This window comes from Mustelus asterias, chromosome 16, assembly GCF_964213995.1.
Source record: "Mustelus asterias chromosome 16, sMusAst1.hap1.1, whole genome shotgun sequence".
NCBI lineage: Eukaryota > Metazoa > Chordata > Chondrichthyes > Carcharhiniformes > Triakidae > Mustelus > Mustelus asterias.
Window position 1 is genome coordinate 43,258,994 of NC_135816.1, and position 144,179 is coordinate 43,403,172.

Sequence of the window (144,179 nt, forward strand, 5' to 3'; positions counted from 1 at the left end):
TCTGGCTTGTCTGCCTCCCTTGATCTTAACTTCAGCCCAATTTAACAACCAACTTCCCTGCCCCCGTAGATGATTTTCAAGGACAATGGGCTTTCAATCACCGGCAGTCTCGGTTTAATTGAGTCAAGTCCAAACACAAAAGGCTGGAACTGCCTTGGTCGTTATTTTAATGTCTTTTTAATGCTCCTCCGGAGCTTCCTGAACGGTGTCCCATTACTGGGATGGGTCTTCTTGTCTTCTGTGGATGGGCCAATTTCCGTGGCCATTGTCTCCCTGCTGGTCTGTTTACTGTTCATCTGCTGGTCTCCATCTCCCTTTGTCTTTCTGATGATTAGATCACTGGTGTGTCTGCCTTTCTGCCGCACCTGGCCATGTGCATATTCAGGGGGCTCACACCTTTCCTTAGCACAGTCCACAGGCAGGTTATGTTTGTCCTGCCGAGCCTTCTGGGAGGTTTTATCAGCCAGCAGCCAGAGTTGGCCACTTTTAAACTGTCAGGTTTTCCCTGAGTCCTTTTAAAATACGGAGGATTGCCCTGAAACTTACTGAAGTTGATTTGGGCATCGGGCCTTGTCAGCTGGCAGCTTCAATAATTTTCTCAGGACCACTTCCCTGGTGATTGTAATTTTCCCACATTTCTACCTCCATTCCAGTTCCTGACTTATAGCTATTTCTTAGACGTTACTTGTATCCTCCACAGCGAAGACTGATGCAAAATACTGGTTCAATTCATCTGCCATCTCCTTATTTTCCATTATTCATTCCCCAGACTCACATTCTAAAGGACCAATGCTCACTTTGCTAACTTTTCTTTTTTAAAATATCGCTGGAAACTCTTTCTGTCTTTACATTTCTGGCTAATTTTTCCTCATACTCTAATTTTTCCTTTCTTATTAATCTTTGGGTCATACTTTGCTATATTTTACATTCTGTCCAATCTCCCTACCTTCCACCCATCTTTGTGCAATTACATACTTTTACATTAAGTTCAATGCTATATTTGATTGATTTAGTTGATCACAAGCCTTGGGTCCTCCCTCTGGAATTTTTCTGGGGAAACTCCAGCCTTCAGCAATAGTGCTGTAATCAAGTAGCCCAAGCATCCACATTTAAGTTTTCTCACAGACAACAAACTCGGGAGTTAGAAGCAGGTTTTAGAATTAACTTGAAATAATTTTACAGATAGTGAAACAAAGATTGTATATAAGCACAGAATTAATGAAGAAGTTGAAACATTCATTTTTTTGAAAATAATATTACTTTATATTTCTATGGAATATTTTGCCATGGACTGGAGAAATTTAACATTCCACAAATATAAAATTATTTTTTTCAGGGCCAAAGAGATAATTTAACGGTAATTATAATTTTGTACACTCTCATTCAACAAGCTTAACTTTTCCATGGTGTTTTGCAACGAGAATAAGAGAGTAAAAAGTAAATGTTCACGTTAATTTTATAATTTCTAATTAATTTCTAGCTGCAAGATTTTCAATAGTACCAGCGACAGAAAGGTGGGAAATCACTGGATTTTTGTGCTGAAGCAATGGTTATGTGGATGTCAGACATTGCTATCAGTTTCACAGAGCTTTGACAGCAAACATCGACAATTTCTCGGTCATGCACAGCTGTAATATCTGTTGAGGGTTCTGGGTAAGATGCTGTTTCAGAGAGTCAGTAGGCAGACACGATGGGCCAAATGGCCTCCTTTTGCACTGTAGGGATTCTATGGATTATTTTTACTTTGTATATGGAGTTTTAATGAAGAACTCAAATGAGAACATACATATCAGCTCATTAATTATAGAAGAGATCACAGTTGTAGCCCTAAAAACAGGAACTCTACTTCTAGTTATCTGCTTCAGTTGCAATTCTGGTATTGCATTAACATGGAAATGAATGTTATAAATTGGAGATGCTAAATTATAATAATATGTGGTGTTTGCAATTGTAACAGAGGAGGTCAACTGAAAGAAATGAGTAAATGAATGAATTAATATCGCATTGGTCAGTATTGAATTAATGAGGTCATAAAGCAAAAGGAACCAAAAGTAAATAAAAAGGAGAAATAAATGAGCAGTGCCAAATTAATAAATTGATACTGAGGAAGACAACACTGAATTACCGGGGAAGCGGGTGACAGTGAATTCATAAAGCAGTCAATACAACAAGAAAGCAATAAATTCATGAAACAATGGGTATTGGTGAATTGATGGATTAATGGAACAGTAGGAACTGGCCAATTAATAAATTCTTTGAATCGGGGACACACCAACAATAAATTAGTCCTGAAGCAGGTGCCAGTGATATAATGAAGTGATGGAACAGCAAGCACACTACATAAATAAGGGCACACCATATCTAAATGAATTGATGAAGCATTGGTAAGTTAATACCACCTTCCCACCATGACTGCTGTTGCGTTCGATCCTTGAGGCTGCGAACTGATCTTGTTGCTTTCACCCGACATTTACTTTTGAAAGCATTTGAACAATTAAAATATAATTGCTGATAATAAAGGTATGTTTTTTTTAAAAAACCATAACTGTGCCAGCAAACCAAACTCAATTAATAGAAGCTTTTAGGATTTTTTAGTAAAACTAATTAGCAATTTTTAAAAAAGTTCTGTCACAGGACATGGGTATTGCTGGCAAGGCTAGCTTTCAATATTACCCATAGTTGATTGCCCTTAGGAAGGTAGTGGTGAGCCACCTACATCAATTGCTGCAGTCTATTTGGTTAAATGTACAATTGTAATACAGTTTGGTAAGGAGTTCCAGGATTTTCATAATGAAGGTGATATAGTGCCAAGTCAGGATGTTGTGTAGCTTGGAGGGGAACTTGCTGGTGGTGATGTTCCCCATGCATTTTCTGCCTTCTTCTTATATTTACATAGTTTAATCATGATTTTAACCTCGTGCAGTTCAGAGTATTTTAAAATTCAATGATGGCTTTGTCCCTAAGTGAAGGACAGCTCGGAGATTGAATGTCAGTGGGTAGAGGTGGGGATTAGAATGTGATTAAGGGTGGAATTAAGGGTTCACAAAGGTTGGGTTGGAATGGTGGTTCCAAGGCCTGATGCAGTAGGATTTAGGCTAGTAGTTATAGCATCACAGAAAATGAACATGATGATACTGATGCATACGCTGAGAAGTAGAATTTGCTAACCAGTTGTCACAGCACCAAGAAAAACAAGAGGAATGAATGAATGACAAGTAGATCATGACCCAAAGCCATGTTTGCAGCTGGATGTCACGGAGAGGGTAACCTACAAATATACAGGGAAGTCCAAGTTGAAAAAACTCAGTTTGGGTGTTAAACACCTGTTAAAATGGAAAATTACCCCAAAATTGGTTTAAAATTAAATGTTGCAAGATTTGAGGGCTCATAGGTGAACCCTTCCTCAGTACCCCCAGTGGTGGGAGGTCTACTCTGACAGGTAAGTGTTTGAAGACACTTCCATTAAAATGGCGACATAAAACTTGGCAACTTTAATTTATGTTATTTTCAAGAATAATTCTATGCATATTCGCTAGAATCCCAGCAGAAGTATTTGCAGTGTTTTAGTTTGAAACTCTTGAATACAAATACAGTTTATTTTGGAGATGCACCTGTGTCAATATAACTGATGCATATCTTTATGAAAAGTCCACAAAGTTATCCAAAGATAATCTTGGTTATAGTTTCACTTCGCGATACTAGAACTCTGCATTGAGTGGTTAAAGTCCTTCACATTATTGCAAAAATCATTAACTTCCTCATTCTTTCTGAGTACTTAATGCGTCTACATCTAATTTCAATGCCCTGTGTTTCCTAGCTTTCACTGAAGCTCATTGGTACTTTGGATCTTTACTGTGGCGCAATTTGAAAAGGATAGAGATTGAACTAAAAAATGAAAAGTACTTCAGAGGTGATCCAGCATGAGGTAATGAGTTTGGAAACCTTCATCATAAATTAGCTAAACTTATTTAGAGGATGTAATCAAAATTAATGCATGGCATTCAAACTCATTTACTGTAGGTCTTGTGATTTGGCGCTTTTAGAATTACAGATCTTTGCCTGTAATATAGAAGTACGACTTGAATGAGATTAAATGTGCTTAGCAAACCGAACTGCAGTTGGAAATCATTTAATATGTTACCTGGGAATGTGGATTTATTTGGAAGTCTTGTTTATCTTGGAGATGTGGTATGTCAAAACAATAGTTGCAAAAAAGAAAAGGCGATGTGTCAAGATGACATTTGGAATCACGTTTAAATGAAATCATTTGGTGCCAAGAGTGATTCATTTGAGAACAGCAAGTACCTGCTGCAGCATGCAAAGTGTACACATTTTACCTTATCTAATATTTTCAAATGCATTTTGAAATGTTCCAATATTACGAAAAAGCAGATAAACAAAGCAGTCAATATTTCTCAACGTAAACTATTTCAGGAATTAACCAAATGAATCAAATGGTATAAAGTTTCTGGATGTTTTAAAGTATTAATAATGTTTCAACTATTTTGCTCGCTCTAAGTAATCTTCATGATGTGAAGATGCCGGCATTGGACTAAGTTAGAAATCTCACAACACCAGGTTGAAGTCCAACAGGTTTATTTGGTATCATGAACTTTTGGAACACTGCTCCTTTACAGGTAATCAAGTCTCTGCAGGTAAAGACAATGCAAGTGGAGAGAGGGATAATCACAGGTTAAAGAGGTGTGAATTGTCTCAAGCCAGGACAGTTAGTGAGATTTTGCAAGCCCAGGCCAAATGGTGGGGGTTACGTGTAGTGTGACATGAATCCAAGATCCTGGTTGAGGCCGTTCTCATGTGTGCGGAACTTGGCTATCAGTTTCTGCTTGTCGATTCTGCGTTATCGTATGTCTTGAAGGCAGTCTTGGAGAATGCTTACCTGAAGGTTGGATGCTGAATGTTCTTGACTGCTGAAGTGTTCCCCAACAGGAAGGGAACACTCCTGCCTGACACCCGGTGTCCATTCATCCATTGTCGTAGCGTCTGCATGGTCTCATCGATATACCACGCCTTGGGACATCCTTTACTGCAGCATACGAGGTAGACAACATTGGCCGAGTCGCATGAGTATGTTCTGTGTACCTGATGAGTGGTGTTCTCACATGATTATCCCTCTCTCCACTCGCATTGTCTGTACCTGTAGAAACTTCATTACCCGTAAAGACTCACATTCCAACCATTATCTTGCAATTGAGTCTCTGTCTATATATGCCTTGTTTGTGAATCCACCTCTTCACTCACCTGATGAAGGAGTAGTGCTCCAAAAGCTCGTGATACTAAATAAACCTATTAGAATTTAACCTGGTGTTGTGAGACTTCTTACTAAGTAACTTCCTTTCAGCAAATGGTCAATGACTTATGGCTCAGATTTTGTAGTAGAAATAACGGTGAGGTTATCAGCATTCACCATTACTAAAAAAGTAAATCAGATGAGCAACTATTGATGACTGCACAGATGCAGTTAAATGCAGGAATCAGGAAATTGCAGTTTGCGAGCCCTTTCGCCTCCAAAAGCTTCCCCAAGATACTTTGAAAGACATGGACAAGATAACATTGTGGTGCTTGCATGATAGATGCCTACTAAGCATGTCAGAAAAAGGTAGAGCTTGTCCCTTCCAGTGTAAGTAAATATTTAACAGTGTGATAAATCTTAGTTACTGTCAAACAACCTCTGTACCAATGAAAATTAACCATTACAAGTGTGGAATGTTAATCCTTTAGATTTTAGTAACTGAAAGTTTTAAAATCTGCAAAAAAACCTTTTACTTTTTCTTTCTGGCTCTTTAATCACTCTCTCGTGTTCTCTCTCGATCCCATCTTTTGTTCCATCTCTTTACTTTGCTCTTTATACACAATATTTGGGATTGAATTATATTCTAATGTAATGTTATGATCTTAAGTTACACTTCCTAGTTCAGATTCTGCATGTCTTAGTAAAAATTCTTCTGTCAGACTGAGTTAAGGAAAGTCTGAAATCCTGTGGAAAAGTGTAAGTTTAATGAATGGCAGGCTCTGTTTGTTAACTGTAAAATCCATGCCAATTGACTTTTTGGGCCCAATTTTCTGATATTCAGGGAATTACATCAAACTTAAAAACTTTTGAAACAAAACATTTCTATCAACATGTGTTCTTGTTATTTTCATTTATTAATACACAAAATGAATTGCAGCTTTACAGGCTTTTACAAGTGCACCATTGAAAACACTTTGTGGGGAGTTGGGGATGTAATCACAGAATCATAGGATCCCTACAGTGAAGGAGGAGGCAATTCGGCCCATCGAGTCTGCACCGAGCACAATCCCATCCAGGCCATATTCCCGTAACCCCACATGTTTACCCTGCTAATCCCTCGACTCTAGGTCAATTTAGCATGGCCAATCAACCTAACCTGCGCCCCTTTGGACTGTGGGAGGAAACTGGAACACCCCGAGGAAACCCACGCAGACACGGGGAGAATGTGCAAACTCCATACAGACAGTGATCCAAAGTCAGAATTGAACCCAGGTCTCTGGTGCTGTGAGGCAGCAGTGCTAGCCACTCTGCCACCGTGCCACCCTAATGTCAGTGGACTGATAATCCAGAGTCCCAGGTTAGTGCTCTGGGGAACATGGGGTCAAATCCCACCACAGCAGCTGGTGGAATTTAAGTGAACGCTAGTCTTAGTAATGGTGACCATAAAACTATAATTGGAAAACCCCATCTGGTTTACTAACATCCTTTAGGGGAAGAAAATCTGCCATCTTTACCTGGCCTTGACCTACATATGACTCCATACTCACAGCCAGCAATGTGGCTGCATCTTAACTGCCTTCTGAAATGACATTGCAAGACATTTAGTTCAAAGGCAATAAGGGATGGACTACAAATGTTGGCCTTGCCAACAACATCCAAATCCCATGAATAAATAAAAGAAAAACTTTAATAGTCCTAACATATTTTCTTGTGAATTCCAAAATACAACTGCACGAAGGCAAAATCAGCTTCCAGTCTTATTTTTTGTCATGATTCATTGCAGCTACAAAAGCAAAAGAAAATATTGACACATTCAATATGGCAATCTGATGCTGACATGATTGGCAACTGGTCAGGCATTAGTATAGTGATATTTTCCTCACACAATGCGGTGAAAGGTAGAGATGGAGATCAGAGTTCGTGCTAAAACTAGGTTAATATTTGATGTGGGTGCAATTTCTTTCATTAACTGGGAGTTTAGCATTGATTTGATTCCAAAACCATTTTCATTTTATATTCTGACACAACAGAATAGTTTAAAATTGGTCATCTCTATGTGGCAAAGACCCAATGTTTAAAACTGATTGTTCATTGATAGTAACTGAATGTTCTTGGTGACAAATTGGATTGATTGCAGAGCCTTAGATTGATTGCAGTCTGAGTTAGCAAAACAGTCAAAGACAACCAATTAGCAAGAACTCAATTTGCCTTAATTTGGATGTATGCTGACTGAGTTCTGCAAATGAAGACTAGCTTTGGGTTTAAAGTTGCTTAAATCCAGTCTAAAAAAGTTCTACAGAGGTCACGTTCAATGGCTGCCAAAGAGATGGGCATTGGACCAAAAACTTTGAGTTCCAAAGGAGTTTATTTGGCTCATTGTACCTCTGCCACTGCCAGCTCCATGTTAGGAGTTCCCAATTGAATCCGACTTACCTGTACTTTCTCATTAAGTTTCTCTTTATTTCTTATGGCAAAGTAACAAGATGTTACATTCTTTTCTTCAGTTTTCCGTTTCAATTTGTTTTTTCGCTGTTAGCCATGGCTCAGCACTCTTGCCCCAGTGCATGAATCCAGTATCATTTCTCCCATCTGTAGGACAAATCACACAACTATCCCTTACTGAATTGTATTTCTTTATAACAGGTAATGCCATTCACCTGCACTACAGAATAAAACTAATCTGATATAGAACATAGAACAGTGCAGCACAGAACAGGCCCTTCAGCCCACAATGTTGTGCCAAGCTTTGTCTGAAACCCAGATCAAGCTATTTCCTCCCTATCATCCCGAAGTACTCCATGTGCCTATCCAATAGCTTCTTAAATGTTCCTAAAGTTTCTGACTCCACTATCCCTGCAGGCAGTCCATTCCACACCCCAACCACTCTCTGCGTAAAGAACCTACCTTGGACATCCTGCCTATATCTCCCACCATGAACCCTATAGTTATGCCCCCTAGTTACCGCTCCATTCACCTGAGGAAATAGTCTTTGAACGTTCACTCTATCTATCCCCCTCATCATCTTATAAACCTCTATCAAGTCTCCTCTCAACCTCCTCCGCTCCAAAGAGAAAAGCCCAAGTTCCCTCAACCTTTCCTCATAAGACCTACCCTCCAAACCAGGCAGCATCCTGGTAAATCTCCTTTGCACTCTTTCCAGTGTCTCCACATCCTTCTTGTAGTGAGGTGACCAGAACTGCACACAATATTCCAAATGTGGTCTCACCAAGGTCCTGTACAGTTGCAGCATAACCCCACGGCTCTTAAACTCAAACCCCCTGTTAATGAACGCCAACACACGATAGGCCTTCTTCCCAGCTCTATCCACTTGAGTGGCAACCTTCAGAGATCTATGGATATGAACCCCAAGATCACTCTGTTCCTCCACATTCTTCAGAACCCTACCTTTGACCCTGTAATCCACATTTAAATTTGTCCTACCAAAATGAATCACCTCGCATTTGTCAGGGTTAAACTCCATTTGCCATTTTTCAGCCCAGCTCTGCATCCTATCTATATCTCTTTGCAGCCTACAACAGCCCTCCATCTCATCCACTACTCCACCAATCTTGGTGTCATCAGCAAATTTACTGATCCACCCTTCAGCCCCCTCCTCCAAGTCATTTATAAAAATGACAAATAGCAGAAGACCAAGCACTGATCCCTGTGGCACTCCACTGGTAACCGGTTTCCAGTCCGAAAATTTTCCATCCACCACCACCCTCTGTCTTCTGTTAGATACAGTAAGAAGTCTCACAACACCAGGTTAAAGTCCAACAGGTTTATTTGGTAGCAAATACCATAAGCTTTCGGAGCAATGCTCCTTCGTCAGATGGAGTAGTCTCTGTTCTCAAACAGGGCACAGACACAGAAGGCGAAGGAGCATTGCTCCGAAAGCTTATGGTATTTGCTACCAAATAAACCTGTTGGACTTTAACCTGGTGTTGTGAGACTTCTTACTGTGCTTACCCCAGTCCAACGCCGGCATCTCCACATCATTCTGTTAGATAGCCAGTTACCTATCCAATCGGCCAAACTTCCCTCCGTCCCACACATCCTTACTTTCTTCATAAGCCGACCGTGGGGGACTTTATCAAACGTCTTACTAAAATCCATGTATATGACATCAATTGCACTACCTTCATCTACACACTTAGTTACCTCCTCAAAAAATTCTATCAAATTTGTGAGGCAAGACTTGCCCTTCACAAATCCATGCTGACTATCCCGGATTAAGCTGCATCTTTCTAAATGGTCGTAAATCCTATCCCTAAGGACCTTTTCCATCAACTTACCGACCACCGAAGTAAGACTAACCGGCCTATAATTACCAGGGTCATTTCTATTCCCTTTCTTAAACAGAGGAACCACATTCGCCACTCTCCAGTCCTCTGGCACCACCCCCGTGGACAGTGAGGACGCAAAGATCAATGCCAAAGACTCTGCCTTGCCTCCCAAAGAATCCTAGGATATATTTCATCAGGCCCAGGGGACTAATCAACTTTCAGTTTATTCAAAATTGCTAGTACATCTTCCCTCCGAACATCTACTTCCTCCAGCCTATCAGCCTGTGACACCTTCTCTTCCTCACAAACATGGCCCCTCTCCTTGGTGAACACCTCTCCTATCTCTTCTGACTCCATGCACAAATTCCCACTGCCGTCCTTGACCGGCCCCAGCCTCACCCTGGTCATTCTTTTATTCCTCACATAAGAGTAAAAAGCCTTGGGGTTTTCCTTGATCCGACCCGCCAAGGACTTCTCATGCCCCCTCCTAGCTCTCCTAAGCCCCTTTTTCAGCTCATTTCTTGCTAACTTGTAACCCTCCATCGAGCCAACTGAACCTTGTTTTCTCAACCTAACATACGCTTCCTTCTTCCTCTTGACAAGACATTCCACCTCTTTTGTGAACCATGGTTCCCTCACTCGGCCATTTCCTGTCTGCCTGGCAGGGACATACCTATCAAGGACATGCAGTATTTGTTCCTTGAAAAAGTTCCACTTATCATTAGTGCCTTTGCCTGACAATTTTTGTTCCCATCCTATGCTTCCTAATTCCCGCCTGATTGCATCATAATTACCTCTTCCCCAATTGTAAACTATGCCCTGCCGTATGGCCCTCTCCCTCTCCATTGCAATAACAAAAGACACCGAATTGTGGTCACTATCTCCAAAGTGCTCTCCCACAACCAAATCCAACACTTGGCCCGGCTCATTTCCCATTACCAAATCCAATGTGGCCCCACCTCTTGTCGGCTTATCCACATATTGTGTCAGGAACCCCTCCTGCACACACTGCACAAAAACTGCCCCATCCGAACTATTCGACCTATAAAGGTTCCAATCAATATTTGGAAGGTTTATAATAGGGCCTATAGTAAACTCCTAACAACGTGACCGCTCCTTTCCTATTCCTAACCTCAGCCCATATTACCTCTGTAGGCAGATCCCCTTCGAAATGCCTTTCTGCAGCCGTTACACTCTCCTTGATTAACAGTGCCACTCCTCCACCTCTTTTACCAGCTACCCTACACTTACTGAAACATCTATACCCCGGAACTTCCAACAACCATTCCTGTCCTTGTTCTATCCATGTCTCCGTAATGGCCACAACATCGTAGTCCCAAGTGCCAATCCACGCCCCAAGTTCACCTACCTTATTTCGGATGCTCCTTGCATTGAAGTAGACACACTTCAACCCACCTTCTTGTCTGCTGGTACCCACCTTTGACCATGATACCCTTCCCAGTACCTCACTACACTCACTGACCTCTGGACTACAACTCCTTTTCCCATCCCCCTGACAAATTAGTTTAAATCCCCCCGAAGAGCCGTAGCAAATTTCCCTCCCAGGATATTGGTGCCCTTCTGGTTCAGGTGCACCCCGTCCTGTTGGTACAGGTCCCACCTTCCCCAGAAAGTGTTCCAATTATCCACATAGCTGAAACCCTCCCTCCTACACCATCCCTGCATCCATGTGTTTAACTGCACTCTCTCCCTGTTCCTCAACTCGCTATCCCGTGGCACCGGCAACATACCAGAGATGACAACCTGTTTTGTCCTGGCTCTCAGCTTCCACCCAAGCTCCCTGAATTCCTGTTTTAAGTCCCCGTCCCCTCTCTTACCTATGTCTTTGGTGCCGACGTGCACCACGACTTGTGACTGTTCCCCCTCCCCCTTTAGAATCCTGAAGACACGGTCGGAGATGTCACGGACCCTGGCATCCGGGAGGCAACATACCATCCGTGAGTCTCTCTTGTTGCCACAGAACCTCCTATCTATCCCTCTAACAAACGAGTCCCCAATAACTATAGCTCTACCGCTCTCCCCCTTTCCCTTCTGAGCCACAGGGACGGACTCAGCGCTGGCGATCTGGTCACTGCGGCTTACCACTGGTAGGTCGCCCCCCTCACCTGTATCCAAAGTGGAATACTTGTTGCTAAGGGGAACGACCACAGGGGATCCCCGCACCGACTGCTTCCTCCCAGCCCCTCTCACTGTCACCCATCTATTTTCATTCCCTGGAGCAACTATATCCCTGAAGCTTGTGTCTATGGTCTCTCTGCCTCCCTGATGACCCTAAGCTCATCCAACTCCAGCTCCAGCTCCCTAACGCGGTCTTGGAGGAGCTGCAGATGGGTGCACCTCCCCACAGGTGTAATCAGCAGGGACACTGACGGTGTCCCTCACCTCAAACATTCTGCAGGCGGTACATTGCACTGCCTTCACTTCCATCCCCTCCATATAAAACTTACTGCTACAAAGAAAAATAATTGCTCCAATGGAACACTGAAACCTTTTTCCCCTTCCTCAGAGTGCACTGGGAAAGAACAAGGATTCGAAATTAAAGGGTAACAGAATGAATTTAAACCTGTCCTGTGTTGCCCGTTTCCGCCTAAGCCCTGCGAGCCAAAGCCCTTACAGCTCTCACTCTGCTTCCCACTCACTCCACTGCCCGCTCCAGACGCTGCCCGCTGTATATTTTATTACAATTACTTGCAAGGACAATGGATTTTTATTTATTACTTCTGAAACCATTTGGTGATTAGCTTAAAAATAATGCCTCTCTTTCCCTTCCCCAATAAAAGTTTACTATTACATGACAACACATCAAAATGACTGCCAAAGAGGGAAAATAATATGCTTTAAATTGAATTCAACCTCCAGTGACAATTACTGACCAAGTTTATTGGTAGGAGCAGCTGTAGTCTGTTTTTTACTTCAAGCCAAGAAGTTATAGAAAAATCTATAAAAATAATGGACTAATGTTGGTTCTTTTAACATTTCTAGCAGATGTATTTTGGCATTGTTGTTTAACTTGGAGTTAATTCTGATGATTCCAGATGTAAAAAAAAAGATGCTGAGAGGAACTTGATATCCTCTCTGACCTGTTTATATCTTTCAACAAAGGATCTTTATTTGGTTCATAAAACCTAACAGAGAAATTAACTTTTTGGCATGTTGTAAGAAGCAATACACAAATAGCATTGCATAAAAAACCAATGATATCAGAACATAGGAAAAAAAAAAAATCAATATAAAATAAATGCTTGCATTTTTAGCAAGTTATTTTCATGACCACTGGAATCCCAGTGTACTTACAGCAAATGAAGTACATTTGAAGTGTAGTCACTTTTGTAATATAGGAAAGAAAATGCAGCAGCCAATTTGCATGCAACAAATCTTCACATACAAGTGACTAGATCATTTGTTTCTGTGATGTTGATTGAAGGATAAATATTAGGCAGGACACCATTACACCCCAGCTGCTGATGGAACCTTTTACAAATACCCAAAGAGACAAATGTTTAACATCTCATCCAAAATTGGCACCTCCTACAGTGCAGCACTTCCTCCGACTACAGCATTGGAGTGTCAGCTTTAGTTTTGTGCTCACACCCTGGAATGGGACTTGAACCTGGAATATTTTAGTGAAGAGTCAAGAGGGCTAACCATTGAAGCTGATACTGAAGTCTCCACCTGAAGGCTACACATGAAGGCTGTACAACCCTGTCAGTCTGAAGGGAACTATGGGTCTGTTCAAATGTTATAAAGAACCAAACAAACAAAAAGTCTATCACATATTTGCAATGAAAAGATGTGGTCAAAGAAGCACCAATATTTAGCTGAGTACATCAGGCCATATGAAATTCCTGTTGCATTTGGTAGAAATGTTGTTTCTGTTGCTATTGTTGTGCTGACCAAGGAAATCAGTTCCTTGGAAGCAATCAGTATACTGAGAGTATCTGTCATGACATGTGCAACATTATATAGATTCCTGGATGATGACAGGTAAATTCCTGACATTTTCTATTCATTCACGTAAATGTGAGCATCGCTGGCAAGGCCAACAGTTATTGCCAATCCCTTATTCCCCTAGAGACATTTGTGATGAGCTTCCTTCTTGGACAACTGTAGCTCATGTGGTGAAGATGTGCCATTAGGTAGGGATTACCACAGTGTTGACCCAGCAACAATGGAACAACAGCATCACTTTTCCAGGTCAGAATGGAAATGCCATGGAGGGAAACTTGCCAGTCACTTAGTTCCCATTGGCCTGATGTTTGTTGCCCTTCTGGGTGGTAGAAGTCACTAGATTTGGAAGGTACTGTTGAAGAACCATTAGTGAACTAGTGCGGTGCCATCTAGTAGATGGTACATACAGCTGCCATTGTGCATTGGTATTGGATGGAGTGAATGGTCAAGGTAGTTGATGAGATGCCAATCAAATGGGATGTTTTGTCCAGAATGGCATAGGGCTTCTTGAATGTTTTTAGAATGGCACTTATTTAGGTAAGTCAAGACATTCACAAATATGAAATGAAAGTTTCATGGATAATAAGGTTCATAGAAATACTACAGTGCAGAAGGAGGCCATTTGGCCCATTGAACCTGCTCCAAAAACAATCCCACCCAGGCCCTTTTCCTGTAACCCCATGTATTTACTCTATTCTTTCCATTTTAAGAACACAAGAAATATGAGCAAGGGTAGATCATATGGCCCATTGAGCTGATGTGAGGGAAAATAAGGTTACTTACTGTTTGAGGTTTTCTTCATGCGCTACAAGAACATTAGAAAAGCAGGAGAAGCCTGTCAAGCCTGCACCACCATTGAATATGATCATGGCTGATCTTGGTCTATAACTCCACTTTCCTGCCTGCTTCCTATATCTTTTGATTCCCTGAGAGAGCAAAGATCTATCTATGTTGTTTTGTTTTCTGTCCTTTTGATTTTGTGGGGCTGGAGTAGGAGGCAGGCAGAGGAGCGAACAATAGGTTCTTCACAATCCTGAATGTTGTCTAAGTGTATCACAGAGGCACTTTGGGGCCATGCTGTCTTAAATCTGGTGCACAATTTTCACATATTACATTCCTCCTATCTGATGATGCTCACCCTTCTCGCATTCAGATTTTTAATACATTGTGTGAATTTTTTTGCATCTTTGTAGCCAGAATGACAATATAAATAAACATCCCAATTTACTATATTTAAAACATGTGCTTCTATTCTGTGTCCAATGTGTTTGTTCAGCTTCATTTATTGAAAGGTTGTTAGTGGGAGAATAGTTAGGGATGCAGAAGAATATTTTTAAAATTTATGCAAAAGAAATATAAAACATTGAACACAGACCTATTGAGCAAGAATTCATCCGCAGTTCAGAAAAAAGGTGAATCAATTATCTGTTAACAAGATTAAATGCACTCATGGGTGTGTTCAGATTTCTCCTAAGATGGTGAACTATTGAACATCTAAAATATATACATCATTGACAATTTCTAAGCATTGAGGGGATAAATATGCTTATTCTTTATGCAGTAATTCAATATGTATTGATTTGAAATGATTTAGATTGTCTTCAGCAAAATTAGTGGGCTGCATTTCACGGTTAGTGGTAGAACAACATTACTCACGGCTGACCTTGAAGAAAGCGATCTCTGCGATGCAGAATTCCCCTTTCCTGATGTCAGTTTAAATCTGACATCAAATCAAAAGGAACCTCAGATATCCAACAACTGACTTGATGCCTTCAAGCAGGGCAAGGAGCCAATCAAATTGAATCATATCGAATTTCCCTCACATTTAATCATCCCTGCACATATTATTTCAAGTTTAACAGATAGCGAAATGTAGGATTGGGACACAAACATGAGGTTAAGGTAGCTGGTAAAATATCATAAACTCTAAATGAAATATTATTCAAATATATGGGGGATTACATATCATGGAGAAATTTGACATTCACAAATATGAAATGAAAGTTTCATGGATAATAAGGTTCATAGGAATACTACAGTGCAGAAGGAGGCCATTTGGCCCATTGAACCTGCTCCAAAAACAATCCCACTCAGGCCCTTTTCCCGTAACCCCACGTATTTACTCTGCTAATCCCACTGGCATTAAGGGACAATTTAGCATGGCCAATCAGGCTAACCCACACATCTTTGGAGTGTGGGGGAAAAAATTGGAGCACCCAATTATGTGACAGTAACTAATAACTTTTTAAAAAACTGTTAAAAACACCTCATTCAACAGAGTTTTTATAATGTGACTGTATGTAGAGGTGAAGTTTCTAGCCAGATCAATGATTTTGAATTGCTTTTAGTCTGGGGGAAGCTCAGCAGCACACCCTATGGAGAAGCATAGAATCGTCGATAACATCTGGACCTCCATGCTTAAGTGAGCATTTGCAGACTTCAGAAGCTTCTGGCAGACTCAAAGGAGAAATGAAGGCAAATGCAAACAGTTTCACTGTCATTACTGCTTACAAAATTGGGTCCTTTAGAATGATAAGAGAAGAACAAAGTTGCAGTGGGGCTGTTTATTGTGAAGGCATCACTTCCCAAATGATTAATTAATTGATGTTGGAGAACTGATGATTTTTTTGTGTCCCAGGGGGAATATTTACATAATTGATAGATGGTTTTGATGAACACAGCTGTATTCAATGTCTTGTCAAATTAATGCTTTCAATTGGAGTAAATTGATAATTATTATTTAATTTGGAGAAGACAGGTAATTGGCCTGAAACAATGTATAGTCAGTAATTGTTAATTTGCTCTCCAGTTAAAAGCAGTATAATAGGATGAGTAAGAAAACTTGAGCTTGTCTGCAAGCACTTTTATGCAACAGCTGGGACTAATAAAATGACTTGGTTAAAAATGTACTAGCACTGGGGTTAATGATGCTGATGTATTACTGATAGCAGAAAGAATGATGATTCAAGCTTATCAGAGGTGTTCACAAGAAATATAAGAAATAAGTCTTGAAAATTACTTGTACTCCTTTACATTGCAATAAATAATATTAAAACTCCTAATTTCAAGCTGCGAGGCATTTTCATACTTCAAACATTTGTTGTGAATCATGGAGTCACTTATGCTGAGCATTTTGGAAACCAATCTATTAACTTAAAGTAAAACGTTTATTTATTAGTTACAAGTAGTTTTACATTAACACTGCAATGAAGCTACTGTGAAAATCCCCGAGTCGCCACATTCAGGCACCTGTTCGGGTACACAGAGAGAATTTGGCATAGCCAATTGTCCTAGCCTGCACATCTTTGGACTGTGGGAGGAAACTGGAGGAAACTCACGCAGACACAGGGAGAATGTGCGATTTCCACACAGATAGTGACCCAAGTCGGGAGTCGAACCCGGGTCCCTGACACTGTGAGGCAGCAGTGCTTGCCACTGTGGTGCCCCTGTGCCATTCTTGGAGTCACTTTGCCAATGCAAAGAAGTTGAAAGCAGTGCTCAATTAATCTTTACAAACTTCTAGGTTCACTGGATGAGTATGGAGCTTTAAAACAATAGTAAGATTTAACACAATTTATATTTGCCCAGTGCAACTAGTGTAGTCAAAAATCCCAATGTGTGTCATTGGTGTATTATTAAACAATGTGAGTCATATAAGGAGATACTGGGATTGATGATCAAAAGCTTGTTCAATGAGGGGAGTCTAAAGATGTGTTTTAAAGAAAAGGAGAGGTTGTTTAAATATTGTGCATCAACACTGCTGTTTCATGTTGAAACATTTGATCATGAGTGACCAACCTTATCTTGCGATAGAAAATAGTTTAACCAAATGATCTTCTGGCTCATGCAACGTATGGAGGATAGAGGAATTCTTGATGCAGTTGGAAGCTAAGCTTAATGAGTTGAGTTTAAAGTTTATTTATTAGTGTCACAAGTAGGCTTACATGAACAAGTTACTTTGAAAATCCCCTAGTCACCACACTCCAGTGCCTGTTCAGGTACACTGGCCATGCAAAATTCTTCCTTAATGTACCTGACCAGCATATGTTTCAGACTTGTGGGAGGAAACCAGAGCACCCGGAGGAAACCCATCCAGACACGAGGAGAATGTGCAGACTCCACACAGACAATGACCCAAGCTGGGAATCAAATCCTGGTGCTGAGAAGCAGCAGTGCTAACTACTGTGCCACCATGCTGCTCAAGTTGACTAGTTGGATATATCTTGTGGGCCAAAGGCCATTTCTCACCTTGACCTTTTAACTTGTTTATGGATTTAAGTTTTAAGCTGGAAGACTTTCTGGGGTCATCAGTTCCAATTGTATTTTTGTTTTGGTTTATGGAGCCTATAAGAGCTTGGCTTGCATAAGAACGGGTGACTTTTTACAAGAATGTAATCCTCTGTGTACATGAAACATTTGCTGGGATACTTTTTAGAGAGTATCTGAACCTTGAAAGAGTAAATTATTCTTTGTAGGCTTTATCTGTTCATTCACTAATCTCCTGTAGCTTTACTTGTAATGCTTAGCTGCCAAACTTGCCTGCTTAAGTATTCACTGTGTAAATCCACATACATAATTGCTTGTAATTTTGCTTGGGTCGACTTAATGTCAGCAGATTTATATGTTTCAAGATCCAAACAAGGAAAACACAGACTGCCTTTCGGTGTATTTCTTTTGAGAGCACAGATTTATGAAGCATTAATTGCCCACTTTGGTAGTAGGATAGGAATGTCCAAAAGCCTTCCTGTCCTGGACTTAATCAGGGCAAAGGAGGGTAGGTGGTAGAATCCCCACCTGGCACCCTCTTGTCTGATTAAATGCTCCCTACCTCCAAATTCTTGATAAACTCTGCCTCTTGTGTGTTGTGCATACATTAGGCACAATGTCTGGGATTTGGCTTAGTTAGTTCGTATTCATGAGGTGGAATTTTCTAGATTCCTCCAGTTCAATGGTGGGAAGAGGGGGCCAATGTAGCGGGAGCTGAAAAGTTGGTTTCTTGCTGGCAAAAAAATGATGGTGGGAATGTGCACTTTTGCCCATCAGGGTGGGTCACCATTTCTGGTAGTGGCTGGCTTGGGACTGTTTGAAACGGATGAAGGCCTGACTGGAGTTGTTCCCCACCCCCACCACGCAATCATCCGCACCACCAGCGTCTGGATCAATGTGGTGTGCTAAGGTCAAATGTGCCAGCAAAAAGGTCTGGGGTAACTCACTGAGATCGGAAGGGATGGTGGATGCTTCCAGCAATCGGACCCTGGAATACCACATGCAGCATTGAGTGGGTGAAGCATCAAGCACATGAATCTTCTCAGTGCAGCAGCTTCTAGGAAGTGGATGCTGTCGACACAGCAGCTTCCAGGAGGTGGGTGTTGTTGTTGCAGCAGCTTCTTGCATGGTTTCGATCTCCGAGTTGTAGGTGAATGGCTGTCGGAGGTACTGTTGCTTTGTCCTGGGATGGGGGGATGTGGGGTTATATGGGGATGAGAGGAATGAAGAGGTGGGGTGGGTGTGGAAGCCTAGATAGTGTTTGTGGTGGTAGGGGACACAGATGCTGGAGGTTTGTTGAATGTGTGAGCTGGTTTGGATTGGGAAAGTGGGGTGGACGATGCTCCTTGCTCATGTGCCGGGGCGGGTGGGAGGGTTAGAGAACATGTGTAGGTGTGAAAGGACATGGGTGGGGAGGCAAAGTGGCTCAGAGAGCGCAGCCTGGTGTGTCACTTGAAGAGTCCTAAAGGGCATACTCAGAAGAACCGGCAGTTGGAAAGGGAGGATGAGAGTTTGGCGATGGTAGTTGTAGGTGCATTGAGGGGATGTGTGGAGTTTGCACATTTTCCCCGTGTCTGCGTGGGATTCCTCCCACAATCCAAAGGTGTGTGGGTTATGTGGATTGGCTGTGCTAAATTGCCCCTTAGTGTCACGGGACTAGCTAGGGCAAATGCATGGGGTGTGGAGATAGGACCAGGGTTTGCGTTGGTGCAGACTAGATCGGTCGAATGACCACCTTCTGCATTGTAGGATGCTACAATTCTATGAGGAAGAGCAGGTAGATTCTGGAGGTCAGAAGGATTGTGGTTGGGGGTGGGGGGTGCGTGGGAAGAGGGATGTCTATTGTAATTGAGATGGGCTCTTCACCAAGATAGACGATTTCAACATTCCCTGCATGAGTTAGAGGGTGATGGGCGAAAGTTGATGGGTAATGGTAGGGAAGTCAAATGTTGCATCTGGGAAGGGTAGGGGGGTAGGGTATGGGTATTTAACTGGCCACTACAGGTCATGTGAACCATCGTTGCTCTTAATGTTTGGGATATGGGTGTGGTGGCTAGGCCAGCATTTATTGCCCTTGAGAAGATGGTGGTGAGCTGCCTTCTTGAACTGATGCTATCCCTGAGGTGTAGGTACACCCACACCACTGTTAGGGAACGTGTTTCAGTACTTTGACCCAGTGACAGTGAAGGAACAGAAAAATATTTCCAAGCCAGGATGGTGAGTGTCTTGGAGGGGAACCTCCAGGTGGTGGTGTTCCTAGCTATCTGCTGCACTTGTCCTTCTAGATGGTCATGGGTTTGAAAGGTGCTGCCTAAGAAACCTTGGTGAGTTTCTGCAGTGCATCTTACCGATGGTGCACATGGCTGCCACCGTTTGTCATGGTGGAGGGATTGAATGTTTGTGGAAGGGGAAGCAATCAAGCAGGCTGCTTTGTCCTGAATGGTGTTGAGCATCTTGAGTGTTGTTGGAGCTGCACTCATCCAGGCAAGTGCTATCATAAATGTATACAGCACAGAAAAGGCCATTTGCACCTGCACCAGTCAAAGACAAACCACCTAACCATTATAATCCCATTTTCTAGCACTTGGCCCGTTGCCTTGGCATTGCAAGTCAGTAGCCCCCTCCCATCTTCACCCTCTCTCCTATTGTGCCTTAAATATTTCCTATGCGAGGAGAGAAGATAGGGTTCAGAATTGTTGGGTTTCATGCGACTTTCTCATTTTTTTTGTTTTACCAATAACCACTGGATTGTGTTCCATGTGATTACTGCACTGCAGGCTGTCCCCAAGGATTCTGTGGGAGGGTCCCTGATTTATATAGGTTTTTCAAATGTGGCGAGGATGGTTTTGAGCTACATGTGATTGTAGCCATGACAATGACATTAACCTGTGTTGCAGGGGTTGTGCATTGTCTGGTTGCTAGCCTCTGCAAACGTGCAAATGTCTCTAGGTTTTGTCTGTGGCTCGTGATTTATTTTTCTGGTTCAAAAGATTTTACCTGGGAGTTGATGTCTCAAAAAATATCTTATTGTGTGATGCTCTTCACTTTCGAAGCAATAAGACAGATCTTGTGGAGCACAAGATAAATTTCAGTAGGCAAAGAAAACTTTAAGGAATGGGGTTATATATCTTGGCACATTGCCAAAATTCAGGGCCAGTGTAAATCTTGAGGCCATTAAGATCTAACGAAATGCTGAAGTGCTCGGCTGAGGGCAAGGATGATCCATAAACATTTGGTGACCTTTTTACAGAAATGTATCAATTTTAAGGTGTGGTCAGACTCAAAAAGTGCCTGCTGTTGTCATGAGATTGCAGGTCAACGGTTCCATTGGTGAGCTACTGGCTAAATCCAAATTTCAGTAACTGTGTTCATTTCTGTCAACAGGGATCCCAACTTGGGTGTATTAGAAGCACCAGTTGCAGTGGCAGGTTAGGGTTAGTGTTTTGATCAAGATGGCTGGTGTTACTTGGGATTCAGCTGGTATTGTGTATGGGAAGGATGGGACACTGGGATCGTTTCAGCTTCTGTGGCATTTGCTTGTTTTACCTTGTGTGCATTATGGGATGATTGGAGCAGCTGTGACATGAGGCTGGGGTCGCCGTGTGAGTCGGGGAACTGATGCATTCAGGGCTTTTGGAAGCAATTACATCCCTTTTAGTAGATTATTCATATGGAGGAATCCTTGCCCCTTCTTTCTCAGCTCTGGGGGATTTCAGGCAGGAATTGAAGTGGGCTCTCGAGGTTTTGCTGAATGTAATATGATACCAGAAGTTTTTTATTTGTTTGTGGGAGGTGGATATTGCTGGCTGGGCCAACAATTAGTGCCCATCCCTGAGGGAATTTAAGAGTCAACGACTGCTGTGGGTCTGGAGTCACTTACAGGCCAGATCAAGTAAGCACAGCAGATTTCCTAGTCCAGTGACAATACAACTAAGCCACTGCCTCCATCAACTTACTTTGCATCTGTAACAAAGTATTTCGAACATACATCTGATGCAAAATTTATATAAGCATTGATCATACATAATACCAGAAGAAACTGGGAGGAGGCCATTTGCCTTTCGAGCTTGCTCAGTGAGTCAATAAGATAATGGCTGAATTGCCTCAACTCTATCTTTGACGTATTCCCTTTTTACCCAAAGATTTATTGATCGCCGACTGGGCATCCACAGCTGTCTGGGATAGAGTCCAAAGATTCACAATCAGTTTGAGTGAAGACATTTCTCCATGGTCAATCCTTTATTAGACTTCCCAGTTAGGAAAAAAACATTTATTTTCAGTACCCAGTTCCTTAATTGTCTGTTTTTAATTAGATCACCTATTATTCTTCCGAATGCCAAGGAATATAAGTCTAGCCTACTCAATCTTTCCACAAAGGACAATTCCCTCACCCCAGGAAGCAGTCTAACGAACCTTAATTGTGCTTCCTCCAGGACAAGTGTGTCCTTCTTGGGTAAAGAGACCAAAACTGCACATTGTTCTCCAAATGTGACCTCCCCCAGTGTCCTGCAGTAATTGTTGTAAGACCTAATTACTCTTGCTGATATGACATTTGCGTTCCTAATTGTCTGCTGTACCTGCATGTAAACTTTTTGCGATTTACGTTCAAGGGCACCAGGTTCTGTTGAATGCACCATTCAACAAATATTCTGCTTAATTTTTTACTTTTCTAATTGGACAAAAGGACACGTTCACCCAACCTATATATATCCCTCTGAGACACCTTGCATCCTCCTCACAAAGGTGGAGGGAAAGGAACTTTTGTATTATCAGCAAACTTGTATCCATTCGACTTAGTTCTCTCACCTAAGCCACTAACATAGATTATAAAAAACTATGGCCCAAGTACTGATTCTCTCTGATACCCTGTTAGTTATAGCTGGCCAATCTGAACAAGCCCCAGTTATTAATAATCTTTAATCCATGCTAACGTATTGCTCCCAATCCCTTTGTGTAAATGACCTGAATAAAAAATAAATAAATAGAGAGGAAGCTGAGAATGAGAGAAACTTAACTAATATCATTAAAACCTGATGAAATGAGACATCATAGGCCAAATTCTCCAAAATAATTCTAAGTGTTGAATTTATGGGAAAACGAGTAATTCATGCTGATTTTTTCAGTGGGAGTTCACACTCGAATCTCCCACACTCGGTGCAATGCAGAGGCCATCAGTGTGAATATCATTAGATTTCAGGGGGCGGTGCCTATTCTCGCTGGAGAGGTTGAAATCAGCAGCCTCTGCACATGTCTGTGGCCCCGAACTGTCAGCCTCCCGTTTGCTGGCCAGCTCAATCGCTAAAATTCACCCAATCCCCAAAGTTCTGCCCCCTAACCTCCCCACAGTCTGATCGCAGCCCCCATGACCATTCCTGGGTCAGCCTCAACCCCATCCTGTCCTGTCCTGTCCCAATCTCCCCTCACCCCTGCAGAGCCGATCCCACCCCTCCTGCAGTGCCTCATGCCCCTCGGGCGGTGCTGGGGGCACAGGCTGGCACTGCCAGGGTGCCAATGCCCAGGGGGCACCATCCCTCCACCGCCTGACCCCCTGGGGGACTCTGATTGCTCCCCCCTTCACTCCAGCGGGGTCAACCTGGGGTGAAACACTCTGGCGAGGCAGGAAAGGCTAGCGGGCCTGGAGAATTCTGTCCTAGGCCCACTAATAGCATTCAAATGATATTTAAAAATTCATTTAAATGCTAGCCGTGCCTCCCCAGCGATTTTGAATATGGAGCAGACCGCGCCGGAAATCCGGTGGTGGGAGACACTAGCGGGGTGCGAACGCATGCACAAACCCTGCGCATCGCCCCCTGCGCAACTCTGTCCGCTATGCAAAAAAAATTAGCTCAGGGGGATGGGAGAATGACAGCCCACTTGTTAAGTTGATTTCAGAAATGGTTTGACAGTAATTCAGACAAGAAATTGCATTGGCGTGGTTAAAAACAAAACTGAACAGGGAAAGAAAATTGGGAAGTATAGCAATTTCGTGCCATTCCATATACTTCAGGGGTGAGAATCTCTGAGGTAATATAGTTCTGGCTGTTCAAGGCAACCAAGGCAGTCACTTTCTGATATGTGCACTTAACTGATTTGTGGCCACTGGCAGTTTCTGTCTGATTTACATATCAATAACTGGTTAGTGCTGGTTAGTCACGTTGATTTTTATTCTAAAATTGACATTACATCAGCAGGAGGAGAGCACCTTCCAGAAATGCCACTGCACCTTGATTTCAGATGTCTTTTTTTGTTGTGTGGAAGTGTTAATATTAATCATCTGTTCAGTGAATCAGACAAAAATAACAAGTTGTTTAAAGGTAGACAAATAATGCATGATACAGCGCAGATGTCATTGGCAAAGCATCTCTTGCAGTTAGTGAACAATTATCCAGTTCAGCCTCTTCTTGCAACACCTCTTAAATGTGAATGAATCATGGTAGCTTGATAACATGTTACTCACTCATTGGCTCAGCATTGCGTGATACTTTGCATTTTGAAAAGATGCAGTTAATGAGTCCTTTGTACTAAAAATGTTCTGTTACTCTTGATAAAACATCGTGAACTGGCCAGCAAAACAAATGTATTGGTTACTTGTGTAATGTAGCATTGCACAGCTGGCTAGTTTGCAAATATCATTTGCAAGCTGGAATGATGAGTGGGATTTACCGCACATCCTGATGTGTGTGTTGCGGCAGTGGGAGGCTGCCTGCCATTGCCGGAAAGTTCCAGCCGCCATGGCCTTAAAGCTTAGATAGAGTATCTCACTTCTGGTTACCCAAAAACTGAACACTTTATTTTCTGTCCTCAGCAAACCTTGACCCCTACATGATGACTAGTTGCTGATTACTGATTGATTCGCCATCTTATTAGTCCTGCATCCATTATTCACTGAATGAAGGCATTCCAATTTGGCAAGTTTCAAAATCTGGAAGAGTCTCATGATTGCCGGATCTGAGTACTATGTAGAAATTGTCACAAATGCAACCAACATGATACTTTCTAATGGTGATTGTTGTTGTCGGATTTGAATACCATTCATTAGATCTTAAAGTCTTTATAACTTTATGTTATAAGAGGAATTTCACAGTAATTTCATTGCAGTGTTAATGTAAGCCTTACTTGTGACTAACAAATAAACTTTAAACTTTATGTTAATTGTATTAACTACAAGAACTGTACATACAGTAAAGGGTTCAAGGTGGTCTCCATGCTGGCTTGTGCACTTGGTTCTGCCTGACACTAGACTGACCCCTGCGTGATTGTGTTCTCTTACATCACTGTGTGTGGGCAGTACTGTACTCCATCCCCCATGAAATCTTTCGTGTGCCAAAATCTTTATGCTACAAATGTTGGCTTCGGATCCAGGACGTGAATTTAAAACAATTTCTGTATAGTTTCCTTACTGCAGGGATTCTGATTACTGCATTTGAAAAAGCAATGTCTTACTCACCTGGAAATGGCCTCTCTTAGTAGCATCCTTTCTCGACTACTTAATATGGGTGCAGGAAACTCCCTCAACGAGCATCATTGCAATCTGGTTTCCTTTTTAGCAGGGGACACAAAGGGAGCAACGCTAAACCTTTCAACTTCCAATTGTAAAAGACAATAAGTACTGAGCACCATAGTTATGGGAGGTACAAAATCCCAGAAAGGTCATTTTTTAACTCTACTTAAAGAAGAGTTTCTGGTTTAATTATTTGCAAATGGCAAGTACTATTGGCCGCTGACACCACAGCAGAAGGAAAAAGCACATTGCGAGGTTTGGAGTAAAGCTTTGAAGAAATATCTCCTTGTTCAATTTTCCTTTCAGTGAATGAATAGCACCTTCAGGTGACTGAAAAGAGGAAAATCGAAGTCTAATTTTGAAATACTAATGGGGTAGGGTTTGATAGCTCTTTGGCGATTGTATTTTGTAATCACTGAAAACAAATGGAGTGGGTGGTGGTGGAGGAGGTCTGTAACTGATTACATTTGTCTCCTTTTTATTAGACAATAGAAAAGTTAGACAATCAGGAGTCTGCTTATCACTATTTTTACAAAATAGCCATGGATACATGCCTGCATACGAGGTTAACCTACCGATCAATTTTTAAAAAGCTCATGCTCTTGGCTGTTTGTGTGACATTAATTTGGCTTCTTTCTCCAGCTGGCTGATTATTGGCTGGAAAAAGCCAGGCATTCTGTGGTAATATAGTGACTAAATGCAGGTCATGTCATTCTTGGACCTGGTGTTCTGCCATGCTTTAAAAGTACTTTAAGTCTACATCCCAGCTTACGTTTTTATTTTCAGTTTAGTTATCTTTCTGATTTATTAAACTGATGGATGTGTTCTTTTTTGCATGTCTTACTCTTTTTCTGATGTCTTTACATCTTGAAATAAAAATCATTCACCAGGTTTCCTCCCATTCCACAACCCCTCTCCTCCCCCACCAATGTGTTGTGTATTTGCTTTCAAATAGACAAGGTATAATTCCTATTTGGAATGGTGTTCCATGAACTCAAATTGACCAGCTGAAGTGAGGTGGCATATTTTTCCATGCTGTACTTGTATGTTAGTCACAAGTGAAAGATAAGTTGACAACTTTTGAGACTGAACCTTTAAACTGTCAAGATCTCCTAACTGAGCCCAAGTTATGAAAAACTGTGATTAAAGTTCAAAGGTTCAACCAAGAAGTTAATTTTTTACCAAAAGAACAGAAAATTGCAGTTTCCAACACTAAGTACATTAGTGCCTCCCGTAACACTGCTGTTTTCTCAGTTCCTCGTGTCATAAGATGAAAGTTAAGAATATTCCAGAATGAAGGACATATTAAAGGTAATATACCACATCTTTTGGATATGTTGTTTTAAAGAGCTAATTGAAGCAGGATTTGATTTTGTTGAAATAATTAATAATTCTTAAAATGTAGAGAGCTGTAGAAAATCCATTTTTTATTGAAAAAGCTAATTTTAAAAGATCATGAAGTTGCGGGAATATATTTTCTCTCATTGCACTCTGGGAAATGGAATCCAAGGGGTCTATAACTTGGTGTAGGTCACATCGTTTGGATTCCTTCTGTGACCTCTGGGGACAAAGAATTATTTATTGTCAGAAAATAGTTTCATTGATCTGCTTGGCTATTTAAATACTGCTTGTACATTATTTTTTTTCCTAGTCTGTCTATGATAAGGCACAGCATCAAGTTTTGCATTTATTGTATACATAGTTGGCTATACTCTGAGAGGGTGATTACTGTGTTGTGGGATCAAATTGAACTTGCAGAGCTGAAGTTATAAAGCATTGGGATGTGAACTGAATAGAGAAAAATCTAACAAATCTTTCCCAAATTTAGTTTTGCGAAATACAAGTTCATATTTTGGGCCTACTGTAAATAAAAGATGAGTTAGCATTTACAGAACATTTTTGTTTGTTAGTTTCCAGGAAGGCAAATCATAGAATCTACAGTGCAGAAGGAGGTCATTTGGCCCATCGAGCCTGCACTGGCAATAATCACACTCAGGCCCTGTCCCCATAACCTCAGGTATTTTCCCTCTCAATTCCCCCACACTAAGGGGCAATTTACCATGGCCAATCCACCTAATCTGCACATCTTTGGACTGTGGAGGAAACCGGAACACCCAGAGGAAACTCCCATAGACACGGGGAGAACGTGCAAATTCCACACAGACAGTCACCCAAGGCCGGAATTGAACCCGGGTCCCTGGCACTGAGACAGTAGTGCTAACCACTGACTCAAAGTTTTATGATCAATCTTGAGTCTTTCCTCTTTTTGTTACCTGGAATATGGAGATATTTACAAATGATAGCTAATCATGCTCTAATTAGAGCCAAGATGAGAGGGCAATTTTAGATTGAGGAAATTAAAGCTTGGGTAGATTTTCTTTTTATAATTGTACTACCCATGTTTCACCATTATGAACTAATTTTAATGCTATAGCAAAGTAAAGTGCATAATATAACTGCAGAGAAAACTGGCATTAAGAACATAAGGATTAAAAGCAGGAGTAGGCAATTGAGCCCCTTGAACTTGCTCCACCATTCAATATGATCATGGTTGATCTCATCTTGGTCTCAAATACACCTTCCTGCCTGCTCCCCATAACCCTTCATTCCTATCCATCTCCTCAATTTTATTTAGTGTTCTGGCATACCATTGCACTCTGGGATAGTGTATTCCATAAGTAATTCCTCCACATTTGCATTTTAAATCTGCCACCCCTTAACCTTAAACTATGGCCTCTCGTTGTAGAATGTCCAACGTGGGGAAATATTCACTCTACGTCTACACTGTCAATCCTCTTTAGCATCTTGTATACCTCAATTAGATTTCTCATTCTTCCAAACTCCAGTGAGTTTATTCAATATCTGGAGTTGAATGTCTTCAACTTGAGGTAGACTGTTGCTACTACAGTTTTGAACTGCAAAAGTCTCACATCACTTTGGCTTTGAGATGGTTGCTATAATATCACAATTGGCACAAAACCAAACATTGAAGTTTATCAAAGTTTGGATGACTAAGACCAGAAATAAATTTCTAATATCAGAAAAAGGCTGGAAATCCCATCGACATAATGGCAGGAGTTTTATCAGCAATTTAAAAAACTCATGAGTAGTTGCTTTCAAAATGATGCTTGCACTGATCTTTCCTTTTTATCTTGGTCTGATCATGGCAGCATCAGAAGTTGATTCACTTGCAGCTCTGAAATCAATATTTCAATTTCTTTATCTGAGGACCATGGGTGGAATTTTCCAGCCATGCACACCAACTGGATTTCCTGGTCCTGCTGCAGTGAATGGAGATTTGGCTAAGCGCCAAATTCTCCGTCCTCGCTCGCAGCAGCGACAGGGCATAAATGGCCGGAAAACTGGCCCACATCTATCTAACTTGTTGCATTTGTAGGAACGTAACTGGATATATCTGAAAACTTGTAACAATAACTGTTGCTTTGTTACTGTGTTTACCAATGCAGTGAATTGTTATTGAATTCTTTCTTTGGTCATTTAAAAAGGAGTCAGCATTTGTTTATAATGTAGAAAAATTGTGAAGGATGTTAATTGCAAAGCAATCCACATGGTACAAAGAAAACCTTGCATTTTGTGCTGTGTTTATATGTTCTGTATTAACTGAATTTCAAATTCTCTGAACCAGAATGGAATTCCAGGCCCGGCTTATGAAGAGATGTCTGAAATCCACATACCTGTTGGTGGAAAATTCCGCAATAACAGTGACATGGTAAGATACAAACTTAACTCTCTCCCTTCTGTGTTGCACCAGGACAAACCATTTGGCCCAATGTGCTTGTGCTGATTCTTTGAAAGAACAGCCCAATTTTAGTTCCATACACAGCTTTTTCTCCACGATCCTGCAAATTAGTATTTTCCAATTAACATCTGAATGGTGGAAGCAGATCTCATCGAAGCTTTCAAAAGTTATGCTCCAAATCTTGACATCCTTTCCTCAGTGGGAGATGTGGGTGAATTCTCTTCCTTGCCCTTCAAATCCTGTTGCCAATTATTTTAAATCTATGACTTTTGTTTACCAATCCAATTGCCAGAGCAATGCTTTCTCTGCTGGAAATACTCAGCACGTCTGGCAGCATCTGCGAAGGGAGAAAAGCAGAGTTAATCATTCACATCATGACCTTTTGCAGCAGCTCTGGAAATGTCATAACATTAGGTCGGGGAGATTGGGGTGGGGGGGGGGGGCGCCAAAAGACAAGATTTGTGATAGGGCTAGAAGATAGAGATTTAAATAACAAGAGTTGGTGGGGCAGAACCAAAGAGTAGTAATGAGACCAGGAACAAAAATGAGCTGAGAGGAGATGGGCATGGCAGAATAATGAACAGCTACCATTCAAAGGCAAGTAGGAGAGAAACAAAATGAGGCTGACGCGTACAAAGTGATGGAAACCATGGTCGAGGCAGAGATTACTTTATGAAATTGTTGAACTCAATAAGTGGAATTTTACAAGAATGATTCTAAGTGTCCAGCTAGTGTGAAAATTGGAGACTTCCTGATTCTTTTTTTAAAGCGCATTTTCACACCCGATCTTATGCACTTAGTCTACACCAGTTTTTCAATGACTTCCTAGCTGCTGCAGGCAATGGGCTGGGCTTAATTCACCTGCAGAAGCAGCTACCGTGCATGTGCAGACCTCTGATTCTACACATGCTCAATAGCAGCAGTAGGGGTCTGACAGAGCGAGAGCTGTCAGGCCTCTGCTGCAGGCAGCCTCAACCAGCTCCACCCCACTGTAATCACGGGGGGGCCCGTGGCTGATCGTGACCCCTACAACGCACGGACATCTAGCACCCACCATCCAGATTGATGGTGGCCCCCTCCCCTGATCCGATCCTGTTGCAGAGTGCACAATGGCACCCCAACCCCCCCCCCCCACCATCCAATTGGACTACCCCCATGGGTAGTGCCAAGGTGCTCGCTGAGCATTGCTCAGGTGCCAGGCTGGCATTGCCCAAAGGGCACCTCACCCTTGCCCTCGGCCTCCTCAGGGGGCTTCAGTGCCCTCCAGTTCCACCGATGAGGCCAACGTGACTGTTCGCTGTTCATGGGGTGCAGGTGGTTTCCTCTCTGGAGATAACCCCTCCCGGCACAGCTTTAAAGGCAAGCAAGCCCAGACGATTGAGCGCCAGGCTCACTAAACACATGTAAATTCAAATTTAAATATATTTGAATGAATTATTCAGCTTCTCTCTGGAAATAGCCGAGAGGTTGACCTCGCCGGAAATCTGGCTCTCGTAAAACTGCAAGAGCCGAGAAGCCGGGTGTGATCCTGATTTCTCGACTCCAACGCGATTGTACCGACTGGTTCCCCCCATTGATGGGTGGGGAAAGCTGCAGTAGGCCAAGGACAAAGGTCAGAATGAGAAAATTAAAATGGCAAACCATTGGAAGCTCAGGGTCATGCTTGCGGACTGAATAGAGGTGTTTTGCGAAGTCGTCACCCAATCTGCATTTCTTCTCCCCACTTTAGAAGAGGCTGTGATGATTACAGTGTATTAAATTTCACACAAATCGCTGCCGCATCATGTTTCTCTCTATTGTTCTATCCAAATCTCTTCCAAGCCTTGAATTCCCCTATTGAAGTCTCCCTCTCTGCTCTGAGAAGAATAATCCTAATTCGTTGAGGCTGTCCATCCTGGCTAACCTCGACCACTCTTCAAGGTTTTAATACCTTCCTAAAGACCTGAATGACTTGATTTGTATTCAATGTCCCTCTTGTGAATGTGCACCACCCACCCCTCTCTCAACATACTATTTAGATCATATAGCTGCACCATGTTGCTTTTTCAAAATAACATTACTTCACACTTATCTGCATTGCATTACATCAGCCTGGTGTCTGCCTATTTCACCAGACTGTCAGTGACCTCCTGAAACTGTTCTCATTTACTATGTTGCCAAGTTTTGTATCGGATTTTGTTTTTCCTAATAAAATGTTCCTCATGTAATTGAATTCAGTAGAAAAGCAGCAACTTAAGTAAAATGTTGTTCCATGTGGGAGGTAAAATGGCTTCTGCCTGAAAACTTTCATTTACAAAAGGTGACCTTGAGGTCACACGACTAAGCCACAGCGCCCAAAGTACATTTTTAAAAATGAAAATGGGAATGTTCAGTGAAATGCAAATCTACTGGAATTCTTTGAGGATGTAACTAGTAGTGGATGTGATTTATTTAGATTTTCAGAAGGCTTTTGACAAGGTGACTCAAAGCGGGTTGCTATGTAAAGTTAAAGCGTGTGGGATTGCAGGTAGTGCGTTGAAATAGATTGAAAGCTACTTAGCAGACAGGAAACAAAGTTTTGGAATAAATGGGTCTTTTTCCGACTGGCAGGCAGTGACTAGTGGGGCACCACGGGGAACTGTGCAAGCACCCCCACTGTTCACATTATGTATTAATAATTTGGATGAAGGAACTATTATTATAGGGAACTATTATCTCCAAGTTTGCAGATGATATAAAGTTGGGTTGGAGGGTGAGCTGTGAGGAGGATACAGAGATGCTTCAGCATGATTTGGACAGACTGTGAGAGTGGGCATATACATGTACTTCCTTGGCTGGGAGCCTAGAACCAGGGGAACAATTTTAAAATAAGGGGGATGCCACAGGTGAGATGAGGAGAAAATTCTTCACACGGAGGATTGTGAATCTTTGAAATTCTCCACCCCAGAGGACTGTGGAAGCTCAGTTATTGGGGGCGATCTTACCAAAAAAATTCTAAGTCCTGAAAGAATGTGAAAATGAGAGAACTTCACACCTTTCTTGGGTGACTTTGAAATCGAATCTAACCTGCCTTTGTCAAAGAAATCTTGCCGGACTTGGAATCTGCCAGCAGTGGGAGTGGGCAGGGCCTAAATCGCCCAAAAGCTGGCTGATAACAGCAGAGGGCGCTATTGTGCATGTGCTGATTTCTGTGCTCTGTGAGTACAGAAACCTATCACTGCCTCAGCTATAGCAGGCCTTTGTGGCTCATCGCTCCCCCCACCCTTCCGTTACCATGGGGCTGCACAGCCAATCACCACACTGCTCCCCACCCCACAAACAGTGATGCATGGTCTTCAATACAAGTAAATGTCAGGTTGCCCATTTTCAACCTAAAGAAAGAATGTTGTTTGTTTTCAATGGGCATTAATTAGTTGAATGAGAGTAAAAGAGCTGCAAGCTCTTCTTGATTTCTGTCAAACTCTTGAACCATTTTTCTGCCAGTCCCTGTAAATGTTGTAGCTTGAATCTAATAACTGGCTGATTAGGAAAAATGTGGATTATGTAACAAGGGGTTAAAGCAATATTTGACAATGAGTTGACATTTTTTTCTCTGTTGCTCACAAATGGTAAAAGACATCAAAAATGTTCCTGATCATTTTGAAATATAGGCCAATCCTCTCGCTCACATTTGCGAACAGAGATGAGCTGCAAAATATTATTTGTTGCAATGAACTTTTGCAATATTCACGTTATCTTAAAACCTGCATTGGCTCGGTGAGTAAATGAGCAAAATATTTTTGTGTTGGTCCTTAAAAACCAAGAGGCAATAAATCTAAGCTGAGTTATCAATGAAGTGGTGTGGATATTAGACCATTTTAGTTTACTGCAGTAATCTTGGAATGGAGGAATGCAACCACCATCCCACTCTCAGTGCACACCATGATCCCTGTTTCAGACTGCTCATGAGTTGGTGTCTTGAAGACAGAGTTAGTTAGCTTATCATGTTGCCTTACCCAGTCTGGAAGGCAGGTTTGGCTGACTTGTACCCACCTACCCCAGTTGAATGGCTTAGTAACTCTCTTAATGATTAGGTCCACACTTGAAGAAAGCTGGCAATGTCTTGGGATAAGACTGTCCATCCAGGAAGTGTAAGGGGATAAACTAAATATCAAACTTCATTTGTTATGTTAATACAATTCCATTCCTATGTCAGAAATTCCTCTTTTATATAATTTACTCTAGATATGAAATATTGTGATCTCATGTTATCATGTTTTGATACAGATAACAACTGCACATACACAATTTCTACTGGCAAACTATTATCTTATTGCCATTGTGTTTCTCAGGAGGATACAACTAAAGCAAGCGCTCCAGCACAATCCACACTTCCTAAAAGCAACGGTTTCGATATGATTTACAAAGTGGAGGATGTTCCTCCATGGTATCTTTGCATTTTGCTTGGATTTCAGGTATTTTCTCTTTCTTTTGCTTGCATGCTGGTTGTGTAACTGTAAAACAAACAAAAAAATCCCTGAAAGTAATTGCCAACTAAAATCTATATCACAAGACGTATGAGGAATCATTTTTGCCCAGGTCTCCAGCTTGTGTTTTGAATGCTTGTTTTTGGAACATGTTGTCAGTAGAAATGCACTCCATCTGACTTGTGACATTGTGATCTCATGTAGATTTATGCAAGTGCTGTTTTTTGTTTATATACGAGTCCCCCACAGGATTTGTGTCCATCATTCAGATTAGTCTTTCGTGACCATTCTCCAGCTCCTTTGTCTTGCATTTCAATCTGGCAATGCCCTTGATGTAAGCCTTTTGCTGAAGAATCCTCAAGAGGTTGACGGAATTAAACGTTCTCCCGGCGATGTTGCAAATATCACCAGCATCTTCTGTCTGTCAGGACAGGAGATGGAGGTGATTTTGCCCTGATGGAGCATCTTCTCAAATCCTTGTGTTGTGCTGGTACTGCATGCCAACTTGCCAACACATTGCCTGTGGAGTAGGAGGTTGAAGGTTGACACAATTTCCGATAGTTTCCCCATCTCGATCGACCCTTAGGGATAGATGGTGATCTGAGGTGAGCTGTCTTATCACAAGGGATTTTGAAAGTGAATTTATTCAGTGACATCTACTTGTCGGTTTAGCATGATAACTGAGAGACTTGGCAGCCTGCTTTCTTTCGTATGAGCATATGTCATATTACTACTGTTGCACAAGGAAAGTACTGTTGGTATGACATCCATTGTCACATCCTTATATTTGAATTGCCATAAATCTTTGTTTTTTAAGAGGGGAAAATATTGAAAATACAAGCTATTTTTCTGAATCTCTATAACTTGCATCTCTCCATTTTTTTATTCATTAATACCTGGAGTAATTTATTTTTCTATTCAAACACTTGGGAGAATTGCCTGCTGAAAAAATATGGTTACAAATCTTTTACCTTTGGTTTTCCAGCACTATTTGACTTGCTTTAGTGGAACGATAGCTGTACCTTTCCTACTGGCTGAGTCACTCTGTGTTGGAAAGGATCAGCACACAGTTAGTCAACTGATTGGTACCATTTTCACATGTGTTGGAATTACAACTCTTATTCAGACAACATTTGGGTGCAGGTTTGTAATGTCTATCTCTATATATCTATGCATAATGTGAATTATTTTCTCTTTTAAGATCTTTGTCTTCTATAATGTGAAAGTTAGAGATATTTATAGAAACCATAAACGTTAATGTTTGAGCAATAAATCACAATTTCCGATCACTTTATTACTTGACCCTCGTCCTGAGACCTCTTTCTGGTTGTTTTTCTTAGTGTAGATTATTTTCCCACTTCTTCTTCAATTTGGTGATTTGCTTCCAGGAAAAATATTGACTGTTGTAGAACTCAGTCAGTTGTTTGTTTTTCCTCTCTGACAAATCTGATAAGAATGAGCTTGCGTTCATGCTTGACCCTTGAGGATGACCCACAGCATTTAAGTATAATTTAGTTTTATGTATAGTTACTGCTGCTTTTGAGACAAATGATTATTCCATTTCTATTTGTGAGTTTTTAATCCACTCTTCACGGAGGAAAGGGTGTTGACCAGGACACTCAATTGGCACTGCTAAAAGTGAATTGGGCAATCATTTATTGTCTACTTGCATTACCAGTTCTAGCTACATTCCAAAGGTCAAATCTATTGGCTATCATTTTGCGGTGTTGAAGCAAGTTTTGTTTTATTCTCTGCCATTGTCTCCTTTCTTTCTTGCATGCTCCCTCACTTGCCCTTTTTAAGTCATAGAATCAGCATGGCACAGAATGAGGCCATACAACCCATTGAGTTCATGCTGTCTTTAATCCCCGTATCCTTGCAGCTTGTTTCCCTCCAGGGTCTATCCGAATTCCTTTGAAATCATAGATAATCTCTGCTTCCATCACCCTCTAGGTAGCAAGTTACAACTTATTACCTGTCACCCTGTTTAAAGAAAAAATTGTGAGGAAGTATGAATCACTCCACCTTCCCCCCTCTCCCCCACATCTTTGTGTTGCGTCCCCTCGTCCCTGTACCATCAGCTAATGGGAGCAATGTATTTTTGTCTACCTTATCTAAATCTCTTGAGAATCTTTTATACCTCTCGTGAAATCTTCCTTCTTCTAAGAACAACAACACAGATGCTTCAACCTAACCTTGTGGCTAAAATTCCCACATCCTGGGAACCATTCTGGTAAATCTCCACTGTACCCTCTTGAGCAAGTAAAAGATCCTCTGGCACTATTTTTGAAAAAGAACAGAGAAGTTATCCTGTCTGATGCTTATCTCTCAGTCAACATCACAAAAAAACAAAATTATCCAATTATCACATTGCTGTCTGTAGGAGTTTACTGAGTGTATATTGGCTGCTATTTTTCCTACTTCAGAACATTCTTTCCTACACTTTAGAAAGCACTTCAATGGCTTAAAGCGCTTGAGAAAATAAATGGCCTTGAAAAGCAGCATATAAATGCAAGTTTTTTTCCCCATTTTCCCTTCTCCCACATCAACCCAAGCCGGGGGGTCGGGGGGGGGGGAGGGGGGGGGTGATTTCTGAATCAGCCGACCCTTAATAGTTTCATTGCTCGAGGATTTGTCATTTTTCTTATTACTTAGCACTACTCTTCAATGCGCCATTAAACGTTGCCTGTGTTTTTCTGCATCCATAACTGCCTTTTCTATTTGCTATTAGGTGTTCAGAACACTAAAGGAAAACCAAAGTCCAAACAATGGGTTTTATTTTAAAAATCCAACAGATAAAAAATGAACTGGTAAAATATGTTGGGCTGGGGAATTTTAAACAGTACAAATGTTGTGTTTGTAAATGAGAAAATGCAGGTTCTGAAGATTGAAAAAAGTCAATATCAGCCTGTACAGGAATTATCATAGAAACCCTACAGTGTAGGATATGATGAATTTTGATTTGGCACTCGCCTGAAGGAAATTACAATGTTTTTGGAGCTGTTGTCTATTGGGAGCCTTTCTTACTTTAGAAACTGGGCACTGATGACCAAACCTATTTCACTCGCCCTTGACAATCAGAAAATGGAAAAGATTTTCAGCCGATCCGAAGTCCAAGGCAATGGATGTAATCGTGTGTCCTTTTCCCCCCATGGCCAGTTTGGTAATATGGGGCACTTAATCAGGTGGGAGGGTGGCAAGTGGGGATTTTTCCAGCAGTCTCTACCCCAATCCCAGGAAGGCCCATGGGCAGCCATATGGTGAGTATGACAAGCAAATCTGTGTATGGTTGTTTGCGGGCTCCAGAGGGTTCCCTCATTCAAAAGCACTCTGTACCTGATTGAGGGACCTGGCAATAGAAAAGTGGCAGTGTGTCCATTGAGTGTCACAACTCCTCCATCCCACATGATTCCCCCCTTCCACCATCATTCACCACTGGTCTGGGGTACAGCGATTGACGCTAGGTCGTTGGTTATTGTACAGGCAGTAGCTATTGCTTCCCTATGGTGCTGCCATTTAAGAGCTGTCGGTCTCTGGATGGCTGGCAGATCCTACTGGGCTGGTCTTTGCCGCCAGGATTCTGGCGAGAAGGCCTGTTGCTGGCCTGTCAAGTGCCTGAATAGAACAACATATGGCGGGGCCCTCATAACACAGGGCTCTTTCTGGCTCTCCAGCCAATGGCTGCAACCCCCATCACTGTGGTGAACCATTGTTGGTTACCACCAGGAGTGCTGAGCCATGGTTTGGCCAGTACTATGCATCTGTAGATATGTTACTGTTGGGGTTAGGGTTGGGCTGTTCTACCTGTTAATATAGTCCTATGGTACACCCCAGTTGGCTCCGCCTTCCGGGAGAGGTATAAAGGTCACTGCTCTGCCTGGTGACCCTTTAGTCTTGGATTGTATATTGTATATAGTAGCTCCGTTATTGTTGGCAATAAAAGCCTTTATTTCCCGGGTACATCCTGCCTCCCGTGTGATTTATCGCGCATCAATTTTATTGCCAACAAAAATTTTTTTTTTTGACAAAAAAAAAGAAAATCATGGAGCAAATGCTGAAACCCGAGCGGCTTACATTGGATCCACGTGCGGCGGGAGCATCGAACACGTTCGACCATTGGTTGAAGTGTTTCCAAGATTACCTCGACGCCTCCACAGCGGTCCACAATGACGCCGCCAGACTGCGGGTCCTCCATGCGAGGGTAAGCGACGCTGTATACTTAGTGATCCGTGAGGCCCAAGATTACAAAGGGGCCATCGAGCTTCTCAAAAAGCGATACAACAAACCGCCGAATGAGATTCATGCTCGACACCTTCTAGCCACTCGACGGCGGCAGCCCGGCGAAACGACGGAACAGTACCTGTGTGAACTTCAGCAGCTAGCCAGAGCCTGCAACTGCAAGCCAGTGTCGGCAGCCCAGTATATGAGCGACCTAGTTCGAGATGCGTTCGGGTGGGAATCGGCTCGTCGTACATTCGCCTTCGGCTGCTGGAGCAAGGTAACCTCGACCTCACTAAAACCGTAGAATTAGCTGACGCTCTAGAAACAGCCTCCAAAAGTCTGGAGATGTACCCCGACGACCGCGTGGGGACATTGTGGCAGGTGCAGCCGCAGACTTCACTTTATTCAGCGGTTTCGAAAAACTGCGCGATTGCATTTCCAGCCTAGGACCTGACGACGGCAGCAGCCCCAGGTGGCCCGCGGTGTTACTTCTGTGGGGGGGTGAAACACCCTCGGCAGCGATGTCCAGCTAAAGCGGTATTGTGCTCCGCCTGTGGCAAGAAGGGACATTATTCCAAAGTATGCTGGACCAAACCACCCTCCAAACATAGCAGCGTGGCGTGTGATTCCCCGGAGCCGGCCTCCTTGTCTTCTGCGTCTTCGAGGTCTTCCACCACGTGCGATTCCAGAGCGTCACCATTCCTAATGACGGAGTCGCAAGACATGTGCGACCTGCAGGGGCCGCCGTTTTTGGTGCCATCAACCATGTGCGACCTATGGGGGCAGCCATTTTGGTCGGCACCGACCGCAAATGACCAGCAGGGGCCGTCATCAACCATCTCAGCTGCCTGCAGTTGCACCCACGATCCAATGGTGGCGTCAATCATCCTGGACCAGGCCAAGCCTCACAGACTCGACAAGTCCATGATGGACATACAGGTAAACGGACGCCAGAATTATTGTTTGTTTGACAGCGGGAGCACGGAGAGCTTCATTCACCCTGACACCGTGAAGCGGTGCGGTCTCCAGATTCGGACTGTCAAGCAGACAATTTCGATGGCGTCAAGGTCCCGGTCTGTCATCATGCTAGGGAGCTGCGTGGTCAACCTGACGGTGCAGGGCACAGTTTACGAGAACTTCATGCTCCTTGTGTTACCGCACCTTTGCGCGCCGATACTCCTAGGACTAGATTTTATGGTCCACCTGAAGAGTGTAACCCTGCAGTACGATGGGCCACTCCCTCCGCTTTCAGTGGGAGCACTGCAGCCTCTAAATTGCCCAACGCGCTCCACATGTAGTCTCTCGATGCTCAGGATTACCACACCCTCCCTATTCCAGAATCTTGTGCCAGGCTGCAAGCCCATCGCAACAAAGAGCAGGCGTTACAGCGCTGAGGATCGGATCTTCATTCGATCTGAAGTTCAGCGGCTCCTCAAGGAAGGGATCATCCAACCTAGCGTTAGTCCATGGAGAGCGCAAGTCGTGGTGGTTAAGAATGGGAACAAACCCCGGATGGTCATAGACTATAGTCAGTCCATTAACAGATACACGCAGCTGGATGCGTATCCCCTCCCGTGCATATCTGACATGGTCAATCAGATTGCGCAGTACCGGGTGTTCTCCACCATTGACTTGAAGTCTGCTTACCACCAGCTCCCATTCGCCCAGAGGACCGAAAATACACGGCCTTTGAGGCGGATGGTCGTCTGTACCACTTTTTAAGGGTTCCCTTTGGTGTCACGAATGGGGTCTTGGTCTTCCAGCGTGCTATGGACCGAATGGTGGACCAGAACGGGCTGCGGGCTACCTTCCCATACCTGGATAACGTCACCATCTGCGGCCATGACCAGCAGGACCACGATGCCAACCTTCTTAGATTCTTACGCACTGCATCTCGCCTGAATCTGACCTACAACAGGGAGAAGTGTGTATTTCGCACGCGCCGCCTAGCTATCCTCGGATACATGGTGGAAAACGGGGTCCTTGGCCCTGATCCAGACCGTATGCGTCCCCTCCTCGAACTCCCCTTGTCCACTAGCATCAAAGCACTGAGAAGATGCTTAGGCTTCTTCTCATACTATGCACAGTGGGTTCCCAATTACGCGGACAAAGCCCGTCCGCTCATCAAGTCTACCTCCTTTCCCCTAACAACAGAGGCTCGCTTAGCCTTTGCAGGAATAAAAGCCGACATCGCGAAAGCCACGATGCACGCTATTGATGAGTCCATCCCCTTCCAGGTGGAGAGTGATGCATCTGATTTCGCCCTGGCCGCCACACTTAACAGGCGGGCAGGCCCGTTGCCTTTTTCTCTCGCACTCTCCAAGGCCCTGAAATTCGGCATTCTGCGGTGGAAAAAGAGGCCCAGGCCATTGTGGAGGCCGTTCAGCATTGGCGCCATTCCTTGGCGGGAAAACGGTTCACTCTGCTCACGGACCAGCGGTCCGTGGCGTTCATGTTCAACAACACGTTACTGGGTAAGATCAAGAATGATAAAATCTTGAGGTGGAGAATCGAACTCTCCACCTACAATTACGATATCATGTACCGTCCAGGGAAGCTCAACGAGCCCTCGGACGCCCTGTCGCGTGGAACATGCGCTAGTGTGCAGGAGAATCGATTACAGGCTCTCCACAATGACCTCTGCCATCCGGGGGTCACTCGGCTCTTCCACTTTATAAAGGCCCGGAATCTACCCTACTCGGTGGAGGATGTTAGGACCATAACCAGAAGCTGCCAGGTATGCGCGGAATGCAAACCGCACTTCTACCGACCTGACAGGGCACAGCTCATTAAGGCCACTCGTCCTTTCGAAAGACTGAGTGTGGACTTCATGGGCCCCCTTTCCTCGACAGACTGGAACGTGTACTTCCTCAATGTGATTGACGAGGACTCACAATTCCCTTTTGTCATTCCCTGTTCTGATATGACCGCTGCCACGGTCACCAAAGCATTACGGGATCTTTTCACCCTGTTCGGTTACCCCAGCTATATCCACAGCGATAGGGGCTCGTCATTCATGAGCGACGACTTGAGGCAATACCTGCTCTCACATGGGATTGCCTCTAGTAGAACCACGAGCTACAACCCAAGGGGTAACGGACAGGTTGAACGAGAGAATGCTACAGTCTGGAAGGCTGTCTTATTGGCGTTGAGGTCTAAAGGTCTTCCAGTCTCCCGTTGGCAAGAGGTACTCCCTGATGCGCTCCATTCCATCCGCTCACTCCTGTGTACGGCAACCAACGCTACTCCTCATGAGAGAATGTTTTCATTCCCTAGGAAGTCTTCCTCTGGGACCTCATTACCGTCTTGGTTGACGTACTCAGGACCTGTCCTCCTGCGGCGGCATGTTAGGACCCGCAAGTCCGACCCTTTGGTTGAACAGGTCCATCTCCTCCACGCCAACCCTCAATATGCCTTTGTGGCATATCCTGACGGGCGAGAGGACACGGTCTCGATTCGAGATCTGGCGCCTGCAGGGGGCTTGGAAACCCCAGTCGCTCCCACACCCCCAGTTAGGGACCCCCCGACCATTATCTCTTCTCCTGACACAGCGCGGGCAGTATCGGGACCACCACTTAACCCTCTTATTCCCGTGTACAGCTTGCCTGAGTCCAGGAGATTGTCGCCACCTCGAGGCGTGCTCGAGTCCAGCGGATTGTCACCACCTCGTGGTCTACCGGCCCGTGAGGAACTGGAGGAGTCACTGGACACCGCCTTGGAGAGAAGGTCACGCCGATTGCCTGAACCGGCGTCATCGCCGGTGTTGAGGAGGTCGCAGCGACGGTGCGGTCCCCCAAACCGTTTGAACTTATAGACAGATGAACAGTTGTTCTGTTTTTTTGTGCCCCGCTGGCCTTTGTTTTAAAAGGAGGGGTGAATGTGGTGAACCATTGTTGGTTACCACCAGGAGTGCTGAGCCATGGTTTGGCCAGCACTATGAGTCTGTAGATATGTTACTGTTGGGGTTAGGGTTGGGCTGTTCTACCTGTTAATATAGTCCTATGGTACACTCCAGTTGGCTCCGCCTTCCGGGAGAGGTATAAAGGTCACTGCTCTGCCTGGTGACCCTTTAGTCTGGGATTGTATATTGTATATAGTAGCTCCGTTATTGTTGGCAATAAAAGCCTTTATTTCCCGGGTACATCCTGCCTCCCGTGTGATTTATCGCGCATCAATCACCACAACAATATTCTGCCTATATTTTTTCCTTGGACCACCTCCTGACAAATCAGCCATTCATTTGGGATGCAGTTGAAAACTCTAATTCTAAAGTTTAATTACAAGGCAAACCGCTTGCTGCTGTGTTGCAATTCAAATAACATTAGATTCCTCAGCATGCGGGCTTTCACAAACTCTGATTACTTTGCTTACCATGCCCTTCTCTGGATTTTCTGAAAAATCATTTTGTTTCCTCTGAGCCATTCTATTCCTTACAATTCATTTAACATGATATGATCAAATTTTTCACAATAGGTTTGTTGGTATATTTCAAAGTTGGCGAAGTTATGATGGGGAGTGCCTAATTCCTGAATTGTTAATGTTTTGATTAAAACCTACACAAATTGGAGAAATCTCTTTTTCTCATTTTCCAGATTCAATAGAAATAGGGGCTGACCTGGGATCACTGAACAAACACACACGTACTTATTTCAATTAAGTTAAGAAACTTATTTCCTTTAAGAGTGGACAAACTTATTGACACTCATGTTAAGTAGGTACATTTTCTTGGCGTTTCTCTTGCTTTTCCACTATAACCTTATCAGCAAAAATGCTTCTATTTATCGAATGCTTTCCACCTGAACCTGAACATTTTCACAACTGAAGAAGTACTCTAGAATAACAGTGTATGTTGTAATTTAAGAAATGCACAGCATGGTCCCAAAAATGGCAGAGATATTTTTACAATGTCTTTGTGATGTTTTTTCACTCTTTGGGATGTGTGTGTCTCTGGTAAGGCCAGCATTTGTTGCCCATCTTTCCATGGCTTTTGAGGGCAGTTAAAAGTCAACCATATTTTTGTGGGTCTGGATCACATGTAGACCAGCTAGGTAAGGATGGTACATTTCTTTCCCAAATAGATATTAGTGAACCAGATGGGTTTTTAACGGCAGTTAATGGTTTCGTGGTCACCATTTCTGAGACTAGCTTTCAATTCAAGAATTTTAGTGATTTGATTTGTTTTGGCTGAGGTTTAATTATTTGCCACTACACAACTCCTCCATTCTGCAAATTATGCCATGAGATTTTTTTTTTTAACATGTTGCCCTATTTTTGCAAACTTCTGCTTTTAATTCCCCTCATAATCTTAAAATACCAAAGGGCAACAAGTTGAAAAATTAATAATTTATTCACCATGGCAGACAATAGAGGGTTTGGGGGTGGGAGCGAAAGATGGTAGAGGAGGGGGTTTAAAGTTTGAAGATTCTGGTTTTTTTTCTACCCAAACTTCCAGCCCATCCATATCTGGCTAGCTTAAACTGTAGCTGAAAGGTAGCTGGATAACCAAGGAGAGAGGGTGGAGCCTTAGGGCAGTGAGCCTCATTGTCATTCAATTTTATTTATAACCGCTGAGTTAGAAAGTCCAGCAGCCTCACTAAAGCAGAGGCTTGGTAGATTTAAAAGATGGGCAGCTTCACCTTGAATCCAGATATCTGCCTGACCGAGGGACCTCCTAATTGGGCACCTCTCGCCTTTTGGCTAAGATCAAGTGTAGTATGGCTGGCAAGCCCATGGTCGGCCGCACTTGGTTGAGGTCATTGGGTTACACTGAAGCTTCATATGTTTCATATGAAGCAATTTTTAAAAGCGGCATCTCGGCCTTTTGGCTAAGATGCAAATGAGCTCAAGTCTTAGAGGAGGAACCTCCCCCTTCTCCAATCAGCTTGGCTCATGTAGATCAGGCCCAGGACAGGGTGGTTTGGTCGCTCGCCCTGTCTTGTCAGCCTGGATCTGAAATGTCTCAACTTGTTGAGACTCTGAATTGGATTTGATTTGATTGAATTGGAAAAGTATTTAAAAAAAACCTCTCGCCTTTTGGCTAAGATCAAGTGTAGTATGGATTGGATGCTGTGCTTGGTCGAGGTCATTGGGTTGCATTTAAGCTTCATATTCATATGAAGCAATTTTTAAAAGTGACATCTCGGCCTTTTGGCTAAGATGCAAATGAGATCAAGCCTTGGAGGAGGAAACCTCCCCCTCCTCCAATCAGCTTGGCTCATGTAGATCAGGCCCAAGACAGGTGTGAAGGCCCTGTCTTGTCAGCTTGGATCGGAAATGTCTCAACTTGTTGAGACTCTGAATTGGACTTGATTTAATTGAATTGGAAAAGTATAAAAAAATAAAAAAACCTCTCCCCTGGGATCCTTAGATCCCAGGATTGACAGTCTATCCTCCACATCCCAGCATGGACTGAAACTGGTCCTGATCCACTGTTAATCAAACTGACTTCCAGGCAGAGAATTAGTTGGTGACTGATTAGTTAATACAGCAGAATGTGTGTAGGAATCCTGATTTCCAAGTTTCTTGCCGCTTGCCAGCATGTCAGGTAGATGAAAATTCAGCGCAAATGTCTCACCATTTCTTTCACTCTTCCCTCACACGTTTACTTCCAATCTTTTCTTCATAACCTAAATTCATGAAACTTAGAATTGTATTTGTAGCCATTGTAATTCAAAAGCAAGATTGTAATTAATCGCCAAGAATGGTGAAAGATACTCCAGGCAGCATTATGTTGATGCCTTCTGCAGCAGTGTACCCGTGCTTTGTATTCCACAAGGATGATTTTTTAACAAAGGAACACAAAAGGACTCCTCTGGTAACAGTTTAGTAAAATTGGCCCAAATGTCACTACTTGATGCTGCCCACTATATAATCTCTCAATACACATTAGATCTGTAATTGAAAATTACATTGTTAATTAAACTTGGTAACAAACAATTAATTCAAGCTGAATTGAAAATGTAAGTAATTGATCCATGTCATAAAACACACAACAATGTTACTGATCAAGATTGTTGGGTTGCTTTCTTGTTCTAATTTATTTCATTATTTTTAACGTTGTTTCATTAAGTGCCAGAGTACACAGGCATCAGTTGTAACAATGCAGAATCAGGTCTTTATTGAGACATCACAGTGCATGATTAATTGTGCGAGGTCCACAGACTTTATTGAACTTGCTTACACAATCGAATATGAATGATCTGATCTTGCACTTCATAATCCCACTACAACACACCACAATCCAGTACCACACGGCTCACTCGCAACTAGTTTACTTATATCTACTTTTAATGTTTACATTACTACCACTAGTGTCAATAGAAATGATGTCAGAAGCACAGTGCTAATAAATCTGCAGTTAATGATCTCCTGGAATCATTGTTACCGTGGTTACATAGTCCTCTTAAGCTTCATGGTCATACTGCCTTCTTAAACCGTTCAGGATCACTTTATTACCATACACACAAGTGACTTGATTAACATCTTCCAGACAATCAGAAGGCATAAGTGAGTGCATTTTACATATTCCATCAGCATCTTAATCTGAAGAAAATACCTATGCCTTCAACTCATTTATTCAATGTATCACAAGCTCAGCAAGAAACTCTTTAACTCATTGGGTGGAATTTAATCTGGGCCTTTGGAGTAGGTTGTGGCAAAGGTGTGTTGTGGGAGGTGGCATGCCTGTCACCTTCCTGACTCTTGCAATTCTCTTAGCAGGAAGATCTAGGATGACTCTCCCACCCCGAGGCCAATTGAGGCCCTTTAGTGGCCAAGTTAAGGGTCTCTTCCTGCTACTGCAGGCATTTAGTTATCAGTAGGGTGCCCCCTGCCATGTGGGGTGATCACCCAGCAAAAGCTGGTGACCTCATTGTTGGCTGGGGAGAGGGACACATCTGTGGCCCTTGCAGAACCACTGATTTCCCACTGTGCTGAGCCTGGTCCCACTTAACTGATTCCAGGGCAGTGTCAGTGCTGCTGTTCTGGACTAGTTACATTGCCAGTATAGCTACTGCTCTTGGTAGCACTGTTGGGACTGAAGAGTCACTGCCATTTCATTGGCTGACAGGTCTTGTAAGTGGGATCTCTTTAAGAGATGGAAGGTTGACATCAGGAAGTAAATTAATTGCCTGATGGCCAAAGACTTTCTGGTCGCCGCACTACCAGAAGGACGTGGAGGCTTTAGAGAGAATGCAGAGAAGGTTTACCAGGATGTTGCCTGGTATGGAGGGTCTTAGCTATGAGGAGAGATTGGGTAAACTGGGCTTGTTCTCCCTGGAAAGACGGAGAATGAGGGGAGACCTAATAGAGGTGTACAAAATTATGAAGGGTATAGATAGGGTGAACTGTGGAAAACTTTTTCCCAGGTCGGACGTGACGATCACGAGGGGTCACGGGCTCAAGGTGAGAGGGGCGAGGTATTACTCAGATATCAGAGGGACGTTTTTTACACAGAGAGTGGTGGGGGCCTAGAATGCGCTGCCAAGTAGGGTGGTGGAGGCAGACACGCTGACATCGTTTAAGACTTACCTGGATAGTCACATGAGCAGTCTGGGAATGGAGGGATACAAACGAATGGTCTAGTTGGACCAATGAGCGGCACAGGCATGGAGGGCCGAAGGGCCTGTTCCCTGTGCTGTTCTTTGTTCTTTATGACTCCCAGAAAAACTGGTTATAATCAGAGTTGTCCTGGCTTTCTGGCTGCCATTGGAGCTACAGCTGTCCGCATTATGTTCAGCTCATCTTGTAGATCTCACAAATTGCCCAGGACATCAAGGTACTGGACATTGAAATTGTTTATTTTAATTCTATCCTGTCTGATTCTAAATTTTTATTTGTCTAGACTTCCCTTATTCCAAGCAAGTGCCTTTGCATTTCTTGTTCCTGCCAGAGCGATCCTTGCTCTAGACAAGTGGAAGTGTCCACCTGAAGGTACTTAAAACCCATTTCGAATAACTACCTGAGCAAAAAATATGGAATCATGTGTGTATATATAATGATGCAATATATAAATTATTGACAACCAAACACTCAGTCCTCTAATCAATTAGTATTTTAAAGACTATACACAGACTTTATTGTTTTGTTTGGATTTGATTTGTGTGCTATGATTATATATGATTGACAATGTCCTTCACTTCCATTTTGGAGATAAAAAGACCACTTCATAAAATAAGTCATTCATAGAAACATAGAAAACATAGATGATAGGTGCAGGAGAAGGCCATTTGGCCCTTTGAGCCTGCACCACCATTCAATATGATCATGCACTTTCAGTATCCCACTCCTGCTTTCTCTACATACCCCTTGACCCCTTTAGGCATGAGGGTCATGTCCAGCTCCCTTTTGAACACATCTAACAACCAGGCCCCAACAGCTTTCTATGGTAGAGAATTCCACAGGTTCACAACACTGAGTGAAGAAATTCTTCCTCATCTCAGTCCTGAATGGCTTACCCCTTATTTTTAGACTGTGACCCCTAGTTCTGCACTTCCCCAACATTGGGAACATTCTTCCTGCATCTAGCCTATCCAGTCCCATCAAGATTTTATTTGCTTCTATGAGATCCCCTCATTTTTCTAAATTCCAGTGAGTACAAGCCCTATTTTTGTAAACTTCTGCTTTTAATTCCCTTCTTAATCTTAAAATCCAGTCTTTCTCTTTATATGTCAGACATGCCATTCCAGGAATCAATCTGATGAACCTTCGTTGGATTCCCTCAATAGCAAGAATATCCTTCCTCAGACTAGGAGATCAAAACTGCACACAATACTCAAGGTGCGGCCTCACCAAGGCCCTGTATAACTGCAGCAAGACACCCTTACTCCAATACTCAAATCCTCTTGCTATGAAGGCCAGCATGCCATTAGCTTTCCTCATCGCCTGCTGTAGCTGCGTGCCAACCTTCAGCGACACCCAGGTTACTTTGCACTTCCCCTTTCCCTAAACTGCTACGATTCAGATAATAATCTTCCTTCCTGTTTTTGCCACCAAAGTGGATAACTTCACATTTATCCGCGCTATATTGTATTTGTCCATTCAGCCAGCCTGTCCAAGTCACCCTGAAGCCTCTTAGCATCCTCCTCACAGGATTCATATCTGGGTATTTTATACATCTATTTTTAACTCAATGCTTCCAAGCTCAGTTTTAGGCCTGTGTGTTTGCGCAGGCATGTGGAAGGGGGTTTGGTGTTGTGTCGGGGGGAGGGGGTGGCACATGGTGGGGGGGGGGGGGGGGGGGTGGGGTGTGTACGTGCATGGGGCACTGGAGGGTGGGGAGGGTGGGGGCGTTTCTGGGTGGTGGTTTGTATGGAGGGGGCGTGAGGAGTTGTTTAGGGTGAGTGGCGAGGAAGAACTGAAATGAGCTCTTGTATTTGAGAAGCAGCTAAACCAACCCTTTTGTGAATTAGATATCAATGTGTTGCATTCCTTTAGGGAGTGGAATTTTACATATGACACTTTTAATGCAAGATTTGATGTTGCTGTGCCTTCTATTGGAGTGGTTGTTAAGTCTTGGTGTTCACCTGAGCAAATGTCATTGGTAAATCTTGGCAGCAATAAAATTTGTAATTGTTATATTCAGTGTGATAGATTTTGATGTATGCCCATAAAATATTGTAACTAGGTAAAAGGGTGAGTTTTCTATGACATCAGATTTATGCCCAGTTAAATCCCATTCAATTTGCACACTTTCATGCCGGAAAGGTTTGCCAGTTTGAATGGAAATAAAATTAGAACTCAATGCCCATGCAATCTTTTTTTCTTCTCTCCTCCACCACTACCTGTTAACATTATTATATCAATCACATTTACAAAGATGTGGATGTGCTGATTTTAAGTGTGGGAATGTATTGGCTTTTGGAAAATTTTAAATGATTTTCCTTTTATTGTTAACATTTTGCATGCTTGCAGCTTCCCTTTTGTGACTGTTCATTCTCGCGTCATGTCACACCATGTCACACCTTCATCCAACCCTCTATGTATAGTATTGGGATTCTTACATCAGAGCCATGCTATAATGAAAATTTCAAAATGAATTTTGCATCATGTTGCATATATCTTGAGGATATTGTCACCAGCAAATCTGGCTACTTGGTAGTGTCCTCTTAACGTTTGCAAAAGATCAGTAAGACAAATAATTTAGTAAGACAAATAATTTGGTGTGAGATAAAGTATATAGATCTGCGAGATACAATGAACTAGTGAAATTGACATCCCCAGGAAATAAAGCATACAAAATGAGACAAGATATGCCATTTACAGAATCATACAGCACAGTAAAATCCCATTGTTTTTAAAAATTCATATACTGGATGTAGGTGTTGCCGGCTAGACCAGTATTTATTGCCTATCCTTAGTTGCCCATGAGCCTCCCAGACCTCACTCTTTCCTCATTGTCCTCCAAACCTTTCCTTCTAAAAGAACATAGTGGCTGAAATGTTGTGGTCGTTCATGCCGGCGGGATTTGGCTGGGCACCAAATTCTCCGACCTTGCTGCAGTGGGAGCATGGAGTGAACCGCCGGTAAGATTACACCCAGTAACTTTCAAAATGGAATTACCTTTATATCCTGCTTCCATCAGCCTCTATTAGGCATTACATTCCTGATCATAAATTATCCCATGTTGGTGACATGAATTCCCAACACTTCAGGTCTAAACAAAATACCTGCAAATTGCTGCAGTGATTAGATTTTTTAAAGGTTAAAGCTGTTGTTTCAAAATGGGTAACTGCAAAATTTAACTCCCAATTTCAGAAGCATCCAGTACATCTCAGGAAGCATAACTTTTTTCTGGGCTGAGGAGATGTTTTTGAACTTTAACTATTCACAATGAATTCCTCATCCATGTTGAAATTTGACAATCACTTTTTTTTTTACAGAGGAAATTTATGGAAATTGGACCTTGCCTTTCAACACAACCCACATATGGTATCCACGGATGAGAGAAGTAACGCGTCAGAAAATTAACCTTTATTTAAATGCTGGCCTGCCAGTGCAATGGGATATAACTCCTGATTTTCCCTGTAGTCTAACGTTTGCTCTAACTTTTTGAATCTTAATCTGCTTTTTTACCCCACACCTTAGCTATGTTCCAAAACTCAAGAAGTTAGTTTGTTTTATTTTTGTTGGATTGGGGTGATTGGTTTTAGAATTGAGGCAAGTATGTCAACAGTTTTAATCATGTTAACATTTGAAGTGATGGAATTCTACGAGGAATGTTTTCTGTTTAGAAGCACTACTTGTTCCCCCGTGCCCCACCCCCCTCCCACCCGACTACTCATTTCCTTTTTACCCAAGGTGCACATACATACATTAAGACCATAAGACATAGGAGCAGAATTAGGCCACTCGGCCCATCGAGTCTGCTCCGCTATTCAATAACGGTTGATATTTTTCTCATCTCCATTCTCCTGCTTTTTCCCCATAACTCCTGATCTCCTTATTAATCAAGAACCCATCTATCTCTGTCTTAAAGACATTCAATGACTTGGCTCCACAGCCTTCTGCGGCAAACAGTTCCACAGATTCACCACTCTCTGGCTGAAGAAATTCCTCTTCATCACTGGTTTTAAAGGATCATCCCTTTAGCCTGAGGTTGTGCCCTCTGGTTCTAGTTTTTCCTACTAGTGGAAACATCCTCTCCATGTCCACTCTATCCGGGCCTCGCAGTATCCTGTAAGTTTCAATAAGATCCCCCCTCATCCTTCTAAACTCCAATGAGTACAGACCCAGATTCTTCAACCGTTCCTCATCCAACAAGTTCTTCATTCCAGGGATCAATCTTGTGAACCTCCTCTGGGCCCTTTCCAAGGCCAGCACATCTTTCCTTAGATATGGGGCCCAGAACTGCTCACAATACTCCAAATGGGGTCTGACCAGAGCCTTATACAGCCTCAGAAGTACATCCCTGCTCTTGTATTCTAACCCTCTCGACATGAATGCTAACATTGCATTTGCCTTCCTAACTGCCGACTGAACCTGCACATTAACCTTAAGAAAATCTTGAACAATGACTCCCAAGTCCCTTTGTGTTTCTGATTTCCTAAGCATTTTCCCATTTAGAAAATAGTCTATGCCTCCATTCCTCCTTCCAAATTGCACAACCTGACACTTTTCCACATTGTATTCCATCTGCTACTTGTTTGCCCACTCTCCTAACCTGTCCAAGTCCTTCTGCAGCCCCGCTGCTTCCTCAATACTACCTGTCCCTCTCCATATCTTTGTATCATCTGCAAAATTAGCAACAGTGCCTTCAGTTCCTTTCTCCAAATCATTAATGTATATTCTGAAAAGTTGTGGTCCCAGCACTGACCCCTGAGGCACACCACTAGTCACCAGCTGTCATCCTAAAAAAGACCCCTTTATCCCCACTCTCTGCCTTCTGTCAGTCAGCCAATCCTCTATCCATGCCAGGATCTTACCCTTAACAACATGGGCACTTAACTCATTTAACAGTCTCCTATGTGGCACCTTGCCAAAGGCCTTCTGGAAATCTAAATAAATCACGTCCACTGATTCTCCTCTATCTAACTTCCTTGTTACCTCCTCAAAGAACTCTAACAGATTTGTCAGACATGACCTCCCCTTGACAAAGCCGTGCTGACTCAGTTCTTCTTTATCATGCACTTCCAAGTACTCTGCGATCTCATCTTTAATAATGGACTCTAAAATCTTGCCAATGACCGAAGTCAGACTAACCGGCCTATAATTTCCCGTCTGCTGCCTTCCTCCCTTCTTAAACAGCGGTGTTACATGAGCTACTTTCCAGTCCTCTGGTACCCTCCCTGCCTCCAGTGATTCCTGAAAGATCACCATCAATGCCTCCACAATTTCCTCAACTATCTCTTTGAGAACCCTGGGGTGTAGTCCATCCGGTCCAGGTGATTTATCCACCTTCAGACCTTTCAGTTTTCCTCGAACCTTCTCTTTAGTGATGGCCACCACACGCACCTGTGCCCCCTGATTCTCCTGGAGCTCTGGCATCCCACTGGTGTCTTCCACTGTGAAGACTGATGCAAAGTAACTATTCAGTTCCTCTGCCATTGCTTTGTTTCCTATTATTACTTCTCCAGCCTCATTTTCCAGTGATCCAATGGCTATTTTTGCCTCTCTTACCTTTTATATATTGAAAAAAACTCTTCCTATCTTCTTTTATATTACTAGTTAGCTTACACTCATATTTCATCTTCTCCCCCCCTTATTGCTTTTTTGTTGTCCTCTGCTCGCTTTTAAAGGCTTCTCACTAATCCTTGCCACTTTGTATGCTTTTTCTTTTGCTTTTATGCTGTCCTTGACTTCCCTTGTGAGCCATGGATGCCTCATTCTCCCCTTAGCATGTTTCCTCCTCCTTGGGATGAATTTCTGTTGTGTCTCTCGAATAACTCTCAAAAACTCCTGCCATTGCTGATCCACTGTCGTCCCTGCTAGGTTCCCTTTCCAATCAACTCTGGCCAGCTCCTCCCTCATGTCTTTGTAGTTACCTTTATTTAATTGTAATACCGTTACATCTGATTCCAACTTCTCCCTCTCAAACTGCAGCGTAAATTCTATCATATTGTGGTCACTGCTCCCTAAGGGTTCCTTCACCTTAGGTTCCCTAATCAAGTCTGCCTCATTACACATCACCAAATCCAGAATTGCCTGTTCCCTGGTAGGCTTTGTCACAAGCTGCTCCAAAAAAATCATCTCTTAGACATTCCACAAATTCCTTTTCTTGGGATCCACTACCTACCTGATTTTTCCAGTCCACCTGCATATTGAAGTCCCCCATGATTATTGTAATATTGCCTTTTTTATATGCCTTTTCTATCTCCTGATTTATTTTCTGCCCCACATCCTGACTACTGCCTGTACATAACTCCCATCAGGGTCTTTTTACCTTTGCAATTCCTCAACTCTACCCACAGCGATTCTATGCCTTTTGATCCTATATCACTTTTTGCATTTGATTTAACTTCATTCCTTACTAACAATGCAACACAGCCCCCTTTGCCTGTCTGCCTGCCCTTCCGATAGGACACATATATCCTTGGATATTTAGATCCCGGCCCTGATCCCCTTGCAGCCACGTCTCTGTGATGCCCACAACATCGTACCGGCTAATTTCAATGTGCGCAACAAGCTAATTTACCTTGTTCCGTATACTGTGCGCATTTAGGTACAACACCCTCAGTCCTGCATTGACTACCTCCCTTCTCATACTTGTCACCTTTTTTGGTCTGCCTGAGGTTAGATTCCTGCCACCTTCTATACTCTCTGTTCTATTATGTGCTCTGAAAACTTTACTAGCCTCTCCTGAACCCTAAGCTCCATTAACCTGCACTTCTACCCTCTCCTTTAACTTTGATTTTATAATTCTCCATACAACTGAACCCTCCCTCCCCACTATTTAGTTTAAAGCCCGATCTATAGCCCTAGTTATACGATTTGCCAGGACTCTGGTCCCAGCACGATTCAGATGAAGACCGTCCCATCGGAGCAGGTCCCCTCTTCTCCAATACTAGTGCCAATGTCCCATGAATTCAAACCCATTCCTCCCACACCAATCTTTGAGCCACGCATTTACCTCCTTAATCTTTTTGACCCTGCACCAATTAGCTCGTGGCTCAGGTAGTAATCCAGAGATTATTACCTTTTTGGTTCTGCTTTTTAATTTTGCTCCTAGCTGTTCATACTCCCTTATGAGATTAGTCCATACTAACCTCAACTAATCTTGCCATTTTAAACTTGTGCCTCTCTATTTAATGTGCATCAGCCTTGGGCCACTTCGAACTGTTTGCTCCCTTTTGAGCTGATATTTCAAAATGACTAATATATATCTAGTTTAATATTTGTAAAAACTGAAGGGGATAGGGATTTTAAAGTATTTGCCTTTTTCTAAATAACTGACTTTTGTATCAATATTTAAGTCCTAACTATATATCAATGCCACTTACTGGTGTTAGTTTGACTTTTATTAATAATTGGTTTATGACTCCAAATATTAGTAATTGCGTTTGTTGAATATCTTGAATATTGAGCCCTTTGAAGTATAAAACCTAATTAGTCAGAATCTAATTTCATTTGCTGTAAATGGCCCTTGTTACACACTTTTCGTAATGCAGTTCAGAATAAAACCAGTTCGAGAAAGTGTCTGCATTACATTGTGGATTTCATTGAAAAATTCAGAACATGTATAAGTTAACCCTTGTAATGTCAGCAGTGAGGATTTGGTGTCGCTTCTGTTCATGTTGATTATATCTGTACATAAAGTATTCCCCATATGGGTTTCTCTTGATGGATCTAACTAAACTATGACTTTTATTTGGGAAGAATAAAAGATGAGCATTTGGAGTAACTAGTACCTTCCTTCTAAAATATTCCATCAAATAAAATTTTAAAAACCTTTTTAGAATAGTAAGAGCTGAGTATTCTTTTTAAATAGGCTGATACCACCACCTTGCAACCTGAGCCTCCAAAACTCAGGCTGTGAAGGATTGTGGCTACTTCATCTGCTGTGCAATGTCACATTAAATTACTGTATCACTTTCTAAAATGTACAGCAGAATCTAAAGTTCCTATCCATCACCCATTTCGCATACATAGTAAATACTTTTTTTTTAAACCGCTACAGAAGTGATAATATTACATGCCAATTAATAGCACCACTTTCATCTGCTCCTGTAAGTCTAAATTATTTAGACATGCCACGATACGGATAATGCTAGTTCAAGCAACGGATCAATTGAGATACATTATAATCATCTGAGGGTGCTTGTCGTAACTGTTTAGGTAAACATCCCTGTCGGCAGTGATCAACACTCATTTTTTAAAATATTAATTTTTTCATGGGATGTAGCCATCAATTGCTGGGCCAGCATTTATTGCCCATTTCTAATTGCACTTGAGAAGGTAGTGGTCTGCTGCTTGCTGTCCTAATGTAGGTGCACTCAGGGTGCTGAATATAAGGGAGTTGCAGGATTTGACCCAGCAACAGTGACAGAAAAGCAATATAGGTCCTAGTCAGGATGATATGTGGTTTGTAGGAGAACTTGCAGGTGGTGGTGTTCCCATACATCTGATACCCTTCTCGGAGGAGAGGTTGTGGGCTGGGCAGGTGCTGTCAAAGGAGCCTTGTTGAGCTGCAGAACATCTTGTAGATGGTGCACACTGCTGCTCACCATCTGTTGGTGGTGAAGGGAGTGGAATGCCAATCAAGCTAGCTGCTTTGTCTTGGAATGTGTTGGGCTTCTTGAGTGTTGTTGGGGCTGCACTCATCCAGGCAAATGGAGAGTATTTCATTACACTCCTGACTTGCACCTTGGACAGACTTTTTTGAATCAGGAGAACAATTACTCGCCACAGAATTCCTAGGCTCTGACCTGCTCTTGTAGCTACAGTATCTATATGGCTGGTCCAGTATCTATATGGCTGGTCCAGTATCTATATGGCTGGTCCAGTATCTATATGGCTGGTCCAGTATCTATATGGCTGGTCCAGTATCTATATGGCTGGTCCAGTATTTATATGGCTGGTCCAGTTCAATTTCTGGTCAATGGTAAACTCCATCCCCCAAGGATGTTGGTCTGCAAAAACAATACTCCAATACCCTAATCTGGAGAAAGGACAAAAACAGGGAAATACTGAAACTGCATAAATGTATTTTGTTAACTCTGTAAAATATAAGATTATGGGTGGGATCTTCCGGCTGTTCTTGCCAGCGCGATTCTCTGGTCCCGCTGCAGCGAATGGAAATTTGGCTGAGTGCTAAATTCTCTGTCCTCACTGGGAGCGGCAGCGGGGCGACGATGGCCAGAGAATCCTTGCCAATGTTACATTTTGTGTTGCTAACATTACTGCCCTTCTTGCTTGGCTTTCTTAGTTTCTTATCATTCTTACCTTTGTTTCTTTTCTCAGTCCTCTGTTTTTGCTCTTTTATATATTTTTTTCTTTTCTCCCTAGTGTTCACCAATCCCCACTGAAAGACTGAACATAGCATCATATTTGTATGCATTCCACAAACACTGCAAAATCGGATAGGTGATGTCCTGTTCTATTTGCCACTGACCTCCCACTGGAATGAGATACTGTTCCTGATGTCCAAATGGATATCAAGTATAAAGAAATTATAATTTGGGAAACATTAGATCATGACTGATGGAAATAACTTATAACGAGGTGCTCAGTTGCACTGTAATATGTGCTAGTAGGGGAACTACATATATTTAAAACCTCATTATTTAGTTCATCAGTTCCAATACTGTGCTGTAAGTATACATTACTGAACATGGCTAAGAATAATGGTGCCATGGTGTATCAACACAATAATCATATAGAATATTACTTGAATAGTAGTTATAATTTCTGCACAATGTTATTCTGTTCCAACTGTTTCTGTCTATGTTACAGATACAAGGTTCAATTATAATATCTAGTTTGATTGAAGTGGTGATTGGCTTTGTGGGCCTTCCAGGAGCTCTGCTTAGTTACATTGGGCCACTTACTGTCACTCCTACAGTCTCCCTTATTGGATTGTCTGTGTTCCAAGCAGCGGGAGAAAGAGCTGGTTCACACTGGGGCATTTCCATGTTGTAAGTGCAATATCTGATTCACTTGTTTACATATCAATGATAACCTTGGCCAAAAGAATTAATTGTAATATCTAAAACATTGCCATTTGATCATTTAAAAAAAAATTGGGCAGGATTTTTTGGATGGTGGGTTTCCACCAGGGAAGGGGAAGGCAAGCAAGCCGATCCCAGCTGCCCCTGCTTAAGGTTGAGACCCCTGTCCCCATCTTGGTAGGAAGGTCTGCCTTAGAACTGCAATCTGATTGGCCGGCAGCTCTGCAGTGCCAAGTTTGAGTGATGGCCATTGCTGTGGGCTACAGGCAGACCAAAAGAAGAAGAAATTATGGATGCTGGACTAAGGTAAGCCTGGGGTATTGATAGGGCTTGTCTAGCCCCAGTCAATTGGGAGGCCAGGGGGAGGGAGGATTAAGGGGTGAAATGCCATAGTGGCAGAGTGCCGCTGATGGGCAAAGGGGTCTCCCAAAGGAGGTGCCCTTACCCCAGCTTGCCTGTGAACAGCTTGTGCAGTAAATGTTGAGGGCCTCCTCTGCCACAATAAAGATAGCAATGGGCATGGGATGAGATTTAAGTGGTCATTAACTGGCCACTTGCGGTCCTCAAAAGAGTCATGGGTGGCTGTGCCATGGGTGCCTGAGCCCTCCCACCCCCCTCCCCTGAAAAATGGTAGACAGGTTGGGACAGGTAGGTTGGTAATGGATAGGTTATTCTACGAGCACCCTGCTTCAAATCCACCGATGGGGATCTTTAAAAAGAAACACCCTTGAATGTTGCAGTCTGTGGACTAAGAAGGTAAAGATCCATATCTTGAACCTATTGAAATGTCACTGACTAACACTCAAGTTGGCTAATACCATACCCGAAGGTCATGAATCAAGGGGGTATATGAAATGCAATGTCATATTTCCACAGCAAGAGATGCTATTCCAAAAGTTAATTGAAACAAAATAGCCCTGCCATGAATTGTCAGCACTGACTGCAGAACAGAGGATATGTCATGATCAGCAGTACTTTCCCTTACTTTAATGAGCATTCGTACAAAATAACTGCAGGGGAAGCTAATTTTGCAGTCAACCTTTATTTGTCACCTTCCTTCCGTATCAGATTTTCCGAACAAAGATGTTGATTGATGTTGGCTGTTTGTGAACCTGACAGGGTTTTCAGTTGCCCAACACTGCAGCTTCTGACCTTGCCTCGCTCGTACAGGAATCATCAATGATACCTGATGATAATGTATCCGATGGAGCTAATATATTCCCAGTTAGTATTCTGAAAGAATTAGAAAACTGTGCGGGGCCTTTACAATTAATTGTAGAGCCTGAGCAGCATTTTCTGTCCACCTAGACTCAAATATTATCATAGAACTAAACCTATTGCCTCAGGGCATGATGAAGGAGCTATTGGAAGTGGAGTCAGGAAACTCCCCAGACCATCACAATTTAAAATCTGTAGGTCTTGCAGAGATGCAGATGCGCTCTCCATCACTATTCTTTGATGTGCCAAAATATGCAATTTATTTTTGCTTTAAAGATTAATATCATGACAGCTTGTTGGCAATAAAAACAGCAATTTTCTTATTAATTTAACCAACGTCCAATGGTGGAGTTTATGAGCAAGTTAGATTGAAGTGCACTTTGAAGTAAATGGTTTGAATGCTGGTCAAATTTTATTGGGAGTATAAAATATTTGTTCTTTTGCAGCATATCAGGCAGAGAATAAGTTAATTCTTACAAGTAACATCAGTATTTATTAAAAAAATTATAAAACTTGTACTTTTTTCCTCCTTTTCTAGAACAATTGTTTTAATTGTACTGTTTGCTCAGTACCTGCGCAACGTGAATTTTTTAATGCCGGGCTTTAAACGTGGAAGAGGATGCACAACGGTGAAGATACAAATATTCAAAATGTTTCCGGTAAAAATTATACTCAATACCAAGAGTAATCCTTCATCTAATTTCAATTTTGCCTTCTATCTACTCTGAAAGCATCATCATGACTTCAATGCAACAAAATTCCCTAAGGCGATTCTTGGGATAATTAGAAAATAAAATGTGAAACCGAGCCATATAAAGAGATATTGGTCGGAATTTTCCGGCTGTTCTCATTGGCGGGATGTTCTTGTCCCGCCAACAGCTAACCCCCACCGCGGGTTTCCCAGTGGCAGGAGGTGCATAGAGCGGCTACTGGCTAACGGCGGGCTGCCTCTGCCTCCGCAGAACATGCTATAGAAAATCCTGCACATTGAGTCAGATGAACAAAAGCCTAGTCAGAATTTGCTGGAACATGGGTATCAGAAAGCAATGGAGAGAGTGGCAAGATGCAGAAGGCATATTCCAAAGCTCCGAGCATAGTTAGCTGGAGACGTTGAACCCCCGCCCCCCCCACAATAATGGAGCAATTAAAATCAGGCATGCACAAAAGCCCACAATTAGGTGAGTGCTGATATCTTGGAAGTTTGTGGGACTGCAGGTTATTTTGAGATAGGAAAGGGCAAGGCAATGAAGGGATTTGAAAATGAGGATGGGAATTTTAAAATCTAGATGTTGCATTACTGGAGCCAATGTAGACTAGTGAGCATAGGTGTGATGGGGAAATGAGACTGTAGGTTGAAACACAGGCAGCAGAGTTTTGCATGACCTCAAAAGTTTATAGAGGGGAGACCAGCCAGGAGTGCATTGGAATATCAAATCTAGAAATAAGTGGCATGAATGAGGGTTAGCAGCAGATGAGCTGAGAAGGGTGAGGTAGTGCAATGCTACAGAAATGGGAATAGGTGGTTAGGTCAGAAACTCACTTGAGGTTGAATGTGACACCAAGGTTGTGAACTGGTTACTGATTTAGGGAAGAAATTTATGAGATTGATTCTAAGCGTGAAAATGGGAGAGTTCCTGATCCGTTTTTTGGGTGAGTTTTCATGCCCAATCTTATGTACTTAGTCATTGACAAAATGGTGTAGACTGTTTCTCGCTGCTGCAGACAGTGGGCTGGGCTTAATTTTCCAGCCAGCCTGTAGAGGGAGCTACTGCGCATGTGCAGACCTTTGATTCTGCACATGCTCAAAAGCAACTGCAGGGGTCTAACAGACAGACAGAGCTGTCAAGCGACTGCAGGCAGCCTCAACCAGCTCCCCCCCTCCCTCCGATTGTGCCACCTCTTCACGCCCCACCCCCATAGGCTGCAGCCCCTGACACTGCCTGGTGGGTAGTGCCAAGGTGCCCACTGGGCATTGCCCAGGTGCCAGGCTGGCACTGTCCAAATGGCACACCCCTGCCCTCGGCCTCCCCGGGGGGCCTCAAAGGACTTTGGTTCCACTAGCAAGGCCAACAGGACTGTTCCCCATCCTTGGGGAGCAGGAGTTTTCCTTGCTGGAGAGAACCTCTCCCAGTGAGGCCATAAAGGCAAGTGAGCCTGGACGATTGAGTGCCGGGCTCACTAAACAGATGCGAGTCAGAATTTCAATATATTTAAATAAATTATTCAGCATCTTGCCCATTTCCGGTGAGAGCTGACCTTGCCGGAAATCCGGATCTCATTAACTCACGAGAGCCAAGAAATCGGGCATGATCCTGTTTTCTCAGCTCTCGTGAATTTTGCCGGCTTGCTCCGCCCATCGATGGGCAGGGCGAGCCCATAGAATTCCACCCTTAATCTCAGACTGTTGATGGGGAGAGAGGATGGATTCGATATTTAGGGACTAAAGTTGGAATCAACAAAGAACAAAGAACAATACAGCACAGGAACAGGCCCTTCGGCCCTCCAAGCCCGCGCCGCTCCCCGGTCCAGGATTGAATCCTGAATCCAGGATCCCCGCCCAATTTTCCAGCCTATCTACATCCTAATATCCTATCCACCGAGCTGTCCCTCACAGCTACGATGCTTTGTTCATCACAACCTATTAACTCACCCCCACCCCCCCATTCCAGACCATGTGATCTCCAGGGAGAGGCGAAAACCCAGAGTGAAAACCCCAGGGCCAATATGGGGAAAAAAAAATCTGGGAAATTCCTCTCCGATCCCCTGTGGCGATCGAAACGAGTCCAGGAGATCACACTGGCCCTGATCAGAAAATGCTTCCCAATCAGGACAAAAATAATGATTTCAGTCTTTCTAATATTTGATTTGAGAACATTTCTGCTCATTCACGACTGGGGGTGTTGGTGTACATATGAAAACTAGCACCTGTGAAGAAAATCTCTAAAGAAGCATTTTGAATGATTTTCCAATGTTGGAATACATAAATCAAGATTTTGTCACAAGTTAAAACATCTAAAAAGAAAATATAGATATTTGAATCTGTTATATAATAGGTTAAAAACAGTTTAAGCTTCTCGAATGCAATTTTTAGATTATTAATGTCTATCGAGGTACCCAGATTCAATTTTAAAACCTTTTACTTTACAGGCAATTTGCGTTATGTAAATAAGTCTCAAGTTGGATTTCCAAAAACAAATGTGATTAATTACACTCTGCTAACAAAGGCATTTGGGCTGAAATTTAACAAGTGGCTATTTACTGTCAGACTTAAAACATGTCTTGAGGGACACATTATTCAAAATGTGTTTGATATGCCATATATCAAATGAAATGTCTATGTAATGGAGCTGTTTCAGTATAACAGTTCCACGTGTTACTTTACGTTGGTTTGATCCTATGGGAAGAAATTTTAACTTCAATATTTTAAAGCTGCAAGAGGTTGATTAGCTGTCTTCTTGACACCTATCTAAGCTTCCTTTCAGCTGACTTTGCAAAGAAAAATGGTGGATGGATAACTGAGCTACTGTTACCTGTTTTATACCTTTGCCAAGGTTAAAAATTGTGTTCTATATTCAATGTTACATATCTAATTCTTAGTTATTGCAGAACTCAGTAGCAGACCACCATCTTTCTTCAACACTCTGACTCCTCAAGCTTTGACGTATGCTCAGATAAATCCATAAGCATTAGATTTTTGGCAGCTCATCCAATTACCCATTGTTCCTGCTCAAGCAGAAAGTATCTGAAACATTTTGCTTTAGGAAACATAACATTTCTTTCTTGGCTGATTCTTTCTTAGCATGTGCATACATGCAGACATTTGACCTGATAGATTATGAGGGGCATGGACAGAGTGGATAGTCAGATGCTCTTTCCTAGGGTAGAAAAGTCAAGTACTAGGGGACATAGGTTTAAAGTGCGTGGGGAAAAGTTTAGAGGAGATGTGCGAGGCAAGTTGTTTTTACAGAGGGTGATGAATGTCTGGAACACACTGCCTGGGGGAAGTGGTGGGAGCAGGTATGATAGTGGCATTTAAGGGGCAACTAGACTAATACATGAATAGGATGGGAATGGAAGGATGCAAACTCTAAATATATATGGTTTTAGTTTAGGCAGGCATCGTGATTGGTGCAGGCTTGGAGGGCCGAAGGGCCTATTCCTGTGCTGTACTGTTTTTTGTCCTTATTTTAGCAGTGATCAGTAATAGTCAGGTTTGGATGCTTCCTCACTGCTTTAAAGAGATATTTTCCACATCTGACTTTGTTTTACCCAGGAGTGATGTACAAGAGGCCAGGATGTCATGGGAGGAGGCTAGTGTTGAATAAGGGTATCTGGCATAACAAGGGTTAATGTAGGATTGGGAAACAATATTGCCCATATTGTGATGTAAAGACGCATATGGCCTGAGAATACGGTCAGTTGTGGACTAGACAGAGACCTGTGTAGAAGCAAGCATGGAGTTACCTTAAAGCTTGAGCTATATCCTATATATATGTACATGATTTTATGTTACAAATGAACACTTAGATTCTGGAGTCTTGTATGGTTGAACATTCTTTGAGAACTATTGAACAGACATACAATAGCTAGTAAAGAAACATTTTTCAGGGATGTTTTGTTGCTTATCATGTGTACCAAATTAGAACCCGATCTTGATAGGGTGACCTTCATTCTTCGATTAAAGAGCATTCTCTATTGATTGTTGGAGGCTGGTACTCTTACACGTAGTTCTTGGTGAACGTATGTTCACTATGCAGAAGTCAAGTAATCTATGCAGATATCACTAATCTACAACATGACCTACTGTTCAAGATATTTGTGAATATTCATCAATTCATTTTGGTAGAGGGTGCAGAAGTCTAATTAACTATCCCCCTTACCTGAGATTACTTAACACTGAGGGCTTGAAATAATGGGTAAGTGGAATTGTGTGCATGATAAATGCTTCTAATTGAGGATCCTACCAGGTTAAGTATTTAATTATACAATATACACAACAATAAGGACAAACCAAGCAATACAACTTGAAAAGAAGCTTAAATTGGCAGTTAAACATAATTTATACATTTTTTTTGCTCACTTTAAGTTTCTGACAATGTCCTCTTTCTCATTCTATATAATTTCCCTCTTCTTCTGTGCACTTTATTCTCCAATTGCAATTATATTTACTCACTACTCAGTACATAATATTCTCTTCTATGACCTTCAGCCTGTCAGCCAGTTTGATGTCGATTCTGGAAAAAGTCCTTAATTGTCCTGATTGACTGTGACCTGACCATGTTGTGTGAACTATGTTGTAGCGGGATCCCTCTTTTTAACTCCACTGGGCTTATTTTAGGTTGGGTTCTCCGTCACCCAAAACCCCACCAATGCCCGAGTGATTCTCTCTCTTGCCGATGGAACAATGGCCACCTTGCGTCTACTTCACTAGAGTAGCGCTCCCAAGAGAGAGAAAAGGAAACTGCTGCCTATCCACTACCTGGCAGCCTTTCCTGAGTGGGCGGTTTCGAAGCGCCCAGGGTACCCTCAGTTCTAGACTCCGGAATTATGGTAAGGAATATTTATATTGTGACTTAGTCAGAGATCATTGGTGAGAAATTGAAAAGATCAAAACGGACTCCAACAGAAGTCAAAGATATATATATATATTTATTAAAACATCAAGGTCAAAGGTCACCAAACACCAGGAAAACAACACACACTGCCTTATGCTCTATGAGACTATAACTATGCAAGGAATACTAAAACGGACGCAACGGAATTCTTAGTTTATACAAGTTTACCAGTGTCTTAAACTATGAAAGGTGCATGCAAAAGCCCCCCCACTTTCCCCAAAGCCTCATCCACTATGATGATCTCGGGAACTTCGTGAATTACCAGGGGATACTCACAATCCTAGTTTAAATTGCTCAGTGGGCTTCAGGCTGCGTACTGGAGATGACCGAGTGGAGAGTGCTATCATGCTGGTCCGAAGAGAAAAAGAGAAAAATGGCTGGCCTGACCATCCTTTTATATTGTAAACTTGAATTCTTTTTCCTGCCAACTCCGCCCCCCTTCCAGCCGGCAGTTCCACAGACAAAGGCTTGCTCGTTACCTGCAGCTGCGATCTTACAGTCCATAGAGACCAGATGGTCCCATCCCAGGTGATAGGTCTCTTGCTGTCCTGTATTGTTCCATCGGAGATCGTTTAATTGTTTTCCCATTAGGGAAATGGGCTTCTCCTCGCTCTGGGACAAGGTCATTATCACCTGTATTGAGTCCAGACCAGGTGCATTGTCTTGCTGCCGGCCTAGTCTGGTGATGTCGTGAGGTTCTTTTTGTGCTGCTGATAACCTAGTCAGCAGTCTATCTGGATTCTGGCTGCTTGCAATTTTTGGACTGGGCCCCTTCACACACACACACACACACACACAGGCTGGCTGGGCTCCCTGGGACATTTTTGGTCAAGTCCTACAGCCAAGTGTGGCCACTTTCACAGTTCTTTAGGGTTCAAGTCCTTTTCCCAGCTCATGAAAAAGGCCTGAGTTGCCCGAAAAACTTACAATGTTGTGACCATAGTTTATTTTTTAACGTTTAAAGAACTTCATGATATTTCCATCTTGAGGCACCAAATTGTACTCTCACCTACAAGGACAGAACCCTCCCTCTCTTTAAGTGCTGCCAATTTCCTAGAATCTCCACTCCTGTTCCAGTTGGCTGAGCACCATCCATAATTGATGGATAGCAGGCGGAACCTCAAAGCATAAGGTTTGGGAGACGAAAGTGGTCCCAGGCCATATTTAAAGATTCAGATGGTGAGATTCTGACCTTTTCATTGCTAAAGGGTAGGCCCAATTCACCTGCATTATTCAGACTGAAATATCCTTTCAGATCGTCTATTTATTCAGGATTGAGGGATGGGATAAATCAATAATTCCTATTGCAGAGGTTCACATAAATTATTTTTGAAATGTTATAATTTATCACACGAGTGAGGCTAACAGTGAGCAGCTGAAATGTGCAAATTGCATATCGACTTCAGTTGGGAGTAGATATGTGGTTTTAAAATATAATAGAAGTTGTTGCCCAACATCAGTCACTCCACTAATTGTTTAGCCAAATTATGCGATCTTGATTTCTGATGCTCTGTTAAAATCCATGAAGTTCCTGTAATGGCAAGAGAATTATGGATTAAACTCAATACAGAAAATTGGTGACTTTTGTACCCCTTTCAACAGTATGTGTTTAAGTCTTAACTGCATAAGCAACCTCTCTAGCATTATAAATTAACGTTTTACAAATGTGGAGTTTTAATAGTTTTTAATAGTTATCAAAGTTTAAAATGCATACTTCTTAAAAGAAAATTCTGTTCTCTTGATCCAATTTTTCTTTCTCCTCTATTCTGTCAAAACAGATGGAGAAAATGAGCTAATGAATTAAAACTTATACTTCCTGGTTCTGACTCCCTGCTGTTCATTTAACAATGGTTGAAATCTTGCCAGAGTTTGACAAAATGTTGGTTCCGGTGAGAAAATCGGTGAGAATCCCATCAACCCCGGCGACGGGAAATCTCATGGAACATTCAGCCTCTTTAACAAAATTTTATTTCACCACATGAATCACGTCGCGTTGATGGCAGCTCCCGCTGATTCGCTCGGCCTGGGGCAAGCTAATTTTTGTAGTCAGTGGCGAGCAGCATGTAAAAGCTTCCTCAGTCCTGACATGAAGGGAGGAGAAGGACTGAAAGCGACCCCGAGTTCATAAAAATGAACCCCAGCCCCGAGTTGAACTTGTTCCCCTGGGCTCAAAATTTCCTTTGATATTTCAATCTGGTTAAGGAGCTACATATTTGCTCGCCATGTTCACATAGGTCCCAGATTCCTTTTCAAGAGTTCCACGCTATAAAAATCTCCCTTGCTTCCAATCCAAAGTCTTATTGAAATTTAAAGGTCAAAGGCGGGGCTAAGTAATAGTTTCCTTTGTTTGCCAGCTACAGAATAATCTGGCCCATTAATTCCACCAAACTGAATACAAGAGGCCAGAATTTGATGTTGCGCCTAGGACCAAGTAAATTTTAAGCTTCAACTCAAAAATGCCTATCTTTTTGTTTTCCAAGTCACACTCGGATTCTTTCAAGATAAAAATTTAAATACAAGTTTAGATTGCTGAGAAAATGAATAAAATATTTGTTTTTAAAGTTAATCGTTATGCTGAAATGCCAAACACAGTTAACAGCAAGGAAATTTGTTGAGATTTATTGAAACGACAGATCACAAAACCTTCCATGTGATGAGAATGAATGAAATAACTGAGTACAAGTCCAGACAGTTTTAACATAATTGGTTTAAAATGCACTCTGGTGAATCTAAACAATAATTGGCAAGTATTTTTTTTATTGACTAACTCCGGTGTAATAAATAAATTCAGAGTGAGAATTTTGACAATCACCAGTAATGATTGTCTCTGCTTTCTTTTCTAGATTATAATGGCGATTATGGTTGTCTGGCTAATTTGCTATCTTTTAACTCTCACTGATGTATTTCCAAAAAATCCTGACCTGTATGGATTCAAAGCCCGAACAGATGCCAGAGGTGAAATAATGTCAACAGCGCCCTGGTTTCGCATGCCATATCCATGTAAGTGCCAAGAAAAAGGTTTGCGTAAAAAATGATTTCATGTGCAAGTAAGAAAGTAACTTAGTAGCTTAAATCATTTTTTTTTGAAAGCAGAACACTTTTGAGGTGAAATTGGTCCACACCTTGGGCCAATAGAAAAATTGACAGCATGCTTTATTTTGTATTCTATTGAAGTCCACATTGTATGTGGTGTAAAATGGGCTGCTGATTTTATGCGCCAGTTTTACATTTTTATAGGAGAGGTTAAAATAATAGTGTTTGATTAAGATTGAGCTGTTGCTTTTCATTAGCATATTAATGTTGCTAAAGTTAAACATTCTTTGAAATTAAACGCCAATAAGCTTGCCATGGTGGGCGGCACCGTGGCACAGTGGGCACTGCTGCCTCACAGCACCATGGACCCGGGTTCAATTCCTGGCTTGTGCCACTGTCTGTGTGGAGTTTCCACATTCTCCCTGTGTCTGCGTGGCTTTCCTCTGGGTGCTCCGGTTTTCTCCCACACTCCAAAGATGTGCGGGTTAGGTGGATTGGCCGTGCTAAATTGCTCCTTAGTGTCAGGTGGTTAGTTGGGTAAATAAGTAGGGTTATGAGGATAGGGCCTCGGTGGGATTGTGGTCGGTGCAGACTCGATGGGTCGAGTTGTCTCCTTCAGTACTGTAGGGATTCTATGTAACATGGAATGCAGTCTTTTTGTTAAAGGTAGGAATACTTTTCTAAAGGCTGTTTGATATTTTGCAGGTCAATGGGGTTTGCCAACAGTCACAGCAGCTGGAGTGCTGGGAATGTTCAGTGCAACATTGGCTGGTATCATTGAATCTATAGGTGATTATTATGCCTGTGCTAGATTGGCTGGTGCTCCACCTCCACCTATCCATGCTTTGAACAGGTAAATCTTCTTTCCAAAGTAGATTCTGTGGAAGGACTCATTGGTGCCGATTTTCTTTTCTGCCATAAGATGGAGTTGAATGGGGTGGGGGGCATAGAATTGGGTGGGGCTCCCGACATCATCATGCTAGGCCCGAATTTTACTAATGGCAGACATAAACCACTTGCATTTTCCAAATAAGCAATTGAAAAATACTTGAGCTTGTTAATGGGGGCAGTAGAATACTGTTTCATAGGTTCCTCCTGATTTAATGATACGCGCATGAGAAACACCTCAAAGAGAGGCAAAGGGGTAGCAGCTGTTGGCATCGTTACACTCTGCAGCCAAAGGAGTTAGGCAGCTACTGACTTGGGGTCCCGGCCCCTTCGATGAGATCATGCTACTGGAAATGGGTTCCCTATAGAGGGGCCTGAGAGGAGTGTGGGCTAAACACTCTCAAAGCAGCTGGTTGTTTCAGGTAGAACTGCAGAGTTCAAGAACTATGGGCCTTACACATTCTAGAGGAGTGGGTGGAGTGGGGGTGGGGGGCGGGGGGGTTGGAGGGGAGGTGTTGTGAGGACATGGATCTGGTCAGCAGCAACCTCCTGGTCACCAGCATGGGCAATCTGGTGTGATGGGGAAGAAGGAGAAGGCCCTAGAGAGGAGAGCAAGCAAATGCCAGCATGGATAGGAAGGTACCTAGTGGCCAGGGTATACAGACAATCATGGTGGCAGTGTCGCCAAAAGCTTTTCCCTCTCCCAAAAGGCAGTGACCAAGCTGTGCACCATGATGGCAGAGGAGGTGAGGTGGTCCTGAATTTCTAGGCCACGGGTTCATTCCAGGGGCCCACTTGAGGACATGTGGCATTTTCCACTCTGCTGCACATCACTCCATCAAAGTAGTGACAGATGCCCTCTTTAGGAGGACCAACCACTAATACATTACTAAATTGTTGTGGCCAGTCAGGCTGGGAGAGCCAGGGGATTCTGTGCATTGCTGGTTTCCTCCAGGTGTTAAGTTTCAGGCTACACTCATGACCATTAAGCCTCCTACAAACAGGAAGGGATTTCACTCCCCTAACACAATAGATCGGTGACCATTCTGTGAATCCTGCAGATGTATATTGAAGAGTTAACGTGGGACTAGCCATGATGCTCTCACATTCTGACACTCCACAGGTTTATACACCCCATGCACCTTCAAGGGTAGATCCTTTCCGAGAAAGGATAACCCCTTAAAAGATGGCTTCACATGTGCCTTGCTGAAAATCGCATGACTTACTGAGATAATGATCTGTCTCCTCATCAAACTCGGGTGCTGGATCAATTGGGTGGGATGAGGATCTCCTGGATAATGGTGGTTAGCAGCACTCTAAGCAACCTGGTGCTACAGAGAGAGGTCTTGGCTGCTGATGCACAGTTCAGTGCATGTTATCCTCGGATGAGGAGGAAAATGAGGAATTGAAGCATCCTTTTAGACATGGGGGACCACTTAGAGAATGTCTAGATATGGGGAGGCTTGGGAGGCACTAGTCTTCAACATTTCAACCAACCAGCCAAAAGTCACTCGTCTGCTGTAGTCAAAACATCCTCAGCCATTTGTGCCTGGTGTTTTTGGAAAGAGCAATTGGGACACATACACAATCACCCCCATGCCAGCCCTTGGATTGACACATGCCACTCTAGCAGTGCTGGAGGACCATCAACATAGAAGAACATTTTCTTTAATCAAATCAGACATTTATAACATTAATCATTTCCCACAAGCTGTGAAGCATCAACTATCCTATTACCTGTGAGGCCCAAGAGAATTTCATGTGTTTTTTTCATTCTTTTACATGTGCATCTATGTGGTGCTCACTCTTCACTCACCGGGCTGCTGGCCTTGCTGGCATAACCTCTGGTAGTCATCCTGTAGCTGCATGGCAGGTCCTGGCCTGCTGGGTGCTCCTGCGCAGGGTGCCATTGCAGCACCCTAAGGCAGTGGCAGAGGGACCAAGGAGCCAATTTCCACACTCAAAACACCCGAGAAGAAGTCTCCAGAAGAAGAAGGCAGCTGCTACTCCACTGCGAGTTTTGCTTGTATCTCCATGCTGATCTGAGGAGGATGGCATTGGGTCAAACATAGGCAAGGAAACCTCCTGCTGATTACTAGCTACCTGCCACTCTCCCCACCTGTGAATCCTCCATCTTGAACATCAGGAAGCATAGAGGGTGGCTATGGCACAGAATGTACCCTGCGTGGGGAACTTCATTGTCCGTCACCAAGAGTAGCACCACCACTGACCAAGCTGCTTCAGTCCTGAAAGATGTAACTGCTAGACTGGGTCTGTGGCAGATGGTGAGGGAATCAACAAGTAGGAAAAACCTATCATCCTTGCCAATCTTCCTGTCCTTGGCAGTATTGGTAGGTATGACCACCCACACAGTCGTTGTGGAGCCAATGTCTCATTTCTCATTGGAGGTACCCTCCATCCAATGTGTTGTGTGACACTACCACCATGCTGTTTAAAATTAATGTCCAGGATGTGGGCCAGCATTCATTGCCCATCCCTACATATAACTGAAGTATAACCTCCCTACTTTTGTAGCCACTTCCTATTGCAATAAATGAGAATATTCTATTAACTTTCTAGTTACTTGCTGTCATAATTATTTGCTCTACCACCATGCTAGCATTATATGCTGGATTCATGAACTGGGTCCATCCGCATTTCAAAGCTCTGCAATCTCTCACCATTTTGATAATATGCTTCTTGCTTTTTTCTGGTTCAATGGACAATTTCATAATTTCCCATAATATAATCAATTTACCAGGTTTTTGCCCACAACATTAACCTATCTATGTCCCTTTGTAGCCTTCTTGTGTCTTCTTCCTGCCATACCATCCTACCTATCTTTGAGTTGGGTGATGGACTAGGTTTCGTTCACAACCCTTTGTCATTTCTTGTGGTCTTGGACAGAGCAGGAGCCACACCAAGCTGTGATACAACCAGAAAAAATGCTTTCTATAGAATGCGTCTGTAAAAATTGGTGGGAGTTGTAGCGGACATACCAAATTTTCTTAGTCTTCTGAGAAGGTAGAGGCATTGATGGGTTTTCTTAACTATAGTGTTGGCATGGGGGGGACCACGACAGGGTAGATGCAGGAAAGATGCTTCTCCTGGTGAGGGGGTGTCTAGAATCATGGGACACAGTCTCAGAATAAGGGGTAGGCTACTTAGGAATGAGATGAGGAGAATTCTCTTCACTTGAATGTGGTGAATCTTTGAAATTCTCCACCTCACATGGTTGTGGTGGTTCAGTTGTTGAGTATGTTCAAGGCAGAAGTTGACAGATTTAAGGAATCTAATGGATTTGGGGTACTGCAGGAAAATGGCATTTTAAGTTGAAGATCAGCTATGATCTAGTTGAATGGCCGAACAGACTTGAGGGGTTAAATGGTCTACTTCTACTAATATTTCCTATTTTCCTAATATGTTACCAAATCCTAAAAAGTGAAAAAGAAACAAAGTTTGACTCTACTTCTGTGTATAATAAAGGCTGATTGTAACCTTGATTACTCCTTTTGCCTTCCAGGGGGATCTTCACTGAAGGAATATCTTGTATCATTGCAGGATTACTTGGAACAGGAAATGGCTCTACATCATCCAGCCCAAATATTGGGGTCCTTGGAATTACAAAAGTACCTTTTTTCTAATCCATGTCAATTGACTGTACTTTTCTATTTTTTTCACAACTTGTACAGTACACCCAATTAAAACCCTACATCCAAGTTCCCCAAACCATTAGGAAGGATGGATAGGACGACATGGCCATTTTGGCAGAGGAAGGATTTCTGGTTAAAGGAAACATGGCAGGCTTCAAAGCTTCTAGCCAGGTTTTGGGGCTGCCTTGAGAGTTTGAGAGACTTGCACATGGCAGGATAGCTGAGAACCAGCTATCCTCTCTGCCTGTTGACCCTTTGGTGTCTTGCCGCCTTTGATGTACTTTATTGTGGCCATCACTTCTTTTAGTGGAGGGCATGTGGCTGTGGAGAAGGCAGCTGGTATTGCTGGAGGTGCAGCAGGAGCATATAGCAGTGGAAAACCCCATGTCCTAGACCCTCAACAGAGTTACATAATTTGCTCCTTTGCTGCTCTGAAGACCGGGAAGTGCTGCTGAGGTTGGATGCAGTGTTGACCGGGTGAAGTGTCTTCCAGGTAGTTGGTGTGCTTTGCAAAGCAGCTTTGCATATGGCCATGGCTGCAGCTGTTTAATGCAACAGACCAAAACATTTATAGTTCCTCTGTTTCACCGAGGCAGTTTGTCCTGGTGAACGCTTGACTTCTCAAACCTACTGTATCGTAGACACAACATGAGGCTGCCCTGGTTGAGAAAGAAGGATTCCACTCATAAAATCTCCCAGTGGCTCGAATTGCCTTCCTGATTTCCTTACCCACCTGCCCTAGGAAAGACAGAAGGAGATGAGAACACATCAGAATACCAATCCAATGGCATCATTTACCTATCTTCCTGGCACACCCCCTCTTCCCCTGCAACTCCTCCCCTGCTCCAAAGCCACCTCCAATGAAATGGCAATAGTCCCTTCCAAAGTAGCAATTATATATGAAAATAAACATCATTGTCCCACTCATCCTCTGAGTCAGGTCATAAACTTTTTCAAACTTTTTTGGCTTTTTTCTCTCTCTTATTTTCTATATCAGTGGTTCACAACACACTGGTGTTCCATGAAGACCAACCGTGTCCCACCACATTCAAAATTAATGTAATTAAAAGAAAACTAACTTCCATCTGCAGCTCTGTGGTTGGCATCTCCAAGGCCAGATGAATCTTAGGCCGTCCAGGAAAGAGCTGTACATACATGGTTTATATATTTTTAAGTTGGTCAGGCCCATGTGCATGACCAACCGACTTGGAGCTGAAGACAAAGGCCCCATGTGCCCACACAAAAAGTGAAAACTTAAAAAGGACACACAAATCCTGGGGGGAAGTGAGAGGGACATAGAGAGGTTAAAAAAAAACAGGCAAGAGGACAGGGAGAAGTTAAAAACAAAGTTCCCAGTAAGTGAAGAAAACAGAGAAAATAGGAGGTGGTGATTCAAATATTTTTTCATAGTATAGAGGTGTGCCATGGCATATAAAAGGTTTCAAACCACAGTTCTAAATAGTAAAGTAAAGCTCAAGATCTTTGAGCTCTCTAATCATGTACAGTACCCTAGACGATTCATTACCATTTGGCTAAATCCACCCCTCGCCTCTGTGAAATAGTTTCTGTCCAAATTAAACAGGTTCTAAAATATCCTCCAACCTGGCCTATTGACCTGTTTCTTATTATTACCTTGGTTTAAGTTTGAGTTTATTTATTAGTGTCACAAGTAGGCTTACATTGACCTGCCTTGTTCCACAATGTGTTGGCAAAGTTTAGTCAAACAGAACCTCTATCTGAGGCTCAACATCACAGTCAGTTAAATTGTATCCAGATGCACTAAACCGTAAGACATCCTTTGAATGGTCATCTTGACCATGTCATAACTTTTAGCTACAATAGAAATCCATAAACCATTTTTAAGTAATAAAGAAAACAATAATCTTGAGATTTGAATCCAATCCCAATCCTATTTATATACATTTAAATATGAACAAGTTGTAGGCTACAATGGTACAGCAACTTTAGATGAGGAACAGGCATGTGGTCAAATTCCATTTCCAAGGGTATGATTTTATAGGTGGCAGAGCTTACTGATCCACTGCTGAAACCTCTTCTGCTCTGGCAGGCCGCCCCATAGCCATTCAGCACTCAGAAGGGTATTAAGTGACGCAAGATGAGACTTCACCCCCATTTGGGTAAGACGTCCCACCTCCGAACTGCTGGCTAATCAGGTGGCCAGCATCTCTTTGGTTCCTCCAATGCCACAGGTGGCAGTAGCCATTTCTGGGATGGCACTCAGTCCCAGCAAAGAACAGCCAGGAGCTGTGGAAAGGGTGATGGTGGGTAGACGGTTCTGTGAGCCAGATGAGGAGACCCCAAGAGGAGAGTGGGGGGGGGGGGGGGGGCTATGGTGCAGAGGCTTGTGGTTATAGGGACACACTTGTGGGGTGGGGGTGGATGGGCCTCCGATTAGAAAATGATGTCTGTGTGCCATCCCCTTTTCTGGTATAGAGAATGTTTGAAGCAAATGAGGCTGAAAGGACTATTCTGCAGTAAGCATCAATTTCAAACAATATAGTTAATTTTGAAAATATTTTCCTTTCTAATAAAAGACTAATTAGATGATGTTTGGATTTATAAAATGGTGTTATATGTGCATCTAATGCTGAGGTGAATGCTTATTGAAATAACAGAATCCAGCCAGTGTGTCAAGTTACCTTGGCAACAAGCTGACAACTAGAATATATATATATATGGAATTACTATATTATGAAAGTTGAACCTGCTGCATGTTGAAGCTCGCCAACATAGTATAATGACTTGGCTTGATGCCAGTTGACAATTCTTTCTTTTGTGAATATGTTGTATATGTTCAATTGACCATATTGTCAAAAAACAGGATCAATAGTTGCATTTCTGCAGCATGGAACAAAGCTTTTGATCATTTTTATATGAGGAGTAAGAATCTCCAATGAACATTCTATGAGGGCTGAGCATAGTCTGTGACTATGATAACTACTTTAATATTAAAGTAACTGTTTAATTATCACCCAATTGGATTATTGAACAGAAAATATGAAGGCTCAAATTGCAAAATTTTACATATTTATTCAAATGAGATTCTGCATGCAATATTGAGATTAAAATCATCTATTCAAATTGTTGGAGCGCAAGGTATCACAACGAGGAAGCCTTGACTCAGTGATTTATTGAAGGAAAGATAAACTACATACAAACAAACTCAATGCAGGTACAAGCCTGGTTCCACTGACTCCCAGGTTCATACTAAAGATCCCCTTCTACCAGGACCCACACCGTAACACCTGATGGGTGAAGTTCATGAACTTCCTCCAGATAGGCCCCAGGGGGGTCCCATGACCAACTAACACCTGCCCCTTAAAGGGGCCATACAAACATTTTGAGATTTGAGAACCCATTGTTCAAAAATCCAATTTGTTCAATCAATTTTGTTCTCATCTCTTTGATTAGAATGTTGATTAGCACTGCATAAACAAACTGGTAAATTGATCTGAATTTGATTTTTTTCTTCCAAAACTAAACTTGACCAAAGATTATGGGTGGGACTTTATGGCCTCACTCACCCCGAGGTCAATGGACATGTCCATGGTCCGTCCCTTGCCTGCTCCAATTCTCATGGCAGGCAGGATGGTAAAATTCTGGCCTATGGTTCATTCTCAGGTTACCATCAAAATGTAGGTGTTTGCGCCTATTTGTTCATCTGCAGCTGAACGTGGACAATGAATGGTTTTTCATCTGATTTGAATATTTTGCTTATCACTACCTCTAACATAGATGCCCTGCACAACATTTTGTGAAACTACTCCATACTACTGGATTTACTAGAGCTTTTCCAATAAGTTTACTGAGGTGCCATTGTAATATTGACCCTTATAACAGCATGACTACATCTTTCAATTCAACATTTCATTCCAATAAAGTAATTATTTGCATAATGGATTATTAATATTTTCATTAGAAAACGTAAACCCAACCTAAAAAGATTTCTCACCAAAATTGTTGGTGCATCAAATTGAGGTTTCTGTGTCTTACTTTAGTTGATTTTGGTTTTACACAGAGCTACATCCATTCTTCATAAAACAATGGTCTCACAATGTTGCTTTAACTTTTCTAAATGGTATTTGTCTGCTTCTCAAGGTTGGTAGCAGACGTGTGGTCCAGTATGGAGCAGTTATTATGTTGGTCTTGGGGACGGTAGGGAAGTTTACAGCACTGTTTGCTTCACTCCCAGATCCCATTCTTGGAGGCATGTTCTGCACTTTGTTTGGTAAGTTGACATTTCCAGCTTGTATCTTATAGGCTGTTTATATGAAATGCATTGCTACCAGAGGATATGTGTGGTCCTGTCGCATCTGTAATTGGGATGTCTGTGTGTATTTCCCTATCCTCAGTGATTTTTCTCAATTAAAACTGAATTCCAGCAGCAGGCTTTTGGTATTTAAAAGAAAAATTGGCAAAGGTTATTTACCAGACACTTGGCCTGAATGTTTGAACACTGTTAAGGTCTGGATCAGACACTCCAAAGTAAGTTATGAAGTCCAACTAGACCCCAACAGTTTTGCCATTTTGGCATTAGTCTGAGGATAAAGTGTTTCACTCCAGGTGTGATTTAATTGACACACTAGAAAGTTTTTATCAAAACAAACTTTCTCTTAACACTGCAGTTTAACTACAACAAATGAATTAGCTTAATATTTACTACTTGAAATACATAAACATGACAAGATACAATTTTTAACTGCTAATCTATCTCTATTGGTTCCAATGTTAGCAATTGGAAGTAATTCTTATGTACTCTTATGTCCTTAAACTCCTCTTCAAAATCAGTTAGCAATAAATAAGCTTATGTGCTTGTACTTGGGCTGCCAGTCCTTAGGCCTCTAGAACACCTTTGAAGAGAGAGAGAGAGAGACAGACAACTGATCTTTTCTCCTAGCAGGTCCCAAACAGCTGCCTCCAGAAAGAAAAAGACAGATACATTTCTTGTTTCTTTCAGAGCCCAGCAGTGACTGCCTGCTTTTCCCTGTAAGTCTAGCTCCTCCCCTTAAGCACATGACTCTATCAAAACCCTACTCTGAAAACCAAATAAACAAAACTGTATTAACTCAGATTAAAACAAACACGTCAATCATTAGCCCGCATTCTCAGCATGTGAGCTGTCTGGTGCCCAGACAAATTAGCATTGTGTAAAACAGCTAAATTTTAAACAAACCTCTCACATGAAACATGATATGAATACATTTCTTAAAGGCACAGTATCATCACAATGCAACATCTCAATCATTAGTCTCTCACACAAAGGTTAAATATAGATGCAGTTCAAGCCATCATGACAAAAATGGAATTTATAATTCTGTCTTTATATTGATGCAGGCCTGATGTCACCTTGGTTGAGTTGATGCTATAGTTGGAGTGAGGATCTTTCAGATATAAATGATTCTCATGAAGCTGTGAAGCCTCTGCAGGCTAATAACCAGGAGGTTGATTCTTAGGCTAGGAAGCTGGAGCAAATACAGTACTTAGGCTGCATTAGAAAACTTTCAGCTATGGTGGTTCAACTATTTCAGATGTTTTCTGGTCCTTCAGGTGTTTCTGTCTTACACACCCAGATCTATTTTGCTCAGGCTGTATTATTATATTGCAATCCCTAACAGTTAACTTCAGTCACATAACTGCAGGGTTAACACTTCAGGGATTCAGACCACCACAATGCAATATAGTTGGCAATATTATTTCAATCTTATCTCTGTCCCAACTTGAGCTCAAATAGTCTCACTGGTTTATTATGGTACTCTTGAGGTCAACAACCTAGAGGTTTAATATTCCTCAAACACTGTTTCAGTTTAAACTTCACAGGTGGCTAGGAAGTTCCCTTATTTAGGTTTAACTAAATATTGACCACAGAATTGAGCACGTCCCCAGTTTCGAATGTCCATAAATTGCAGCCACAACAGAGTTTATGGCTACTTTCTCAAAGTATGATATTACGATCTGTAATATCCTCATGCATGTACTGAGCATAATAATTACTTTGTCAGAGTCAAATTCTCTGTGAGGAATCTTAAGTTGCTGAAAAGCCAGAGAGAGTCCATGAATTTTACAAATAAAATTTATAGAGCTTTGATGTTACATGGTGAGGTGTCACACACTGCAACAAATACAGGCAGTGAAACTGCACACGGTATAAACGTCACAAACAGCAGAGCCATACTGATGAGGTCTGCTTATTTATTAATGCTGTGATATTATGTGTAAGTGTTATGTGTTGCATAAAGAAATAATTAAAATATCAAGTAGTAGTTGTATTGCATAACGTATGTGGAGAGGATGAATCTCCTTGTCTGCTGTGGCTTCTGTGGAAGAAGCTTTTTTCCAGTTGGGTTTTTGATTCGTTTGTTGAAGTTACAATGGACAATTAGAATCCCCATGGACCACCCAATAAATGTCAAAATAAGCCTGTTGTATCATTGGATTTAAGGGGAATGCAGCCAAAGATAAACAGTTTATTTTTTGCCCTTATCTTTGTAACATCTTTTGTGATAAGGCAGTTCTATGTTAATAAGCACCATCTCATTTATTATTCTAAATTCTTTTACAAAATGCATTTGGTGGAAGCCACCTTTGTTAATTTACACAGTTACTTACTATCATTATACATTGTTTTATACAATGTTCTTGTTTTGGAAATTGCTGGCATTATCATTTTGGTTTTTAATTTAAGCTACTGGCTTTTATTTTCCAGGTATGATCACTGCTGTTGGGCTTTCCAATCTTCAGTTTGTAGACATGAATTCTTCCCGCAATCTCTTTGTCTTGGGATTCTCCATGTTTTTTGGTTTAACGCTACCAAATTACTTGGATGCAAACCCTACTGTTATTAATACAGGTAAGCTACCTGCTGGAAGCTGATTGTGCATGTGTTAATGTAATTGTAAGAGAGAAGAATTAAAGTGCTGCATTAATAAAGGCATATGGTTCCTTAATGATCGCAGAACAAGTTGTATACAATTGAGAACTAGCCTTATGTTTTTTCTAATGCTTTATGGGTTTGTATTCGGTAATAATTTCAATGATGATGAATTAGTCCATGAGGGATTTAAGGCATCTCTGTACATTAGGGAGAACAAATGGTTATATAGCTCTAGGGGCGCCACGCCAAATCGGACATGGAGCAAGGAAATGAGGCATAAAATACTGGAATGGGGATTGAACCCACCCCACTAGCCTCATCCTGTACCACACTGTAGTCATGTAGCCAACTGATCCGACCAACCACCTGATAATGACCTATGTGAAGGTAGAGCATTTGTATGTGTATTTGTGTAAATTGCTCTGCAGTACAAAATAAAAAATGACTTGATTGGCTCTAGATGCAGAATAATAAAAGTATATATTTTCTTGAGTTTAGCTTTGAGCAGTTAGTCACACTTTTGGACTGTGGCCCTGACCTCAGGATCAAATGCAGGTCCCAACTATGCACTGTGTCATATATAGGCACCCAACATGATTTTTGATGAGCTAGCCAGTGGCCAACCCTACTGTCTGTGGGTGCTGCTGATGCCTACAGAGATAGTGACAGACTTGTAGTGGAGGCACCCTCTGAAAACCAGGTTAAGAATAAATGATTTGTATGACCAGCAGCTCACCTATGGACTGAAGGCCATGGTGGATTAGGGCTTGGGGAGTTTCTTAATACTTGTGCTGCCATCACCATCCTCACTTCCATTACACGTCAGGAAGCTTGCTATGTCTGACTGGGTTGCCTTTTGCTGCAGTGTGAGGCCTGTCTGTCAAATAGAAATTTCCAGTTGGCGTATGAACCCTTGATAAATGCCTCACTTGGCTACTCCCCTCTTGCAGGTGGATAATTATATCCTGGCCTTCTTAAATTGTGTTGAGGCTGATGGTACCAGTACACCAGGGAACAATGTGAAATTTCAGGGCTTTCACTACTACAATCCTGCCCCTATCTGTGGTAGTAAAGTCTGTTATATTTAGGGTCAATGACAGACTGAGTACAGTATCCCATACACACACACTGATGTAAGAAAACACATGATCCAGAGCCAGGGTAGTCTAGAGATGGAGAGAGATGTGTACAGACTTTGGATGGAGTCAACTTCATAATTGTACCCCCTGCTGTATGTGTGTACAAAGACTTGCTGTTAAAATATTCAAGACTATGAAGCCGACTTCAGAATCCTCAAAGGAGGATTCTGCACAATCGGCCTCCAAAACGCCTGCTCGTTGTCTTCAAGAACTCATCTAGCTAAAAATAAATCATTAAGTGTCTAGGGCAGCATACACCCACTTTATTAAGGGCGGCACGGTAGCACAGTGGTTAGCACTGCTGCTTCACAGCTCCAGGGTCCCAGGTTCGATTCCCGGCTCGGGTCACTGTCTGTGTGGAGTTTGCACATTCTCCTCGTGTCTGCGTGGGTTTCCTCCGGGTGCTCCGGTTTCCTCCCACAGTCCAAAGATGTGCAAGTTAGGTTGATTGGCCAGGTTAAAAATTGCCCCTTAGAGTCCAGAGATGCATAGGTTAGAGGGATTAGCAGGTAAAATATGTGGGGGTAGGGCCTGGGTGGGATTGTGGTCGGTGCAGACTCGATGGGCCGAATGGCCTCCTTCTGCACTGTAGGGTTTCTATGATTTCTATTAAGTGAATCCTTCTCTCTTTACTCAGCATTGCTCAATTTAATGCATTGTTTTTAATTAATTTGGGTTTTGACATTGTTGGCAAGGCCAACATTTATTACCCATCCTTGATTATCCTTGAGATGTGGTGAGCCAGTTCCCTGAACCGCTGAAGTCCATGTGATGTAGGTACACCCACAAGGATTTTGACCTAGAGACAGTGAAGGAATGGTGATAGTGTTCCAAGTCAGGATGGTGTGTGGCTTGGAGAGGAACTTTCAAGTGGTTTGTTCCTATGTGTCTGCTGTCTTTGGCTTTATTGGTGAGTGAGTTTGGAGGTTCTGTCACAGGGTCTTGATGAGTTGCTGCAGTGCATCTTGTCGACAATGCACGTTGCTGCCACAGTGATGGAGCAAGTGAATGTTGACTCTGATGGTGGATGCAATGCAAATCTTTACTTAGTTATTGTTTTATAAGATCTGGACATTTGGTTTGATTTATTATTAGCATACAATGAAAAGTATTGTTTCTTGCGTGCTATACGGACAGAGCATACTGTTCATAGAGAAGAAAATGAGAGAGAGAACGTAGTGTTACAGTCATAGCTGGGGGTGGGGGGGATAGAGAAAGATCAACTTACTGCAAGGTAGATCCATTCAAAAGTCTGATGGCAGCAGGGAGGAAGCTTTTCTTAAGTTGATTGTTATGTGACCTCAGACTTTTGTATCTTTTTCCCGACTGAAGAAGGTGGAAGAGAGAATGTCCGGGGTGCGTGGGGTCCTTAATTAAGCTGGCTGCTTTGCCAAGGCAGCCATGGATGGGAGGCTGGTTTGCGTGATGGATTGGGCTATATTTACGATCTTTTGTAGTTTCTTGCAGTCTTGGGCAGAGCAGGAGCCATACCAAGCTGTGATACAACCAGAAATAATGTTTCTATGGTGCATTTGTAAAAGTTGGTGAGAGTCGTAGCTGACATGCCAAATCTCCTTAGTCTTCTGAGAAAGTCGAAGCATTGATGGGCTTTCTTAACTATAGTGTCAGCATGGGAGGACCAGGACAGGTTGTTGGTGATCTGGACACCTAAAAACTTGAAGCTCTCGACCCTTTCCACTTTGTCCCTGTTGATGTGAACTTTCTTGTCTTACAGGTAGTCCAGAAATTAATCAAATTTTGACTGTGTTGTTGACAACAGAAATGTTTGTTGGAGGTTGCCTTGCTTTCATCTTGGATAATACTATTCCAGGTACAGCTATTTTCATGTTTTACTGAATCCAATTTAACATTTCAAATGAAATGAAGCTGCTGTATTTGAGTTGAGTAGTGAATGAAACCTGAAGGATGATTCAGGATTTTGAGTTGGGATGGGTAAGGAGAGGGAGATAGGATAAGAGGCAAGGCAGAGACAAGTACCTCTTTCTGCAGTAATTGCTTTTCGAGTCATGTTTTACTATGTTTTAGTTTGACTTACGCTAGATGAGCTTTCATGCAGAGGTTAATTATCTCCTCAACCACTCTCACCCAAATTTATTTCCCCATTCACTTTCCAACATTGGATGTATTTTAAAGACCATCCAATTATGCTGTTCGATTACCATTTAAAATTTATTCTTTAAATCTGACAATATTTGATCCTTTTTTTCAATAAGCAAGATTTTAAATTTGAAGGAAAGATATTCCCTCAGAAAAATTTGTCCAAGAGCTAAGGGTATGTATTTTTTTAAAAAAATTATTCTGGAATATGATTGAATAATTGGACTGAGGGTAAAATACAGAGTGAAATAATTAATTTCCTGACCTACAATCATCGAAGGATTGCACCATGAAAGTTAGCTGGTAACGAATGAATAATGTAAGTTGTAAATTCAATGACTGCTTATTTTTTTAAACTTTTATTTGGCGGGAGGGGATGAGAAAACTTTACCCAGTTCATATAGACCCCTGAAGTAAAGTTCTGCAATATTTATTATAGAGCACTCTGTGCAAGGAGCATGCTGGGATAATATACATTCTGAGTGTCAGATAAGATGATTTAAAATGCAAGAAGCCATTTGGCACAATGAAACCAGTGTTGGTTCTTCAAGTTGGCATATTTACTCAAATTGCATTGCTTTTTTTCCTTTCTCTATTCTTTGTCCTATCTTTTCAATTCTTCTTTGTCCTATCCATCACGAAGAATCTATTTTAACCTTGGCACTACTGTCGGCCTCCATCCCTATTTTAAATACCCAGTTCATGCTTCTGTCAACTTTATGCACTATTTATTTCAATGCCATTTTTTTTTTACTTTTCCATACTCTGCATGAAAGCTATTCAATTTGCTCAAAGCACTGCACTGGACAAAATGAAAGCAACTAAGTTCCAGCCCCACTTTACAGATTTGTCCTTCGATGTATTCAATTCTTGTCTTCAGATCTGTCCATGACTTACCCCGCTATCCCACCTCTACAATCTCCATCAATCTTTGTTTCCCACGCCACCTCCCAACCTACTTCAAACTTTTGTTTCTCTGACTTAGAATATTTTCCTTCCTTCAATCAAGATTTGGTGACAGAGTTTTCATCACCTCATCATCTCTTCACTTTTCCCTAACTTTTGAAAGCCTTTTCAACTAAGCATTTGCTTACCAATCCTAACTATGTAGACTCTTAGCACAGGAGCAGTTGTTTAGCTCAATCAGTCTATTTATACTCCTGTCCAATTACTCCACCTAACCACTTTTGAACACCTTCATAAATTTGGCAACCTCGATTAGGTATTTTCTTAGTGTTTTTGCCAAAAGTGAAGAGCCCTTCATGCTTAATATTTCCTGATGGATACATTCTCTTAATTGTGGTTCCATTATAAGTCTTTTCTGTGCTTTCTCCAGTGCTTCAATAATCTTTTTGCTGTATGGAGACCAGGACTGTGCACAGTACTCAAAAGTGTGCTCTAATCAAGATTTCACATAAATTTAGTATATATTTCCTTGGGTGTTGAAATATATCTATCTAGAAACACACCAGACTACTTTGCTTGCACTTCTTATGGCCTTACCATAGAATCATAGAAACCCTACAGTCCAGAAAGAGGTCATTCGGCCCATCAAGTCTGCACCGACCACAATCCCACCCAGGCCCTACCCCCATATCCCTACATATTTACCCACTAATCCCTCTAACCTACGCATCTCAGGACACTAAGGGCAATTGTTAGCATGGCCAATCAACCTAACCCGCACATCTTTGGACTATCATATTACATTTGAATTTGTGATGTTTTAAAATGCATCTTTATTACCTGATGTCATTACTCCACTACCCCTTTTTAAATTCCAACCTTTGGAGGAATAAATTCGAACCAAATGAACCATTTCATAATTTGCTGTGTTTGTTCATTCTGCTAGCCTCTTTGTCCTGTATTATGGTGCAATCCTCACCTTATTAGCTCAACCTGAATTTCTATATTCAAGTCATTTATGTACATGGTGAACAACAGCATGGATCCTTGCACAATACCATTTCCCACTTTCTATTAGTTTTGGAAACCTTAACTTCTATTCTTAGTTTTCATTTTGTCTTCAGACGAGAGAGAATTAAGTTTCTGGAAAAATAGTAGCCTATTTCTTCTGAGATGGCTTGGGGGTCTCTTTCCTTCACTATTTCCATTATGAAATATCTTGTTTTTAAAAAAATATTAAAAGCACAATAGAAATGCATTACAAAAATTAATTTACAGTGTTTTGTAAAACATACTTCTTAACTAGGTACGAAGGAGGAACGTGGACTTGTACAATGGAAAGAAGGGGCACTTGCAAATAGTGACACATCCATAGATATGAAAACCTATGACTTTCCAATAGGAATGAACATGGTGAAAAAAGTCCGGTGTTTACAACGCATGCCTATTTGTCCAGTTTTTATAGGATTTTATTCAAGGAAGAAGCGCAATGACTCGGCTGCACACATAACAGAAAATGGTGACCATGTTGTTGTGTGCACCAAAGTATAATAAGTGTTGTTTCAATGTGTGAAACTAAACGCACATTAATATGCTACTCTACTTCATCATGGTGGATCCTACAGTTGAGTCATCAGCAAGATATTTTTTAGCACCATTTACACAAATGCATTTTCAGGGAGGAAGTTGAACGTGTAGATAATCTTGTATACTTTTATCAATTGTGTCTAATTTTTAAGTTTTGGAAAGCTGCATCCGAAATAAACCCTTCTGTGTAGTATCAACAAGACTATTGGTCTTTAGAATGTAATATAGATTTTTGAGCCTTCAGAACTAGGTCAAATATATTATTTGAAGAGCTGATTTTCTTACTATGCGACGTTGAAGAGCAAGTGCAGATCCATAAAGAAGTGGGAGGGGGAGAGTTAATACTAAACACTCTTTGAGTGTTAGATTATTTTTCTCTGAATCATAATATTTTAAAATCCAGTTGTTTTCAAGTCTGAGATAATAATACTCCGAAAGACACAACCTTAAAGGATTGACAAGTGTGCAACTCAGTTGATTAAACTCCTCTTTTGTGTGGATTATCCAACCAAGGAAATATTTTGAATATATTGTCATGAAGAAATGTTACATGAATTTGTAAATGTCATTTTATGCAGCAATGTTAGAAACAATGTTTTAATAATACACAGTGCTGATGCTGGAATTAATCTTAAATCAGCAATTCTGTGTTCAATGATCCACCATGATTATTTTTAAATGAATTATCTTGTTACATGTATTTGGCCCTTTTGTATAAATTTCACCTGTATGGCCTACAAGCTGGGGGGGGGTGGGGGGGGGTGGAGAAAGTTGTTCCCCTCTGTAAAATTTGTCACAGCAGCAGTCTAACAAGTCTGTGAAACATTAGTTCAATAAAACATTCTTAATGAGTGCACACATGATATTGAATTTTCTTTTAAAAAAATGGATCTTCTCTGAATCATCCACCTTTTATCATTCAGTATTTGCGTATACTGAAGGAAAAAACTGTGAAATGGATGACCCTTCATCAGAGCTGAAGCTATCTGCAGGATTTCATTTGGGAACTGGAGAAGATTTAATTAATGCAAAACAGCAACACATCTTAAACAATGGTTTGTTTCTCCTTGAAGTGTAGAACAAAACAAAATCTTAATGACTGACAGCAAGGGATGGATCTTGCAGCCCAGGGTCAGGAACCACAAATTGTGCCATGTTCAGATTCTCACTGTCATGTCCTTCCACTCCCACAGTATTTTCATCTCCATGAGACCTGGACAGACAGTCCTGAGGCAGCAACAGAGGCACGGAAGTGGGCTGATCACAGGGCTGCTTAGCCCTGCCCCATTATTTTCCCCACACTCCCACCTAGCCTCCATGTCTCCTTGTACACCTAATGGCACAGCCAAATAAGCAGGCCTTAAAAAAAGAAAAAGTGTTACAACTTCAAAGTGCTGATCAAACAAATTTGCCCACAAGCCTGACTCCATTTGTCAGTTTTGGAGATCAATCAAGCATTCGTGATGAGCCCATCGGCAATTGTCTGAGCAGAAGCAGTTTTCCAGATGGCCTCATTATGAATACTTGGCTGAACTCCAAAAATTTGACACAGCTCAGAAGTGGTCTGTTTACATATTTTGAGGGGGTGTGCCAGCTGTGTTTGTCTCTGTGAGGTTGGAATAAATATTTCCTCCTGTGTCATTTTCAATGACTACTTAATTTTTACTAGATTAAGAGGTGTAAAGAAGATTAAAGCTTTATTTATTGATACTATGGCTTGTGTTTGATTAACACCTTTAATGAGGTTTAAGGGGCAAGTCTTGTGGCACAGTAGTAGTATCCCTACCCCACTGGACCATAAGCTCTAAATTTATGTCCAACTTCAGGGTTTTATGACCGTGAAAGGTGAGTGAATAACATGGCCAAACAGGTTGATCATCAGCTGATAAGCCAGTGGTGGGCAATCTGTGGCCCATGGGCCACATATGGCCCATCAGGTTCTGAATGCCATCTGTGAGATATTTTGTTGACTAATGTCCACACACAATTGCCACATTGGTTTCCATCCCTGTGGCTTTTTTTTTAGCTTTCTCCACATCATGGCTTTTTTTTCCTACCAGTATAATTGAAGTGATAGACGAGGGCATGTGAAATGAGATGCGTGCTGATTACGCACAACATTGACTAGAACCATGTGTTCCCTTTACATCCAATAAAAATGTATCTATTTTGATTTTACCATTTGAAGTTGATGACAATTCTATTAACATATGAATGATTAAGCATTTTCTATAACTCATTATGTAAAATATTCAATCTTATTCAAGTGTCATAGTTAGTGAACCTGCCTGATTTCAATCTTGTGGTCCACTGAGATGATGGAGGGCCACTCATGTGGCCAACTCACTTACCTAGGTTGCCCATCACTGTTGTCAAGCTCTTCCAATGTGCCTGATGGTAGGTGTGAGGACAGGAGAGTTTCCTGGTCAGCCATACTGCAGAAGGTACCAGCCAAATCACTTTGCCAAGCATAATCACGGACCAACCCAATGAAAGTATAATGTCATGCTTACATCGTACATGAATGAGGAGGGAAGAAGGTGTAAGATGAGTAATATTTATCAAAGGAGCTTTTCAAAGCCTCTTTGCTTAATGTGTCAATTTCAGGAGTATTTCAAAGACTTGCCCGGTTTGCCAATGGCTCGTGTTTTGTACATTGTCAACACTGGGAGAGTGCGTATGGAGGATGCACAGGAATAATGGGAGTGGTTTGGGGTGGAGTCAGGATGGGGACATTGGGACATGAGGGAGCATGGGGGATGTGAGGGGGCATTGGCAACATCTTTTAAGCTGTCGTTATGTTGCTGATATTTCTTGGCAGGCTTCCTCAAAGATTCATGGACTGACTTATTTGTTGTGGTTCCCCCACACTCCCAAATTCCTCCCTCATGATGAAATTAGCTTGGGGGATAAAATTCAAATTTCTCCTAAGCTTTTATATTGGCGATCACAACATCATGGGCATGTGTGCAGATTTGTGACCTGGCATTTTTCCCGACTAAGGGAAGATGACCTAGATCGTGAATGGAGAGGTGAGCTTGAAATTCTGATCCAGTAGACCTCAGCTAACCAATCATGAATCAAATCTGAACAGCTGCAGGAGGGGAAAATCCAGTCCCAGGTTTTCAAATGATGTGACATCTGAGTGAGTTGTTGTATTGAGGTCTGTCTTTTCTGGAAACTTCTCTATTTTAATAATTTCCATTAAAGCGGTTTTTAAAATTGATAAAGGTAATTGTAATTCAATGGATCATTGGCATTTGCTTGTAAGTATCCTACTTGGACTACCCAATCAGAAAAATGATTGGATTAGTAGCACACAGTGCTCTCTTACTTGAAATATATCATTCTTAAATAAAGTAAATCATTGATTTTGATCTAAATTTCACTATGCTGGTGGGTTATTTCTCAATCAAATTATTGCTCCTTATAAATGCTCTTTGTTTAAAATATCATTCAATAAATCATGATTGAATTTTGCTGCTTAGATTCTACAACGACACTCCATATCTTATTTCCCTGTTTTCTTGAACTCAAGATTTGCCTGACTTGGTAGTCAGAAATATGTGAGTTAAGAAATGCCTATTTATTTAGTTCAAAGGCCAATCAGGATTGCACAGATTGAAGACTGGTGTCCCAAGATCCTGGCAGTGAAATGGAGGAAGTCCACTCGAGCTATGTTGGCTGATTTCAAATTGATTGCTTGGGCACAGTCATGAACCTTTCAGCTCCCCATTAGCTCACCCATGTCTGATGCCCATAGCTTCTGGGACAGTGGGCTTTCTCTGGATCACGTACCAACAATTGCGCCTTCACAATCATAATTTCATAACTTTATTACTGATCTTTATTTAATCTATTTATACCTGTACATAACCAGCCTTTTTGCCAATGCATGCTTTTCGAATCATAGAAACTAGAAGCAGGAGTAGGCCATTTGGTCCTTTGAGCCTGCTCCGCCATTCATTATGATCATGGCTGATCATATTCAACATCTTGATTTCCCCACACCACCCCCTTCTTCCTATATCCCTTGATCCCTTAGTTCCAAGAGCTCTCTCTATAAATTGGATAATTTGATTAGATTTTTGGTTTGGTTTATTATTGTCACATGTAGTAGTATACAGTGAAAAGTATTGTTTATTGTGCGCTATCCAGCCAAAGCATACAGTACATAGAGAAGGAAAGGAGAGAGTTCAGAATGTATTGTTACAGTCATAGCTAGGGTGTAGAGTAAGATCAACTTAATGCGAGGTAGGTCCATTCAATAGTCTGATGGCAGCAGGGAAGAAGCTGTTCTTTTAGTCGGTTGGTACTTGTCCTCAGACATTTGTATCCTTTTCCCGACGGAAGAAGGTGGAAGAGAATACGTCTGGGTGCTTTTATACTGGCTGCTTTTCTGAGGCAGCGGGAAGTGTAGACAGAGTCAATGAGTGGGAGGCTGGTTTGAATGATGGACTGAGCTTCCTTCACAACCCTTTGTAATTTCTTGCAACCTTGGACAGAGCAGGAGCCATACCAAGCTGTGAAAAAACCTGAAACATTGCTTTCCATGGTGCACCTGTAAGAGTTAAAAAGGTAAAAGTAAAAGATGTTATGCCAAAACCATAATGCTGGGACACAAAAAGCTTTGTATAGATTGAATGTAATTCAATTTTTAAAAATTAAAACCTGTTTGTCTTCACTAATTTTTTATGCTTGTGTTTCTTGAACAGGGCTCTGTGTTTATCTGATATATAAGCATATTATTTTCTTTCTGTATTCAAGCAAAAGGTTTTCTGAATTTGTTCTGATTTCTTTTTGAACAGTTTTTTTGGCCACCTTTCAGATTTAAACTGGGATTACTGGGAATGTCTTGATCTTTGCAATGCTATGCACATGCATCACACCCCACGCCAGCCTATTCATCCTCTGCATGTTCAGGCTTGGTCTGCCTAATTTAGTTTAGTATGAGAGTTTAGGATTTACTGGAAAACAGTATGCTATTTACACTTATTCTGAAATACTTGACTGCAGGCGAGTTACTTGGTGAAATTGTAATTAAGTACACTTAATTACATCATGAAAGATTATCATTAATCTAAAATGTCAACTGTTTTGTGGCAGAGATGCTGCCTGACCTATTGACTAGTTCCAACATTTTCTGTTTTTATCTACAATTTCATTGTCACTTATAGCTGCACATTCAAAATAATAGGAAACCTATCAATTGAAAAAATGCATATGAAAAGAACGTATTTGCAACTAGTGCACTAATTTGTTAATGTCAATACGATTTCCTTTGAATTGATTGATAAATTAATTTGTGAAATGGTACAGTGAGATTTCTATTAAACATTCATTTTGAGTCCTGATTGCAAAGTGTAACAACTAATTAGATCACAAAATCACAAGATAATTATGGATAGCCAATACTATCTGTCTCATCCTAGTTCATCCATTTAGAAGCAGCTTATTACAGCATAATTTTTTAAAAAACACATCTCGCATGTTTTATTTATAGCTATCCTGGAGTCACCTTTATCCTTTCAAAATTAAATTTTTGTAATAACTCTTGTTTACCAGTTAAGGGAAAAACAACAATATATTTATTTGCAGGTAAACGCTATACAGAGGCTTACAGCATCATGGATGCAGTGAACTCCCCAAGAATGTTCTGGAACAGGAATTTGAGCTCACCAGTTGATTTCTGCCACTCTCCCTCCCCACCCTCCCCACTCTCTGATTGGTTCACCAGGTCAAGTGACCCTTACTTTGCAGATTGATCCTTAAAGGGGCAATCACCACATCTCTCCCCTCTAAGTCCTTTTATACAAATGTCAATATTCAATTTACATAGTCCTAGATAATTAAACATTTAGTATATGAATTTAGTCAATTATAAGTTAAGTATTTCAGGGGGTTTCTAAATCCTTGTGGAATAGCGTGACTCCTCTGTCTGGGGCGCTTCCTCAGGATTGCTGTCAGCCAAAACCACAATGACAGGTGCCTCTTCAGGCACGGGAAATTCAGTTCTATGTTTCCGTGGAGACATCTGTTGTGCCTGCCACAGGACGACAAGGTACTTCAGTGATTAGATACTCGACAACATTTCCCACCGCCAATATAACTCTTGATGTCTGTACTGGCTACTGGGCAACTCTCACTCTCTCAAATGGTCTCTGTGTTTCTGGATAATCCTTCCTTCAGCATCCACTTAATAAGACAGGGGTCCAGTTTTGGATACAATGATTCCAGGGATACGATTTGACCCACTTCCAAAATCCCTTACAGCCACAGCTTCATACACTGAAAATAACCTGGTTGACGTATAGGCTGGAATTTTACGTCCCGCCCACCATGGGAAACAGATAGGACGAGGGACGGACCATGGAAAGGTCCTTTTACCTCAGGTGGAATTTTACGGTTTTGGGATGAGGGCCGTAAAATCCCGCCCATAGACTTCTGATTGCTTCAGCTGCCCTCTACACACTCCGGCAAATTTGAAAACACGAGACTCAGTCTCGTTCTGAGATGATGGTTTGTTAACATCAAAATGTTATACTCGTAATGGACATTGGCCTCAAAGTTTCACCTCTAAAATGCATGTTTCACTCACCTTATAAGTTGGTGCATGGGATTAAACAGGCAATACAAGCTGTGTTGGCAAGAAGATGTGTAGGTTTTTAAAGCATACCAACACAGCTGCCCAAGCATGGCAGACCATGAACAGAAATGGGTCCTCTGAATAAAAGAATGAAGTATGAAGCTGGTTTCAAGCTATAAGTCACAACATTTGTTAAGTTATCAAATAACTGTGCTGGAGTGAGGGAATTCTGTGTTAGCGAAATATTTGTGTGAGAATAGAAGAAGGAAGAAGATGCTCGAGACTAAATGCCTCATGTGATTGGGGATCTGAGAAGCATGTATTGAAATTTGTCCTCAAATTGTGAGAATGCTTACATCCTCACCAGAAATGCATTGCGTATATACACACTAAAGTGGGTCGAATCAAAACCTGAGCCAGCAAAGATTTCTGAGCAACAACTAGTTGTGTAGCTGGTTTATGGAATGAAAATGTCTGGTGTTGTGGAAAAAAACCAAGATCGCTTCGACTATCAAAAGGCCTTGATGTCAAAATTGCCAGTTTCCAAGTGTTTCTTCATCAGACAGTGGCATGTTGTCATGTTGGCAATGTGGATGACACACAAAGAACAGTACAGCACAGGAAACAGGCCCTTTGGCCCTCCAAGCCTGTGCCGCTCCTTGGTCCAACTAGACCAATCGTTTGTATCCCTCCATTCCCAGCTGCTCATGTGACTATCCAGGTAAGTCTTAAACGATGTCAGCGTGCCTGCCTCCACCACCCTACTTGGCAGCGCATTCCAGGCCCCCACCACCCTCTGTGTAAAAAATATCCCTCTAATACCTGAGTTATACTTCGTCCCTCTCACCTTGAGCCCGTGACCCCTCATGATCGTCACTTCTGATCTGGGAAAAAGTTTCCCACCGTTCACCCTATCTATCCCCTTCATAATCTTGTACACCTCTATTAGATCTCCCCTCATTCTCCGTCTTTCCAGGGAGAACAACCCCAGTTTACCCAATCTCTCCTCATAGCTATGTACATGAACGTACGTAAGTCCAGCAACCAAATCGTGCAGTGGAAAGCTTTGAAAACAATTCTAGTGTAAGCCACAGGACTTGAGAAGACAAGATTCATGGTGGTACGAATCTGCATTGGCAACTGAACAAAATTAAAGCCTATGGTAATTTTCAAATATAAAACCATGTTGAAAAGTAAGTTCCCTGCAGGGGTTTTTGTGCATGTTGATAGCAATGGTTGGTTGAAATGAGATTGAGGACCGATCAATATCCTGGTGGCCTATGCAAAGAATGTCTAATATTGGACATGTTCAGGCCTTATTTAACCTGGTGCCTGCAAAAAAAAAACAGTCTAGAGGGTCCAACATCTTCAATTCAACCTTTGATTGTGTTTTTCAACAAACCACTCAAGAATCATGTTTGCATAGAATGGGAATAGATGGATGGTGGACAAAGAGAAACCTTCGCAAAGAGTGTAAATATGTATGCTTCTCCACTTGATGATGTGTGTGGATTCAATGCCAAATGAGTGGTGAATCTGTGGAACTCTTTACCTCAGAAGGCTGTGAAGGCCAGGTCATTGAGTGTCTTTAAGACAGAGATAGATAGGTTCTTGATTAATAAGGGGATCAGGGGTTATGGGGAAAAGGCAGAAGAATGGGGATGAGAAAAAAATCAGCCATGATCGAATGGTGGAGCAGACTCGATGGGCCGAGTGGCTTAATTCTGCTCCTATGTCTTATGGTCTTATGGTCTTATTAATACATGATTGTTCAAAAAATGTGGAATATCCCATTCAATAGATTGGAGATTTGTTGTGGAGAGATGATTCTGAAACTAAAAATGATTAAATCCTGGTGCGATCCTTGTGATGATGTGATAGCCAAAGTGACTCAGGATGAATTTAATGAATGTTTTGGGTTGAATGCTGAAGGCAATGAATTTGATGGTTTTTAAAACATTTTGGATTGTGGTTAAACATATCCTTGTAGAATTAAATCATTTCATAACGTGCCATGAATTTATTTGAATTACTGATGTTATATTTTCTTTCATATTTTGCTTATAACTACACCAGCCATTCACATTTTATACTCAGCATTTCAGTCGATTCCCATTTTTGGAAGGGTTGTTTGAGACTTTGAAAGTTGACCTACAGCCTTCTATATGGTACATTGAAAAAATAGCTTTTAAAGCATACCTGTTAGTTTCTTTATGCCTAACAAAAGCTTTAACTTTAAAAGCCTCCTCAAAGACTTGCAAATGGGCATAAATAACAGAAGTTCAAAATGGGGACAGTGTCAGTTTGGTGGGCGGGGCAACTCTGTTTTTTTAAAACTAGTGCAAAAGATCACAAATTCTTTGGATGTAATTTGCACTTGAAATTGATTGTTTGCATTGGCTTGAGTGAATTGTGCTGAAAGGAAAACAGTATAATATAAAGGTACCTGTAAGCCCATAGATCTTCCTTGTACTGTTTCTAGATCCTTGACTATCTCCCTTGTGACCAAAATTGTATGTAGTATTAGTGTTGTCGGAGTAGAGCACTGTATATTTGATTGAGGCTCTGAATTGTATTCTACTGTCGTAGTTGTGTAGTTTGATATTCTGTTGGCTTTGATGACTTCTGTTCTGCATTGTTTTGACATATTTACAGTCTAAAAAGAATCGCAGGTTTCTCTACTTGAACAAAGAACAAAGAAAATTACAGCACAGGAACAGGCCCTTTGGCCCTCCAAGCCTGCACCAACCATGCTGCCCAACTGAACTAAAACCCCCTACCCTTCTGGGGACCATATCCCTCTATTCCCATCCTTTTCATGTATTTGTCAAGACGCCCCTTAAAAGTAATTACCGTATCCGTTTCCACTATCTCCCCCGGCAACGAGTTCCAGGCGCCCACCACTCTCTGTGTAAAAAATCTGCCTCGTACATCTCCTTTAAACCTTGCCCCTCGCACCTTAAACCTGTGCCCCCTAGTAATTGACTCTTCCACCCTGGTAAGAATCTTCTGACTATCCACTCTGTCCATGCCTCTCATAATCTTGTAGACTTCTATCAGGTTGCCCCTCAACCTCCGTCATTCCAGTGAGAACAAACCAAGTTTCTCCAACCTCTCCTCATAGCTAATGCCCTCCATACCAGGCAACATCCTGGTAAATCTTTTCTGTACCCTCTCCAAAGCCTCCACATCCTTCTGGTAGTGTAGCGACCAGAATTGAACACTATAGTCCAAATGCGGCCTAACTAAGATTCTATAAAGCTGCAACATGACTTGCCAATTTTTAAACTCAATGCCCCAGCCGAAGAAGGCAAGCATGCCGTATGCCTTTTTGACTACCTTCTCCACCTGCATTGCCACTTTCAGTGACCTCTGCACCTGTACACCCAGATCCCTTTGCCTATCAATACTCTTAAGGGTTCTGTCATTTACTGCATATTTCCTATCTGTATTCGACCTTCCAAAATGCATTACCTCACATTTGTCTGGATTAAACTCCATCTGCCACCTCTCTGCCCAAGTCTCCAACTGATCTATATTCTGCTATATCCTCTGATGGTTCTCATTGCTATCCGCAAATCCACCAACCTTTGTGTCGTCCGCAAACTTACTAATCAAACCAGTTACATTTTCCTCCAAATCATTTATATATATATATATATTCTGTGACACTTCATTCTTAGTTATTTCAATATCATTCATGGAGCGCATGGTTGCAATTATTTTTCCACCTCCTCAGGACTGTACATTGCGCTTATCTGTAATTAATGTAATCTACTGTATATTCGAGTTGTTCACATTTCTTTCAAGCTTTTGGGGAAGATAGTGGGAATGTCATTGGACTAGTAATCCAAAGGCCCAGGGCGGCATGGTGGCACAGTGGTTAGCATTGCTGCCTCACAGCGCCAGGGGCCTCGGTCCCATTCCTGGCTTGGGTCACGGTCTGTGTAGAGTCTGCACATTCTCCCCATGTCTGCGTGGGTTTCTTCCGGGTGCTCTGGTTTCTTTCACAGTCCGAAAGATGTGCTGGTTAGGTGCATTGGCCAAGCTAAATTCTCCCTCAGTGTACCCGAACAGGCATTGGAGTGCGGCGACTAGTGTATTAATGAAAGCCTACCTGTGACACTAATAAATAAACTTTAAAATTTAAAATTTAATGATCTGGGGAAATGGGTTCAAATTCTACTATGGCAGCTGGTGGAATTTGAATTCAATGAATAAATCTGCAAGTGGAAAGCTAGCATCAGTGATGGTGATTATAAAACCATTGTCGATTGTCGTAAAAACCCATCTGGTTCACTAATGTCCTTAGGGAAAGACATCTTCCATCCTTAACTAGTCTGGCCTACACGTGACTCCAGATCCACATATATATGGGAAGACATCAGTGGGGGCCATTTTGCGGGCTCCCCAGTGGGCGCCCGGGCCTCTGCGAGCTTCCCAGCCCAAGATTTTGAGCATCATCAACTTCACCACAATTTCAATATTTAAATTGCTATTTTCATGCTATTAGCAGACTTGGGACTGAAGTCTCCGGGCCTGCTAGCTTCCCCCCGCCCCCCCCTCCCTCCAGGAGTGGTTCACTCCAGCGGGATTTATTACGGTTCTCCACTAATGGGGATCAAGTGGCCGACCCCGCTGGAGGGAACAGAGGCCATTGAGGCCCTCCCATAAGGTCGGGGGTAATGGGGCGGTGCCCCCTGGGCAGTGCCAACTGGCTCCCTGGCAATGCCCAAGGGGCACCTTGGCACCTTGGCACTGCACACCAGGCATTGGGCAGAGGGGGTGGGGCCTACTGGGGATGACTAACCGGGGGAGAGGTGGGGGAGACATCGGCGCTGACAGATTGGCACATGCGCAGTGGCCTGCTCAATGCTATGCTGCCAGCTTCTACAGCGGGGCAGGCCCAGCCACAGATTTTCGGAGGGAATCTTGCAAGGGCACTTTGTGTTGCACGGGGTGTGGGAGATTCAACTTGAAAATCCCGCTAAAAGAATTCAGCGGGAGTTACTCTCGTTTTCACATGAATTGGGGGCTTAGAATTTGTTTTGGGATAATCCCGGCCATAATTTTTTCAAAAGTCCTGAGCTTCTACCACTGATTGCATTATGAGCAAGTCTGACCACTTTGAATTTGATGAGCTGTAATATATTGCGTGTAGCTCTAGGCTTAGAGTTCCCTCGGAGTTAATAAAGAATAATAGCAGCAGTTTTAAACTTTATTCAGAATGAAATGGCTTTTGCTTTGGTAAGCAACTAATTAATTGGGTGCAAGACTTTTTGAACTAGTGTCTCAAGATCAATCCTTTTCTGAAGATTGGGACCTTCATATCATGAGAAAATCTTTGCCTGAAGAGCCCACAGGTTGGATGGGTTGGTATCTTTTTGTCACAAAAGTTTGAATTGATAAAGTTCAAATCTTAACTTAATTTTAATCAGTTGAATTATAAAGCTACTTTGCAGAGAAACATTTAAAACCAACTGTGCCTCTGGAGTCAGGAATGCCACCATGTGAGAGGATCTTGTTCTCTGATTCATAGAATCCCTACAGTACAGAAGGAGGCCATTTGGCCCATCGAGTCTGCACTGACCACGATCCCACCTAGGCCTTATTCCCATATTCCCACATATTTACCCTGCTAATCCCCCTGACACGAGGGTTAATTTAGCATGGCCAATCAACCTAACCCACACATCTTTGGACTGATTCTGGCGGCACCTGTTATCTAACTCTGGGTGTGCTGTGCTGAACTCTCAGCCTGGCTGTGCAGGCTGGCAATGGAAAATGAATACTACTGGTAAGCAGTGTTGTCTTCCTTTACTGATCAGGAAGGCTTGCAACCAGAATGGTGAAAATCTGCAGTAATAGCACATGCTTAGTCTTGCTAGCTTTGTTGAACATATTCTGTATCAAAGGAAGATCTTTGAATTATATTTAATTGTACTATGTTATGGCATTTGAGTTTAGTTTACTTATTAGTCACAAGTAGGCTTACATTCACTCTGCAATGAAGTTACTGTGAAAATACCGTAGCCGCCACACTCCGGCGCCTGTTCGGGTACATGGAGGGAGAATTTAGCATGGCCAATCCACCTAACCAGCACATCTTTGGACTGTGGGAGGAAACCGGAGCACCCGGAGGAAATCCATGCAGACACTGGGAGAACGTGCAGACTCCACAGAGACAGTGATTCAAGCCGAGAATCGAACCCGGGTCACTGGTGCTGTGAGGCAGCAGTGCTAACCACTGTGCCACCAGGCATTCTTAAAGGTCCAGCCAGCTTGATATTAGGCTAGTAAACTACAGTGGCAGAAACTAAAGCATTATTTTGGCTAAAGATTACTGCAGATGCTGGAATCTAAAACCAAAAGAGAGAATGCTGGAAAATCTCAGCAGGTCTGGCAGCATCTGTAGGGAGAGAAAAGAGCTGACGTTTCGAGTCCAGATGACCCTTTGTCAAAGCCCAGCAATGACAAGGGTCATCTGGACTCGAAACGTCAGCTCTTTTCTCTCCCTACAGATGCTGCCAGATCTGCTGAGATTTTCCAGCATTTTCTCTTTTGGTAGCATGATTTTGGCAATGCTCAAGCATGTTTTATTCTTTCAGTCAATATGGTGCTGTTTAGTTTCCTCTTTAGTACTTTTCCCCTTTAATGTATCTGTCAGTAACACTGAGATGATACCTGCTAGGATGAAACTCGGAACAAAATGTATTATTGATATTTCACTACAACTGGGGCTCTGTTTATCACAGGAACTGAAGAAAGAATTGTTACTTATATTTCAGATTTGGATTGCACAGAACTGAATCTGAAGTCTAGTAAAACAATAGAAATATTTCCATCTGAAAAGAAGGCACAAGCAGCATAATTAAAAAGAGAGCTTCGCTGTAACCATTGGAAAACATAAGATCATTTCTTCCCCTGCCCCCACCCTCCCCCCACCTCCATCCCATGTGATTGAGGTGGATGAGTAGCCCCTGGCTTACTGGTCACAGGCTACTCTCATTCTGATCAAGAGCTAATTCTGCCTCCAGCCATCCAATTCCAGAGGCATAACAGTTGAACTTGCAATTGTTATTCACCCTTGCTCAGTTCACAGTGAACTGCAACTTCCTACGGAAAAATCAAGCTATTTATAAGTTTTAAAATTTATTTATTAGTGGCACAGATAGGCTTACATTAACACTTCAATGAAGTTACTGTGAAAATCCCCTAGTCGCCACACTCCGGCACCTGTTCGGGTACACTGAGGCAGAATTTAGCATTGCCAATGCACCTAAACAGCACGTCTTTCAGACTGTGGAAGGAAACCAGAGCACTCGGAGGAAAACCATGCAGATACGGGGAGAGCATGCAGACTCTGCACAGACAGTGACCCAAGGTGGGAATCGATCCTGGGTCCCTGGCACTGTGAGGCAGCAGTGCTAACCACTGTGCCACCATGCCATGGAACTAATGAGAATGCGCATTACTAGAGAAGGCCATTTAGCACAGAAAGTAATTAGTGTTTTGGATATTAACCATTTTTAGGTGGACATTGAATGCGAGCTGGTGGTATTTTACCCTTTACTAGGGCAGGATCTTCAGTCGACTTTGGGGATGGGGTCAGAGGCAAACAAGGCCACATATTTATGTGATCAGCTGTTGTGTAATTTCAGCACCACAATCCCAACCTGGAACTATTCTTAAAGAAGCTGGGTTGTGGTCGGAAAGGCTGCCCACCCGCAAGCAGAGCGTAGCCAACTAAGGACAATTAGGCCTCTTTTCCACTCTGATTGTGGCTTCCAGTCAGCATGTGGGTTGGAACATTGGACTGAAATATGGCAGGGGTCAAGGTGGCCTCATGGTGGGATTGGGGAGAGTCATAATTAATCCTGCGAGAGACCAACACTCAACTGCACCCATCAATTCTTCTGGGTGATGATTGTGGCTGATGGCCATCCCATGGAGAGTTGGTGACCCCTTCACTCTCCCAACCAGATAGCTGTGGCCATTTTAAGAGGGTGCCTCCAGGTTGAGACGTTCTCTTCCTCCATCTTGAATCAGCCTTGATGGGGCTGCCGATGTTTCTATGCTGGAAGGTTTCCCCTTCGTCCTCTAGCTTAAACCCCACCCCAACCTCCTTAATTGAACAGCAAACCTGCTCCCTGCTATTAACTAACTAACACATTAAACATTGATGTGGGTTCATCAGGAACATACAATACTGACTCAGGACCTGGAAATCCTGCCCTATTTGTGGGAAATACAGAAAATTAGACTTGGCTCAGATCATTCAAGTATCTCTTGGTTTTTTAGGAGAGGATCTAACAAATCAACCCAAGTGTAACTCTTGGCAAATTACCCAACTCAGATCCTGTGTGATGACCAATGAACGGGTTACGCTGCTGTATAATGCACGTATGACATGGCTTTTCTTTGTTTGGCACTCCAGGATGTAAAACCGACAAAATTACAATTGCCAAAAGTGATCACATCAGGTTCAATGCTGTTTACAGTGCATGTAGGATCCGGGAGCAGATGTAGGAGAAGAGGGAACCTGGCCAGGTAAAACTATCCAATGGTGCGCGTAACAGATGGACGTTCCAATAGTTCACACCATATTTGCTGCTCACAAATCTTGAAACTTCCTGTTATGCATGAGAGTGCTTGGGGCATATATTTAAGCAGCAACTTATAATTGAAAACTTGCAATACTTTTATCTGCCAATGACTTTACACATCAAATCTTTGACATGGTTATTTAATGACACCAAGGATGGACTACAGACTGGGCACCTATCATCATCAGTGCCCATATGTTCTTTGGACATGTGGCAGCGTAGTGATATCGTGCAGCCATGTCTTGCTATTCAGGAAAATAATGTGCTGGCTATGCAGACAACATTTCAGTCACTCATTTGATACACACAGGAGCAACACATCAGCCAATATGACTGTGATATTTAAGAATGAATCACAGTCACTGCAGTTGAAAGCAGTGATGACCTTGTCAATCACTGGCAGTGCTGCCCTATAATGTAAACTGACCAGTTCTTGTTAGAAATGACAAAAGCCAGTTCGCTGCAACCGCTGAGTAAGCTGAGACAATTGCTGGTACGTAAGTATGTCAAGATATGCAGATATAAGGGAGATTTTCCAAATTCTGCTCGGATGCAGTTGATTGTTAAGGTGCATCAAAAAAGGGAATATTTGGTGGATTAGAATATAAACAAAGCTGTGTGATTTTCCTCCATTAGTTTTAAGGAAAGGAAATGGGAGGGGGGTATTTTAAGCTGTTTGATTTTCAGATATTTACTGTGAACTGCTGATCCAGTGATCCCTGCACTCGGAGAAAGAGAAACTTCCCCCAGCTGTGCTAGCTGCTGATTTTCTTTCCTCCTTGTGTCACCTCAAATATAAAATTCTGTGCCTGAAGCTCCTTCAGCACAAATTTTAAGTTTTGCATCTTATGCATCATCTACTTCTTCACTCTGCCATTGTTAGTCAACCAAGACATTAAGCTCTGAACTTTTCTCCTGATACTTCTCCATTTCAGCACCTCCCTTGTCTATTAAGGTCTGCTTTAAGACCTACCTTTTGCCCATGCTTAAATGATCCACGAAAGCTCTGTTTGTATTATGTCTGATTACACTTCGATGAAGCACTGCGAGACATTTCTTCACCTGACTGATGTTTGGGCTGCATGGTGGCACAATGGTTAGCAATGCTGCCTCACAGCATCAGGGACCTGGACTCGTATTCCCAGCTTGGGTCACTGTCTGTGCAGAGTCTACACATTCTCCCTGTGTCTACGTGTGTTTCCACTGGTGTTGTCCCACAGTCCGAAAGACGTGCTGGTTAGGTGCATTGGCCATGCTAAATTCTCCCTCAGTGTATGTGAACGGGCGCCGGAATGTGGCGACTAGGTAATTTTCACAATAACTCCATTGCAGTGTAAATGTAAGCCTACTTTGATTTGATTTGACTTATTATTGACACATGTGTTAACATTCAGTGAAAAGTATTGTACTTGGGGAGAAAGAAAGGAGAGGGTGCAGAACATAGTGTTACAGTCATAGCTAGGGTGTAGAGAAAGATCAACTTAATATGAGGTAGGTCTGTTCAAAAGTCTGATGGCAGTAGGGAAGAAGCTGTTCTTGAGTCGGTTGGTATGTGACCTCAGACGTTTGTAAAAAGGTGGAAAAGAGTCTGTCCGGGGTGTGTGGGGTCCTTAATTATGCTGGCTGCTTTTCTGCGACAGCTGGAAGTGTAGGCAGCGTCAATGGATGGGAGGTTTGTTTGCGTGATGGACTGGGCTTTGTTCATGACTCTTGATAGTTTCTTGAGTTTTGGACTGAACAGGAGCCATACCAAGCTGTGAAACAACCAGAAAGAATGCTTTCTACGGTGCATCTGTAAAGGTAGGTGAGAGTCATAGTGGATATGCCAAATTTCCCTAGCCTCCTGAGGAAGTAGAGGCATTGGTGAGCTTTAGTAATAAATAAACATGTATAAATGCAAGTTGCCTAACTCTGTTCAAACAAAAAAAGTGTTTGGGCCTCTCAATCCAGCAGGGGGCATTGGTATTCCTTCGATAATCTTTCAGGTGCAGCACTCTGTCACAGCATCTGGCAGTAATAAATGAGCAGAATTCAAAACAAGATGGCAAGTGTTTCATATGCATCAGTAAGGTACAATTCAGATGTAATTGTGATCACATTAAAATGCACTTCTGTCGAATACTGTGTCCTGTTCTCATGGCCAGGAATCAAAATATTCAAGTATTAGAGTGTGATGAAGAATTACAGGACTGAAGTTGAGTGATGGGGATCTGAGTTATGAGGAAATATTGTAAATGTCATCTTTTCAGGATGAGAAGACCACATTTTTACAGAGTTATCTGTCACAGCAGATTGTATAGAAGAAGGTAAACCAAGATTAAAGTTGAACAGAGGAAGCAAGACTCAGGATCAAACGAGTGAAGAGTAACATTGGATATATCAGGGTGTCCTGAATATACAATGAACTCTGGACAGGGCTGGTTAAAAAGGTAAAAAAGATTGAAATAATTTTAATTTAAAATAAATTAGTTGAACTAGTGAGAGGTGGGGGAGAACTGTTGGACGTTTCTGAATAAATGTATTAAAATAAACCCAATGGCCACCTTTAGCCCCAAGAGTATCCTGACATATAGTAAGAATAACCTTCAAATTGTAAGATGACTAAAGATAGTCATTGTGGAGAAAATAAGTTATCTAACTGGACTTCAGTTGCACTTAAAACCAATGCCCGCGAACAGCAATTATTTTCATTCTCAAACTCCCTTCTTCAAAATAGATTTTTCTCCTTTCCGATTTTCTTTGCCGATTTCTTCATCCTCCATTGGGTGTTGACTATTTGCTGAAGTATGTTATCGACTTTCTCGTGAAGCGTTTCTGCCTTCTTTTTATATTTTTTCTGTCGTTTTAATTCCCATTGTTTTTGTAACATATGCTCACATTCCACTGAGCCATTTCTATAACTTAATTTTCATTATTTCTCTAGATCTGCACGTTCGCTGGCTTGCTCTTCATCGGCCTCTTTATTTCGGTACTCTCTCAGTCCTATTGTTGTTATGACTGCATTCTGTTTTTCTATGTGCAGCTTGCACGTTCTCTCCGTGTCTGCCTGGTTTCCCCTGGGTGCTCCAGTTTCCTCCCACAGTCCAAAGATTTGCAGGTTAAGTGGATTGGCCACGCAGGTACTGTGACAACAGATTTGCTTTTGATACCTAAACTGCAATTGAGCAGACTTCAATAAAGCAGCTTCATATATGGTGGTAGATTTTGCTTGATTTCTTATGTGCAGAATTATTGCACACTGGGAGACAATGAATGTTAAAATGGATTTCATTTGCTCTGTACTTTTATCTGAAATAGAATTAGAATTTTAATCATAATGCAAAGAATATTAAATTCAGCATGGTAGATTACTATCATGAGTTGACTTACCATAGTTATTGGTATGAAAGAATCATAATCACACAAATACATTATGTTTGTAACTATAAAATTAATTGCCTTGCAATTTATAACCTTCCAAGCCTCCTTGAATATGGAGGTAGTGCTAAAGGATGGGAGAATTACAACTCCTGTTTTAAAAAATGTTGCAAGGATAAGCCCAACAACTACAGGCCAGTCAGTTTGACCTTGGTATTGGGAAAAATTTTGGAAACAATAATCCAGTACAAAATTAACATTCACTGAAATAAATGTGTATTAATTAAGGAAAGCCAGCATGGGTTTGTTAAAGACTAATTGCCTTTAATCAACATGACCAATTTCTTTGATGAACAGAGAAGGTTAGGGTAAATCAGTCGATGTTTAAATTTTAAGTTTATTTATTAGTGTCACAAGTAGGCTTACATTAACACTGCAATAAAGTTACTGTGAAAATCCCCTTGTCGCCACACTCTGGCGCTTGTTTGGGTACACTGAGGGAAAATTTACCATGGCCAATGCACCTAACCAGCACGTCTTTTGGACTGTGGGAGGAAACCAGAGCACCTGGAGGAAACCCATGCAGACATGGGGCAAATGTGCAGACTCCACATGGACTGTGGCCCAAGCCTGTGAAATGAACCCAGGTCCCTGGCGCTGTGAGATTGTAGTGCTAACCACTGTGCCACTGTGCAGACCAGTGTGTACCTGGATCTCCAAAAAGGCATTTGATAAAGAACCCCATGGCTAGTATGCCAGCAAAGTTAAATCCAATAGAATAAAAAGGAGAGTGGCAACATGGAAACAGAGTTGACCGTGTAAGAGTAACAGAGAGTAGCAGTGAACGTTTGTTTCTAGATTTGCAGAATGACCACTACTTTTCTTGCTCTATATTAATGACCTAGACTTGCGTGTGCAGGAAACAATTAAAAAAATTGCAGATGACAAAACTTGGAAGTATCATGAACTATCAAGAGAATAGTGATAGACTTCAAGAGGACATAGACCTCTGGTGCAATGGGTGGACACATGGCAGATTAAATTAAATACATACAAGTGAGAAGTGATACATTCTGGGAGGAAGAATATAGAATAAATGGTACAATTGTAAAAGGGACATAGGATTAGAGGGACAGGAGGTATGTGTGCAAAAATCATTGAAGGTGGCAGTTCAGTTTGAGAAAGTAGTTAATAAGGTGGGTGAAATTTTGGACTTTATAAATAGGGGAAGAGTACAACAGCAAGGCAACATTTTACCCTCGGTAAAGATGAACCTTTATAAACCACTCTCAGCCTCAGCTGGAGTATGGTGAATGATTTTTATGGGCACTGCTCTTGCGACAGCTAGTAGAGAGGATGCAGAAAAGATTTACGATAATTGTTCCAGGGGTGAGGGACTTCACTGACGTGATTAGATTGGAGAAGCTGGGTCTGTTGCCCTGAGAGAAAGGAGTTTTGGTAGAGGTACTCAAAATCCTGGATCTCGATGTAATAATCCCATTGGCAAGGGCTGGGAAGCAGAGAGCACCAATTTAAGTGAATTACAAAAAGAACCAAAGGTGAGATGAGGCAAAACATTTTTATGCAGCGAGTGGTTGGGATCTCGAAAGTATTGCCGGCGAGGATGATGGAGGTAAATTTAATCTTGGCTTTCAAAAGGGAATTGGATAATTATCGGAACAGAAAAGAATTGCAGGGCGGTGAATGGGATTATGAGCTGACATAGACATGATGTATCCTATGATCTTACAGCCTTCTGGATTCAACACTGAGTTCAACAATTTTAAAGTTTATTTATTAGTGTCACAAGTAGCTTACATCAACACTGCAATGAAGCTGCTGTGAAAATCTCCTAGTCGCCACACTCCACTACCTGCTTGGGTACATTGAGGGAGAATTTAGCATGGCCAATGCACACAACCAGCACGTCTTTCAGACTGTGGGAGGAAACTGGAGCACCCGGAGGAAATCCACGCAGTACGTGGGGAGAATGTGCAAAGTCCATACAGTGACCCAAGCTAGGAATCGAACCCGGGTCCCTAGCACTGAGAAGCAGCAGTGCTAACCACTGTGCCACTGTGCTGCCCTATTTTAGATTATAACTACTGTTCCTATTATCAGCTAGCAGATGCTGCTAATGATTCTGATAATTCACTTATAACTCCACTGAACATGTGTTTTCTCTTCCTTTTGCCTATAACTGCTATCCCTTTTTTCAATTTAGTTAATTACACAGCAGACCCTCGCTTTTGCCCTTTCTTCCTTTTCTCTCTCTGTGCTTTGTTAAAGCCTGTCACATCTGTAACATGCTCCAGTTCTGACCAAAGGTCACAGATCTGAAGTCCTCCTTCCATTTCTCTCTCCACAAATGCTGTTTGCCTGCTAAGTATATCTGGAATTTTGTTTCTACAAGATTTAGAGTACCTGATCCAGATTTTTAAAATGATGAATCGGTTGGACAGAGTAGATGTGAAGAGAACGTTTCCAATTGTGAAATAATTGGAACCAAGGGGCATCAATACAAATTAATGACTGATAAATCCAAATAGAATAATAGTGAGAAATTTCTCCACTGAGACTATGGTTAGAATGTGGAACTCGTGGAACATGGTTGAGAAAAATATCTTTGATGTTTTTAATAGGAATCGAGGGACCAAATTTTCTCTTTATTCATCCAAATGCTGGTTCAGGCGAGAGAAGCGATGTGCAGCTTATGTAATGACTTCAACGAGGCCCATGAGGTTGGCCTCCCTGATTGAGCTCCCCGATTGAGGTCACAATTGTCTGCCCAATCAGGGAGCCTGACCTGTAAATATATATTGAGGAGTGTCAGGGTTACTGATACTCCAGATTCTGACTTTGTACCTGAAGCACTCTTAGGAGTGGAATTGAGTTTATAAATAAAGAGAATCTGATGAGGGGACACCGGCCACTGAGGAGTTATTTCAGGCTACACAGCTGGTTTCTCTCACCATATTATGCAACACATGGAATAAAGAAAATCGCTGCCAGGTGGACCTGGTAAAAGCTGGCAAAATTGGGAATTCCAAGATCAAGGATGGCTTTTTAAAAGGCACTCCAATCTCTGATTTTAAAAATATTAACCCTCTCCCCCGCCCCCATCATGGACGCCGAGACCAGGGGGTTGTGCCAGGTATAAGTGCCAGGGTATAGCCCAGGCATGTTCCTCTCCCACCCAAACCCCCCCCCCGCACGGGGGCTGTACTTACTGGTGTGCCCCCAGCGGGTTTCATTTTCCCAGTTCTCATTTTTAAAAATGGTTAAACTATGACAGTGTGACATCATGTTGCCAAGGGGGGAACTATATGGTGAGAAGTGCTTTAATAATATTATAATTTAAATAAATGAGATTTCCGACCTCTCTGGGTGGGAACATTATTACATCACTCGTGGATGGTGGGGGCAGGGGAGGAAATGAGATCTCACCGGTGAGTAGTCCATGTGACCCTTCTGCAGAACTGAGTCATGAACCTGAAATGTTAACTCTGTTTCTCTCCCCACAGATGCTGCCTGACCTGTTGAGTTTATCCAGTATTTTCTGTTTTTATTTCAGATTTCCAGCATACAGAGTATTCTGCTCTTAGTCAGGTAAGTAAATTGGAGCTGTCTAAAACTTTTGATTCTAATTCCAAGTTAGAGACTTTTTTGTTGGAGGGTCCCAAGAAGCAGGGGAATTATCCATTGGAAGTTCAAACTTTGACACGTTCCCATGGGAATTAGTGCACTGGGACTTTGGAGGGAAGGGGGTGGGGGTGATTTTCACTCTCTGACAATCTGGAGACTGGAAGATCTGGTAAACTTGACTTGTCTTGGTGAGAACTTGGTAGGAATTCGAATCCATTCCACAAGGGAAACAGGCAGATGGTTATTTTATGATTGCTGTCAAAAGGTATGAACCCAAGGCTCTTTCATTTATTTTCATTGGCAATTCCATTCCCAGAGGGTGAACTGTTGTTTCAGATCAAAGGTTCAAATCACCACTTCAGCAATTTGGAAACGCAGCACACAAAAATCTTGAGGAAAACCTTGATTTTTGAACATTTGTAGTTGTGATAAGGAATCAGATAATTTTCTCCAATGAAAAAAGGGGTTAAATGATTGGAATCTTTGGCTCAGCTTTGAAGATTACTATTGCTTGTTTTTCATTAACAGCCTTTGCATTCCACGTGGAATCTGTTTCATGCCAATTAGTACATTAAGGTCAGTGCACAGCACCTGATAAATTAGTCTGGAACTAAAATTTGTGTCGGGGTGCTTGGCTGGATTGTCCTGCTCATTAGCAATAACTGTAGAACTACATTAGTGTGACTCTGTGCCAAAAATGCTCTTTGTATTGTACAGAAGCAGGGTTTAAAAAGGTTTACTATGAGCAGTGACTCTGCAGGGGGCAGACAGATATCTGAGAATGAGAAACCATTGAAAAATCAATGCAGCCACTTAATTGCATTCCTGTTTTATTTCCAAAAAAAGAAATCTTGAAAGCTGTGCAGATTGTAGCTTGAGGTAGGACACAAAGTACCATTAACATTAGAACTGCATACATGCAAGTATTCCTGCTGACCAAGTTAAAAATAGTTTGGTTACCTTTCTGTAAGGGAAAAAAAAGCAAAGCTCTAAAAGGGGCAGAGGTGAAAGAGAAAGCACTTTGAAAATTTCCTTTTCAATGCAGTAGAACCACAATGATCTTGGAGAACGCACTATCCACACAGGGTTTTGTTGCTACTTGGTCCATTTCTTTATAACCTGGTATTGCTCACTCATGCTAAAGGAAATTACTTACTAGTATTACAGTCCCAGCTAATGTTACATCTGGACAAGTCAGATCCCAGAGTGGAACCTGGCTTGATAGATCCCAACTTTTATTTTTGTTTAGATATGTGGAGACGGTTACTGAACAGAGTCACAGGAGGTGGCTGAAGAACTTTTAGCAAGAGAATAAAACATTTATTAAACAAGAAATGAAATGTTTACACTACTTCTTTACCCATTACACCTTTACAGATACAGAACAATTCATAAGGATAACTCCAAGTACAAAATCTATCTTATCCTCTAATGTAGTGTTCTTAGTAAGTCCATGTAAACCATTAGGGTGAACTGTGGTCAGACACACCACACTCTGGGCTGTAACTTCCTCAGAGTGGCAATCTCCAACAGATTAACATTCTAGATGCAATTACCCTTGTTGAAATTCCAAAGCCCCTGTCATGCCAACTTTCCTGACTCAGGCCAGGTGAGACAGGTGCAGCGAAGTGCACCCCTGGCTGCATCAGCAAGGAATAGCTGGTGTGCAGGGAAGAAGGGAATGTCCCTCTTGCACTAGCTGCAAAGGATAAGTAAGTGGTTTAGATGTTTGGTTTGGGCTGGGTGTAAGGTTGGGGGTGGTGTTGGGGATCTGTTGGAGGGGTGGGATGGGGGGGTTTGTTATGTGTGTGTGGGGTGTCCTGTGCTAGGCCTGGTCTGGGTGCTAAATAGTTACTCTGGAGTTAGAAGTGATGTTTTTTCCCTTCCAACAGGGTAAAGAACTGCAAAACCATCTGAAATTAATGATTTCAATTGTTTTGGTTAGAGGATTCCCTGCCCAGCACAATTGTCCAGCGGAAGTTGGCACTTCTGGACAATTGCTAGGTAAACACTTGTATGGGAACTTCCCAGAGGGATTTTCCCAGCACATCACTAGGGTACCCCCTAAATGTGACGCTGGGGGACCAGGAAGTTATGAGCCTCTGAAACCAAGTGACAGATGCCGGAAAATGAGAATCTCAAATCTTATTTTTCCACAATGGCAGTGAAAAGTTATTAGAAGACATTTGTGGAGTACTTACACCTGAGGAAAAGGACTATAATTCAACCGCAAAGCCACAGAATTTTATGCCAAAGAAGTATACAATATTTGAAATAATCATTTTCAAATGCACAAAGCAATAAGTTGAGACAATTGATCAGTATTGAATACACTTAAGGAAAATAACAGCCAAGTGTGACTTTGGTGAAGTTGATTAGGTCGAAAGGGAAGGGAAAACAAATCACTGAAAGTTGTTTCTCCAGTCAACCATGCCAGAAAGCACGCGACAGAAAACTGCCAGAATACCTGGAGTTCTCAAGGTACAATTGCTTTCTGAGTCCAGAGCTTCATTGAGGCTACCAAAAACGACATTCCAAGTTCGACTCCTGTCAGTAGTATTCATCATTCACATGCCAGGAAACCACCTGCAAAGCGACAACAGCCATCTCTCAAACAGAGCTGCGACGTGTCCAAATAATTTTTCTACAATGGCAGTGTTTAGCCATACCACCCAGAGTGTCCCGCTGCTGGTAAACAGTGCAAAAGTTATGAAAAACCCAATCACTTTGCTCATGTTTGTCATTCATCAGTAAAATCAGCTATCGAGACTGATACCAAAAAGAAGGTTGCCACATATGCATACCACAGCAAAAGGACCAATAATAACCATTCAGCTGATGAAGGAGCAGTGCTCCAAAAGCTTGTGATACCAAGTAAACCTGTCGGACTTTAACCTAGTGTTGTGAGACTTCTTACTGTGCCCACAGTAAAGGAGCAAGAGAATATAGCCAGATGACCCTGAATATACTTCATGCTGTCTTCCAGACACAGCAAACAGCCATGTGACAATGACCATTGGCTGCTCAGATGCAGATACTCCACAGATATAGGAGCACCTGTCAAGGTCATGGAAGCAAAATACATAACAAACTTCAGGAATTGCCCATTCTCGTCAGCCAGAGAATACAAAAATATTTCCTGACAAGTGACAAATGATGGAAAACTCTCAGGACATTCGACATGCCAATCTCACCAGAATGAATGCTGTATTTTCTTATATCTGGAGAACGTGATAGGCTTGTCAATTTTCACACAGCAACAGATCACAGTAGATGATTGATGTCACATGTGATTCTTAAACACACCAGTGAAGCTGCATGTTGCTGCTGTCAGCAAACTCAAGTGTTACATGCAAGTTGAATGTAGATCACAATATACCCTCAGTAGAATATCAATGGCAGCCGATACCATTTCATGTCAGGAAACAGATCAAGAAGGAGCCTCAGTATCTACTTGACCTTGACATTATTTAGTGAATAAGTTGTTAAGAAACCCAGAAGTGAAGCAGATTAGAATCTGCATTGATGTGGGGCATGATCTTACCTGCCATTCATGCCATGCCCCTGCTGCAGCGATGTCGGGGAATTTGGTGGCCAGCCAAATCTCTGATCACTGCAGCAGGATGGAAAAATCCCGCCAATGTAAATGGTGGTAAAATTCGGCCATGGGCTCCAAACAAGCCATACAATGAGAAAGAAACTTGACAGCAGCAATTGATGATATCATTGGGAAAGTGCATGCTGCACTTTATTAAAACTTGAACTCAATGCAGAATCTCATCAAACTGAGCTTGCTGAAGAATTGTGGTATTTTATACAGTATTCTCCACTCACACGGACATTTTTGATATAAAAGGTTCAACTTGAGTCAATTCACCAGCTGAGGTATTATAGCACATGATTTAGCCTGCACCTCCGAGAACTTGAAGGCACACCAAACATCATTAATGAAAAAAATGCTCACACTAAGTGAACATGAGACACACCTACATGCATGTCTACAATTTCTCAGAGAATGTAATCTTTCCTTGAGAAAAGACAAGTGCTTTTTCAGTGAAAGCAAACTAAAACTCTTTGTTCATGTGTTTAGCAGTGTAGGAGTGTTAGGGTGTAGAAAGTGGGGCTTAGCCAGCAAGAACTAACTTAGCATCATGGAATGCAAATAACTAAGACAAGCATATGTGGTTATAGTTTTCAGGAAGTGACAATAGATGTCGGTCGCTGAAGTGCCAGATGCACAGCAAAATGAGGCACTTGCTATATGTGCATTTTTTTAATATAAAAAAAGTACATGACTAACAGCCTGTAATTGTCTGAAGTTTGTTTCATCAGAGCCCTGGCTTTGAATGACTAAAGGAATCTCTCCCTGTGTTTACTTGAAAAAATGATTGAGGGAACCATACCCGAGTCTTAGGTGTTTGTCAAATGCATTATAACAAGGAATATCATCCGAACGATGCAAAGTTAAAGCCATTGCAATTGTTGTGAATCCTAAAAATGTGCAGCCATGACACATCAGATACTGTCGTTGCTTAATTCCTGACATCACTACTCTATCTTCCACATCCCAACCCCCACCCACTCACCCCCCTACCCCAACATGATTTGCCAAAAGAGACCACCCAGTGGGAGTGAACTACATCACACAAACAGGCTGTACACCAGATCAAACATTTGTCAGCAAGTTGCACAAATACCTATTTTGACCCTGAAATAACACCTAACTAGCCTTGGACGCAAGCCTGGTTGGCTTAGATACAGTTCTGCAAAACACAAGGCACAGAACCCAGCCACTCCTGTAATGGCAAACGGATTATTAATACCTGTAGAACAATGTCATTCGCAAACAGAGAGAAATTCTCCCCAGCACAAGATATTTTACATTTCATCTCTATTTGTATAGAGGTGGGTTTGAACTCAACCACTAGTAACCTTGTTCGACGATTCACATATCGAACTACTGCTTGAATAGAGCATTGGATAGGGTTAGTTCAATGTTGAGTATCAGCCAGGCAACCTCAACCCAATAGACTATTTTTTGTAATATCCATTGCCAATTGTCCAACTAGCCAAGAGGAAAATGTTGCCAAACAATTATACAAGCCTGCTTGCAGTGCCAAAATTGCTAAAACTAGCTGACATTAAAGTAGCAACAAAATAGAATTAGAAGTTACAACTATGTACGAAGGTATGGAATCAGGTAAAGGTAAAGACGTGACTAAGAGCATCTAGAAACAAAAGCACAAGATCTTCACAATGTTTGACATGAGCTCACTGTTACAATTGCATCTGAACTTGTGTTATGTATTGTCATTTCACAACACTGTGGGTACATGTCGTCGATATAGCACATGAAGGTCACCGGGGGAATTGTCAAAACAAAGTAACTCCTTAGGAAAAAAACTAGTAAATATTTTCTAGTTGTTACTGGTGATGACAGCAGCTTCCCAGCAATGGAAAAAGTTATGTCTACTTCAATAAAGATGATGTGGAGATGCCGGTGTTGGACTGGGGTAAGCGCAGTAAGAAGTCTCACAACACCAGGTTAAAGTCCAACAGGTTTATTTGGTAGCACAAGCTTTTGGAGTCTTGCTCCTTCTTCAGGTGAGTGAGGAGTTGTGTTAACAAACAGGGCATATACAGACACAAACTCAATTTACAAGATAATGGTAGGAATGCGAGTCTTTACAGGTAATCAAGTCTTACAGATACAGACAATGTGAGTGGAGAGAGGAGTAAGTACAGGTTGAAGAGATGTGTATGGTCTCCAGCCAGGGCAGTTAGTGAGATTTTGCAAGCCCAGGCAAGTCGTGGGGGTTACAGGTAGTGTGACATGAACCCAAGATCCCGGTTGAGGCCGTCGTCATGTGTGTGGAACTTGGCTATCAGTTTCTGCTCAGCGATTCTGCGTTGTTGTGTGTCGTGAAGGCCGCCTTGGAGAACGCTTACCCAAAGATCAGAGGCTGAATGCCCCTGACTGCTGAAGTGTTCCCCGACTGGAAGAGAATGCTCCTGCCTGGTGATTGTCGAGTGGTGTTCATTCATCTGTTGTCGTAGTGTCTGCACGGTCTCCCCAGTGTACCATGCCTCGGGACATCCTTTCCTGCAGCGTATCAGGTAGACAATATTGGCCGAGTCGCAAGAGTATGTACCGTGTACCTGGTGGATGGTGTTCTCACGTGAGATGATGGCATCCGTGTCGATGATCCAGCATGTCTTGCAGAAGTTGCTGTGGCAGGTTGTGTGGTGTCGTGGTCACTGTTCTCCTGAAGGCTGGGTTGTTTGTTGCGGACAATGATCTGTTTGAGGTTGTGCAGTTGTTTGAAGGCAAGAAGTGGGGGTGTGGGGATGGCGAGATGCTCGTCTTCATCGATGACATGTTGAAGGCTCCGGAGAAGATGTTGTAGCTTCTCCGCCCTGGGGAAGTACTGGACGACGAAGGGTACTCTGTCCGCCGTGTCCCGTGTTTGTCTTCTGAGGAGGTCAGTGCGGTTTTTCGCTGTGGCGCATCGGAACTGTTGATCGATGAGTCGAGCACCATATCCTCCTCTTATAAGGGGGTCTTTCAGCGTCTGTAGGTGCCTGTTGTGATCCTCCTCATCTGAGCAGATTCTGTGTATATGGAGGGCTTGTCCGTAGGGGATGGCTTCTTTAATGTGTTTAGGGTGGAAGCTGGAGATGTGGAGCATTGTGAGGTTATCCATGGGCTTGTGGTATAGTGAAGTGCTGAGGTGACCGTCCTTGATGGAGATGCATGTGTCCAAGAATGCAACCGATTCCGGAGAGTGGTCTATGGTGAGTCTGATGGTGGGATGGAACTTGTTGATGTCATCATATAGTTGTTTCAGTGATTGTTCACCATGAGTCCAAAGGAAGAAAATTACATCGATGTATCTAGTGTACAGTGTCAGTTGAAGGTCCTGTGAGATGAAGAGATCTTGTTCGAACCGGTGCATGAAGATGTTGGCATATTGAGGTGCGAATTTGGCCCCCTTGGCTGTTCCGTGTGTCTGGATGAAGAACTGGTTGTTGAAGGTGGAGATGTTATGGTCCAGGATGAAGCGAAGGAGTTGTAGAATGGCATCTGGAGATTGGCAGTTGTCGGCGTTGAGCACTGAGGCAGTTGCAGCAACGCCGACATCGTGGGGGATGCTGGTGTAGAGTGCCGAGACATCCACTATGATGAGAAGTGCTCCTGGTTCAACTACTCCATGTGTGCTGAGTTTCTGCAGGAAGTCCGTAGGGCTTGCAAAATCTCACTAATTGTCCTGGCTGGAGACAATACACACCTCTTTAACCTATACTTAACCCTCTCTCCACTCACATTGTCTGTACCTTTAAGACTTGATTACCTGTAAAAACTCGCATTCCAACCATTATCTTGTAAATTGAGTTTGTGTCTGTATATGCCCTGTTTGTGAACACAACTCCTTACTCACCTGAAGAAGGAGCGAGACTCCAAAAGCTTGTGCTACCAAATAAACCTGTTGGACTTTAACCTGGTGTTGTGAGACTTCTTATTGTATTTCAATAAAAGCAGTCATCCCAAAGCATGACTAGATTTTCACTTTGTTTCTCAAAGGGTGAGAAGTGACAGCAGACCTCTATTCAACAGTGATAAATTCAGTAAATTTGTGAACTATTTAGGTTTCATTCACCATTTGATCACACACACCATAAGTCACAAGCTACTCGAGAAGTAAAGAGATTTGTGTACCTCAAAAAAAGGTGAGACAGATAGCTGACAGCAAGTAATGGAACCAAGGGTTGTATCAATTACTTTGCAATTACAGAACAACTCCTCACTACTGAAAAACCTCCAGCTGCAATCATTGGTGTACATCCTGTGCACATGTCTTCCTAATAGCTACCCCATGGAGTCAATGATTAACTTGTATGTGAACGTGATAGAGAACAGAAGGATCGAATGAAAGTAAATGAACAGCGAAACGTGAAATTCAACTACACCACAAAACCCAGGAGATAAAGTGTTTATGAAATCTGATGGCAATGTCAGAAAGTAGACAACCTCTTACAAGATCCTGATGTTAGGCAATATCCTAACTGGGAGAGGTGTCCACCATCCACCATACTTAAGTGACGATGTTACGAACTGAAGTATTTTCAGTTGATTAACAAAGCTCTCATCTCATTCTGAATGCCTGAGAGCCTTGTTAATTTCATACAAAATTTGTAGTATGTAAAAGCTGAAAGTCCCAGTTATGCTTATGTTTATTAGTTACACTTTGGAGACAAATAATTGAAACATTTTTTTTCATTTCTATTTCTGTTACCGACTAAGAGGGGGAAGGATGTTATGTTGTGGTGTTTTGAAAAGTACAAAGTTCATTTTTTTCACTTGAGGTCACCATTGATAATTGAAACAGTAGAGGGAGACTGCAAACAGAAGGAGAGATTGTGTAGAAGCTATTTTCATAAAAGGAGCCATGTTGCTCATGCACCTTTAATTCGAGGTGTCTCTGGTTGTTTTCAAGTACCAAGAACCTTGTACTTGCCCAGCTCTGATGCAACATCAAATTCTTTGGATCGAGTATTATAGTGAAGGAGGGGAGAACAATTTTCAGTGCTTTCTCAGCATTCATCACATGACTTGAGAATGGCAAGGCATTGGAATTTCAGAATGATTGTCTTCCACTCTGCTGGGCCAGTCCAACGAAACTAGTTGTAACATAACTTTACGAAGCAGATAAAGAAGGAGAGTTTTGTTGCAATTTAATGAATGATAGTTGAATGCTGCGGGCCACTTATGCTGGCAAGTTCACACATTGTAAGCCATACAGTCAGTAGATTTATAATTCATTAACCCACTAATCCTGCTTCTTAGAGTGGTAGAAGAAAGAAGTGCCCATTCCCATGCATCACCATTGGAATGCTGCATCAGATTGAGAGGCGAATGGAAACTCAACGGGATCAGGTTCCTCTCTAATTCCTCCCTCCATAATTAACATGCTCCTCTTGGCTCATAAAGCAGTGCTATAAAAAAGTACCCATTTGCTTAATCTAGCTATGCCCATCTTTCTCTATTGCCTGGATTTTCTCAGCCCTGTGAAATGCTGCTGGCTAGCAGTAATTTTAACTCAGACATCCAAGCATACAGTGGGAGTCTGGTTTGAATTTTGCAATGAACAGTCCACCTCTCAAGAGTGGGATACAGATATGCTATGATACATGGTAGGGTGGTGTCCCCCTATGTTGACTTTAACGCCTCTTGCATTCCCCCTCGCAATCGTTTCCTACCTGTTGTGGGAGGGTTAAAGGTCACCTCCCCCAAATGAAGTCAGTAGCTTCAACCCCATGACAGAATGGATATATTCCTGTGAAAATCAAAGCAATCCAAGTCAAATACAGATAACAAAAGATTGCTGGAAACAAACAACAGGTGAGTTGGTGTAGGTACCAGAAAACATTCAAGTTAATGCTCCAGATCTGCACCTGATTTCAAAACCATCGTAATCCCATGGACTTTTAACCCCACTGCTTCTTGCAGCATATTACATAATGCATGGAATTTCTGAGGTGTCCTTCCCAAATGACCATTCTTTACTGAAACTGCATATGTGAAGTTGCATACTTGAAAAGGCTATAAAACTATATAGCACATATTTTACTGTACAGTTACTATATATGTATATATATATATATATAGCTATAAAGGTTATTATAAATATATATAGTTGACCAATTTATGTATATCTGCATTTTTCTAACCCAAAGCAATGATGCCATTTCTCCAAGGTTTCTGACAAAAAAGTGGTAGAAGATCAAGAAAACTCCTCAAGCATGTAAATTATACCATGAGAATTCATTATTTAAGCTCTCACAAATTACTGGAATTTTGCTCATGAGGTTTATGGTATAAACTGGTACATTTGGGAACTTATTTCTTCATCTCCAGCATTTGAGAATTCAACATATGGCATATACAGAATGTCTCAGTTGTTTGTTAGCCATCACCTTAAAAAAAGGGAACACTGCAATACATGTCACATGGCATCAAATACGAACAGATGTAATGCATCATAATTTTAATACTGTTCCATCTGTGTCCTCTCACACTGAATGTAGTGAGCACTGCTTGCCTCTTGAAGTTTAGAATGTCAGCAGATATGTTTAACTGCATTAGTGCTTGCAATTCATTTGCCAGCATCTGTTGCATAATATGAATAATATACATTATAACCAACATAAATTGCATAAGTTGTTATAAATGAACCTATTCATGTGAGCATCTTTTCCAACAGTCCTTGAAGTAATGATGTGTTCACGCAATTAATATTGAATTTAAGGATGAAAGAAAAGAAATAGATTAGAACACTACCCTCCTGATTGCTGCACTGACTGCCCATTGCTGGAAGTATATAGATGCGGCCACCAAACAAGGGTGAGGATGGGGTCAGACTTAGTTATGAAACTTAAATGAATGGTCCCCATGTTCTCAGTGTTGAGATTTACATGGATATTGTCCACTTGGTTGCAGTACTGAAAGACCTCCAGTGGTACCCTGGCAAGGAGTCAGTTCCTTCATTCGAGAAAGGGCAAAAATTAACAAAAGAAAAAAAGAAATAAAATGTCATTGTATCGTTCAGCACTGTCATGGTTACTGGTCTCCTTTCAGTATATGTTAATGATATTGTGTAGTGCCTGACACATTCTCTCCAGAAAATGCCAATTGAATACAACAGAAGTGAGGTTGGAGTTTAAATGACGTCAGCACACTGCTGACACTCTTAATCTGCTGCAACTCCATCTAACAAAGACAAGCGTTGTTTATGGGGAAGCTGCAGAGAGAACAAACCTGCCTTTGTTCATTTATACAAATCTTAGTAGCTGTCTGTCAATTTTCTGGTGCTTTCAAGCAAGACTATAGCCACCAACATAGGCACAAGACAGAATATTAGACAGGTTGATAAAATTATGGGACAGAATTGAGGCAATTTGGAAGGAATGGAGGGTAGCTGGAAAACTACAACTGACAGAGATATAGAAGACTGAGTAAAAAGAAAGCAGAAAGCAAATGTGAAAATAATAAAATACACCAGTGACAAGTTGTAAGATAGTATTGTTATGATCACCATAGAGACCCTAATATTAAAAGAAATGTGAACTTCCAGTTTTGAAGACTTTTACTGTAACAAATGACGAAAGCTACTATTACCTGGACACTATTATACTTGAAAATTGCATAATGGAATATTTTTATAGCTCAAACAAAGGAACAAACTTCACAGCTATACTTTACAATGTCCCTTTCCTCGCCATTCAATTTTCTCTGAACCAATCCAAACTGATTCTTAGCTCTTGAGGATTTAATCCTGTTCTTTTCTCAGCCTGGTAAAATGTAAGTTTGGAACTGTCTTTCACAATATGGTTTTCTTTTTCCTTGTGATCTCCATCAAACCCAAGCAAGGTAATTATTCCAGCCTCATTTTAACTTCCAATTATCCTGATATTTTCAACCCAAGTGTGAGGTGCCAGCCACACTCTTGTGTGCTGAATCATAGATATGTTATTGTTTCAGGTTGTTCTTTCTCTCCAGCATCCAAGCAGATTCACAAGCACATGGCTTTATCTCCCCCATCGCCATGGCAACATGAATCACATGGGCCTTGTATCTAAGTAAAAGTGCAAATGAGCAATCCTTGAGAGGCCAACTGTACTTTATCTTGGAAGTAAATGTAAACACTTGCGCTTTTAACTTTCTGATATTTTCAACACTTTTCTAGGCCTTTAGGTACTTGCATTCTCCATTATTAACACAAAGATTAACGGCAGAAGTAATAGCAAATGCATTAGTTGTAATTTATCAAAATTCACTGGACTCTGGGGAGGTGCCAGCTGATTGGAAAACAGCTAATGTAACACCACTGTTTAAAAAAGGAGGTAGACAAAAGGCAGGTAACTACAGGCTGGTTAGCTTAACATCCGTAGTTGGGAAAATGCTGGAATCTATCATTAAGGAAGAAATAGCAGGAAAAGAATGATTAAATCAAGCAGACGCAGCATGGATTCATGAAGGGAAAGTCATGTTTGACTAATTTACTGGAATTCTTTAAGGATATAACGAGTATGGTTGACAGAGGGGAACCGGTGGATGTGGTGTATTTAGATTTCCAGAAGGCATTCGATAAGGTGCCTCACAAAAGGTTGCTGCATAAGATAAAGGTACACGGAGTTGGGGGTAAAGTGTTAGCGTGGATTGAGGATTGGCTATCTAACAGAAAGCAGAGAGTCGGAATAAATGGGTGCTTTTCCGGTTGGCAATCAGTGACTAGTGGCATGCCGCAGGGATCGGTGCTGGGGCCTCAACTATTTACCATATGCATAGACGATCTGGAGGAGGGGACCGCGTGTAGGGTAACAAAGTTTGCGGATGACACAAAGATGAGTGGGAAAGCAAATTGCGTGGAGGACACAGAGAGTCTGCAGAGAGATTTGGATAGTCTAAGTGAGTGGGCAAGGATCTGGCAGATGGAGTATAATGTTGGTAAGTGTGAGGTTATCCACTTTGGAAGGAATAAAAGTAAAATAGACTATTATTTAAATGGTGAAAAATTACAACATGCTACTGTGCAGAGGGACCTCGGGGTCCTTGGGCATGAATCACAAAAACTCAGTTTGCAGGTGCAGCAGGTAATCAAGAAGGCAAATGGAATGTTGGCCTTTATCGCAAGAGGGATGGAGTATAAAAGCAGGGAGGTCATGCTGCAACTGTACAGGGTACTGGTGAGGCCGCACCTAGAGTACTGTGTACAATTTTGGTCCCCTTATTTAAGAAAGGATATATTAGCTTTGGAGGGGGTACAGAGGAGGTTCACCAGGTTGATTCCAGAGATGAGGGGGTTAGCTAATGAGGAGAGATTGAGTAGACTGGGCCTGTACTCATTGGAGTTTAGAAGGTTGAGGGGAGATCTTATAGAGACATATAAGATAATGAAGGGGCTAGACAGGGTAGAAGCAACGAGGTTATTTCCACTTACAATGGAAACAAGAACTAGGGGGCATAGCCTCAAAATACAGGGGAGTCAATTTAGAACAGAGTTGAGGTGGAACTTCTTCTCCCAGAGGGTAGTGAATCTTTGGAATTCTCTGCCCAATGGAGCAGTAGAGGCTACCTCGTTAAATGTGTTTAAGTCACAGATAGATAGATTTTTAACCATTAAGGGAATTAAGGGTTATGGGGAGCGGGCGGGTAAGTGGAACTGAACCCACTATCAGATCAGCCATGATCTTATTGAATGGCGGAGCAGGCTTGAGGGGCTAGATGGCCTACTCCTGCTCCTATTTCTTATGTTCTTAAAGGTTGTTGCCATTGCTTCTAAACACAAGTACATTCCCAGGAAAACAACCTAAGCCATTGTCAGAGTTCTCTTGGGTAACAGCAATCTAAAGGCACTCAATCGACTCTTTGCACAAACAGCGCTGGACACCATGCATCCAATGCAAGGTCTTTAATTACTTGCGCACAAGGAGAACTCTCCAAGGCCAAATCGGATTGACCGGAGCAGTTCTGAGGTTACAGAGAAACAGCTCAGCAGTTATAGTCAATTACAGCAAATCAGGAACAAGAGATTTTTCACATCTTTCATTGAGATACATATTTGCCAATTAAATCCCAGCCTTTCGCTCTTTCTCATTTGATAAAAATTGACTTCTGCTAATTTGCATAGCACAGCCTCATATCTTGCCTTTGGTATTTGTTATGAAAAAATCTGGTCTTGTTCCCCCTCTGGTGAAGACCAAAAAAGGAAAATGTTATGGGGCCTGTGAAAAAATAGCAGAGACTGACTCCTTTTGAAGGTCAGTAAGCTGATAAACATTTTCCATTACTGGACAGAGAAAGCATGATTTTTAAAAATTTGAACACTTTAACTTCTGCACAATTTAACTTCCAAACTATGAAACTTCAATCTGAACATTTTAACTTCCATACTTCCCTCCTTTTTATCCTCCAAGGACAGCCTTATGGATCCTCCATGATTCCTACGTCTATGTGCATCAGCTTTCTAAATTCTTCCTCGATTGGTTCATAGACTGGGAGGACTGGAAGGAGATGGGGTGCTGGGCTGTGGACAAAAGAACGAGGGTGACAGATAGAGCGGATACAGCAAGAGACAAGCTGAATAACTACGTACAGGACAAATGAGCAAGGCCAGGCCAATAATAAGTTATTTGAGAAGAGCCTTAAAAAAGTCCTCAAACCACCCGCCAAGGTTAGGGAGCCAGCCCCACCAGTCAAAGAGTTTGTCCTGAGCAATTGAGTGTAAAAGACGCACTTGCTCCTGAATGGTATGTACGTCTGTCTCCATCCTATGATCGTCATTAATGTAAAAACAGCATGTCTCATTGATTGCCGCGCACACTCGCCCCTGCGCTGCTAGCAGAAGATCGAGGGCCATGTGGTTCTGTAGCATCACTTTAGAAAGGGACTGAATCACTGACTGCAGGCCCTGAATGGCACTTTTCTAATTCTGAGACCCCAAGACCCAGGAGGAGAGCCCGGACAAGCTGGTGAAAGCTGGTGTTACAGGTGACTAGCAGATTTAGAACTGACCGTTTCACAAACCCTAGATGGTTGCGAAGGGAGTGGATGGATAGGTGCTTGATCCCAAAGCCTTCGGGGATCATGTGATCTATGGTGCAGGTGCTGGCCCAATCGACGGGGAGGGTCTTGTAGGCTCCGTCCCCATAGAGCCAGAATGAGCCATTGCGAACAAGGGTCGGGTACCAGAATGTGAAGTTTTGGCAAAAGGTGAGCCAATGTTGGGAATGGGGAGATTTCTCCTGGGCATACCAATGGATATGACAAGTCTGACTGAGACGTAGGGCCCTTAGGGCTACTTGGTCTGCACACCTGGACTGATCCCCATGGTTACAAGGCCCTGATCCCTTGGGATAGATGTCGTCAGAAGGCCAGACGGTAACGAGACCATTGAACTTCCAAAGAATGCAGCTAAATTCCTAGGCTGGACCCAGAATTCCAGGCTGATGTGGCCAAATTAGCTTAAGTTAGCTTAAAGCATAGCACAATTAGTTGCATTAGGCAGAAATGCCTTGATTAGCAGGGTAAATATGTGGGGTTATGGGGGTAGGGCCTGGGTGAGATTGTGGTCGGTGCAGACTCAATGGGCCGAATGGCCTCCTTCTGTACTGTAGGGATTCTATGATTCTTAACTTCATGGAAAGGTAATCTGAGTAGGATCTGCAGTTGATATTTGTACGGTGGGCAGTCAATTTGTGATAAGCAAACTTGGTAAGCTGCAGACATAGCTTGTCACATGGGAAATGTACCATGGTGATAATGGAAACTTGACTCAAAAAAAGGACAGGACTAAATATTCCAGGACACAATGTGGACACAAGAAACATAGTAAAGGAAAGAAAGGAGATAATAAATGGAATAAAGTACTAAATGAGTAAATTGCATCTGTCTTGGCCTAGGAAGAATCAATGTCCATATTACACTGGATGAGGAAATAGGTGAGGTAGCAATAGAACATTTGATAAAGAGAGGAGGTATCAGAAGGTACGACTGTACGTAAAGTTAGGTCACCATGAAACAGTGACCTAATTACAAAAACACTCATTGTCCATTATCCTTCACTTCTTGTCTCTGAGGCAATTTGGAATCCAAATTACCACTTTACCTTGGATCCCGTCGGCTTTTACTTTTGTGACAAGTCGGCCAAGTGAGACCTTACCAAAAACCTCACTAAAGTGCATGTAGACTACATCAAATGCCGTCACTTCCCTCATCAATTGTCCTTGTTACTGCCTCAAAAAATTACGTTAGGCAGACGCAAAATTCCCTTAACAAATACAGGATGAAATTTACAATCGTTTGGATAAATTTCGATTAAGAAAAGCAAATGTGGATTTAAGGGCCAATCATGTTCGATTTTGATTTGATTTATTATTGTCACATGTACTAGTATGCAGCAAAATGTATTGTTTCTTGCGCACTATACAGACAAAGCATACCGTACATAGGGAAGGAAAGGAAAGGGTGCAGAATGTAGTGTTACAGTCACAGCTAGGGTGTAGAGAAAGATCAACTTAATATGAATTAAGTACGTTCAAAGGTCTGATGGCAGCAGCGAAGAAGCTGTTCTTGAGAGTTTCAAAGATAAGTAAAATGGTTTTGCTCCTTTGCAGTTCATCATGAAATGCTGTAGCATGAATTGTATCTACGTTTAGTAAGGTGCAAGACAGCACTGTGATTGAAAGTTGTAATTACCCATTATTGCCAGATTGTCAGCTGAGGGAAGTAACAAGCTGTCAAGTAAAAGATCAACACTAAATCTGGAAAAGTCTTCAGATGAGTTTTTTTTAAAGTTAATTTAGTTGATATAAAGGTAGAGTACATTTCACACTATTGAAAAGATAGCTTGGTGTAATAAACATGTGTAAATATTTCATCTTTTCATACTGTATTTATGTATTCAGCAGTTGTTGAAATAGCAGTTCTGGAGTTGAGTTTTATGCGCTCTTGGCTGCAATCCAATCTTGAGCAAAGACCAGGACCATACTGAATACAAGGCAAATGATGAGCCTCTGGAGTTGTCAATTAGATGGAAAATTCGGGATGTCCTGCAGGATGCATGGGAGATCCAGCAGAGATGCATGGGAGATCTAGCAGGGATGAATGGGAGATCCAGCAGGGATGAATGGGAGATCTAGCAGAGATCCCTGAGAATCTGCTTCCATGTCATGGAGGAATCCTTGTGGAGTAGGAGCGCTGCATTAACCCTGGACTATGAGAAGAAGGAATAAAGAGGGCACTAAGACGTAGCACCCGGGAAAGGAAGCATAAGACACTGAGCACAGCAATGGGTTTGCAATGGTGGCTCCTGGTTTTATAATTATCTCTGTGTTTAAATCAAGTTTTTTTGATGTTCTGTTATTTTCACTTCAATATCATGAAGATAAACAAGTTCTTTGTTCACCAGCCCCGGGTGTTTGCCTCATCAGTCCCTGGTGAAAGGGTCTGGAGCAAAAATCCTTATTACTGAGGCAGTGATACCTCATTGGGTTCATGGCATGGTTATGTGTGAGATGTCTGGAAAGGAGGTGGACACCAACGAAAAGTGAAACTCACGCTGGTGGATATTGCAGGGCACCCCAGGCATCCGAATCTTATTTTCAGCAGATTTATTGTCCTCTCCACCACCATCCTTGTGGAGACATGTCAGTGATCCTCTGCTGAGAGGCGTATTCAGCCATGTTTTGAAAGGATACACCTCATCACCAAGCAACAATCTGTCGAAGGGAGCTGGAGCTGCAAACAGCCTTGGCACTTGTGTCTCAGTATGTAGGCACCATGAGTGCTGCCAGGGTACCTTGCACAGGCCTGTAGAGTCTAGGTCCTATGGTCACAAAGTCTCTGAACATTCATGCACTGAAACCCCTTCCAAGAGACAAAGGCAGCTGGATGGGGTCTTGATGGCCACGTGGGTACAATCAATGGCATCCTGGATTCAGGGGAATCCTGCAATTGCAGCAAATCCTATGGCCCGCTCAGCCTGGCTGACTTGAAATGAGTGAATGTTCTCACCCACCTGAACATAGCTTCAATTGCCAACCTGATACAACTGTGCGCAGCCGACTGGGAGACTCCACAAAGATCACCCACTGCACTCTGGAATTATCCAGAGGCATAAAAGTTAAGTGCAACAGTGACATGCTGAGCCATGAACATTGGGCGTCCAGCCACACAAATGGAGGTAACCTCTTGCCCAATCATCTGGCATATGGATCTGATGGCTTCCATTGAATGCCAGAGCCTCCTGCAGCCCTGGACCTCTGTAGAGAGTTGGATCGCTGCCTACACCCTAGCAGCTGGATAGTGGTGTCTTCTATGGGGACACCCTCTGTGCCCTCCCTGTGCTTCTGAGCATCCTGAGCCTGCACCTTTGCTTGGAGGTGATGCCTGCGATCACCTAACTTCCTCTATGTTCTCAGCTTTCCCTGCTGAGTAGGCTACGTCCATGTTCAAATGGAGCTGACCCGTGCTTGGAGGGTACCAATGGGTAGCAGTTCTGAGATGTCACAAGACTGAAATGGCCTGAAAGCTCCAGACTAGATGCACAAGCCTCCAAGGAAAGCAGTGAAAAAGCTCAGTACTCCAAACTAAACCCTCAAACTCCTAGTACCTCCTAACAATTCAGCCTGTATTTGCTCCTGCCCCTTTTTATCCGCCCTTGGATGACAACATGGCAAAAATGGATTGGTCGCCTACCCATGTGCTGACTTAAAAATTGCACAGACAATGGATCCAATCTGTGCCTGCACCCGGCAAATGAACTAACAGACAAGTGTGCAAAGACATTGGAACTTGTGTACGCCAAGTCCTTGCGTGATTTCATGCACTTTTGGGTCAGGCGTGTGCCCACATGGGCAGTGTAAAACTCTGCCCTGTGACTGGATCTATTCAGCAGTGAAATATTGAGGTTAGGAAGATGGTTAGTATTTATAATATTTAACAAACAAATTATCCTCCATGTTTTTAATCAGCTCTAATCAGGTTACACATTTTCAGAGTGACTTGCTTCATTCCTGTTGAAATTCTATTAATTAATGCATAATGTCTGATTACCCACCAGTGCTGTTATAGCAGTAGTTGTTACCATTTACTATCTCCCCCCCCCCCCCCCCCTCCCCACCACCACCACCATATGTTTCTTTAGTTTATTAACATAATTAAGCAAAACAAAATATCAAATTCCATGGTGAGAGTTAATTCAGCCCGGGGATTTTTATGGAAATGTAAGAACTCAACAGTTAATGACAACCCTTCAACTGAACCACGATATTTTGCTTTCCTGCAATTGAAAGCTTCTGAATTGTACATGGGGAAAAGAGAAAGAATGTGCATGTATTGGCATCTTTCACAACTTGCAGACATTTCTAATCACCTTACAATTAATTAAATACCTTTGAAGCTTAGCCATGGTTGTATTATAGGGAAATGAGGCAGTTGATTTATGCACAAACAGCACCGAGAATAATGCCAGATCTTCTGCACTTGTATTGTTGGTTGACGGATTTATTTTGTTTAGAACGCATTCTGCATTCCTCTGCAGCTTACTCAAATAGTGCCAATGTCCATGGTTACGGGTCGAAGTTGGATACTAGGTGACTTGCTCATTTGGAGAGCCAGTGTAGATATGATGGGTCAAATGGCCTTCCTCTGCACCGCAACAGTTCTGCGATTCTGTGAAAGGACTCCCTCAGCACTGCATTGGATTGCTGAACTGAATTATGTTTTCAAATTGGAAATCATTAAGCGAACCAGATTTTGACCAGAAGAGATGAAACTATGATAGATGTGCATTTGACTGCTCGGAAAACATCAGGAAGCATACAACATTTTCAGAAGAGGGTGAGAGTCAGATAGTTAGTGATACTTTCATGGCACTATATTATCATGGAACCTCAGTCTAACTAGCTTCCTTGAAGAATGGAATTCCAAACTGTATCCTTTTGGACCAGAATTTTCCGATCTTGCATGACCTACTATCATCACCAGTGAGAACGGAGAATTTAGCGCTCAGCCAAATCTCCATGCTCTGCAGCAGGACCGGAGAATCCCAGCCGCGGGTGAGGTCAAATGCTGAAATCAACATTTCAAGTGTGAATAGCCAATAGATTAGAACTAATCTATCTAAACAAAAATAAAAATAAAGTGCTGTAGCTGAAAAATTGTAACAAAAAACAGCACGGGAAGTTCTGGAAAACACAGTTCAGGAAGTGTCTAGAATGAGAAAAGACAAAATGGCTAGAATTTTATGCCACCTCCCCTGGATTGGAATTGCAGTTGGTTGGGCATAACTTGGTTAGGATGGAGGGTTGGGGACATGCCCATTGCCTTTCTGCCTCCAATGGTATTTTACCCATGGTGCACAAGTGGTGAGCAACCTGCAAACATTAGGGCAATTGAGACATTTAAATGAGCCATTTCAAGGTCTTTTCCCACCACTGCCTTGGGATGGTCACCCTGCCATGTGGGAGACCCTACAGGAAAAGCTGTGGCTTTCCTATGGACTGTGGCAGGGGTGGGGGGTGGGGGGGGGGGTGGGCAAGGAGTCCCTTCTGATTGGGGCCTATTATGGCAACAGCCACTCTCACAATTGACAATCCCCCACCCCACCCCCTGGCCCTCACCGAGATCAGTTTAATTGGTGCCAGCGAGACCTGACCGCACTTATTTTCTTCCCAGGCACCCTCAATTGTCACTGCTTCTGGGGCCAGCTGCATTCCCAGAGATGGCTGCCACTCCTGGCATTGCTGCTGGGTCAACACAGCTGCCAGTCCTTTGCTTTCTACTACTACACAATTGCTGAACAGTGTAAAATTGAATCCTGGCACTTAGAGCCGTCAGAGGTGGGTTCATCACCAAATTCCTAACTGGGGAGTGTATAATCCTGACCAACATTTCCAGTATGGACCCTTTTTCAGAATTGGAAAATATTACAGGGAAACAACATTTTAACAAGGTACAGAATATGGGGAAGGAGAAGAAAGCGGAACCACACGCATATAAGAAAAGTAATAACCTGTAAAGTGGCGAACATGAAAAGACTAAGTGGCAGAAATAATATTATCATGAAATAATAGATGTTTGGAACGAGTTAGTGAAATGAATTATGCAAATACAAGCTCATTCATTCTCTCTTTAGGAGGCAGAATGAGAGAAATTAAAGAAATGAGGACATTTGAGGCATATAGAGTGTCTAATAGCTAAAAGTTAAGTGACAGGTGACCAAATAGAAAGGGGAACATAAAATTTGACATTGTTCATGATGCAAGTATAAAAATATGAGAATAAAGCAGTTGATTGTGTGGCTGGAAAGATGGTGCAACTTTAGATTCCTGGGACTTTGGGACCGGTTTTGGGAGAAATGGGACCTGTACAAGCTGCCAGAAAAATAGACAGCTCTCAAGTAGGGACTATTAAGGGAAGAAGTAATAAAGCCTAAAGTGCGGTTAAGGTGCATACATCTGAAAGCACGAGTATGGATGTTAAAGTAGGTGAGTTACAGGCACAGGTTGACATGTGGAAATATGATGTTGTGACTACCTGGTTCAAAGGAAGACAGGACAAATACTCTTGGATACAAGGTATTGGGGAAAGATAGAAAAAGAACAAGAACGAAGAACAAAGAAAAGTACAGCACAGGTAGAGGGTCTTTGGCCCTCCAAGCCTGTGCCGATCATGATGCCTTAGCTAAATTAAGCGTTACAAGGTAGATAAATCCCCGGGATCTGATTAAGTGTATCCCAGGACATTGTGGGAGGCTAGGAAGGAAATTGTGAGTCCCCTAGCAGAGATATTTGAATCTTCGATAGTCACAGGTGAGGTGCCTGAAGCTTGGAGGGTGGCAAATGTTGTGCTTTTGTTGAAGAAGGGCTCCAGGGAAAAGCCTGGGAACTACAGGCCGGTTAGCCTCACATCTGTAGTGGCTAAGTTGTTTGAAGGTATTTTGAGAGACAGGTTCTACAGGCATTTAGAGACGCAAGGACTGATTAGGAACAATCAGCATGGCTTTGTGAGTGGAAAATCATGTCTCACAAATTTGATTGAGTTTTTTGAAGAGGTAACAAAGAAGGTAGGTGAGGGCAGTGCAGTTGATGTTGTCCACATGAACTTTAGCAAGGCCTTTGACAAGGTACCACATGGTAGGTTGTTGCATTAGGTTAAATCTCATGAGGTCCAGGGTGAGGTAGCCAAATGGATTCAAAATTGGCTTGATGACAGAAGACAGAGGGTGGTTTTAGAACATTGTTTTTCAAACTGGAGGCCTGTGACCAGCAGTGCTGGGTCCACTGTTATTTGTCATTTATATTAATGATTTGGATGAGAATTTAGTAGGCATGGTTAGTAAGTTTGCAGATGACACCAAGATTGGTGGCATAGTGGACAGTGAAGAAGATTATCTAGGATTGCAACAGGATCTTGATCAATTGGGCCAGTGGGCTGACAAATGGCAGATGGAGTTTAATTTAGATAAATGCAATGTGATGCATTTTGGTAGATCGAACCAGGGCAGGACTTAGGTAATGGTAGGGCATTGGGGAGAATTATAGAACAAAGAGATCTAGGGTACATGTTCATAGCTCCTTGAAAGTGGAGTCACAGGTGGACAGAGTGGTGAAGAAAGCATTCAGCATGCTTGGTTTCATTGGTCAGAACATTGAATACAGGAGTTGGGACATCTTGTTGAAGTCGTACAAGACATTGGTAAGGCCACACTTGGAATACTGTGTACAGTTCTTGTCACCCTATTATAGACAGGATATTATTAAACTAGAAAGAGTGCAGAAAAGATTTACTAGGTTGCTACTGGGACTTGATGGTTTGAGGTATAAGGAGAGGCTGAATAGACTGGGACTTTTTTCTCTGGAGCGTAGGCTGCTTAGGGGTGATCTTATAGATGTCTATAAAGTAATGAAGGGCATAGATCACCTGGATAGTCATTATGTTTTTCCAAAGGGAAGGGAGTCTAAAACTAGAGGGCATAGGTTTAAGATGAGAGGCGAGTGATATAATAGGGCCCAGAGGGGCAATTTTTTCACACAGAGTGTCTGGAACAAGCTGCCAGAGGTAGTACAATTTTGAGGCGGGTACAATTTTGTCTTTTAAAAAGTGTTTAGACAGCTACATGGGTAAGATGTATATAGAGGGATATGGGCCAAACACGGGCAATTGGGACTAGCTTAGGGGTTAAAAAAAAGGGGTGGAATGGACAAGTTGGGCCGAAGGGCCTGTTTTCATGCTGTAAACTTCTATGACTCTATGACTCTATAAACTAAAAAAAGACCTGTCCTTACTTGATCCGTATCCTTGGTCATTTTGATTAAGGAGATCATTGCAGTGCCAGGCGGAGAGCATGTGCCAGACGGGAATCTATTTGGCTAGAGCCAAGGAATAATAGGTGCAATTACATTAGTCTATGGACCACCAACTAATATAAATGATGTCGAGGAGCAAATGTGCAAAAAGATTTCAAAGAGAAGCAAGAATTAGTGAGAAATTATAATGGGGGACTTTAATTATCTGAATATAGACTGAGTTAGTAGTTGTGTGAAGGGCAGAAATGGGGCAAGAGAAACTAGAGAATGTGCATTAAAAAAATGATAAAGCAGTATGTTTCCAGTCCAACAAAAGGGGAATCACTGCTACCGCAGTGAGAATGGATCTGGGCCGAATCAATTGGATTCAGTGGTTAGTAGGAAAAACAATGTGCTATTTTCAAAGAAGAAATAGTTCAGGTGCAGTTGAAAGGAAACGGAATTCAGAGCTCCCTGGATGACAAAAGGAATAGAAATTCAGATAAAAAGAAAACTTATGCTTCTGACAAATGTCAGCTGGATAATGCAATGGAGAACCAGGCTGAATATAAGAGTTTCTGAGGGGGAAGTGAAAGAACAAGGAGGGAGCATGAAAAGTGACTGGCAACAAACATAAAAGGGAATCCCAAAGTTTTCTATTGGCATATGTATAATAAAAGGGTGGTAAAAGGAAGAGTCTGGCTGATTAGGGACAAAATGGTGATTTACATATGGATGTAAGGGATTAGCTGAGGTATTAAATGAATATGGTGCATCTGTCTTTACCACGGAAGAAGATGCTACCCAGGCCATGGTGGAAGAGGAGATATTGATGCATTAGAAGGATTTAAAATTGATAAGAAGATATTAGATAGGCTGTCTATACGTGAAGTTATTAAAGCACTAAGACCAAGGATATTGAGAGAAGAGTGGAAGTTGCAGAGGCACTGGAGCAAGCTGAGAGGGGTGATTGCAAGCAGCAGTGCTGGTGAGAGATTAATTGAATTGTTTATTTATTTAATTAGTCAGCTAGTGTGTGTATTTTTTTGGCCTTTACTTTAACAGCAGTTTTTCAAGTTTAAAGTGAAAACTAGAAGTGGGCAGCAAAGGAGTCTGGGAAGGGTTTGTATTTTAACTTTAAAAGTCAGTTACCTGGGAGGTTCCCCCTCATTGATCCACTGGAGCAAGCTGAGAGGGGTGATTGCAAGCAGCAGTGCTGGTGAGAGATTAATTGAATTGTTTATTTATTTAATTAGTCAGCTAGTGTGTGTATTTTTTTGGCCTTTACTTTAACAGCAGTTTTTCAAGTTTAAAGTGAAAACTAGAAGTGGGCAGCAAAGGAGTCTGGGAAGGGTTTTTATTTTAACTTTAAAAGTCAGTTACCTGGGAGGTTCCCCCTCATTGATCCACTGGAGCAAGCTGAGAGGGGTGATTGCAAGCAGCAGTGCTGCAGTTTTTCAAGTTTAAAGTGAAAACTAGAAGTGGGCAGCAAAGGAGTCTGGGAAGGGTTTTTTAAGCGCGTGAAGTATAAAAGGTAGGCTGCAGTATACAGCGGGCAGCGTCGGGAGCGGGCAGTGGAGTGTGTGGGAAGCAGAGTGTGAGCTATAAGACTTTGGCTCACAGGGCTTAGGCTGAAAGGGCGAGTAGGGGTGAGTTGAATTCATTTTTGCACTTTCTACCTGGTACTGGCAAGGTATCTAGAGGGGATGGGTGTGCAGGCAGTGCAATGTTCCTCTTGCACTATGTTTGAGGTGAGGGACGACGACAGTGTCCCTACTGATTACACCTGTGGGAAGTGCACCCATCTGCAGCTCCTCCAAAACCGTGTTAGGGAACTGGAGCTGGAGTTGGATGAACTTAGGATCATCAGGGACGCAGAGATGGCCATAGACACAAGCTTTAGGAATACAGTTACTCCGAGGATTGAAAACAGATGGGTGACGGTGAGAGGGGCTGGGAAGAAGCAGTCCATGCAGGGATCCCCGGTGGTCGTTCCCCTTAGCAACAAGTATTCCGCTTTGGATACGGTTGAGGGGGATGACATACCAGTGGGGAGCCGCAGTGAGAGGATCTCCAGCACTGTGTCCGTCTCTGTGGCTCGGGAGGGAAAGGGGGAGAGCGGGAGGGCGATAGTTATTGGGGACTCGTTAGTTAGAGGGATAGATAGGAGGTTCTGTGGCAGCAAAAGAGACTCACGGATGGTATGTTGCCTACCGGATGCCAAGGTCCGTGATGTCTCAGACCGTGTTTTCCAGATTCTGAAGGGGGAGGGGAAACAGTCACAAGTCGTGGTGCACATTGGTACCAATGACATAGGTAAGAGAAGGGACGGGGATTTAAAGCAGGAATTTCTGGAGCTGGGCTGGAAGCTGAGAGCCAAGACGAAACATGTGGTCATCTCTGGTACGTTGCCGGTACCACGTGATAGCGAGTTGAGGAACAGGGAGAGAGTGCAGTTAAATATGTGGTTGCAGGGATGGTGTAGGAGGGAGGGTTTCAGATACGTGGATAATTGGAACACGTTCTGGGGAAGGTGGGACCTGTACAAACAGGACGGGGTGCACCTGAACCAGAGGGGCACCAATATCCTCGGAGGGAAATTTGTTACGGCTCTTCAGGGGGGTTTAAACTAATTTGTCAGGGGAGTGGGAAAGGGAGTTGTAGTCCAGAAGTCAGTGAGGGTGGTGAGGTATTGGGGAAGGTATCAGGGTCAAGGGTGGGTACTGGTAGACAGGAAGGTGGGTTGAAGTGTGTCTACTTCAATGCAAGGAGCATCCGGAACAAGGTAGATGAACTTGGGGCGTGGATTGGTACTTGGGACTACGATGTTGTGGCCATTACGGAGACGTGGGTAGAACAAGGACAGGAATGGTTGTTGGAAGTTCCGGGGTATAGATGTTTCACTAAGTGTAGGGAAGCTGGTAAAAGAGGTGGCGGAGTGGCATTGTTAATCAAGGATAGTTTAACGGCTGCGGAAAGGCACTTCGTGGGGGATCTGCACACTGAGGTAATATGGGCTGAAGTTAGAAATAGGAAAGGAGCGGTCACGTTGCTAGGAGTTTACTATAGGCCCCCAAATAGTAATAGAGATGTGGAGGAAGAAATTGCTAAGCAGATTATGGATATGTGTGGGGGTCACAGGGTAGTTGTCATGGGGGACTTTAACTTTCCAAATATTGATTGGAACCTTTGTAGGTCAAATAGTTTGGATGGGGCAGTTTTTGTGCAGTGTGTGCGGGAGGGTTTCCTGACACAATATGTGGATGGGCCGACTAGAGGTGAGGCCACATTGGATTTGGTACTGGGAAATGAACCGGGCCAAGTGTTAGATTTGGTTGTGGGAGAGCAATTTGGAGATAGTGACCACAATTCGGTGTCTTTTGTTATTGCAATGGAGAGGGATAGGGCCATACGGCAGGGCAAGGTTTACAATTGGGGGAGGGGTAATTACGATGCGATTAGGCAAGAATTAGGGGGCATAAGTTGGGAACAGAAACTGTCAGAGAAAGGAACTAATGAAAAGTGGAACTTTTTCAAGGAACAAATACTGGATGTCCTTGATAGGTATGTTCCTGTCAGGCAGGGAGGAAATGGCCGAGTGAGGGAACCATGGTTCACAAAAGAGGTGGAATGTCTTGTGAAAAGGAAGAGGGAAGCTTATGTAGGGATGAGGAAACAAGGTTCAGATGGCTCGATTGAGGGTTACAAGTTAGCAAGGAATGAGCTGAAAAAGGGGCTTAGGAGAGCTAGGAGGGGACATGAGAAGTCCTTGGCGGGTCGGATCAAGGAAAACCCCAAGGCTTTTTACTCTTATGTGAGGAATAAAAGAATGACCAGGGTGAGGTTAGGGCCGGTCAAGGACAGTAGTGGGAACTTGTGTATGGAGTCAGTAGAGATAGGCGAGGTGATGAATGAATACTTTTCTTCAGTGTTCACCAAGGAGAGGGGCCATGTTTTTGAGGAAGAGAAGGTGTTACAGGCTAATAGGCTGGAGGAAATAGATGTTCGGAGGGAGGATGTCTTGGCAGTTTTGAATAAACTGAAGGTCGATAAGTCCCCTGGGCCTGATGAAATGTATCCTAGGATTCTGTGGGAGGCAAGGGATGAGATTGCAGAGCCTTTGGCGTTGATCTTTGGGTCCTCGCTGTCCACGGGGATGGTGCCAGAGGACTGGAGAATGGCGAATGTTGTTCCTCTGTTTAAGAAAGGGAATAGGAATGACCCTGGTAATTATAGACCGGTTAGTCTTACTTCGGTGGTTGGTAAATTGATGGAAAGGGTCCTTAGGGATGGGATTTACGACCATTTAGAAAGATGCGGATTAATCCGAGATAGTCAGCACGGATTCGTGAAGGGCAAGTCGTGCCTCACAAATTTGATAGAATTTTTTGAGGAGGTAACTAAGTGTGTTGATGAAGGTAGGGCAGTTGATGTCATATACATGGATTTTAGTAAGGCGTTTGATAAGGTCCCCCATGGTCGGCTTATGATGAAAGTGAGGAGGTGTGGGATAGAGGGAAAGTTGGCCGATTGGATAGGTAACTGGCTGTCTGACCGAAGACAGAGGGTGGTGGTCGATGGAAAATTTTCGGATTGGAGGCAGGTTGCTAGCGGTGTGCCGCAGGGATCAGTGCTTGGTCCTCTGCTCTTTGTGATTTTTATTAATGACTTAGAGGAGGGGGCTGAAGGGTGGATCAGTAAATTTGCTGATGACACCAAGATTGGTGGAGTAGTGGATGAGGTGGAGGGCTGTTGTAGGCTGCAAAGAGACATAGATAGGATGCAAAGCTGGGCTGAAAAATGGCAAATGGAGTTTAACCCTGATAAATGTGAGGTGATTCATTTTGGTAGGACAAATTTAAATGTGGATTACAGGGTCAAAGGTAGGGTTCTGAAGACTGTGGAGGAACAGAGAGATCTTGGGGTCCATATTCACAGATCTCTAAAGGTTGCCACCCAAGTGGATAGAGCTGTGAAGAAGGCCTATAGTGTGTTTGCTTTTATTAACAGGGGGTTGGAGTTTAAGAGCCGTGGGGTTATGCTGCAACTGTACAGGACCTTGGTGAGACCACATTTGGAATATTGTGTGCAGTTCTGGTCACCTCACTATAAGAAGGATGTGGAAGCGCTGGAAAGAGTGCAGAGGAGATTTACCAGGATGCTGCCTGGTTTGGAGGGTAGGTCATATGAGGAAAGGTTGAGGGAGCTAGGGCTGTTCTCTCTGGAGCGGAGGAGGCTGAGGGGAGACTTAATAGAGGTGTATAAAATGATGAAGGGGATAGATAGAGTGAACGTTCAAAGACTATTTCCTCGGGTGGATGGAGCTATTACAAGGGGGCATAACTATAGGGTTCGTGGTGGGAGATACAGGACGGATATCAGAGGTAGGTTCTTTACGCAGAGAGTGGTTGGGGTGTGGAATGGACTGCCTGCAGTAATAGTGGAGTCAGACACTTTAGAAACATTTAAGCGGTTATTGGATAGGCACATGGAGCACACCAGGATGATAGGGAGTGGGATAGCTTGATCTTGGTTTCAGATAAAGCTCGGCACAACATCGTGGGCCGAAGGGCCTGTTCTGTGCTGTACTGTTCTATGTTCTATGTATGTCATAATTTTCCAGTGTTCCTAATATTCCAGAGGACTGGAGAATTTTGTTCAAAAGAGGTGTAAAGATACCCAACAACTTGAGGCCAGTTAGTGTAACCTCAGTGGCGGGGAAACTTCTAGAAACAATAATTCAGCAATTAATTCATAGCCACATGGACAAATGCAGGTCAATTAAGGAAAGTCAGCATGGATTTGGAAAAAGAAAATCACGTTTAACTAAATTGCTGGAGTTTTTTCGTTGAACGACAGAGGGTTGATGAGGCAGTTCTGTTGATGTTGTATACATGGACTTCCAAAAGTTATTTGATATAATGCCACACAAGAGATATATGAGCCAAGTTATAGTTCATGGAATAATAGGGAAAGTAGCAACATGGTTGTGATTTGATTTGATTTATTATTGTCACATGTGTTAGCATACAGTAAATAGTATTGTTTCTTGCGCGCTATACAGACAAAGCATACTGTGCATAGAGAAGGAAATGAGAGAGTGCAGAATGTAGTGTTACAATCATAGCTAGGGTGTAGAGAAAGATCAACTTAACGCAAGGTAAGCCCATTCAAAAGTCTGACAGCAGCAGGGAAGAAGTTGCTCTTGAGTTGGTTGGTATGTGACCTCAGACTTTTGTATCTTTTTTCTGACAGAAGAAGGTGGAAGAGAGAATGTCTGGGGTGTGTGGGGTCTTTAATTATGCTGGTTGCTTTGCCGAGGCAGCGGGAAGTGTAGACAGTCAATGGATGGGAGGTTGGTTTGCGTGATGAATTGGGCTACATTCACGACCTTTTGTAGTTCCTTGCGGTTTTGGGCAGAGCAGGAGTCATACCAAGCTGTGATACAACCAGAAAGAATGCTTCTATGGTGCATCTGTAAAAGTTGGTGAGAGTCATAGCTGCCATGCCAAATTTCCTTTGTGTTCTGAAAAGTAGAGGCATTGGTGGGCTTTCTTAACAATAGTGTCGGCAAGGGGGAGACCAGGACAGGTTGTTGGTAATCTGGACACCTAAAGACTTGAAGCTCTCGACCCTTTCTACTTTATCCCTGTTGATGTAGATGGGGGAATGTTCTTCTTTACGTTTCCTGATGTCAATGACAATCTCCTTCATTTTGTTGACATTGAGGGAGAGATTATTGTTGCCGCACCAGTTCACCAGATTCTCTATCTCGTTCCTGTACTCTGTCTCATCATTGTTTGAGGTCTGACCTACTATGGTGGTGTCGTCAGCAAACTTGAAAATTGAATTGGAGGGGAATTTGGCTACACAGTCATAGGTGTATAAGGAGAATAGTAGGGGGCTGAGAACACAGCCTTGTGGGGCACCGATGTTGAGGATGATTGTGGAGGAGGTGTTGTTGCCTATCCTTACTGATTGTGGTCTGAGAGTTAGGAAGTTCAGGATCCAGTCACAGAGGGAGGTGCCAAGATCCAGGCCATGGAGTTTGGAGATGAATTTCGTGAGAATAATGGTGTTGAAGGCTGAGCTGTAGTCAATAAATAGGAGTCTGACATATGTGTCCTTGTTATCTAGATGTTCCAGGTGTACAAAATTAGCTGGGTGACAAGAAAGGGTAGTGGAATGGAAGTATTTATTGCTCGAGGAGCATTTTTACTGGAGTTCCCCAAGGGTCAGTGTTGATATTAGTGACATATCTTGGTGCATAGGGCAATTTGCATAATACAAAACTTGAAAACATTGTGAACTGTGAAGAGATAGTGTAGAACTACAAATGGGCAATGACAAGTTGTTGGAATGGACAGACAAGTGGCACACGAGTTCAATATGGAGATATGTGAAATGATTCATTTTATCACGAAAGATATGGAGGCACAACATTAAAAAAGGGTACAACTTTAAAGGGAGTAGCAGGGTGTACATGTGCACAAGTTATTGAAGGTGGCAGGATAGGATAAGAGTGTGGTTAATACAGTGTCCTAGCCTTTATAAATAGGGGCTTATAATACAAGAGCAAGGAGGTTGGGGACTCCTGCCCACTGGCAAAAGAAGCGCGGCACGGTGGCACAGTGGTTAGCACTGTTGCTTCACAAAACCAGGGCTTGGGTTACTGTCTGTGTGGAGTTGCACATTCCGTGTCTGTGTGGGTTTCTTCCAGGTGCTCTGTTTCCTCCCACAGTCCAAAGACATGCGGGTTAGGTGGATTGGCCATGCTAAATTGCCCCTTAGTGTTAGGAGGATTAGCTAGGGTAAATGCATGGTGTTATGGGGATAGGGCCTGGTTGGGATTGTGGTCGGTGCAGACTCAATGGGCCAAATGGCCTCCTTCTGCACTGTACATTCTACAATTCTATGATTTTAAGCATTAGCAGCACGAGAAAACATTTTTCACTTGAGTTAAGATCTGGAATGTACTCCCTGGACATATAGTGGGTGGAGGTAGGTTCAATTGAGGCATTCAAAAAGAGAATTAGAAAAGGACGAATGTGCAGGGTTATAGGGAGAAGATGGGGGAATGGCATCAATTTAAATGCTTGGCGAGCTGGTCCATGGACAATGAGCTGAATGGTCTCCTTCTGCACTACAACAATTCTGTGACTGACTTAATCTTGAATATGTTAATCATCATGTTGTGGAATTCCACAACCGTTCTGCCTTTATTTAATATCTGTGCTTCTATATTATCACCTATCGGATCGTTAGCATATCTATCTTGCAACATAAATTATTCGCCTTCCTGAAATCTAGCAGCAATTCTGTCGTATTGAGAAACTCTTTTACCATGAAGGACTTAAGGCAATTTGTATGGGCTAAGGTGAAGTGGCTTTATTTAGTGTGCTAGCCTTCAACCATTGAAAGCACTGGCTTCTAAGTTGTCTCCTCCCAGCTGAATTATGCCACATCTGTCCATAATCTCTGCTTCCAATGTACCATCCACATTTTGTGTGAATGAAGAACCATCTGCCTAACCTCTGGAAGCAAGCAAACCTTTTTCATTTCCAAGTTTTAATTAAAATTTGTTTTCTGAATGAGGGAGTTGCCAGCAGGAACATATTTATTGTTCATCTTCAGTTGCCTGACAAGATGTTTGTGGTTATTCTTCCCATAGTGGTGTGAGGCAGTGAATTTCAATACATTATCCCAGCACCACTGCAATAATGGTTAGACGCATGGTGTTCTGGTCCTGGAGGAAATGGATATCTAATCCAGTGGGAGGAGCACTAATCAAACAAGTTGCCCTATCCGTTGACTTTGAGTATTTGTGTGAGTAGCCATCCAGAGTAGCACTGACTATTTCATCACAACCACAAGCCTTGTAGATGATGGATAGGCTTTGAGTCAAGAGGCGAGCCTCTCATTATTTAGTACTCAGACACTCCTCTTCCAGTGTATCTACAATGATGATGGAACTGTTCCAGTAAGATTTCAGTCAGTTTGTTATGCAACAAGCAGCAATAATTCGGTAAACTAACTGGGTGGCATTACAGGATTTCACCAGCTATACCAGTCCAAAGATGTGTGAGTTAGGTGGATTGGCCATGCTAAATTGTCCCTTAGTGTTCGGGGTACTAGCTAGGATAAATGCATGGGGTTATGGGGATAGGGCCTGGTTGGAATTGTGATCGGTGCAGACTCAATGGGCCGAATGGCCTCCTTTTACACTGTAAGATTCTATGATTCTACACTCAGGTATCTAAAATTAGACTTCAGAATGCCTATAGTATATAAAGAATGAGCCTCATTATATCTATTATCTCCATCTATCTATGGAATTCTTGCTGCAATCATAAGCCATGATTACAGGAATAGCTCTGATTACTAATCAATCATACTGATATAAGAGTGTACTTTGAGGTGGATTGTGATATGATAAAAGCATGGTGCTATCTTCCTCTTTCAAGCATAAATAAGGATAACATGCATTGCATATTCACTGTAGAAAAAATAAATGGCAAACCAAAGTGAAATATTGTGAATGCACATTCACAGGTTCAAGTAAAATATTGTGAATGCTAGAAAACTGAATTAAAAATAGAAAATGCTGAAAATACTCAACTGGCCTGGCTGCATCTGTGGAGAGGGGGAAATAGCCTCAATTTTATGGCCCCAAGGCAGCCAGTTGACAGGCAGGGTGGGAGCCATAAAATGCCGTTGACACTGTGCACACCATCTACCTGTGTTGCCACCTTAACCTGCTGCAATTTTACCCATGGTAGGGGAATTGTTGGGAGGCCAATTGCAACAATTAAATGGCCATTAAGTGGCCTCTTCTGGGATTTAATTGGCCCCGGAAGATGCCTATGCCAAGCACCCAGCCCAACAGTTCACAGTGCAAGATGGTGGCAGACATAGAGAGGAGAAAACATCCAATGAATGCATATTATAGAAGAATCAATCCAATGCTAGCCCTCACCTTAATCAAATTCATGTTTAAGCCTGCTGAGCGGAGAGACATACTCTCCCAACTCATTCCCCTTCAAAACACCGGAGAGCCAGTGCTAGCTGATCCTTCCTTATGTACAATTGAATCAATATCCAGAAGCTATTCACCTTGTTACCTTCAAATACTGGGGGTTTATCATTCATTAAATAAAAATGTACAGCAGTGGTTCCTTCTAAACGATATGGTGCACAGGGTGGCTACAAGATTCAGAAAAGATTTGGCATGGTGCACAGTCTTCAATCATTCTACATGGCATGAGATACCCCAAGAAATTTGGTGAGACTGCAACAAAGCCAGAGTCCAAGCATGTTGAATCACAGCATGGCGACTACATGGAAAAGAGTGATCAATTAAAGAGCTATAAGCAGGAGGATCCCTTGTGGTGAGTCAGAGAGAACATTGAGAGGACCAGCACCTAACTCAGTCAGGAAAGATAAGTGACCAAGGTGTGGGCTGGATTGATAGCGAGCAAGAGGGAGTCAAATAAATTTCTAAACAAATCTATCATAGAAATTGAGCCAGAGAAAGTTGTAATTAGAATAGGTGGAGCTTTGGAAAAGTGCGCAAAAGCAGCTACAGGGATACTTATCTTGGGTACTACAGGAGAAGGAAAGTCAAAGGTATATGATGAAAATGTCCACAAAATTCCTAGTCTGAATTGAGGTGCCTTTGGTGTGATCTGAATGTGGAGATGCCGGTGCTGGACTGGGGTAAGCACAGTAAGAAGTCATCTTCTTACTCTTTGACTTCTTACTCTACTATCTGAACTCAGAACAGTTTAACAACATATAGAGCTATGGTTTCTTGATTCAGGTGAATCTGAACCAGAAAATTCACCTAGCAAATGGGAATGAAAGGCTAAACACATCAGGATTCTCAACAGAAGTGCTAAAGCTGTGATGGGCAACCTAGGCTAGAAAATAGGCTGTATGAGTGGCTCTCCTTCATCTCAATGGGCAACAAGATTGATATCAGGCTTGTTCTCTAACCCTGACCCCATAAATAAGATTAAATGCATGCAAAATGCTTCAGAACAAGTTATAGAAACTCCTTAATCATTTATGTATTAACAGTACTAACATCAACTACAAATGGTAGAAACAAAAGAAATATTTACACTTTGGACGCAGAAGGAACGCACGGTTCTCACAGTCAATGTTGTGTGACATCAGCATGCACCTCACTTCACTTGCCCTTGCTTTACATGCATATTACTTCAATCATACTGATAGGAATAAAACTACGTGAATGGAAATCACAGAGTGTGGCAACCCTGCCCATGGGCAATGGTCAAAAAAGTCTTGTGGGCCACACTCCAAATCCAGATGGGTTGCATTTGGCCCCCAGCCACAAGTTGCTCACTACTAAAGGATCCAAAGGATATGGACTACACTGGAAGACCGGTTCAGAATCAGGTTGAACTTTTGTATGTTTTGACTTGACAACATGTCATTTTGACAACAGCCTCCGGAATCCATAAACCACTTTGTGAGTAGATGGAGAGAAAATTATATGTAGTGTGACTTTTCAAACACAGAGCTAGCAAACAGAATTGTTGAGTTGGTGGTCTCATCCACTCCCATAGAAGAATTCCAGAAAGATCTTCCGGACAAGCTCAAAACATACAGCATCAAAGAACTACTTAAAGATGAATGTATGAAGTGATCCTCAAAGGTCAACAAAATGTACAGATCATAAGCATAACTTCAATTGTTGATACACTAACTAGAACATTCTAACCTAGCAAAACATGTGCAGCCTTCTGAATGCACCAAGGAAATGACCAGCTCTCCATCAACTGTGCAAGGTATGTGGCAGAAATGCCCATTGGCAACAGCAATGAGTGAAGGCTGATGTATCTACAAAGAGCTGTGCACTGATCCAAACAAATGAAACACAATGGATACTTCAAGCAATAAGAATGACCGTCTGTAATTCTGTCAGAAACATATACATGAGGTGACTGACAAACCAGAATATGACGATGGTGAGGCAATGAGCCCATGTTTCACACTGTCAGTTTTGTGGGAAACATAGAAATCATCATACCCTCTGAAGTGTTCATCAAGATTAACACTCTCATCCTTAAAGAAGTTGGTATCTACTCATTATTGGCCAAGACTGACACAGAGGACAAGTACCAACTGTTACAACCGGTCCCCAGGAATTGTTTTGCAAATTTGTTCTTCCGGATGAGATGGGATGAATTGGTTTCCTTTCTTTATTCTAACTCCTCAGTTGGGCACAACAAGATTAACTTAATAAAGGTCCCTTCTCTTGTGGTTACCTTTTCCCAGCCCAATATTGATGTATTAAAAGGAACAAATTTAACCAGGCTTTCTTGAGTTGAAGAAATAATGAGATAATTACCTACCAACTGCAAAAGAATGGAAAGTACATGCATAAACCTTCACACAGATTAGAAATGAGAATTGAGTCCAAAAGTAAGTTTTAAAAATGAATCAGTCTTTGACCTGTCTGTGAGGAATAGATAGTGGAACATTACAGCTGTTGCGATTTGTGATTCCAATATCGCTGACTTCAGCAGGTCAATGGCCCATGTCAAGGATCTAGATTGGCTGGGAAGTGGCACTGTTTCCTTTTCAGCTGTGGCTTTGCTGACTTGCCTTTCTTAAGCAATCAGAGAGAGAGAGTTACCAGCAAAAGTCTTTTGCAGAGATCTGCTGGCTGTCTTTCCTTTCATATCACGTGCTGATACACCCAACACTACTCAATCTTGAACAAGTATTTCAGCTGGCTTTTATCCCTATTTTAGCATATTCCTGGAAGACAAAAATCCATAAACCAATCTGGGACATTGCTAACAGGATATACGCCGGAATTCTACCGCCTCACCCGCCACAGGAATCAGAGCAGGCGAGGGGTGGACAATGAGAAGGTCCGTTGACCTTGGGTGGGATTTTACGGTTTTGCGACAAGCGAGGCCATAAAAATTCTGTCGATAATTCCTCCTGAGATGATAATCAGTTATCATTACCTGCAAAGGAGATCGCATTTAGCTTCTACATGGCGTTCGTGCTTTTGATGTATCCTTGTCTGGAGACAGGATGTGATTTCATTCTCTCTCTCTTAGTATCACACACTAGCAATTCAGCCAGTGACTGGATTAACATCCTCAGCCATCTTTGGCTTGTATGCCCATTTTTCAAACCACAGGTCTTATTTGAAAGTCCAGCATTCTGTACGCAATTTGTTTTTTTTTTCTCATGATACAACATAATACACCTACAAGATATGTAGCTACAGACAAGGCCATGGCAAAACCTACCACAACGCAATCTTTAGTATACAATGCGTCACTAATTCCATGTGCAGGATCCATAGTGCTGGAGTGCAAGTATAATCAATTCTCTTGGGTGCCACAGGTGTTCTACATTATGGAGACCAAAGGCACGTCTACTGGCATGCCATGACCTCGCACTGGTGAAAATCCATGGAATCAGTCAGTGCTCACAAGGCAGATCAACTTCAGAAAATACTCTTACTGCCTCAAATCATGGCCTAACATGAAAACATCCAGAATATTTAGGCAAAAATTGGCAATTTCAAGGGAGCAGCTGCATTACATTTGCAGGAGAATGCATGTCTGTCAATTGATCGAGTAGATTTTGCACACCGCAAATGCCAGCAGCTACAAAAAGAGACTGTGAAAAGATTCCACACTGCAGAAACCGTGGAAAACTATTTTTGAAGGAAAACTTGATTCAATTCAGCATGTCCACATTCACATGAGATCCTATTGGCCTTGCTGGGACCAGTTAGGCATCACTCAGGGAATAATTTTTAAAGGCAGACAGGCCATCATATTGGAATATTTGTGATCTAATATTCTTCAACAACTCCATCATTTACACACAGTCATAGATCATATGAGAAGATTTGCAAACTATAACATTGAAATTGTTGTCAAGAAGTGTGAGACATCTCAAGAGCAAATGCCAAGTCAGCACAAAGAACCCCCGATACCAAATGAAGCTCCTATCTATCCTTGGTCCAAAATCACAGCCAAGCTCCTTCATGTACACGGCACTAACTTCATTATCAATGGCAACTGCTCCATTATTTGACAATTGCATAATATACCAAGCGCAACTGTTGTGCACTCTCTAAATGCTATTTTCAATTTATGTGCTGTACCTGGAGAGATCATTATGGATAAGGTTCTACATTTATTGATAAACCATTTGAGGATATGTGTTAGAAATTGAATATTGATCACACCACTTCTTTTCCTCATTACTCTAGATCTCATGGCCTGAACAAATGATTCACAAGATGAACTCCCTAATTCTCAAATGTCCCTATGTATGTGGGGTCCCTGTGTAGGGGGGAGGGGGGAAGGGGGGGTCCCTGTATGCTTGTGGGGGGGGTATGCCGGGTTCATGGCTGGTGAGGGGGGAGGGGGTCTTCATTTTCTTTTACTGGAGATCAGGGCACCCTTTAAAAATGGTGCCTCGATCTGTGGAAAGCTCTGTGGGTGGCTATTTCAGGCCCTGCCCTCCCAGCGTGATGGCATGGGACATGCCTTCAGGATTTTTTCCTTCCAAGTGCTGGACGCTATGGTGAAAAAAGCCAGCAGTGCAGCCGATGTGCTGAACACCAACTTTCTTGCTCTTTTCAGCACTTAGAAGAAAAAACAGAAAATTCCACCCAAAAGAGCAATGGTGAGGTATGACCGAAGGTAAATTTGGTCCGTTTCAGATTCTTAACCACCATGCAGTCCTGTTGCACTCGTCTAGGATCCCGAATGCAACCAGGACCTACATCTAATAATGGCAATCCCACAGATCACAATGAGCAATTAAAGACACCTTCAAACAAGGTTACCATCACAAGCTCTGGGCGTTCCAACAGTTTACCTTTACACTTTGGAAATTCATAGAGTCACTTATGTAATGGTATCTAAACATGAAGATGTATTATAAACAGTTATGTTTCTTTGGAAGTATAAATGTTCCCATGTGCCTAGTCTCAATAAATGAACCGACAGTGAGTGGGATTTTACGGCCTCACTCATCCCGAAACTGTAAAATCCCACCCGAGGTCAACGGACCTTCCCATGCTCCGCCCCTCACCCACTCCAATTCCTGTGGCGGCTGAGCCGATCAGATTCCGGCCTATATGTTTACACTGAGAGATTAGTGCCTTTCTATCATTATAAAAACGCACCACTTCCCTTCCAGGAATCCCCGCCTTGACAAAGTTCTGCCCTTCTCTCCAACTGGGTTTCCACTTGTCTCTTTTCACCATGTTCACTTTTGCAGCCTTATCTCCTTCCTCAGCCACTGTCTCTGGCTGTCACTCCCTTCGGCCTTGTACCAGGAAACATTTTGTGACTGTCTGTGTGGAGTCTACATGTTCTCCCCATGTCTGCGTGTGTTTCCTCCGGGTGCTCTGGTTGCCTCTCACAGTCTAAAAGACGTGCTGGTTAGGTGAATTGGCCATGCTAAATTCTCCCCCAGTGTGCCCGAACAGGCGCCGGAGTGTGGATTTTCACAGTAACTTCATTGCAGTGTTAATGTAAGCCTACTTATGACACTAATAAATAAATTTAAACTCATTTAATCTCTCCAGTCCTCCTCCACCTTATCTCAGATCTTTCCTTTTGTTTTCTTTTCTCACCTTCCCCTTTTTCACTTGGTCAAAACTTATTACCTTTCTAACTTTTTCTGGCTCTGATTAAATGTCATGGACCTGAAATGTTAATTGTTTCACTTTCTACCGGTGTTACCAGACTTACCGAGTATTTCTAACATTTTC

General features: G+C 42.3%; 1 protein-coding gene across 2 annotated transcripts; it reads left to right on the forward strand.

The window, feature by feature from the left end:
- The first annotated feature begins 3,821 nt into the window (after positions 1–3,821).
- slc23a1 (solute carrier family 23 member 1) lies at positions 3,822–84,100 on the forward strand. 2 transcript variants are annotated; one of them, XM_078231032.1, is made up of 15 exons: positions 3,822–3,925; positions 28,920–29,003; positions 33,344–33,466; positions 34,464–34,621; positions 46,542–46,630; positions 49,579–49,646; positions 56,087–56,268; positions 58,058–58,178; positions 65,978–66,134; positions 66,873–67,020; positions 70,579–70,684; positions 74,828–74,957; positions 77,433–77,576; positions 80,475–80,570; positions 83,070–84,100. In XM_078231032.1, the coding sequence occupies exons 1-15, from the start codon at positions 3,893–3,895 to the stop codon at positions 83,312–83,314; spliced, it is 1,884 nt and encodes a 627-aa protein (XP_078087158.1). In that variant the 5' UTR covers positions 3,822–3,892; the 3' UTR covers positions 83,315–84,100. The 2 variants fall into 2 exon arrangements, with proteins under 2 accessions (XP_078087158.1, XP_078087159.1); XM_078231033.1 differs by lacking the exon at positions 3,822–3,925 and adding an exon at positions 26,466–26,584.
- The last annotated feature ends 60,079 nt before the right edge of the window (positions 84,101–144,179 follow it).

Bases quoted from the DNA above. Each gene is read 5' to 3' on its own strand.
- slc23a1 (XM_078231032.1), top strand. From the start codon at position 3,893: ATGAAAAGTACTTCAGAGGTGATCCAGCATGAG. The intron at 33,467-34,463 runs GTATTTTCTCTT...TTGGTTTTCCAG, and splicing joins GCATTTTGCTTGGATTTCAG to CACTATTTGACTTGCTTTAG. The intron at 67,021-70,578 runs GTAAATCTTCTT...TTTGCCTTCCAG, and splicing joins CCTATCCATGCTTTGAACAG to GGGGATCTTCACTGAAGGAA.